This window comes from Lathamus discolor, chromosome 1 (genome assembly GCF_037157495.1).
Source record: "Lathamus discolor isolate bLatDis1 chromosome 1, bLatDis1.hap1, whole genome shotgun sequence".
Classification (NCBI taxonomy): domain Eukaryota; kingdom Metazoa; phylum Chordata; class Aves; order Psittaciformes; family Psittacidae; genus Lathamus; species Lathamus discolor.
Genome location: NC_088884.1, coordinates 102,281,197 through 102,425,375, shown reverse-complemented (window position 1 = coordinate 102,425,375; position 144,179 = coordinate 102,281,197). Strand labels below are relative to the sequence as shown.

Sequence of the window (144,179 nt, the reverse complement as noted above, 5' to 3'; positions counted from 1 at the left end):
TACTCACTATTTAAATTGTTTAATTCTTAAGATGACTTCTAAAAGAAATTACACCTATGCAGTCTCACTGTCTAGTTTCTCCCTAATAACTCTTGAATGCATTAATCAATGTAAACTAAATTTGATTAATTTAAATCTCAAAGATACGAAATTCCTACATGAGACACATCTACTGGAAACTATTTTTATTCTTCACAAAACAGCTTGATTACATTTAGGTTAAGTCCTTTTTTCCTTCTCAAATTAAAACCTGAAATTCAAAAGAATATTTCACCATGCTCTTTGATCAAATGTAGGGTTTTTTTCTTTCTAAATTAATTGGTTTTGAAAATGTGGAAGCATGGCAGTACTTCGCTTTGGTGCACAGGCCTTTTCTGGTGCCGAAATATTTCTGTGGATAGTCTCTGACCAAGCCTAGGAATAATTCAGAACAGAGCAGAGAATCTGAAGTAGTTCTGTCCTTTAGAATAGCCCTAAGCCATTTTGAGGTCACATTAATTAGCATAATTTACTGTGGAGATGTAAAGTCACTTTGCATAGTGTAAGGGGCATTTTTTTTTCTTTCCTTGTCATGTGGCTTGCTTTGGTGAGGTGGGGGATGTAGAGAGGGGATGATGTAACCCTCCACATGCTACCTCTTGAAGCCCGTGTGTGATCTGTATCACAAATTTGGCTTTTGCATTTTTAAGAAGCTTGGATCTAATAGCAAGGTACCACTTGGAGACATAAAATTATGCTTCATGACTTGTGTTTCTGAATAAGGTGGTAGAATGTGTAGAGGTTACTGGGATAGGGTGTTATGCTTGTGAAAAGATGCCATGTTTTGCACTTGTCTGGCCTAATTGAGTGGAGGTGGAGAGGAGTTGAGAAATGGGAGCTAAGGGGAGGAACTATGTGTGATGGCTTGAGAAAAGAGATGAGAGAATTCATTAGCGTACAAATGGTGTGCATCACTTTCAGGTCTGACTCTGGCTTTGAAGCTCAAGTGGCAACTCTTAGTGTTTGGACATTTCCTAGGTTGAGGGATTGTATTTTACTTTGTAATCAGGGAACCATAGGAAACAGGAGGCAGGAGCTTTGGTCACCTGATCTATTCTCTTGTCCCAGAGAAAGCTTAACTACACCAAAAGCATTCTTGACTGATGTTTGTCCAACCTTCTGTTAAAAACTTCGGCAAATACATTTTGGGGCATTAGAAGACCTATCATTAGCAACCTTTTGCCAGTGTTCAGCTTAGTATCCGGTTCTTTTTTTGCAGCAGCTGCATTCTGTCATTTCTTATATGTTTATTCTTTGTGTAGAGAACGGATTATTTATTTCCTCCTTGCAACAATTTCCAGTTATTTGGATTATCATGACCTGCAATTTTTTGCTTCCAGATTTACTAACCCTATTATTTCTGTCTTTTGCCATAACTCATGCTTTTCTAGGCTTCTGATTTTTTTTGTGTGTGTGTTCCTCTCCTCTTAAGTTGTGTCTTCCTCAAAATAGACCCAGTAATGCAGTTAAAGCCTTTCCAGTTATAAGTAGAAAGCAACCTGTTTTATAGACCAGTACTTTTATACTTCCCTCTGTAATACCCGTTTCAAAACAGCATGATAGTGTTAATTCTTTAAGTGTATAAGCCAATATAAATTTCAGTCTTTTCTGAAGACTCACCATCTCCTCAATTGTTTCTCCTTTTCTGTGTAGTTTGACTGTGGAACGTTGTCTTCAAACTTTCTTAATTGTATATTATTTTAGACTGTTTCTCCAATTTATCAAATTTGAGTATAATTTTGAATTCTTATTGAGTACTCCAGCACATTTGCAGCAACTCATGTCTGCAAATGTAATTTGTAGTTTTAGTCTGTCAAGTTGGTCATTAAAGAAAATAATAAATAGTACACACCTCAGGAATGCCCATTGATACATTTGCCATTTTGACAATTAATAGCTTTCTGAATATAGCTTTCCAACCAGTTTTCATCTGATATATAGCAGCATCTTCTAAACATGTGCTTCCCTATTTTCCGTAAGAATTTGCCCATGTGAAACAGCGCCAGAGTCCTTAGGGATGTCAAAATATATGATGTCTCCCTGGCCACAGTTCCTGTAACTGCCATTGCATGAAAAAAATTGCTTTGACATGATTTGTTCATAACAAATCCAAATCAGCTGTTACTCATCTCCTTGCTTTCTTTTAAGAAACTGTGTGTGTGTACATATATATATATGAAATACTTTCAGATGTATGGCATCAACTATTAGTATTGGTTGCTTTTAATAACAGACCAACTTCTCATGAAAACATAACGTATTTCTGTGTTTATAGGATGACTGTTACTCCTGACATCGTTACTTGCATCCCATCTATGCTTGGGTATCCTGGTTTTGTCCTTACTTGATCAAACATTGTCTTTTACACCGGTTCAGAAAAAAGTCTCATTTATTTTGTTCTTTCTGCTTGACCTTCCTGTGTTTACAGTCATTGGAGAGCTTTAGTTGTGCCAGGCTTGTATCCTCTTGTCTGTCTTATTCTTCTGCGGTACTGCAGTGGTTTTGGCTAGTATCCTTACTAATTTTAACTTTGTTTTTCTGTAGTCTTAACTTGCCATGTATCTGTAGAAACCTATCTTCCCAAAATGCTTCAAGAATCATCTTCTTGTCCTTGTTCTTTCCCTTATAAAGCATATTGGACACTCTTATACCTTCATCACTTTTATGTAAGTCCCTTTCACCATCATAGTTTTCTGTTTCGCTATATTTGTTATAATCGTATCTATTGGTTAAAATCATATAATATTCATATTATTCATTAAAAATATGAATATATATATATAATATAAAGAGACTGTTCTGTTGCTTTCAAAATATCTACAGATTGTTCATAATTAATTTTTATTTTTCATATTTGGAAAACAAAAAGATACCTAATTCAGAAATTTTATTTCCTTCATGAAATCAAGGCTTGACTGATTGAAGTATTCAGTACCAATGAAATGTAGAGTCTGTGTATAACTGTACTACTGTTGCTAATACTAATGTCCTCTCTTCTGAGTTACTGCATTGATCTTCCACACATGTAAATAAACCAAATTATGTTACCTCTTTTATGTCATCCCATGAAACTGGAAAATGTTACTCTGTGTATGCATCACATTTGCATGATGAGGATTAAGGGGGTACTTTCGTTGCATAGTTCTATATCTTTTAAAGGGTACTATATTCAGGTTTTCTGAAGTGTGTTAGAGAAATGGTTTTAGTAGTGTAGCTGTGTAGCAGGGCACATGTGGATGTAAGCACATTATTTCATACTTCAAAAAGTTACAGGATTTAACTGAGATTTAATTGAGAGGAATCATTGAACACTTTTACTACTTCTAACATGTAGAATATCAGATTAATTTTTTAAAATGCATCATCTTTTCAATTTATAAAATATGGAATTTCCCAAAGGGTTCAAAATTCAATCACCAGATTCCTGTTTTGCCAAAGAACAATCTAGCTAATATCCAAGCTACTTCAAAAAGAAACTGTATTTTATTGGGGCTTTTTTGTAGCTGTAATTTCTAAATAAGTATTTGAATACCTAAAAGGCTTGTTATCAACTATCGTTATTCGTTAATTAAACCTATGGTCTTGAGATGAGAGAAGTCATTAGTTTTAATTGTCATAGTAATAATAGCAAAAGAGAAAACGTCTGTCTTTCATCAACTGCTACACACAGTTTTCAGTTTACAAATTTAAACTTTTTGTAAGTGAGCGCTTGGTATTTAAGTAGATAATGCAGGTGACTTAAACATTGAGAGTATGACCTGATGAGCATCTTTGTGTTGGTTCATTAAAGAGTAATGTCATAGCTAATAATTTCTTTGTACATAAGACATACTAATCCTGTAAACCTTAATTTTATGAAGATTTTCTTACATGCTTGCCTCCTTACACAGTGAACAGTCCCACAGATTTCAAGCAGGTTGTAAGTCTGCTGTTAACTTTGTAGCTAAAACCCCTCAGCCTTCTTCCCCCATCCTTATCCTCATCTTGAATTAACCTATATCTTGTTTCTCAAGTTTCTGCATGATCTTTTGTTTTCAGTTTCAAAACCAATGATAACAGAGAAGATAAGGCTGCACATTTCTAAATAATGTTTATAGCATAAATATTCATTTAGAATTTTAATGATTATTAAAAATAATAATTTGGAAGTGGTTTGCATAACAACTTATTTTCTTAAAAAATTAATAGGGAAGTAGTTGTAAAAAACTAGTCTCTCAGGGTCTCCTTTTGCATTTATCATGCTAAGTAGTAAGAATACCAAAATATCCATAAAATAAGTAATCATGTTAGTAATGGCAATTCTGCTGTTACTGTTAATTTCTGTCAAATGGTAGTCTACCATAATAGCTAAAAATTTGCAGAGCCTACTAATACTAAAATATGTTTGGAATTGCTGTAGCTATTAAGAGAGTAGATGCCCTTCACTGTAGTCAGTCTGTTAAGACTGTTGCTCTATGATAACACAGCACTGAGAGTTTAAAACAGTCTCCGTGTTCTCCTTTAGGCTTTTAGTAGCACGTTTATATTTTATCCCAATAATATATATTATATTATTGTGAGAGTCCTTCTTTTAAAAACTCGAGTAAATAATTTAACATTATTTTAACACTGTTTAACTGCAGACATAACAAATATTCTTTGTTTCTCAAAAATGGCTAGACACTGTATATTATGTATGTAAAGTAAGAATCCTTTAGCACCATCTGCTGGCATTGGGTTGAAAGCTGATCTTGGGACTGACTCTCCAAAGCTCTGCCTGGTATATCAAATAAACCTATTTTTCTTTTTTTTCTTTTTTTTTTTTGGGGGGGGGGGGGGGGGCGGGGAGGAGAGGTGAAACCCAACCCAGAAATGTAGTCTTTGTCCTTTTAATTAAAATTATAGTTAGAAAATGCAATATGAGTTTACAGTTAACGTATAAACTGAAACAGAAGTAGGTCAGGAGTATTTTTTTAAGTGCTGTAAAGACTATAAAAAGAAACTGAATACTTTTTTCTTTTTTACTAGAGATTTAGCAAGTGTAATATTAAGTTTTTTTTTGTTCCTGTTGTAAGTCACATTCAGTAAAATCTATTTCACAGGGAAGACCCACAAGGCTTAGAAAAGTATCTGTAGCATGTTTTGAAAAGGGTAACATCAACTAAATATTTTTCTGCCTCACATTTATTGCATTATTACTATAGCCTTGAAAGCCTCGTGAAAGCTTAATGGACAGAAAGCCCTGATGCTGTAATTAGTCCTACGATTCCCTGTGTCTTTACTCGGGCACTGTTGTAGCCAGTGCAGCAAGTACTGGAACTATCTGCATGAATCTAGAACAGAGCCTTAAATTATACAGCTACAAAAGGTCACTGTCGTTTGTTTTTTAAACTGTAACACATTGATACCTCAAAGAGGTTGAGGCCTCATTCCTCCAGGTACTCTATAAATCACATATGAATGATGGTTCTAGCCTCCAAATATTTAAACTAAAAGAAGATGAGATGTATAACAGGTGGATGAATTCTGGTATATCATATGGTGCTGAATAAGCTATATGATTTTGTATTTATATAATGCCAAGAAAGTCATGTTATAGGTACGTATGAGGACAATGTCTTCACTGAAATGCAATAGCATTCACTTATGGCTTGGAAAGCATTTAAATAATCATAGTGATCTGGTACTGATGAGCATGTAAGTTTGTGTGCTATAAATATTTGTTTTGGCTAAAAGTAGGTCCTACATTGTTAAGCACTGTATCTGTATCATCCTCGTTTTCAACAGGCTAACAAAGACTGTGTTTCAGGATTTGTCAGTCAGAGTAAGTAATTGCAAGTAGCATTTTTGAGTGAGTTTTAGGGCCCAATCCAGACTCAATTGAAGGCAATACGTATTTCAACACTAGAAACAGAGAATGAGTTTGGATGCTTTTTTTTGTCAGTATCCAGCTTTAGGTGTTGCTGAAACTATATGCATGAAATTCTTCAGAAGGATAAAGTTACTTAGTGTTTCATAATGTAATGCAGACTTGATTCCAGAAAAAAAAAATGCTATATTTACAACTTGTAACTAATAGTTGATGTGGTAAAAGGAATTATATAGTAAATGAACATAACCTTAATGTGCACCATATGCATAGTGGTGGGTGATGTACCTTGTTTGGTTGCTGGAAAAATAACCATTCAGTTTGAAATCTATGTCTAAGACAGAACAGAGTACTGCAGAAGATATAATAACTTACAGTCTAGAATAAAATTGCTAGCTTAAAAGTTGTAAAAATTATTTGGTCAATACAATAATCCTCACTTAGGTAGGAAATTATTTAAGTGTTTCTGCATCTAAAATCTATTAACACTAGCATCACAGGATAAGCATCACTTTGCTGAGTGCAACAATGCTATATGTAATTAGAATTATAGCCTGCTTCGTTGAAAAAGTATCTGGTTTAAAACAGTTACTTTTAAAAAGACAGCTGATTTATGTATCCTCTAAGTTTGGCATGTCCCATTGGTATTCCTAGTTACATTGATATGTGAAGGTGGTAAGCATAAGTGCAATACACTACTGGTGTACTGGTTTGAAACTAACTTTACAAAAGCAAATAGCTAAAGCACAGACTTCTGTACATGCAGTTATGGACCAGTATTATTTTGCAGTGATACATTTTTCTTATTTTAAAAATATTGTAATATAGGACTTCAGTATTAAACAAACAACAACAACAACAACAACAACAAAAACCCTGCCAAATTGAGCTCAATTCTCATATAAAACCTTTCATCTCAGATAATTTTCTGCCCAAGGTATGAAATACTATGTAAGTTTCAACTAATGGTCAGTCTCAGCATGACTGTTTTACAGCAGTTCCTCAGTAGGTGCTATTTCTGAATGAAATAATTGCCTGATGGGCCTTTACCTTTTCTGTTGAGGTTGAGGTTGTGGTGTTTTGTTTGTTTTTTCTTGGACTTACTAAGTAATGGAATAGTTACAACTATAAGCCACATGAGATAAATATGAAGAAAATAGATTATTTTTTAGCATAAACAAAAAAAGGCCCTTCATAAAGTTGTTTTAGAACATTCTCAAACGAGTAAGACAGTGTTTTGAAACTTCAAAGCTGATATTTAACTAGCAGTTTATGAAGTAGAGATGGTGCAAATATTAAAATATTAGTGTACACTGACCCTGAATATTCACCTGCAGATACTTTCTAGGGGCTTCAAAAAGGTCTGTATTCAGTGGGAGGAGTCCTGCTGAATGACTTCCAGGACTTCCAGCAGATGATTTCCCAGCAAAGGCGAACTCATTCCAGAAAGCTTTGCATTGCACATGGTGTAGGAATTAAGAGGCTTGGGGTTATTGACTTTTGCAGTCTGAATTGTAATATCCAGTTCATGAAGGCCTGTTAAATCTTTTTCATTACTGTGTTTATTTTGGAAACACAGTGAACCTGTTGTCTTGACACAGTGTCTCGTTTTAGTACTGAATTGCACATTGTGACTCAGGAAGGAGTACAGTAAGCCTTTCCTATGTTATATTTGCTGAAATGAATACTTCAAGATAAATATTTTTTTTTTTCTTCACTGAACAAGTGTAACAGAGCTATGTCATCTTCTGTGGTTTATGTTTTTAAATTCTGCTTCAGGATAGAATGCTGTGTTGTTCAAAGATACTGTCCCTTTTTTGGAAAATATGTGGCTGAAGTGTCTTTTGCAAACCAAAACTTGCATCTAGGCATAAGGTTGTACTTTTTGTTTTAAAAAAAGTCTGAACAGATGGGAAGTAGTTTGAAGGAATTAGAGGAAATACTGATGGAGTGTCATGTGAAGAACGGGACAACAATGGAGTTCTTAGATAATATGAAAAGATTACATTGTTACATAAAAATGCATATTTACAAAGGAGAGATTATTCAAACTGAAGCTTTAGGACTATGTCAGTAATATTGTGTGGTATCACTTTAGTAAGATCTTGCATCCATCAAAGAGCTAGACTTTCTGAGAGAGAAATAGGTTTTTACCCAGTTGGCTGTTATTTAAATATTTACTCTGTGTGATCTAAAAATTATGGTAATATACAGAGTTTATATAATATTTGACAGTAATCACTTTGATGTAATTAACTCTGAAACTTTCTATATAATCAACATAGAAGCCTAGCAGCAAATTAGTTCTCTTGATTTACTTACTTTTTGCTGAAAGCACGTTTGTCCAAATGTCATATATTCTATATTTATACTTCTCAAATTTATTTCAAACCTTTTATTGTTTTCCTCAGGTTTTATCGTATAAAGCAGCTTCAAAATTGTGAAATTTGTAAAATTATTTTTAGAGGACTTTTCTTACATATGTCATTTGTTTTCGTTAATGTATCCTTCTGAGAAAGTACTCAATCACTTATTTTTGCAAGAAGAGAGATAGGTAAAAAGATAGTTAGATTAACTGATGCTTCATTTAATTTGGATTTTATATTGGCATAAAATCACATAATTAATTTGCCATTTAAAAGTTCCCTACAGCCTCTGTAATCATAGAATAACATTAGGAATTACTATTTGGCTGTCTGTGACTTAACATAATTAATTGTCTTCTCAGCATAAAACATAAAAAAGAGCATACTCAAATATTTTATATTTTAATGTGTTGCATATCATCTCACCCAGAAATAATAGGAAGAGTATCTCATATTTCACTGTGAGTTTTTCAGTTGATCTGTAGTTTGTTTTCTTTTTAGGGAGATATTTTTGTTTAAGTAGAGTTCCTGGTGTTTGGCTCAGCTCCTACAGCTTAGTGCTGAAAATACAGAAAGCGGTCATTTTAGGAATTTACAGATGGATTTAAAATGTCATGATCCTGTTTTGTTTAATATCACTGAAACTAAAAAAAAAAAAAAAATAGCAGAGAAAGACCCAGCAATACAAACTAATTTCTTGTTAGCCAGTAAGGCATATCTTCTTCTGGATGTCATTAAACTAGAAGAAAGTTTTGACTTTGCTATAATCCCACTGTTCCTTTTTAAGCATAGTTTCCAAATGTCTTAACATTTTTTCACTGAAATACCACTATAAGCTGACATGGTATTATGTGCTCTTCTTTTATCTTCTGAAGCTTGAATTTTATGATTTAAATGTACTTCAGTCACTTAAGAAAGAGTGATATTTTATCCTATTTTCTATGGGAAAACAGCTTTGCGGAAAGTATTTATTGGATTGTAGAAGAGTTCTTTTGAAATAATTTAAATAGTTACTGTAAAGGTAAAGTATTCTGTCCATTACTAGAAAATAACTTTTTGTATGCCTCCTGTGACTTAAATCATTGACTGCATTTGTTGCAGTGTGAATGTGGTATTAAGATTCTTAGAGCATTCAACTTCAAGTAGCAATCCAGCAGTGGTAGAGACTAAGGATATTATTATATACTGAGCTGAGAAAAGCACATCTGTAAAACTGTTGTGTCTTGGTTATTAGCTCTAGGATTTGAACTACCTTTAATTTCATTTGACTTGTTCATCTTCCTTAAGGATCTCCATAAAGATGCACTGAGTATTCTTTTGAGGCCTTAGTTAGGGTTTGCATCAGTGGTCGTAAACCTGCTTAGCAGACAAAGACTGTTTCCCCTTTGAAGTCACTTCTCCAGCTTTTCAAAAGGTCTGCAAGCTGGTTCCCCTAAAACAATTTTGAAAAGTTTGAAGTGGTGCCCCTTAAACCAGCAACAAAATAAAATTTTCTCTTTGCATTACTGAAAACCATGACAATCTTCTGAGGCAATAACAGTTTAAAAGCTTTTAAAGAAATCTGTTCTGCTCTATGACCAGCTTTTAAGTTGACCCCATTATTTGGAAAATCAGAGTCTTGGAAGCCCCTAAATACTTGACAATCTTACCAAAGGAGTCAGCCTGACTTTTCACAGGACTCCTCTTTTACAGTATTTATTCAAGTCCTAATTTCTTTAAAGATATTATTCAGATTTTTTCCATTTCTTTTTTGCATCAAAGTGTTTCTTTAGAATAAATGTAATTTAGTGAACAGTTAAGATAATTTCTGAAACACTGATCCTGACACCTGTAGATTTTATACTCTTACTATGTTTAGTCAGGTCCAAATTCTAAAAAGACTGAGAGCATTAGTTATGTAATTTTACTTTACTGTGGACTGTTATAATTATATTATGCCCAGTTTATACTTCCTGTTTTAAGAGTCTTATCCTCTACATTTTATGTGTATAGTTACTGACAGTCTAATGTAGGTAAAGCCTACAGTCATGTAGTTGCTGTAAGCAGTAAATTTACTATAGGGATTTTGTTTATCTGCATCTCCTAAATATTCATTCAGACATTGCTTCTTACATGTCCTCCTAACTCCAACATCTTATATTGATTACCTCCACTACAAAGTTGTACTTTTAAAACTTCTCTGATTTCAAAAGTTTCTTTAGCATGTGTAGTATATAATTAGATTAATTCCTTGCTGATCTATGCAAGTCTGTGTTAAATGCAATTTCTGAAAGCAAAAGAAAGCAATAAACCAAGAATTCTAGCATTTTGCTAACATAGGCAGTTCATTTAAAAGAAAGATTAAAAAAAAAAAAAAACAAAACCCCAAAGCTAACAGGAACTTTAAATGCACAAAGCTGCCTTCTTTTTTATGGCTTGGGAAAAGCAGGAAGAAGGAATTGGGTGAACAAAATTAAATTGTTACTGGATAAGACTGCAGTGGTTGCTCTTTCCCCTAAAACTACAAATCTGTGGCTCATCTACACAATGTTGATTTATTAATCTTCTAATGTGCCTGACCCATGTTTAGGCTAGAAAAGCTCAACAGAGCAAAATTTCTCTAAACGGTTTGTGAATGTTCATAGGATCAGCCACCTGAGAAGTGTCTAGAGGTCATTAAGTCTACCCTTATGCTTCTAATTTGTTGGGAGTTTTTCCTTTGCTTCTGAACTGTCTGCCATACTTCCTGGGTTTGAGTGTGTTTTGCCAAACATTGTAGGAAACAAAAGCAATAGCTTTTAATGATTATTTATTAAGAGATGAGGGACAATTCAGCAAGTTGTTCCAAAGCATTTTTAGATTTAAAATGTTGATCACATAGGTTCATATGTTTGTGTATATATATGCACACATACATATTTAGTGTATATGTATGTATCTAAGAAGAAACAGATTTATTTACTTACCAAGATTTTGTATTGTGGATATAAATTATAACAGTAACTGCAGAATAAATCAAATTTTGAAAGGTCAAAATACTTGATTTGATACTTTGTCATATATTATGATCTTTTCTAAAAAGCCATTTGAATGTGGCAGCCACATGGACACTCAGGGATGTGTTGCAAATGGTCTGAGTAAAAATGTAAAATATGGAGACTAAGCTAAGCTTTTATTCATGCTAGTCCAGCTGTACATTTCTTTTCCCCACAAGTGTCTCACTGTACACGTCCAGGGTCTGAGGAGCTACCTGGCTTTATATATTTGCATAATTTCTAATAAGACCCAGTACCAGTAGTGGTCATTCTGTTAAGGGTATACAAAGACAAACTAATGACTTTATGTTGGCTTTATCTTTTGAGAAGTTACTACCCCAAACGTAATTTGAATGATGCTACCTTAGAATCAGTGGAGTCAGCTGGCTCTGTGATTACTCTGTCTCTTTGCAAAACCACCTTCTGTTTTGAAGAAAATAAGTTTGATTTTACGACTGCTTTACTGCCTGGTTGGTATCTCACATATCATCATTTATTGTGAAGTGAAATTATTCCCTGCTGCTTAAATGCTCATCTAATCCTTTCTGAAACTACATGATAACATTGCCCAAGATACATACTTTGGAGTTTAAATGCTTCATAAAATGCTGTGTATGAGCTAATTATATGGTAATACAAAAATAACATTCTGATTTCCACGAAACACTAACACTTTTGAAGAGGGTGATCCAGCTAATGACCTTTGGGTGAAGTTATCGAACTATTTAAATAATGTGCTTTGCTTGCCTTTTCTGCATCTTCACCTGGAGAATATTTTATTTTTCTTCCTTTAAATGTACCAGTTGTATAATTTCATTTTCTGTATGGTGATTCTATGGTACCCATATATGTTTGATTCTAAAGAGAATCTAAAAAAAAAACCCAAACCAGTTTTATTTGTTCTTGTTGCAAGGAAATATCTGATAGAAGCAGTGGTAATTAACGTGGGGTTAGGGTGTTCTGATTTTGCAAACTCATCCGAAGTTCATCCTGAGTATGGTCCAAGCTCCACATATTACAAGAAACTAGACATCAGGCTGAGGTTTCAACTCTATTACTAGGTTAAAATAAAATCAGTCAGTGAATGTTCTACTTCATCCTCAGGCACTGTAGGTGTCTCCTTTCAGTTCCTGTCATAGTGACACTTAAGTTTATTTAAGCCAGTTCCAGGAAAATGTAGTAATTTATATCTCTTTCTCCACAATAAATAAAAAGAGGGGGAGACAGAGGGAGGGGATAATGCAAATTTGTGTGCTCCAACTTTGATTTGGTTTTACTACACACCTGATTCTGATATTAATGTCTGTTAGTAAATGTGCAAGCTGAACTCCTGTAGTATACTGTTGCTGTACTAAATAGGTATGAATACAGTACCACCATATGCAAACAGTAGCATAGAAGTGATTTGTAAGGAACATGAACTCAAAGAGGAAGACTACTGAAGACACTTCAGTGATCGAAAGCAGTGATTTTAGAAATAGACTGTAACCAAGGATTGCTTTTATTGTTTTTCGATTGAAGGTGATTTTGCAACTCCTCGAGCCATTTTGACAGGACATGACTATGAGATCACCTGTGCTACCATTTGTGCTGAACTTGGCCTGGTAATAAGTGGTTCAAAAGGTAAGGTAGCCATTGTCATTTCCTTCTGTTCATGAAGCTATAATCCTAACACGAAAAGGAATATATTCTCAGGAGGCAGAATTTATTAACTTTATGGTAGCTTTATTTCTAGCCTTTTTTTTGGTTGCTGTGCAATTTGAAACCTCTTTTTAAACATGTTAAAACTAAGGATTATTCAGACATTTACAAGAAGAGGTGACCACATCAGTTTCCCTGTTATAGCCTACTGCTTACTGTTTCTTTCTGTTTGTTTATCCAGTGTGTAATAGCCTATAGCATACAGCTGGATACAGTTTTTGACTGCCTGGATGGTGAAGAATGTTTGTTATGGGTAACTTCTTAGAAAAGAAACAAAAATTAGTTTCAGGAGAAAGAAAATGTGCTGTCTTGTTTGTTTGATGAAGGGTAAATGTAAACAACCAACTGAAATTTATAGTCCTTCTGTTTAGGCTCTTTGAGCTTAGCTACAAAGCTTGTAATACGCCCCATCTGTGTTCTCAAAGACCTGCTTTTGGTAGGTAAATTATAAAGAATGGTGTTGATTCTGTAGATATTGTTATACTTTTCCTATTTGCTGTTCCAATATATTTTTAAACTGGAATTTTCTTAGCATTAGGATCTTTCTGGTTTAGTGTTTCCAAAGTACCTACTTTGAGTCAGTTTTACAAAGCTGGGTGTACTCACCATCTTCACCTCTGTGTGTTTTGGTTTTATCCCTGTGAACACTTGTGGCTTACATGCAAATCAAGTATTTGTCCAAATATATTAAGAAGCAAATATTTAGTGGATCATGTATGGGTTGGAATCTTAATATGAGAATGTATGCTTTTAGAGTACCTATGTGTGTAAATTCATTGCACTTACCTCTGGTGTCTTTGTATTTTAAGTATCTAATTTCAGGATTCGGTACATTTATTTTTGTGCTCTTAAAATTAACAACTACCAGCTTCAAAAGAAAATCCACAAAAGAAAATCTGTTAGGTCTCTAACTAGTTTTGATGGGTGCTCTAAAATACCTTAATGCAAGGCTTTTATGGGATAAGATGTTCATCTTGCTCTGTGGCACCCTTAAAGTCATAGGCTATCCACTTAAATATGATAAAAATCATTATAATGTATTGTAATAGTGACTACATGAGTGGAAGTCATTACTTATTATTTGATACATGATGTCTTTAAATAAGCATGTAAATCAATAACTAGAGATTTTATTCCATCTCATTAGAAGGACCATGTCTCATACATTCTATGAATGGAGATCTGCTGAGGACATTAGAAGGTCCTGAAACATTAGAAGGTCCTAAAAACTGCCTGAGACCAAAACTTATTCAAGCTTCAAGAGAAGGTCACTGTGTCATATATTATGAAAATGGCCTCTTCTGTGTATTCAGTGTGAATGGCAGACTTCAAGCCACTATGGAAACAGATGACAAGATAAGGGTGAGTGTACTCAAATGGTGTGCTAAGGTGCATCAGTTCCACTATCATGAAAAGTTATCAATGTTGGAGTTATGTGGAGACTCTTTCTGTAGCCAGGCCATAGAAATATATGGTACTAGACTATAATAACAGCATTCTGAAAAAAACTGTAGTTAAGGGAACCATGTCCTCCTAATGGTGTGGGTTTTAATTTTAAAATAACTGTTTATATAGTGAAGAATACCCTGTAGGCATTTCCTTGAACTCAAGAACACAACTATTACTAGTTGCTGACCAGGAGAAGCTGGGCTAGTTCTTTACTTTTTGGTGTGAAGGCAGGAGGTTTTTGGACATGCTGTTTTGGTTGTTGGCTTTCATTTTTTTGGCATCTCTGTCTACATTCCTTCATCTTAGCTTGAGATAGTATGCGTTGTACTGAGCTTCGGGAAGTTTATTGTCATATGTCTATATTTCAACTCTTTAGCCCTTTGGCATTTGCTGAGTAGGCAGCAAGGTTCTACGTCTTTAGCTGCAAGAGTTATGGAACAAATCCAAACCTATGCAGGAGGCATTATAAGCTTGTGGTTTTATGGAAATTAATTTATAATACAAATGCAGGTCTTTTGACAGTTCCTATGAAATAGTACCTATGAAGCAGAGCAGAACCTGCTAGCTATACTGGAGTGAAGCAGAAATGTCAAAAGAATACTTTCCTTGGACTAAAAATATTCCAATTTTTTTCTTGAATAAGAAAGAAAGGGACAGGAAGAAAATGAACAAGTATTACCAAATCTGCCAGAAAGTTACAGAATGCAGTAGAGACATGGAGCAAGATCACACTGCTTGGTCAGCATTCAAGCTACCTGAACTATCTGGAGTTTTGGTCTCTGTGCCAGTAGTAATAATGGTCTGAGAGAAACAGAATCACAGAGTGGTTGAGTTTGGAAGGGACCTCTGAAGATCAACTGGTCCTGCTTCCCTGCTCAAGCAGGGTGATCCAGGGCCATGTCCAGACCCTGTCTCCAAGGACGGAGTTTCTACAGCCTCTCTGGAAAACCTTTGCCAGTGCTAAGTCATCCTGACAGTATTGTGTTTCCTATAGAAAAACTGTCTAACTATCTTGTTGTTGTAAGCATGTAGCAGTACTATACTTCCAAGATGACTTTTATAATCTGAGGGAAGAGCCCAGCTGCAATGTTCTCTTGAGTTGAGAACTCTGAAGAGTTTTTTCCTTTATTTGGGTTGTTGTTTCAGGAAGAAAATGCCTCTTCACTCTCATGTTTGCTGTACGGAATTATTGAAGCACTTTCTGATGTGCATTTTTAAATTTGCACCTGTTCTTTTCTTGACTCTATTAATATTAATTCTCAACATTCTCAGTATATTCTTCTTAAAACCTAAAACTGTTCTGTACTATACTCTGTTAATTGAGCATCCTTATGTTTTCAAAATGTTAGATAAGTTTGTGGTGGAATATGCAGAAATAACTCTCTCTGTAGATCTCTTTTCCATAGTGAAAGTGCTGTCTGCATAGGTGAGAGGACATTTGATCTTTGGATGCTCTGGCAGCCACAAGTGTGTATTTGAGGCATGGGAAATTAAGCAGGAATGTGTATATTTCTGTCCCAAGCCATTTTTGCAAATTAATGTAGATTTTTGTTTCAATTTTTAATCTTGCATCAATTCTCTGAAAGTGCACTTTTGGCTGTTCTTGTACAAATGCTTTTGAGATTTTCAGCCTACCCTTCATCCCAGTTCTTTCCATAAAGCAAGCATGTATCACAGTATTTTCTCTTTCTACATTAATAATGTTGATAATCTGTCACTTTCAGTTGTGATTATGTTGTCAGTTAGGCCAGCAAATCTGTAAAATATCTAGAAATCCCTTGCTGGCTAAAACAATTTCTGTAGTGTTTCAGTCAGTACCCACAGCTTTAGGAATGTTGCTAGAGGCAATGGAAGTTCCACTCTCTGTGGGCCAGAATTACGTACGTGCAGGGGTTTGGGTTTTATTTTATTTTGTTTTGTTTTCTTTCTCTCCCAATGGTCCCAGTTGGGCTTTACGCTTAAACAACCTACAGCGTCTTTCTCACTGCTTCTGCACTATATCAAGTTAGAAGGCAAGTGGCAACTGCATGATTAAAGTAGGGGCATTTAAAACGAATAGTACCTACCCGTGGGCTCCGCTGACAAACACTTTTTGTTGATTTTTGCTTGATGAGGATAGAAGAGGGAAGGAAAAGATCCTAAGTATTGAATCTGTAATGTAACATTCTAGTTTCTATTTTCTTATGTCATAATGGACTGGTACTTCAGAACGTTATTGACAAAACCAGCAGGTTTCAGTAATGATGATTGGAACAACATTCTGATTTTCTTATATTCTTGTGCTAGAAAACTGCCAGAAAAATTTCAGATGCTCTGGGGAAATTCAAAGTCTAATCAATGCCTTCCACCTGTTTTTGTTTTAAATACTGTATTGCTCAGTGGAGCTTAGGCATATCACAGTACATCTACCATGTAATGTTTAGATATCTTAATGAATAACTTAACTCTAAATAGTCTGCTTGTTCTGAGAAGTAAAGTTATTTTACCCTAAACAAAGACTGTATGCTGTTTCACCCAGAGGAACCAATTTATTTTCCTTTCCTGAGTCTGTTTTGAAATGTGGAAGTGCCCACAAGACTCCTGTTGCTGTAAGCCAGGGCTGTCACTGCGTCAACTCTGCCTTTTTACAAAGCACTGCCTTTCAAAAATCTGAGATGTTAAAAGGGATTTGTGCAAAGTTTTGAGACTTTCCAAGGCAGAAATGCAGCTTTTAAAACATTGCTGAAATTGTGCACTTTGGGGATTATTTGAGAGTCTGAAGCTCATGTTGTGAGAAAGATTAGTTGCAGAGTTGTTTCAGTTCCATACCTAGCAGAATCATAGATAAGCTACGCTGGGGAAAAGCAGAACAGTACAATTGATTCATGTTGTCTTCTATACCAGTTGGAGTACTTGGGAGTAAAAGCATCCTTTCGTTTGTTAAAACTTGAAGGGCATGTCATGAAACTGAAATGTTGACAGGGTGACTTTTTCCTTCCATTCATTCCTTCACTCATATACATATATCATATATAGGCAAGTAGCTGAGAAATTTATTAATAAACAATAAAAAGAAATAAATCAGCATCTTGTCCTTATGACAAGCCAATGACTTAGCTAAATTGCATAGGTATTAGTAAGGGTTCAAAGCCTATACTTTATTTAATCAAAAAATCACAAACCCCCCTGCATTTTGCAGGTAGTGGAAGAGTTAAAGATTAATGGCTTTAATTTGCCTTTTAATATAGCATTTCTTCAGTAAAAGCCTCAAGTATAAAATTCAAGTGAACCATGGCCATAAGGTTAATGGATTTTCATCAGCTGAATTTCATAAGTGTAGCGAATAATTATTTGTCACGGTCTTCACTGCAGTTTGAAAATACCCTTAGGAGACTGCCATTACTATGGAGAAGAAAACCACCCCATATTGATTTTGCTTCTAATGAATAATCTTTTTAATAATTGTGTGTGCTATGTTAGATCTCATGATCATCTACTCAGTGCATGCAAGTTCTAGGTAATTTGCACAGTCTTAGTTTGCTTTCTACCACTTTCTTACTGAGTTACTGTCCTCTCCTAAGAGGGTGTCTGTGTGAGTTTTCGGGTTCCTGGGATCTGTACTTCGGGTGGTGCTTACCATTATTTTTTTAGGCTTGTACAAACAATCACAGAAACAAGTTATGGTTGGAACATTGGTTTTTTTGGGGTGGGGGGAGAGGGAAGATTCAGCTCAGAATACTCAACTCTAACTGTGGTTAGTATTCGATTTTCCATACTCAGATGTGGTTGGAAAAAAACTCCACATATTCTGCTTTATTGTGTCTAAATTTACATGTATGTGTGGTCATCCTAATTCAAACCACAGCTGGAATAGGTTTATAATTACTTTTTTTTGAGTTATAATATTTCATTTACAGTATATGTATTTACATTGCATTCATTTTAAAGGTATTGTGTGAAATAAAATTTTAGAAATGTAATTCATTCTGAGTACTTGGGAACTGTTGCTGTAAACATTCAAAATGTGTAATATAGAAAGTCTATCTTACTGTAAGTGTTGCACATCATATAATTCTTAAAAGATATATTTGACATCATAGTAAAAGAGTACAGCAATACAAAAAATAAAGATGGACAATATGTCTGACTTCAGTTACTGCTGCTCACAAAGCAGTATCTTACGTACACTGTATATTTTGGTTTCTAGGCTTGTCAGCAGTCTGTATAAACACTTCAGTGTTGCATGTGCGTAACATTCTTGTGTTTTAGTTTTTCTCATTTTTGTGGTGCATGCGCTATGAATGCTGTGTGTTTAAAAAAACAACAACTTATTTTCCTTAGGAATTTAAAATCACAGTATGTCACAAGTTTTGCATATTGAAAAGCTGTAGAAGCAGAGATTGCAGGGGCCAAAATACTTGCAGACTTCAGCAGAGTTTCGTAAACTTAAATCTTTGAGCTGGAGTTTTGTTTGTAGACTATCATCTTGAGGCAATTTCCTTGCCTTGCAGTGACAATGTTTTGGTTCAAGTGAATCAATCTATTTGTAGAACATGTTTTTGAAACAGAAAAGCCATTGCTCTGAATATCCTCTATTTTAACTTTGTTCTGTTGAAAAGTTTTGTGGCTCCTTGCCTTGGGTCAGGGAGCTGAAATTTGTCACAAATTAGTCCTGGTGTGAAGGCTGTATATTTCTTTGAAAAGGTGCCCAAATTTAGTGGATTCACAAATCTCAGATTAAATGCATTCAATAGGTAATGCTTAGCATCTACATTCTCTAGCCCAGTGATGCAGAGTTTTTGCCTGTAACCAATCATCACCTAAAATGAGGCAAGCAAAAATGCCATGGCAAGAAATGCAATGATGTGATCCCGGATGGGGAAAGGGAAGCAGAGGAAAAAGAAAAGCAGAATCAAGGATAGAACTAAGGACAGAATGAAGGAAATGTTTGCAGGAGCAACTGGAACAGAACAATAGAGATGGGAATGTAGAAACTTCTCAGGAAAGGCAGAAAGTGAAGGAAACCTAGGAATTGGAAGTAGAAGCAATGGAGGGAAGGATTAGATAGGATCAGGAGTTTTAATACTAGATAATAATGCTTCATAGTGGCAAAGTTCCTCATTTTCCTTTTGATAACAGCAAATCATCCAGCAAGCAACTAGCAAAGTTGTTTCTCACCCTTCCATGTGCTCAAATGAAGAGGATGGTAGGCTGCTCCTGTGCTGAGTATTGCTTGCAAAAATAAAAGTAGAGAGCAGAGAAGGGGAAAAGGAAAATTCAAGCTGGAGAGCAAAAGTCAGAAAAGAGAACCGAGAAGAGGTATCTGGAAACAGAAGGAGAGCATAGGAAAAGGTTTGGGTTTACTGGAATACTTGTTATTAGTAGCCCAAGTGGTAGTTTTAAGGGTCTTGATCTTGCTGGTAGCTTGTGCTGATGTCATTCCACATGAGAGAATTCATTCACCTTTTTGGTTTTTTATTGTTTGGACCTTTTTGTTGTGGTGTTTTTTGGTTTCTGTGTTGGTTTTTGTTTGTTTGTTTGTGGCTTTTTTTTTTAAACTCTACAAACCCTTCAGTTTCTCCAGATAGTTGGAGGATAAAGCTATAAAATCAGGGCCTGATATCTTCAGGGTTACTATAGTGGTAGTAGCAAAGACCCATATTGAAAAGAAGTGCAAGATCTTAGTACTGCTTTGAGAAAAGTCAATAATGCAGTATTCCAGGCGTTGCTGCAGGGAACTAGTTTTATTGTGTTTTCTGAGCTGGGGAATGCTGAAAGTCCACAGAGTGAGGAAGGCAATGGATGAAATGAATGCAGAACTGTTATTCAGGAAACCCTATAATATGAGATCTATGGGGTACTCACTGAAACTAGTAGGATCATGTCAAAACAGATAAAACTATTAATCTGTACTGTAATAAACTTCTGCCATTTTTTCCTCCCTTTTATTTTTCTCTTCCCCCCTGCCCGCTATCCCCTTCCCTGAGGGCACCAACAGGCTCAAAAGCAGATAAAGAAAATTCCTGAGCAGTGTCTCCATAAATACATACTCAAGCAATGGACAGTAATATACTTTCTGATATTCCTAATCCAGTGAATGTGGGTGCTGAGGAGCACAAGTGGAAGGGACTGTAGCGTGACCAACCTCAGAGCATCTCCTGCTGCCGCTGTTGGTGATAAAATACTGGGCTAGATGGATCATAGTCTATCTGACCCCATAGGGTATCAGTTATCACTTATTTAAATAAAATTTCAAATTCAGTTCTCTTAAACCACATTTTGGCTTATTTAAACTAGCAAAAACCCTTTTTAAGAAATATTTCTCATGCTTCCATCTTAATAGATGATAGGATCATCAGGCATAGTCATCAGGTAACAGAGGAAAGTTGCTGTTCTTCCAGGTACTCTGTGTCATGATTTTTCCAACAGTATCCAGGAAATATCAAAATAGATTGAAGACTTCTGGTTGAAAAAGTCTTCACTGTGAAAACCAGTGATATGCCATCTTTATCCATGATCTGGATCCCAAATAAATATTTCAAATGCAGATCAGCCATCGGTCTCCATGACGCATGCAAAAGCAGGTTGAAAACAATTGGATCTGTAACAGGTGATTTCAGGATAGATGGTTAAAGGAAACACAGTCTCTGTTAATAGGGGTGGATCATTATCTTATTAATCCAGAGCATGAATCAGAAAACACTGGTCTAAATTAATGCTAGTAATTTGTGTAACATTTCTGTTCCTTCCAGCATTCAGCCTTTTGTCAGAGAGAAAAGGAGGACAGCTTCTGCTAGGCTAGTATTAAAGGCAATTAGGGGAGCATCAGGTACTATATTTTAATGCCAGTGCTGCAGGATCTCATAAATCTAGCTAATTAGAAGAGTAAATTTGTTTAGCTGACCTCGTATTAGATCTTTGGAATATGGAGTATACCACAGGTGAGGTAAAACTTAGCTAGTGACATCTAATGTATTAAAGAGATTTGTGCATAATAATGTTAATTCTGTTGCTGAATAGAATAACATAACCATAATGTTGCTTCCCAAATGCTTGTATTGTTATCAAATCTCCCTAGACATTCAACTGTCAATATGAAACTTTTTATGAAAGTGAAAGAGAGAGGGAGTAAGGCACCACATACTTACCTGACAAATATCCTTCTGCATTCCTCTTAGGCAATTCAACTGAGTCGAGATGGACAGTATCTGCTTACAGGTGGAGACAATGGAGTTGTCATGGTATGGCAGATGTGGGACCTCAAACAGCTTTTTGCTTACCCAGGGTGTGATGCTGGAATCCGATCCATGGCACTGTCATATGACCAAAGGTTAGAGAGATTTCAGACAATATATACTTACAGTTAAATTGCATTTTTATTTTTCTTCTGATTTTGGTGTTCCAAGGATCACAGATCCTGGTGATTATATTGAGAATTCTGTGCTTGCCTAACTTTCTTTCTAATGTGTCATATTTAGGGCAGATAATCTTTTTCAGGATTTCAGCTCTTGGGGTAATGAAGAGAGATTCAAGAAATCTTAGTTTGGTGGACTTCCAAGATGATAGGTTGAATTCTTGGTCTGTGCCAATGTACAGTGTGGGACGCATGGAGGTGTAAGGTTACATATGTGATTTTCATGATTTTTCTGTCACTTGTGATACAAATCATATTCCTAATTCCAGAATTTTACATTAGAAATAGAACAGTTAGAGTAGCTGCACAATAAGACTCCCTCCACACATAGATATTTTACTACAGCAAATATTAATTTTCATTTCTAGAAAAAGTTGTTTTATTGACATAAAGCATGTCAATATCCTTGAAGATTCCTTCTACTGAAGGCAATCAGTTCCTGGTTTTACTGCATTTTTACGTTACACTTCCCAGTGCAGCTATATGTAAAAGTCCTTCTGTGTTTTTGTCTCAAAGATATTGTTTGTTTATAAGATGGATGTTTACCATTTCATTTGTACACTTTTAGCTTGTTGCCTAGAAATTTTTTTGCTGTGGTTTGTTTGCTTAATGTGCTTTTCAAATAGATTTGGCTCCTAAGTCCCCTAGGAATATCTGCATTGTGCAGTAAAGCATATAGCAGAGATTCTTAACCTTCCACTTCCCGAAGTCCATGCTGAATATTTTTATATTTTTACCTTAACTATATTTCTAAAACTTACATAAATTGAACTTAAAAAAATCCAAGCCTGCAAAATCCATGGGCTTCAAGCACAGATTCAGCTTCTTGTTAAACATAACTAGAGGTTATAGGCATTTGCAAGAAACAGTTCTAAATTAAAAAGCCCCTGTTAAAAATATTTCAAAAGCTGGAGTTACAGCCACTGAATTTTAGACCTCTGAAATGTGTAAAATTTTTCATTTAGAGAATCTTTAAACTGTAATTAATGTACATAACAAATTATGTAATTAGTGTAATGTTACATTAATATCATAATGTAATAATTTTTGCATGCCAGTAAACTGAGATTTAATATGGACATCTATAAATTTATCCATGTGCTCAAGTTAGGAACCTGTTCACTATGGGTTTATAGACACAGAAAGTCAGAAGAGATTTCTCAGAGTATTTTAGTGAGTAATTGCTCAGTAATTACAGGCAATTACTCATAGCAATTTGCTTGGTATGCATGAATGTATATATTTGAATTACAGTGTGCAAAAACATGTTTAAACCTAATGCAAAACCAATCAAAATGGTGCTCTTGAAATAGTGTGATACTATCAAAATGCAGTGTTTTGATCTCATATTTAATCTTTGTTTTGAAGAAAAATTACTGCTTTTTATTCTGAATACTTTTCTTAATTCTGAGACTTTTTTCCTAAAATGACAGAGTTTCATATGCCCTCATACTTTGTATGTTAAAACTTTGAGCCTGTAGAAAAGAGACGATATAGAAACTCTTGTAATTGTGTTCTGTGTCAGAGTCATACCTTTTCAAACAGATCTAAATGATCTCGAGTAGTAGGCTAAGGATAAGGAATTTAGAAAGAAAGGGTGCCTCAATGGGAAAGCACAGTGACCGCTTTCAGGAACTTCCAAAACAATCAAAGCCTTCAGATTGCTTTCAAACCATTTCCAGCTGAAGTCCTGTGTCCACATCCAATTCCTTCAGTGTACATCATGTGCTTAAGTGGGGGAGGTGAAACTGAAACACTTCTCCTAGCCTTCCTTCACTTTGCTGCTGCACCAGGGCTTCATCCAACTCTGGTTCCCCCCCCAGAATCCAATGAAGCAAGCCAAGAAATAATCCCAGGAAATCAAAGCCCTGAAGTGGCTTTTCAGGACAGTGATGCTGGTAACCAATCCTTTATGGCTAGCCTGAAGCTATTCTCAACTGTAGCTTCAGGCTAACCAAACAAACTGTTGTATGGTGGTTTGTATGCTTTGTGATCCATAAATCTGTCAGGGGTGATGCAAAATGGCAGTATTACTCAAATCCAGCTTGCTAGAGTCCTTGGAAGCCTAAGATGGGAATCCTTAAAGTCTGATTTTTCTGGTATGTGGAGCACTTCCAGCTCCAGCTATCTTCTGTGGCAGTCGATCATTGGAAGTTGCATTCTCATGCCTGTATTGATGTAATTCTCCACTGTGTTGACTTGAATTTATGAACATGAGGTGGTTCACTAACAAATCTTGTGCTTTCCTTAGGTGTATAATGACTGGCATGGCATCTGGGAGCATAGTGGTTTTCTACAATGATTTCAATCGTTGGCACCACGAGTATCAAACCAGATACTGATCTTCATAGAGACCAAGATTAGCACTGATTTGGGCAGCTGTTGTCAGAAGGAAACTGAACACAGCGCACCTCCCTTGGTTTCTTGCCACAAGAATGTTCCCTATAAATAGCTATCTTACGTCTGAATGTAACTTGAATTTGCTGGAAGAAGCAACCTATTTTTTAAAGTTAATTGCTATTTTTGTAGACCTTGCTTGACTTTTTTGGGGAAGGGCAAAGAAGCAGAAATAAGGCTGCTGGGTTCTGTAGTTAAAAATCTATATTTTTAGTCATAATGAGAAGTCTATTTTGATCCCTGTGTGTAAAAGAAACCTAAACTAAAAATGGTTAAAACTCACATTCTAGCTATATTATGAAGAAACAGATTTTCCTTCTGAAGCTTTATCTTTTTCCTTGAGGAATATATGATTTTAACATAATGGAAATGAGTTACGATGTTTAGGGAATTTTAAACTGTGCTACCTGTACCACACTTTGTCTCATACCTTTCCAAATGAATGTACTACATCAGCACTGAAGTTTCTGGGAATCGATGGTAACACTTAAATTATTGTTAATGTAATTTTACACTTTGCAAATCGTTTCCATCAATGTTACTATTCAAGCATGTTTCTAGGCCTAGACAATTAGTTCTTTTTTAGTTTGTTGTATGTTTTGTGCAGTTTAAGAGAGAGAAATCAGGAATGGAGTTTGTATTACATCAAGTGTGAATCCTTCTGCTTTTGACCTGATATATCCTTCAATGCACACCAAAATGTGGATTGTTCCTCCAAATCAGAAAGGCTATTCTGAAGACTTTAAACTCAAATTAGAAACCCATAGAGGCAAGCATTGCTTAATAGGTGCAAGCAGCAAAGCACAGTTCTGCTGGTTAACTGTGAAAGCGCTAAAAAGGCAGGTGTTTGCTGGTGCACAGCCTCTGTACAGCAGCAGAAGCACTAGACTTCCAGGTGGCTTTATTTTTTTCTCAGAACTAGCCCCTGCAATACTGCAGCGTATGCTGTGTTGCTTTTCTTCATATAGTAACAATATCTTTTGTATTTTGCTATCAACAAATCCAGTCAGATCCTGCCCTATATCATATTAAATTACCTCTTTCTTTTAGGAAATCAAAAATAATTTATATTAAGGAACAATAAGTTATTTTGGTGTTGCACAAATCTACTTTTCTACAAGATTGCTGTGCAGAACTCTGTGAAAATATTTGTGAAAAGAACTGTTATTGTTTTGTACGTCTGTATTGCATAAAAATCTTCTTAGTGTGTTGTGATCTATATGAGTTGAAATTTACATTCCATATCTGTATTGATACATGCATTTATCTAGCTGCCTACTAGAGCAGTTCCTGTTTTTTTCCAAGCATTTAACTATTATCTATCTCTTTCAGTAAGGATTTGGAATGACAAAATTCATTTTGAGTGATGAAATTAAATAAAATTACATTTGTAATTGAGAGCTTCAGTGAAGTACTGGGTTCTTGTGAGTCAGTGTATATTCACAATAGAGGAAGTAAGTGCTGTGACTCATGCAGAGTACTCTTGATGTTTATGCAGTGGTGACAAAGTAAGTAAGTTTTCTGTGCTTTCTACATTTTTATACTGATGTGGTTAAGGTGATATTGTAGAGTTAATTTTTTATGATGTTTTATGTAGCAGAAGTATGATTTGATTAAGTAAATGAGGCTATAGTTGTCATGGCTGTGGTGAGTGCCCAGTGTATTAAGCAGTAACATTTGTTATGCAAAAGTTGTACTTCATGTAAGTTCAACAACATTCATAGCCTTGTCGGATGGTTTTGAGATTAAATTGGTATGCTCTTGAAGTGCAATTATTTGCATTTATCTCAAGCCAGGGGTGAGTTTCTTAGGCTGGGTGAAAGGAAAAATACATCAAACAAACAAACAGCAAAGATGTATTTTGTCAAATGGAAGCCCTAATAGTCTCCTATGTATTATCTCCTGCTGACTTAGGAACATTTATTGCTGATCAAAGTAATAGCTTCTGATCTTAGAGCCAAAATACTTCTTGGAGAGTTGATTTGGTAGATTGCTTGGTTTAGAAAGGGCCCTAGTGATTATGAGGTGCTTTCCCAAACTGAAAATACGACTGTACCTGTGCATGCCATCCTGAGTTGCATCCCATCCAGTGTATGCCAATGGGCAACTGTGATATGGTATCAAGTACTCACTGGGGAAGGAGCAGCAGCAGTGCAGTGTGGTGTTTTGCACAGTATGAGTGCTGCAGGCCTTCTGTGGAAAAGGACATCTTCACCTTCTGCTCCATGGACAAGCCTGTATAGACACCCTCACTCTGGACTGCTTTGCTGGTGGCTTTGGTGAGTAGGACATACCCCTACATCCACGAATCCACAGACACATCTGGGGTACTGCCATGGGAGGCCAGTGCTTGCGCTTGCAATCTCAGCTTTGGCTGAACTAGTCATGCTGTTTGTGATGATGTGGCAACACAGGGTTAAAATTCCAGCTGCTGAGGTATTTGTTACTCTATTGAGGGAAGCACCTGTGTCAAATGGATTTGCTGAAACCTCTTTAGTTAACAGGTGCCTGGCATTAACATGCAGCAGGGCCTCAGCTTGCTGCACACTGCTGAATATTCCAGAAAAAAGGAAGCCACGTCCTCTACTGTCAAAATTCAGATGGAGCATTTGTGAACAGCCTATTTTTACATGACAGTCAGACTCTCTTCTGGTAAGTTCAAACGCATATGGTATTAGCTGTAGTTTATGGCAGGTGCTCTGTAAAGCAGCACTTGCTGCACTGGTCAGCAGCAGTGCTCCGTGTTTGGTTTGTGGGGAGATACTTAATGCAAGTAGCTTGAAATCTTTTCTATTTTGTGAAAATTTCTGATCTAAATGCTGTAAGATGTGGCAAGAGTGATGGTGTGATCAGAATGGTGCTTTTTCTGAAGTTTGTGTTGTGGTATTACTACAAAGTTGAATGTGTGAACAAAGTGACAGTGGATAGAAAAACATTAGAAGAACTTGAAGAAAATAGTACCTCATATCTAAAATTTTGTCAATTTAGCAAATAGCAAGTACCACATTTTGAAAACCTCTCTTCATCTATTCCCATGCAATACAGTGTGATTTCCGAAGCACACATATAAATATCTTTAATTAGTTGACTATATGATACAGTTCCAAGTATACAGTTGTTGGTGTATTGTGAGCTCCGAGCTGCAAAATGCCGTAGCATAACTGAATTTTGTTGTGTGCATGCAGCAATAGATATATCCAGTAACAGATAGATGACTGCATTTTGCTTTTTGTCTTGTTTATCTTGTGTGCTAGGGATTCTTTTTCAAGCGAGCCCTGGTAGATGTAAAACAAAAATCTTGACTCTTCTAAACAATAGAGCTATAAAATAATAGAACGTCTAAAACCAAGAGATCTTTGCTTACTAAAGTAGTCCAAAGTAAGATTTACTGATCTATGTAAATATTCTTAATGATTATCTGTAAGTATGAGCCAATACAGACCTCCTGATCAGCACGAAGGAGTTGATGAGGCTTTCTACAGGCAACTGGAAGTAGCCTCGCGACTACATGCCTTAGTCGTCGTGGGGGACTTTAATTACCCCGATATTTGCTGGAAGACTCACACAGCCAGTCATTCACAGTCTAGGAGGTTCCTCGAGTGCATTGATGATAATTTCTTAATGCAAATGGTGGACGTACCAACTAGGGGAGCAGCGCTGCTAGATTTAGTACTCGCCAACAAGGAGGGTTTGGTCGAAGTGGTGACGGTCAATGGCAGCCTTGGCTGCAGTGACCATGAGATGGTGGAGTTTAGGATCCTGTGTGGGAGGAATAGAATACCTAGCAAAGCCACAGTTCTGGATTTCCGAAGGGCCAACTTTGGCCTCTTCAGTCAACTGCTAAGGGAAGTCTCATGGGAAAGTGTACTAGGCGGTAAAGGGGCTCAAGATAGTTGGTTAGCATTCAAGGACCGCTTCTTCCAAGCTCAGGATCGGAGCGTCCCAATGAGTAGGAAGTCAAGTAAGGGATCTAGGAGACCGGCGTGGTTAAACAAGGAGCTGCTGGGCAAACTCAAGTGGAAAAGGAGAATCTATGGATTATGGAAGGAGGGGCTGGCCGCTTGGGAGGAATATAGGACAGTTGTTAGAGGATGTAGGGAGGCAATTAGGACAGCTAAGGCCTCCTTGGAACTCAATCTTGCTAGTCGGGTTAAAGACAATAGAAAGGGCTTCTTCAAATACATAGCAAATAAAACTAAAACAAGAGGCAATATAGGCCCACTGCTGAACGAAGTGGGTACCCTGGAGACAGAGGATATAAAGAAGGCAGAGGTGCTGAATGCCTTCTTTGCCTCTGTCTTTACTCCTGCAGACTCTCCCCGATGGCCCCGGATTTCTATAGCCCCAGAAGGAGTCAGGACAAAGGAGGAGTTTGCTTTGGTAGATGAGGATTGGGTTAGGGATCAGCTATGCAAACTGGACATCTGTAAATCGATGGGTCCGGATGGAATGCACCCACGGGTGCTGAGGGAGCTGGCGGAGGTCATTGCTAGGCCACTTTCCATCATCTTTGGTAAGTCGTGGGAAACGGGCGAGGTGCCTGAGGATTGGCGGATGGCAAAGGTCACACCAATCTATAAGAAGGGCAAGAAGGAGGACCCGGGTAATTATAGACCAGTCAGCCTTACCTCCATCCCTGGAAAGATGATGGAACAACTTATTCTTGACTCCATCACTAGGCATATCAAGGATGAGGGGGTCATTAAGAACAGCCAACATGGTTTTATGAGGGGGAAGTCATGTATGACCAACCTTATAGCCTTCTATGAGGAAGTGACTAGGTGGAGGGATGATGGTAGAGCGGTAGATGTAGTTTTTCTTGATTTCAGTAGGGCATTTGATACTGTCTCCCACAGCATCCTCATAGATAAGCTGAGGAAGTGTGGGCTTGACGATCAAGTAGTGAGGTGGATCGAGAACTGGTTGAAAGGAAGAAGGCAGAGAGTTGTGGTCAATGGCGCAGAATCTAGCTGGAGGTCTGTGACTAGTGGAGTTCCTCAGGGGTCGGTGCTGGGACCGGTGCTGTTTAATATTTTCATCAATGACCTGGATGAGGGAACTGAGTGCACCCTCAGCAAGTTTGCTGATGACACAAAACTGGGAGGAGTGGCTGACACACCAGAGGACTGTGCTGCCATTCAGCGAGACCTGGACAGGCTGGAGAGTTGGGCGGGGAGAAACTTGATGAAATTTAACAAGGGCAAGTGTAGAGTCTTGCATCTGGGGAAGAACAACCCCATGTACCAGTACAGGTTGGGGGTTGACCTGCTGGAAAGTAGTGAAGGGGAAAGGGACCTGGGGGTCCTGGTGGATAGGAGGATGACCATGAGCCAGCAATGTGCTCTTGTGGCCAAGAAGGCAAATGGCATCTTAGGGTGCATTAGAAAGGGAGTGGTTAGTAGGTCAAGAGAGGTTCTCCTCCCCCTCTACTCAGCCTTGGTGAGGCCGCATCTGGAATATTGCGTCCAGTTCTGGGCCCCTCTGTTCAAGAAGGACAGGGAATTGCTTGAAGGAGTCCAGCGCAGAGCCACAAAGATGATTAAGGGAGCGGAACATCTCCCTTATGAGGAGAGGCTGAGGGAGCTGGGTCTCTTTAGCTTGGAGAAGAGGAGACTGAGGGGTGACCTCATCAATGTTTACAAATATATGAAGGGTAGGTGTCAGGATGATGGAGCTAGGCTTTTTTCAGTGATATCCAGTGATAGGACAAGGGGCAATGGGTGTAAACTGGAACATAGGAAGTTCCACGTTAACATCAGGAAGAACTTCTTTACTGTAAGAGTGACAGAGCACTGGAACAGGCTGCCCAGGGGGGTTGTGGAGTCTCCTACACTGGAGATATTCAAGGCCCGCCTGGACAAGTTCCTGTGTGATGTACTGTAGGTTACCCTGCTCTTGCAGGGGGGTTGGACTAGATGATCTTTTTAGGTCCCTTCCAACCCTTGGGATTCTGTGATTCTGTGATTCTGTGATTCTGTGAAAGTAACGTCATCATAAAACCCCATCTACCTTAATGTACTTTGACAATTACTGCAGTTAATTTTGTAAGTTCAGGAATGGGGAGAATCATCTTTAAGGCTGTATTTTGATGGGAATCTCAGTAAACTTAGTGTTATGCTGATTTACAGCAGGGGAGGATTCAGTTCTAGGATTTCAAATCTAGAACTGCAGGAATTGGCTCCATTAGGATATATGAACAACTGCTCATGTTCAAAGGAGTTAAAAGGACTGGGGATTTTTAAAAAGACTTTTTAAAATACTTTTTTAAAATGTAGCCATAGTATCAGTGTGCTGCCAGTGTTGAGTGTTTGAAAAACTGGCATTTAATCAATATCTATCAAAATGGTACATGAATTTCAGCTACTTTTATGAAACAAAAAAAGTGACAGTCCTTTTTGACTGTTTTAACTTGTTTACAGGTTCTAGGGTAGTTTCTTTCCCTTTGTAGCAAACAGCGTAGTCCTGTTTGTTTTGCAGTTTCATTTCTCATTTTACCTTCTTCCAGCAACTGATCCTTCTACAAAGAGAGCAGGAGTGAACGGAAGTGCAGTAGATAACAAGCCAAACATAATAATTAAGTGTTTTAGCAGTAACCAAACACTAAAATATCTTTTTTTTTATGTTAAACTCTGATACCCTGAGCAGCACAACCATGCCACCTATGCATCAACAGATTTAACATCTGTGGAACTAAATAAAGGAATGAAGTAGTGATTGATACAATTTTCCTAAGGTCATACGTAGAGTTAAGAATTGGCCCAGTTATCCCGTGTATTCATCCAGTTATGCTTGCTATGTGATCATCTTTTCCAACTGTCATCACTATTTTTAAATAGGTGTTTTGGCATAGTCTGTCAACTGCCTCTGCTCTGTGAATCCAAATATTTGTCTGAGACTGCTTAAATGTCAATCACTAGTGATCTTAGACACATGAATTCAGGGGAAGTATGCCTTTACTCTCTTCTTTAGAACTGGCAGCTGTTGACCAGGCAAGTTATCATCCTCTCTTTTATATATGCATGAGATTTTGTTTAACACAGCATGTTAGATAGCTCAGCTACATCATGACATTTTTTTCTTCATAAATAAGCTCATACAACTGAATATCCATCCTCACATTAAAAAAACGGAACTCAACCCAGGGTTCATCACTCTGTTGTTGTTGCTGCTGCTTCTTTGCTTACCTGCCCATTCAGCAGCCTGTCACTGTCTTCTCTGTCAGGGGCTCCCTTTCTTTGCTGTAGGTGACTGGTTAGCCCACTCCATCAGAAATTATTCATCCTTTCTTTAGGTTAGTCTAAGACTTGTTACAGAATTTACCAACTGCACCCATGGCTAGCTAATGGACTCTTGCTAGTTTCTGTTCTGAGTAAGGTTAAAGTGTTATCTTCATATTTTTGCACTTTAACAAAATATAAAATTATTCCCGTATTCTCCCAATCTCTTGAATTTACTCCAGTGAACCCTTTAATTGCATCTTCAAAAGGTAAACACTCATGCTCAGGCCTGTCTTACCTGTATCTTCCATAGGAGTCAATGTACTTTAAAAGGTTATGGGAATCCCTTGTGTTAATTTTATGAAATCATTTTGGTAGGTACCTAGCAGTTCCATCTCTTCAGAGAGAATAAGACAACAATTTTGCTGAAAGAATAACTGAATTCTCAAAGAAATTAATGGCATTTTTTAATGAAGAAAGTTTATTGCAGGTCTGTCTTTTACAATTCTAGTAGAAAGTATAGCTAAGAAAGAAAATGATCTATGACCAATTCATAAAATTGAGCAAACGAAAAGAATAAGCCGAATACATACTATATTGAACTAGGCGTTATGGGAAAGAGAACACCTCATCTATCTTGTGACTGCAGATTAAGGATAGCTGTTCCCCAATCCTTGTTTCCAGTGCCTGCACCAGGTGAAGAGGGGGATAGCACTGACAAACCTCTGATAGCTATTGACAGCAGCTATTTGTAGTAACTCCTCTATCCGCTTACCCTAGAACTAGGAACTGCTCCATTCATCCTAGCGGAGATAACATGCAGCAGGATTTCTGTTCACAGGTCCAAAGTAATTTTATTTAATAGGTAGTCTGACCTTGGAGAAGGGTGTGGATGGGACACTTGTGGTTAGGACAGAAAACGGCTAGAACAAAAAGGTTTCCTTGACTCCAGTCTTTTTTACAAATAAATGTCCAGTGTTCGTGTTTACATCCCAAGTCACTTTAAATTCATATTATCTAAACACTACCCTGCAGCCTGCAAGTCAGGTAACAAACATGATGCAAAAACAACCATCCTTCCCTCTATCTCCAATGCTTGTCTCATGACTTTTTACAGCTAGTCCACTAAAAATTTTTTTTTTTGTGAAAATTTGCGTCTTCAAGTTTAGGAGAAACTTGGCTAAAATTAGAGGCATCAGCATAGAAAGTGAATGCAAGCTTTCTTCCCTTATCTTCCTCTCCAACTCTTCTGAAATGTCCACTCAGAAGAACAGCATAGGACCTGCTCGGAGAGGTGAGGCTAGGTAACCTTTCATTGTCTAACTGCTCGTACAAAAACAAGGTTAGCTACACCAGAAGTTAGTCTATTTCAAGCCCAAGGCTCTGTGAAATGCAGTTAATTAAACTAACACAGATAACTTAAAAATCATCTAACATTGCCAGAATCTTTCCCCTTCTGCTGTTCTCAAGACACCGGCAAAGAGCACTCAAACTACACTATCACTCACCCACTATTAGATCAGTCTCCCATGACAGAGCCTGCCTTGGGCTCGCCAGGAGAGGGTGCACGCAAACTGAAAACAAACTTGGCATGTGAAATGAGAAATTGTGGCGAGAGTCTGGGGAGCTTCAGTTGGATTTGGTTTCATCAGTCCTATGCACCAGGCTGATCCCCGGCAGTCTCAGGAGATACTGAGGCAGGGAGCGTGGGGGATCTGAGTGGCTCAGAAGCAGCAGGGAAGAGGGTCTCAGACCCAGCCACACGAGGATCGTCAGCTGCAGCAGTAATTGCAGAAGTTTTCTCCATTCCAGCTCTATCAGAGTCCTGACAGCGCTTGCTGCAGAAAATCTGACTCTCTTTATCTAGAGCTGTGTTCTAAAAACAAACAAAAAACCCAAGGCAACATATGAAAATAGCAGTTAAATAAAAAACCTTTCTTAACTTAAGGGTTAGAACAATCTACAAGACATGAAGTGCATGCATTAGAGCCAGAAAAAAAGGAGAAATAACATTAGAAATCTTATATATAATTAATTGCAGCTTTTTGTGGTGCTGACTTTGGAAAACATAAGGAAATCTTATCTTCCAGACATACGTTTGCCATGATGAGTTTAAAATTTTGTCTCTCAAGTCTGATGTGGAAAATAATTGACATGAACGGTTATGATAGGACAGGAACTCTTCATACTAGCTATTAGTAACATTTACATACCTGTGTTTTTGCAGACGCAAGGGCTTATATGATACTTAGTGAAAATTTAATAATACATTTCCTGTAACAAACCACATGGTAAAGAAGTTTGTGAAGATGACAGATGAAAGCCTAACAATTTTCCCCCCCTTAAAGGGTCTGCTCTTCTGCTTACTGTTGAGAGTAATTCAATGGCCTCTCATGACGCTGACACAGTGACAAAAGGGCATCATTTCCGAATACTATACTTAAAAAGAGTTAACTGGAGAAGACAATAGCAGGTTAGAATGGAACCTGAGAACTGTAATAGGTGGATTATCTGGAGTATGTGGTGTCTGCTGAAGCTGACAACTTTCATACTCTCTGAAGGATACTGCAAGTTATATTAAACCACAGTGTAATGTTTAACTGCTAGGGAAATGTAGTAGTTCTTGTGTCAGAAACGTATGTCAAAATTGTTTTCTGCGACTTGGAGGGACAGCGTAATTTGTCTTGTTTCACAGTTTGAAGGCTGATACTGATCATTATAAATCCAGCACCTCTTGTCTTAACTATTTATTTTGTGGAAGATCTTTAAGAACCAGTGGTAATACTAATTTAAGTTAATACAAATTAAAGTTTGTGGCTTTTCCAGTTATGAGGAATGATGCAAGATACACTTCCTCTGGTCATGTACAGCTTGAGCTTTCTACAGTAATCCACAAATGTGGACACCTGAACTGAGGAGCAGAAATACATGTTCCGTCTCTGTGGAAATACATGTTCCGTCTCTGTGGCACCCCCTGCATATGTATATGTAAGCATTTTTGTGGTTTATGTTCACATTTATGTGGAATTTCATATTTTGAGTTGGGATGTGCTAATTGTGAAGCAGGGTCAAGTCCTCTGCCTTTTCTTTAGCTATTTCCTTTTTTGATTGACTGCTCAGGAGGACTCGCTTTATCAATGTGAAAATATCTCTGCATTTTTAGTGGCATTTGTACAATACACTATTCACTAAAATATGTGGGTTTAGATACTGAAGTAATTTTCTCATGCAAGTTAATTTTATTGTGTACTTTTTTCAGGTGTGGTTTACTGCATCAGGGCATTAAGGACTGCTGAAATAAGGTACTTACTTAGCCTCTATTTTCCAAACTGAGCATGGAGATTGGTAGTGAAAACTTACGTAATTATGGAATACACAAATTCAAATTCTGCTTTTTCCTGACTCAGCAAAGCTAGCTGGATTTGTATCTCTGATTTTCTCAGAGGGCTTCTAGAATTTGCAGGTATACGGGTGGTGGATTGCTCTGTAATCAGTCTCACTCAGACTCTCCTGCTGAAACTACTTGAATTTTGTATAATTATGTGGTCGTATGCTTGTGGCAGGGGAAGTAGCAAGCAGCCTCATCATACATCTCCTACCCAAAAAGCCTTCCTGCCAGGCTTTTTCGGACCAAAGTACTGAGTATAAAAGTTCCCAAAAGGAAAGGGTAAGTATTTTGGATTTAGGGTGGTGGTGTGGTTTAAGCTGAACCCAGGAGAGGTGGGTTTTGTGGGGTTTTGTTTCTTTCTTTGTTTTTAAATTGAGTTAGATGCAGCCAGGTACAAGGAGAAAATTGTACACGATTGAATTCTCTGCTACTAACAATCAACTCCTGCAAACAGAGCATGCAAGGAAATGACAAACTAAGGTGTATCTAGCTTCTGAGTTTAGCTATGACGTGAAACAGTTTTATCATTATTAAAGTAGCTGCTACGCTGGCAGGATTGCTTTTCCTCTCTTGCTTGCTGGAAAGAGGGTTGTGAATAAACAGGTTTCTGCTATTTCAGTGTCAGGATAAGTTACTTAAAATGGGAAAGGAAATGCTTTCAGTTCATGCTGATGGTTTACTTTCTCCTGTGCTGTCCTCACAGCGCATACTTGTGTAATGCAGTTTAGTTTGGGTTTTGGGGGCTTTAGAGGTTTTTTTTTGTTTGGGTATTTTTTTTTTTTACGATTGAAGAAGAGGCTTAATTTTACTGCTGCTAAGTAAGAATGATTTTTTTACGAATTTAGGACCTTCTGACTAGCTCTGTGATACTGTAAAGGCTGAAATTACAATTAAAATTTTTATTTCAAATGGAAACTGCTTATTTCAGTGGTTTGGGGGTTTGTTTTGTCTTGTTCTGTCATGGTTTGTTGGTTTTTTTTCCCTATTATTGCTTTTAGATATTCCAAGATACATATATGGACAAAATTATTCCCTGGAGAACAGACCAAGACATGTCTGAGGAAGCAAAAAAATAGCTAGTTACATCAGTGTTTCCTTAGAATATTTCAAATATGCAACACTTAATACAGAAAACTTCTTTATAATTACAGCGTTTGAAAGATTTTTCCCTTACTGTTTTTGTGTGGCTGTAAAACTCAATTTCCACTTCAGACTGGCTGAGTTATTTCTCCCTTCTTCTTGTTAAAAATGGAGGACATGTATTTTTTGTGCAGCAGAACAAAGCATCGCAGTTAGTACGTACCATTGCCTTGGACCTACTCAGAGGAAAGCAATGCAGGCGTTGGGAAAGGAGGAAAAAGGAAGGAAGCAAGGGACAGAAACTAGACTTACTTTAAGCAGAACACAATCACAACAAATTTAGATTTACAGAACATTTTGAAATTGACAAAAAAAAAAATCAGTAATGAATCAACAGCAACATGCTTTTAGGGGCAGAAAGAGTCTCATGTGCAAGAACACTGAAGTATGTATGTGCAGTTTTACTTATCTGCCACATGATGGTATTATCTGCATTGACCAGATGACAATATTTGAATGAAGTGATGCTAAAAGGGGTTCCATTTAATATGCAGATGGACTAATATAGCAACGCACTGCAATACATGAGAATTACAATACTGTGCTTGTCCAAATCTGAATGTTTTTAAGCAATGAGTGCTAGTACAAGAACTTCTTGACATGAAGAAAACTAAATTTCAATGCTCTAGGTAAACTGGGGCAAGAATAACAAACTGGGGGGTTAACCTCATTAGATTACAGTGTTTTGAACAAGAAGTTACTTTTCTCTTCAGCAATAACTGGGAACTGCATCCAGAAATAAATAATTATGCTTTTACAGCCTTCCATTTCTTTAAGAAGGAAATAAGGTAGGAAAAGGGAAAATGCAAACTTTCAATGAGGTGTGCCTTCCTGGCTTAAGGAATGTCAGTAGCTAACAGGCTTGGAAAAAACCCCACACCAATAAGAAGCCAGAAGCTGTGCTGTCAGAGATCTGAGACAGGCTTAAGTGGCATGCAAGTTGGAGAGGGGCTGAAAGTTAGAATTAAAATTGCTCTTATTACATATAGTGCATTTTATACCAGTTTTCAGCTTCAGGCTTATCCATAGTCTCAACAGTATAAAGAATGAAGCTCTGAAGTCCCTCTCAAACTGTCAAGTCAAACTGTCAAATGAAATGTAGACAACAGCATGAACCTGAAATCCACATTCTGACTTCTCTAATTTTTATTTTACCACTTTTCCTACATCTAATATTTTGCCTATTTAATAGATATAAATTTATTTGCAAAATCATATATATATATATATATATAATCAGAAACATAATTTTAATTTACCTACTTTTAGATGATTAGGACAATTCTTCGTTAACATTTGTGGGCTGGACTTTGAGAGTAATTAACACTAATGGAGATGGCTGAGGGTGGATTTCACCGTTATGTTCCTACCATAGGTGATTTTAGTTTTCTTGTAGTAACTTAAGTGTGCACAGTGTCCATCCTTGCATTAGACAAGAATGGACCACAGTAAGAACAGAATGGCAGTTCAACCTCCAACACAGTTGCATATTCTCTGCAAAAATGCAGGGTCAGTTACGAGTTCTGAGGAGTTCGGAGTACTGAACACAGTAAACTCCATTTCTTCTACCATGATTCACACATCTGCCTTCTGGAATTACTGTTTATGTAAGTTCAACTATAGGTCATCAGGGTTCCTTCATATGCTTTGAAGAAAGTTCTCATTAGGAAACAGCGCATAGCAGGGGTTAGACTGGGACAAAATGAATGTGGTAAACATTCAGTACTACAAAGAAATTTTTTGAAATGGAGTCTTGTTTCCCAGCAAGCATAGTGTTTAACAACAGTAGGCTTAAGACCAAGTGATACTTGGTTGGGCAGAGGCAAAGAGCCTACTTAACTAACTAGGTGGTCAGCATGATGAAAGATTACAGTTTCATAATGAAAGATTTCAAATTGTTAATTAGCTTTGTTTTAACATAAAACAACTTAGTGTTTACATGTTTCTGTTTGAAAGCATGTTTTTGTAGCTTAGCTAGCACATTGATAGACTTGGTCGCTTTCAAGCCTTGATGAGACAATCCACACTATACATAAAGAATAGAATTAAAGACTATTCTAGCTTTGCTATTCTTGCACCACACATGCTCATAGAGCACTGTTAGAAAAATATGCAAAGTATAATATCAATGTATAAAAATGTTCATTTCTCTTACCATGATGACAGAAACCCCAGCAGATGTGTTATTTTGCTTGGGTAGGGTATTATTAAAGTGCTGCTTCAGTTTACCTGTTACTTCAGCTTGCATATTATTCTCCTGGGAAGCATCATCCTGTATAAGAATAAACAAAATATTCACGTCAGGGAAAAAAAAAAAAGAAGTATGTTTGAATGTAACTGAATATTATCCTCAGGTACTTCCTGCTTTTTAATGCAAAGTAAGCATTCAGACAGGCAGCTGAAAAGTGAATACCCTCTGCTATGTGAGATAGATATAGTTCAAAAGTATTAAGCCAGATTACAGAGGAAAAAAGCAGATCAATCACTGTTTCATGTGTGAACTTCTGCTTCTTAAAATGCCATGAGATGCTGTATACTTTCAGTCCATTGATTTGTCCCACATAAGTTGCAAGTTTAATTCAAGCAAATTAAAAATAATATGCTTGAAATAATGTTAAAAAGCATATTTGTCATTTGGCTTTCTTTCAAATCTTAAATGGGACATCATGTCCTAACTTTGGAAACATTATATAGTACCTCAAATATGTTTGAGAGCAACTATATGCATAGGCACATTACAGTTGTCTCCTCCTGTTTGAGGGAACTCCACAGATCATATTCAGTCCCTCTTTTAAAATGTGTATGGAACTAAACATTGACTATGTATATGTAAACCTAGTATTTATTAATAATGAACTGATTTTAAATCAATAAGCAGTGCACTTTGGTGTTCCCCATTGTTGCTGCCCAAACAGGTGAAAGACCCAGCAGCCATCAGCTTAATGCCTACATTAGATTAGGTATTTTATTTGCTAATTTTAAATAACTTATGAAGTTTGAAGTGCTGTGAGAAACAGGAGATTGTACTTTAAGTAGCATTGCAGCAAGTAAGATGCCAATGTACACAACAGTATTTCCACATACACATTTTTGAGATGACTTTTTTCTAGGCCGAATGTGAATAACAAAAAAGGTGTTCGAGTTGCACATCTGCCTGCCATGTTATGTTAAGCAGGGCTATAGCAAACCCCAGCACCTACTAATTGCTGTCAGCAAGTGATACCCTCACTCTCCTCTTCCAGAACACAGAAGTTAACAGTGGTGCTGTTAGAGCTGAAGCTAACTTCAGACTCTTGCTGTTCAATCTTGCTGTTCAATGTGGAAATGAGAGCAGTAGTTCAGTAAACGGAAATGGGCATAGTAGAAGTGTATTGCTGCTTCTGAAAACTACACCTTAATGGTTAGATTTAGAGATACAATATCAAATTAAAGACAAATGGAATTTACTCACTGACACCCAGGGATGGTTTAGGATCTGTGCTGCTGTGTACCGAGCTTCAGCATTCACATGTAACATCAGGCTAATTAACTCCTTTATTAAAAAAGAAAAAAAGAGAAAAATTTGAGGAGAGTGGAGAACAATATTCCAATTGAAAATATTGTTAGACCAAGTTCTTCTCAGTGCAATTTTCTTGCTACCTGGGTGAAAAACCAAAAAACACCAGCTTACACTGATAACAGTGCAACTTTAGTGGCACAAAAAAATTTCCCCTTTAGGTTTAAGAGTATGCGGGACAGCATGTTTCATATCAACTTCCTTATCATATATGTCTCTGAGTCTTTTGAAACCAGATGAAAAGGAAATGTTAAAAAAGTAAGCCATAGTGTTTCAGTTTGTTCTCTGTATATTCATGCAGGTGACCAGAATGAAAACAAACCTGGGATGGATGAAATCCTATATGGGCATGCACAATAGTAACAGTATCTAAAGAGTACGTATCAGAGGCAAGAAACTGCATCTGAAATTCAAGAAACTGCTGAAATTATTTGAAAAAACTATGTTCTTTTCTGTGTTGCTCCAAAAAAATAAAGGACATTTAACTCATTTCAGCAACCAAGGATCGCCTGGTGTAGGAAAAAGCAGATAAGATGCTAGAAAGAGAAGAAAATGCTTAATTATACTAATGATATGGTTAATCCGGAAAGATTTGGTATTGTAGCTTTCATAATATTTTAAAGGCATTAGAGGAGATGGTTTTTAGCTTTATGAAATACTTCCCATGGGCCTTCTGTTAACAATGTCTACAGATATGATAGAGCTTAAGAGGTCATTGATGCAAAGCAATTCGTAAAATAAAAATCCAAACAAAAACCAACCCAAAAATCATGCAAAAAAACCCAACCAACCAAACATATAAAAAACCCCCAAGACAACAAATCAACCCAAACTGACTCACTTCAATTGTTTATTCATTCAAGTTTACTCTTACACAACTAACTAGTTTACTGGTGTAATTCTTGGTTCTGCAAACCTATTAAGACAATTATGTCCCCCTCCCAAATGATCAACTTCATGTCCTTTGAGCCAAGTTCCCCCTCAAAAAACGTTTTATAGCCTCCAAGTTTTCAGTCTTCATATTCTTACCAAGAGTATTTCAAGGAGCGATAGTTCATGACTTCAGTTTTGGGAAATGTCATCTTCAAGCAGATAAAAGGATACCTAACTCAGAGGTTTCCCAATTACCCAAGTTATTTAGCCTGTGTAAGTCTAAGTGAAAGGTCACCTTTGGTACCAAAATTGAAGGCCCTGGTTGTTCAGAATGCGTGTCTGGAAGAGTGCGAGATGACTGGAGGCTGGGAAATGTTGGCAAATGGATAAACAGCCATTGGGAAATGCAAAAGAAATGCACGTTCTCATCGGCTGGATAACAAATAATCTCCACATGCTAATTAGAGTCCTCAGATATCATTCAGAGTATGTTACTGAATTAGCTTGAGAAGTCGGCCTTAAATACCACACCCCTGTCTATGGCCACACCACTCTGAAAACACCTGCAGAGCCCTGTTCAACGCTATCCAGCACCTTCAAAAGGAAAAAGATGTCTCTGGATCTGAGGGCAAAGCAATAGATAATGCAGCTACTCCAACTCCAAGCACAGCAACTACACCAACCCCAGCAACAGGTACAGCAGCTACTCAAACCCTGAAAGCAACAGTCAGCACAGCTGCTGGTGCTACTCAACCACCAAGCACAGCAGCTGCACCAACCCTGACAACAGATACTGCAGCCACTCCAATCCTAGTGGCAGACGCTGCAGCCACTCCAACCACAGTGGTAATCCCTGCAGTGAAACCAAAGGACCAATTTGTGCTAATATCGGTTGCCCCTGTAAGCGAGGGGAAAAGCAAACAAGAGGCACAAAGAGCAACCTGTACAGTGAAGAAAGATGAAGTACCAATGCACTTACTATATCTTACACACAACCATTTTCAACACAAATAGCAATAACACAAGAACTATTAACAATGGCAAATTGAGCTGGCTGCACCCCTTGAAAATTTCTAATGACTGGCTCAAGTAAAACAGGAACAAATACATCAATTACATTCACTCCACATAGCAATAATTTTAAGAGTGATAGGGAAAAAAATCAGAGACACTTATTTTACAGCTGAAGCACTGAACCTGCTATAATAGTCCGTCATTAAGTAGACTGAATAGAATGTGATGTCCACTGAGTGCAGTCAGAAATCTGCTACGCGGACTCAGACAATAACACGATGGCCTGCAAAATCTGAGCTTTCATTAAGCACAGTTAAGCTAACTAACTGAAAAGGCACAACACCTGGAAGACTGGGTAAGAGTCTGTTTTAAATCTTCCACTCTGCCTTTCCAGCTGTGCACAGTCTTTTCTGTGGCTTGTCGGAAACACTATTTCAGGTAGAAAACATCAATAAATACCTTTGCCGAATCAGTGATGTTATCCCAGTAGGGAGAAGGAAATTCCAGCTTCCCAACAAGTATCTGATCAAAGAGGTCTTCCTGAAGATTGTTTTCACTGTAGAACAGCAGTAATGAAAAAGACCATGAGAAGTCAATTTGTCATATGAATTTATAACTTGATTCGGGGATGGAACAGAAATGATGTTATATCAACTACTACAAATGAGTAATTTGCAAGCTTATATAATGGCAACATTTCTGAGGTGTTTGCCATAGTTATGCACTCAGAAGTGATGGGAACAAAAAAACTAATATATTGAGGTGAAAAATACATATTGACATGAAAGGATTTCCACTGGAATAGAGACTGCATAGCTAACATAAGAAAGGTGATTAAAAAATAAGTCACTTGCCAGCCTAGTTTTAAAGGATCTACTGCAGAAAGCACATAATAGGGGGGAGAGGATTAGTGAAATGAGCCTTTTCTGTTAAAATGTCACAACAGGAGGATTTTCAAAAATTCAAAGAGAAGATATGGAAAAGACAGGATACGCTTAATTTACTGAACATTAGCAGGATACTGATACTGAAAGGGTAAGTACTTTGTTTCAAAAACATATTCAGAGATCAATGGCAGCATTTTTGTTGGGTTTTTTTAACTTGACTTGTTTGTTGGCCCTAGCCACCATGAACATCTACCCAACCTATTTCTGTAATGAGCAACTGACCTCTCAAGTTGGTTTTGCAATAAGTATTTATTAACCTTGGTTAAAACCTGATTCTAATAGCATGGTGTGGACACTATTCATACCCCCCCCCAACTCCAACTCTATTCAGAGCAATTGCCATTTATTTATATAAAATATCTTTCAAAACATGTTTTCAGTTTTAAACATGAACTAACCACATGCAAAACCTAAATGACATTTTTCTTTACCTTTTTTTTTTCCATTGGCTTTTTTTTTTTTTTTTTTTTATGTTATTCTTTGCAAAATATTCAGTCTGGTGATTTTTAGTTAAAAGCTAAGTATTTTTCTCTCAAAGTGGACAAAGAGACTGAAAAAAATAAATTCTATGTTAAGAGGTGAATTCTCTATTAAAATGTGCCAATTCTTTCTCATCCCCTGGAAAAATAATTGCTGAGGCACAAAGCATATCCATGTGATTTTTAGTAGAACTCACACATATTGTGACACTGAGTAGCAAGAATTCCATCTGCAAACTCCATCGCTAATATGACACTTATCAGAAAGCTTAACAAGGTTAAAAATGCAGTATAAATTCTTCTGACCTCAGTTTACCATTTAACCTTCACCCTCAACGCCACAAACCACTAAACTGCTATGCCCAAACAGAAACACTAGAGGGCAAAGCATACACGTTAATTGAACTGGCATACACCGCGGGAAAAAGAAGGAGCTCTTCCTTCACACGACGATATCCCTGCACGCAGCAGTAAACCAGTTGCTCCCTTAGAAAGACAGCAAATAAAATTGGTCCCAAAAACGTGACAAGAGCGACAAGAAAAACAAAGGGAAAAAAAAAACCACAAAAAAAGCAAAGAAAGCGTGTCACTCTAATCAACGTTTTCCCTAGGATGCCTTATTCAGGGAGGCAGGTAAGATTTGCTCAGAAAGAACTTGGTTCTTTACTATTTCTTCCCTTGGACATACAGGGACACTCACCTGCGAAAAGGTGGAAATCCACATAACAGTATGTATGTGATCACACCTGCAGCCCAAATATCCACCTTTAAGCCATATCTGAGAAAACAAGACTGTGTTACTTTGTAGATTTTTTTATTTTTTAAAAAAGAAGACATTCCAATAAAAAAACTGATTATATTTACATTAATATATATTGCGAATCTGCTCTATGTTACTTGCTGATGATGTAGAAATGTATTTTGTCCCTAAGCGTCATTTTACATAGCTTCCCTCACAGTCTTAGAAAACCATAACATCATTTTTCTTTCTTTCCTTTTCTTTTTTCTTTTTTTCTTCCCCCCATAAGCCTCAAGGCTCTCCAGGGTCTTCTGAATATGCTCAGATTCAATTTAGTATGAAGGTTTCTCAATCCAGGATCACTAATGATAAAGGACATGGACGTGCTTCCTTAGTCGCCACAGTGGAGTAACCACTCCATTTGTAAGGTTATCATGTGTTGCTAAGCAACAAGAAATATACCAAATCTCCAGTCTCTTGAGCGAGTAATGCAGGAAAAAAGCACTGCACTTTTCTTTTAAAGCACAGAAATTGAAACACTAGAGGTCAAAAAGAGGTCTTTTTTTCCTATTCCTTTCTATCCAGGAGATTCAGTTTGTCAAATTCTAAAACATGCAGATGAAGTGCCCTTTGACCTCACTGCAGCTGTGAAGTATGTCTTGATATGACAAGTGCACTGAACGGTGCCTGAAACAATACAACAAACCTCCCTCCATTAGGAAGACCAACTTCAGAATGGTCACAGGCATGGCAAGAGCCAGTTAGCATGGAATTGTCTAAGTTCCATAGATCTAATGGGTCTCATAGGTCTAAAAGGAAAGATGTCTTGTGAAATTCTACTATTTTACAAAATTATTTTGTATTTATGCAACCACCTGTTAAATATAGAAAAACGGGGTGGTTTAATTAAACCACCAGTTATCAAATAGCATGTGTCACCCAAACAAGGTTACTTTAGATGTGGTCTGAGAACATATTTAGACTAAGTGACCTCTGGAATCTCTTCCCATATAAGTTTTTCTGTTTCGAACATGAAAAATGTGTTTTGTTTGGTTTTCCCCAACCATCTGCTACGGCTAATACAATGGGCTTTGAATGGGGAGGTGAGGCGGGGAACACAAACCAATAAAACTCCACAGCTCTGGTCCTAGGGAGATGACAAGAAGGTAACGAAGTATCCTGGGAGCAGAATGAGTGAGGAAACTGGCCTTTTCAAAGAACTGAATGATGCCTGTTTTGTCATAAGTGCTTTGGTTCGAAACAACAAAGGACCAGCCTGTCAGAGCGTTCGAGTTCTTACAACAGTTAGGAGCTACCTGCCAAAAATAACTGGTTAAAAGACCTATGTCTCAGTCAGTCATTCTCACCCTGTCTCTGCAATTATTTCTGGAGCCACATAGGTGGGTGTACCACAGACAGTAAATAATGGTCCTTCAACCACAGTTGCCAGTCCAAAGTCTCCTAGCTTCAAAGACTTGGTTCCATCTGGATATTCACATACCTAGAACCAGCAAAATAAAAACAGAATGAGGAGAAGAACATCTGAATTTTTTTTAATCCCTTAATTTGTTAGCCAAATAATAATCAGGACAAAGAGGTAACTTCCACAGTGCTGTAAGGAAAGAAGAGAAAAATGGTATGACCACTGATTGCCACAGTGAAGCTGGAGCTAGTGTTCATGGGAGCTGCCTGCCAGCTATGTAGGTCAGACCATGATACAGCGTTAAGCAACTAGAGGGGGGGGAAAAACCCAGTCCTAGAATGCTGAGAAGTTTTAAATACACTAAGGAAAATATGAAACTATACTTCCATTTGATTGCAACCTAGAGTTTAAAATGGGATTGGCAGCTACAATCAGATTTGTTTAACCTCTGAGACTAATTTAGCGTAAATCTAGTCTGCATACTGAATATTTCATAGGCAAATGTCTTCCCTAAGCTTAGTCTAGGCAAGTTCAGTATGGGAGTGAGAAAGCTGACTGAGAAGTGTTTAGATTTCTGTGCAGACCCAAATGTTTCATTACAGCAAAGATAACATCCCTAAGAAACTAATCTCAGTTTTGTTCTTAAAGTAAAACATTTACATTAATATGATTTCAATGGGATCTAGTTTTCTAGAATGTAGGACTCCAGAATTTCCAGAATGGCTGAATTAATTTGATTTACTCAAACAACTAAATACTGTAAGGCAGCAACACCTTCCTTCATTCTCCTGTGTAATTCATATAATTAATGGAAACACTTGTTCTCCTTCATATAACATCTTCATATCTGCTATTACCGTTATTTTTTGTATTTTTAAATGCATGACTAGTAAAGAGAATGGAATTCAGACAGCTGGATGACTCTGTGCAAGCTAACTACTAACTCAGTAGTAGTAGAACTAAATGCTTGAAATTATAGGTAGCAATTGATGGGAATTATATGCATTTACATTCAATGCCAATATGCTATCTTAGCATTCTGCCACTGTCAATCACAGTGAATAAGATTTGCATCTGTTGAGTAATCTCTTTAGGCTTTCTAGGCAGAAAGGACATTTGTGCCTATTTATAAGTGATTTAATCACTAATGAGAGCTTAAAATTTCTTTGGACTGGCTGTGTTTGAAGATGCACTGATAGTGTGACTTCCACCTTCATTGTCTTTCTTTTAAGTGCCACATTGCTGTGACTACATTTTTAGACGAAGCACACACTCTCCCCTTTCCTTTTGCTAAACGATTAATTTATTTGAGGGCTTATTTAGATGGCTAAACACTGTCAGTGGAATTAGTTGAGAAAGAATTGACTATTGATTGGAAAAATATTTTCAGGTTCTGTTGCTGTCTTTGTAACAGTTCAAAATTTGGTCTGGGATAAGCCACAACTCCTACTCTAGTTGCAATGTCATTGCACAGGTTTGGCAAACACCACAGAAGGCTTTAAGAAATGCTTACTGTGTGTTGGTGAAAGCTACTAGAGTTCCTGATGACAGTGGCTCAAGCAGGGAAGATTATGGCCCTGCTCATTGTACAACACATAGTATTTAATACTCGGTATCTAATACATAAATATAACCTGTGTATAAGCAAGACCCCATGCTGTTCCCATTCTGTGAACTGTAGTCTAGTTCCCAAAGCAGACTTCATGGTAATTCTTGTCAACACAATTATTTTGTCTCTGCTGGAAACAAAAGTAGTCAGTACCCTAGGACAAAACTAATGTATGGATAGAGTTAATTCCTGGTTAGAATACTGGTAAATCATCAGAAAGATGTTCCAACTATGACAGTGAAAGAGGAAAAAAAAAACTTGCTCCAGATGCTAGCCATATGACGGTTCAAAGAAATGGCACTCAGCCCACCTTTTCTCCCACTTGCAAGCTACAATAAATAATTCATTGGTACAGCTTTCAAATTAACTGGTTTATGAGACAACACTCCTGCTTATCCAAATGGCAACCAATTAAAATGTAAATAAAGATAGGTATAAGACCAGGTCTGAGCACAGCTCACTTGGGTGATGGTGACTGCTATCTCATGGCAGAAGAATTGTTTCATACATGCTTACTCTGAATTAATATTCCTGCTGTTCTCTGCTCAGCTCCTTGACATTTATATACAAGCATTTGCATTACTGAGAGCAAAGCAAGAGAAAATCTTTGAAAATAAATGGGACATACCAGGAGATTTTCTGGCTTGATGTCTCTGTGCACAATGTTGAGACCATGAAGGTATTTGAGTGCACTGGCTAGGTTGTAAACCATTGCACTCCCATCTCGCTCTGTGTATTTTGTAGAAGAAGTGATAGCATCAAATAGATCTCCCCCCTAAAGAAATGGAAAGATAATAGATCACTGCATGAAAAATAATGAAGATGATGATTTCATATAAAAACTGCGTAAAATCTTCCTTTACAAAAGGCATCTCAAGTAGCTGTTAAACAGCAAAAAAATTATTTTGCTGAAATATGATCTTGTCACCAAAGCACTAGACTGCAGCTTGTGCATTCTACATCATTCTCAACTGTACTCCAGGCTCCTGGTGTCTAAGTGTAGGCAAATCACAGCTCTTCTCTGTCTTGATTTCATTCTGTTGATCTTCCTATCTTTGATCACTCATTTATATTACCTACAGGTACAGGCATACAGTTTCCCTTTTCTCCATCTTATTAATACTTTTATGTAGCAGGACATTTTAAGTAAATTGTTTTGAGTGAAACTTAAAAGTTTTACTCTGATTTTGAGTAAAACTTAAAGTAATATAAACTATCCCAATAATAAAAAAACTAACATAACAAATATGCAGCAATTATAATGAAATGCAAATTGGAATTTCTGTAGATATTGAATATTCTATAGGTACTTCTGTAGATATATGCTCTACCCCTGGCAGTGTTCAGGTTGGATAGAGCTTTGAGCAACATGGTCTAGTGGAAGATGTCCCTGCCCATGGCAGGGGGGTTGGAACTAAATGATTCTTAAGGGCCCTTCTAACCCAAAGCATTCTGTGATTCTGTGATTCTATGATATATGCAGAAATATCAAATAAATATAGCTGAAGAGGACAAACAACATCAGCATGATCTTTGCCAAGCTGAATGATGGTTATGATTCTACAATACACCTAAGTGCAGAATCTACAGGTGATTTATAAATGTGCCAGCTGTGCAGTCTCTGATTATGGATGCCCTATTCCTCTTGGAATACATAACAACATGTAAGCGAGTTACTGATGCAGCATTCCCAGCCATTGCAACAAATTTTATGTGGGTGTCTCTATGATGGTTACCGTGGATACATCTGTAGGAGTGATCTGTCTGAGCTGTGGGTGGCATTCCAAGCATTTCAATACATGTGGAAGAGAAGCAGCAATTCAGGAAAAGGGGGCCAAGATGGTGGTGTATTAAAATATATATATGTAAAAATACTGTCTTAAAACCAAAAAATCCTCTGCTATATAAAAATAACATCTAGAAAGAGAGAGAAACGGGTAGACTACAGAAATTAACGAATTCAACAATTACAGACTTTATTTAGAGGCTTCTCAGGCTGGCAACCATTCTAGAGAGAGACTCCAGAATGTAAAAATGATTTTGACGAATAAAAAGAGATGATGATGATGTATATTATTTGTATCTGACATGCCAATCAAATGTATTCTTGCTGTCTATGTACAGAAAACAGACGAGAGTGCATGACTAAAATTTATTGTAACTTGTGTGTTTGGTTCACAAGGTGACAGCAAAATGAAGAAAGCAGCATCTATTTTCTGGCGAACTGGAAAAACGTGAGTGAATGTTTGATACAGCCTGTAAACCTCACCTGAAAACAGGTGAGGTTTTTTGAGCTTTAATTTTGCTGGACCATAATCACTTGAGTTTAAACTATTCATTTTATCTATTTTCTACTAAGATGAATCTAGTAAAGAGATTTTTTTTTCCTTGAAAACAAATAATTAAATAAAGATACTAGTTAAATAAATGCAGATGTTCTGTCAGTAAATGCCTATCACTATTACACCCTGCATATTGTAAACATAATATAAAAACCACTATCCACTTCTCACATAGCAAAATACCTCAAATCTGTGTAAGTAGTTCTAAGTGCAACTGAAGAGACAGAAATTCCATTAATATAACCGACTGGCAAGAGTATTTGCATGATTAAAAATGCAAGTTGCCACTGAAATCTTAGCTGATTATGTTTCCCAAGATCTTAATGTTCCTAGATACTTCTCAGATTCCACACAACACAGAGAATTAGCAAGAAAAATTCTCCTTAGTCTTACCTTGACCAGCTCCATCACCAGATAGAGTTCTGTTGGGGTGTCCATTTCCTCTATGAGCATAATGATATTTGGATGCTTCACTCGACGCAGAATAGACACTTCATTTTCAATCAGGTGTTCCTGTTCAGAAAGGAGGACAGGCATTTATCTGAACAGACTTGAAATTGCCAATTCACTTTTCCTTTGATCAACTGACTACTGATCACTTGAACAGCGAGCACCCTTTTTGCTGTGTAATTTATATAGCAGACAGTTGTTGTCAGATGCTAGATTTTAACTTGTATTTTAGCTCAACAGTACTTCATCATTGAACAGATTTAATTTACCATATTTCACATACATACCCCAGAACATGACAGCAATTCAGGAAATGCAGATTATATTCTTATGTGTGTATTATGAGGTGAAATAAAGTTCAGAATCCCCTCTCTCCCAAGCTGGATCATTGTAACCTGACTTCCCCCATCAACAATTAACATGTTCTTGAGCCTCTCTAGCCTTTGCCTCTCATTTAGCGTAGGTTACTCATGACAGATTACCTAGGATTTATTTTCAAGAACTTTATTTTTTAAAAAAAGTTGTGGATTATATACAGAAAAAATGTAACTGCTTTGGTTACAGATTTCAGTTCATTTTATATGTATGTTCAGATTTACAATCTGCAAAATATGTAATGGCTCAGTTAAGTCACTGTGGCTCCAACAGATTAATAGCACACACTGAGTTTAATTTCCCCTTTGCTATAGTTCTGAGGAAGCTATGGGTTTCAAGAACAAATTGGTTTCAGAATATTTTGTTTTCTAGAATATCTTAGCTTGGTTGACACTGAAGAGCGAAGAAAAGCACATGCTCCTCTCATGTGAAGAACAGTTTGCATTTTCCTTTATATTGGAATACATATTGTATGATATGTATGTATTGGAATACAGATACTGTATTTAGGTTCACTGCAAAATAAGTAGCAACGCTTGCGTAAAACACAAGTTTCCTCACACTTTGGCAGACAACAAATCATGGCACTGGACTTGCCACTTATTCATGTTTAATGCACTGATTAGTAGCATGCACTTCATGCATTTGTGAGCAGAGCACTACAAGTAGATATGATCAACTGTGCATAGGCAGTGATTGAAGTTCTTATGCTACTTCACCTTCTAGTTCCAGATCTATTATTTATAGATGCATTGTGTTTTTACCAAATCTTTATGTGGCTATGTCACTCAGAAATCACATGCCATGTGTGCATCTCATTTTGTGAGAGTATGGTGCGGCATATAGGGGTTAAACAGTCACACCTTTGAAATTCAGTTTGAAAGAGCATCAACTGTCATTTTGAACAAATACATGTCTGCTCCAAGCAAAGTGCTCTGGAGAAAAAAAAAACAACAAAACAAACAAACATGAAGCAATTTTGTTAAACACAGTGCTGAATCTCATCAAGAGACAGAAGTGAACAGCCACAGCATCCTAAGCGTTATGGATGGAAGCCTGTAAATTCAAAACTAGCATTAAGAGTCCAAGCAACACCCAGAATCTTATTACAGTTTTATCTACCTAAAGAACAGAAAACATACTAAATTTATTACAACTAAGGTACAACAGCTTTACCTGTGCTTTCCTGGTTTCACTGGACTAAATTGTTAATTGTTTTAAATAAAGCTCAGGAATAAGTAATGTTTGTTTAAAATAAACTATTTTTTTTAATGGCTCCAAAATGTTTCTGACCTCCTGTTTTAATACCTGTCCTCAAAATACTAACATCTAGTTAGTTATTTTCAACCACCTCACTGTTTTTGCTGTATTTTGTCAAGTAAAAAAAAAAAAAGAAGTAACTCTCAAACTTTTTATAATGTTCTCCTGGATAATGCAATATAGATTTCAGTCTACATTAATACAATTTATTTACAGAGAGTTTATTGTATAATTAACATTTAAGCCACTTGTGGAAAATACATTCGTCAATTGGATTCAACTTTTAGAACATTGAAGATGAACTGCTGAAGAGCAGTGAGCAACATACAAATCATGCATATATGGACCAGATGGGTGTTTTTAAGACAGGGCTTATGTTGGCACATGAAACGGAGTGAGGGAGGAATAAGCTGTAGCAAAGTTTAGTTATTTTCTTTGTTGGAGCTCTTCCAGGACAGTTCTGCCGCCTACCAGGCAGGTATCAACATCTTCTTAACAACAGTCTTGTGCTTACACATGCACATAGATCTGTATGTAGCTACAGACACAGGTCCTTTCAAAACAGGCAAGTATGCATCCATGGGGTTGATATTTTTTATTTGCTTGTTTTAAAGCAGTGAGAACGATAAATAGAAAATCTGTCTCAACTATGTTGCATAAAATGGACTGTCTGTCTCTGGGCCATCCCAATTTATGATACCTAAGCAGCTGATTCAGACAAGTAATAAAACACATTTAAAGTTGCAAGCTGTACAAATCACCCAGAAGTTTTCTTTTTCAGTGAAACACACTGCCAAAAGACAACATTTGAATCTCAAAACAGTAATTCTACCACTTTTTCTTGTGGTTATACATTTTTAAGATTCCCTTCTAAATACCCCCTCAAATAAACCTAGAGAATATGAGACAAAGTGATGGGGAAACAGGAACACTAATCTCCTGGCACCTAATACAAAATTTAAAGTCTGCATAGATAAAACATTTGTTTGAGAACCTCTACTTAAAGCAAGTCATCACAGCAGGTAGTGCATTTGTGTACAGTATTATACAGCTCGTTACCATACAAAGAATGTCATACATACTCTTCCTACAAGGTCACATTCCATATTCGGAGCTCTGAATTGCGCTATATAAATGACAAAAAGGGTACCTTTAAATTAAAACCCTGGCCTAGATGCAAAGTTACCTCCAGAATCATTCCAGTGCAATCATTAAAAAAACACAGTATTTGTATCAAAAAGTCCACATTCTCAGTCATCTTTGAATGGCATATTCACTACTCTTAAAGAGACTTTAATCCAGCATTTAACTGTTAATTAATACTGTGCCCTCAGTGTTCTAGCTAACACTAAACAAAAATAAATCCATTTGATTTATAAAAGTACTTTGTTTTTAAGGTATTGCAAAGCAGTGAAAATAGAAGTACTTCATTTGTTATCGATTCCAACATTTAGTCTAAATTCTTGGCTGTAGGTTGAGGTCTTTTCTTCCTTTTTTAATAACCTGTGTACTTTGGAGGAAGGTAAAGGCGATGTCTGACACCCAGATATTTACTTCAATTATGTAACATGATGTTCTGCTAGACAAACAGTTTTGGACTTTTTTGTTTTGAGCATGAATTAAAAAGAAACTTTAAGGAACTTCTTTTAAGAGATCTTTGCTGTATAAGATGGTGGAACTTCACAAACAGAAAGAAACAGTTGTGCAAACTCCTTTCCAAATCCATGTTCTGCATATAAAAGGAGTATGAACAGTCATAAAAAGATAGAAATAAGAGGCAGAGAGGGATGGGTGTTATATAAACACACATACAACTGCAAATTTCCTCCCTAATATTTTAAGATCAAAATGTAATGCGTTCTGAACATATACTAGCATTTTCTTTGTTAGTCCCACAAAACAGACATCAATTTGGTTTTTACTCTATTATCTAGTAGACAACACTCACTACTTTTAGTACTTACTTCTTGGATACTCTATCATTCTGTTAAACAGACATCTTGAAAACAGTCAGAAACACAAACACCCCCACCATTTATGACTAATGAGCAGCTGCTAGTGCTGTTTCTGCTATTTTTCTTATAAATGCAAATTGTTGTACTCTACCTTTCCACAGCATTTAGCCTTGTCTATGATCTTCAGTGCAAACTCCTTTCCTGTGGATCTTGCAAGAAAAATATGAGAACCATTAATTAGAAACTCATCAACAAATTGTGGCATTATCTGGAAGAATATAGATCATCATAAGAGAATGCCTTGATTCATGGAGGTTGCTGATGGAGAATTCACAGAAAGGACCTGATTTTTTTGTTTTCTCAGGAGCATCTGTGCCTGCTGTTTCCCTGACTACCATAGCCCAGCTCACTTTTTGTATAAATCCCAGGCTCCAGCTGCAATTCATTCTTCTGTGACCTGGCACAACTCTCTGTCACTTCTGTAATGCAACATGCAAAATTTGCCTTGAACCTTCCGCTTACCTTTGTTCAACTGGTAGGCTTTAAAGAAGAAATCATACACATTTATGTGAAAGTGAGCAGAAGAAAGATTGATACCCTAGTATAAAAATTCAATAGGATTCAGAAGAGCTAAAATCCCATAGCTTATTACAGAGTAGTCTAAAATCCCACAAAATTTATAAGGCACTTATTTTGATCTTTTCTATTTCATTCTTTATTTTTAAAGTATTCTGTGGAGTTCTATAACAGTCCTCTAAAGTCCCATGACATTTAAGAGGGTGGTTATATACAAAGTAAAAAGGATTAATGTTTTCGGTAAATACTGTCACAGAAAGGAGCTCTTGTTTGCCTCTCATCAATCTAAGCAATAAAAATATTCCCCATTTCTCCAGAAGGGGAGAAAATGAGAGAAAAAAACCCCACAAATTATTATTTTTTTAAAAACAAAACAACAACAAAAAAGACTACTTACATTAATGATAATTTAAAATAACAAGAAAATGCCATAAACCCCTGGTGCTACTGTTTTGCGTTGTGTCAGTAACTAGACTTCAGTGTGCATCACAACACCACTAGCATCTATGGTAAAAAACACTGGAGGCAGTTGGAAAAGCAAATGTCAGGCATGTTTTTAAACTCCCAGGTTATTTTTCTCTATACTTTTGGCATTAAATACACTACTCAAAATTAGTAACTTACAAAGAAAAAAAATAAGTGAATTAATGTCTCACATTTGACTTATCCATTATTGAAAAAATGCAGCAGAGAATCTCAGCTCCGAAAGTGCAGCTGTATCTGTGAGGTTGTCATAGTTACAACCTGATCTGGTTTTTAGATAGAAATGTTATCTAAATGCTATCTGTGAAACGCTACCTGTGAAATGCCATCCTCGCATGTTATGGACCTGATGTAAAACCTAATAAGAATACAGTGTGTAATTCAGAATCACAATTTATGCATTATGCTAAATTAAGTGCATTATCTCAAAGCCTGAAAAAAACTGATCAGCAAAACCCACTTAATAAACCTCCAGTACTTATGCTGTGTAGAAAAAAAGGTTAACATTTTTTAAGCCAATTCATCAACCAATTTCAAATCCCTCTTGCAAATGTCCTCTACTATAGAATCTAACAAAAAAACCTGGATAACATCCACAAAATTTGTGAGCTAATACTACTGCCCATCATACACCAGTATTGTCTGACAGGTTTCTGGTATTCTTATGTCTAGCTGTCAGTGTCCATCTGTTGGCTCGTGTCTTTATATACAGACATATAGCCACCCTTTACAAATTAGACCATCTTATTCTTTTTGTTGAACAGATGATATAATAGGCTGGCTCCACAACTAAGGCTTCCAAGCACACCAGTACTACAAATGAAGTATAATAAATAAAAACTGAAAAAAAAAGCATTTATAGTTGGCATTTCCTCTGTCATCATTATTCTTAGCAATGACTGTTGTGTATTTATTTTGTATAAAATTCACATAATAATGCTTCACTAAATACATACTAAACTAGATTTTGAAGTTTAATATTGCTTTTTTTTAAAAAATTAAGAAAAAAATAAAAAAATTGGAAGGTTGTTTCTCTAGTTCACAAGATGAGGTTTTGAAACCCAATTGACTTAGCAGACTGTCCTACTTTCAGCAGAATTTAAGTGACTTTCAGAAAGCACAGTCAATATTCCTGAAAATAATGAATTACAATATCTTATTCTTTTAGCCTGTTATCTTTCATAAATATTGCTCACTCTACAGATAAGAAAGAATCTGTGGTCAGTCTCAGGGTACATGGGAAAACACTGTGAAGCATCATTTATTTGGTGCCGGCGCCAAAACACTGGGGTTTTAAACTATGGAAGACCCTTCAAAAGACAAGGTATGCTGGGGCCTGACAATCTACCTGACTCAAAGGGGAAAATACATCTTTTGCTGGTGTAAGATGGTGGGGCTGATTGAGAGAGAGTTTAAACTAGAATCAATGAGAAAGGAATAGCAACAGGATTGCAGTACGTAAGCCAAAGGTTGGTATGGCATTGCATGAGGGTAGCAATGCTAGTGAGAACATTTACACTGCTCACTGTGGTAATGCTTGTCAGGAACCAGAGCTTGTTGGTATAACATGTAAAAAAAAAAATTAAATTAAAAATCAAGACCTTCATGTCTAGATGTTAATGCTGATGAGAAGCATTACCTTAAATGTGCATATGCAACAGGAGCTATTTTGAGCAGTAACTGTAGCATTTCAAGATCATATTTAGCCATTTTTTTTTCTTTATCAGCACTGTACTAGTGTCTCTAGGAGCTGCCACTGCAGTCTTTATTCATTACTCTATAAGCTTTGCATGCTTGCATATCACTTTTTCAAAAAAGTATTAAAAATAGCAATTGTCATGTGTTGCTACAAACCAGAAGGGTGTATTAGACATTGTGTTACATACCACCTGCCAATATTATCCTCAGTAATAGAGAAAAATAATTCAGATACAATATGAAGAAACAGTTCTCTTGAGGAAAAAGCAATAATGGCCAGAGAAACTTATGCTTAAGCAGAAGAGGCCTCCAGATCAGCCTCAGCCCAATGCTTCTGGCCCATTTGGATGACTCAACAAAAGTATTTATCTCTGCTAAGACTGGAATGAGATGTTTCCATTCAGAATTATCTTTCTTTTCATTTAAATAAAACCAGCAGATGAGGATCAAATAATAGGAACTGTCTCTAACTTTTATGGCTTTTACAGATATTTGCTGAATTTGCCCAATATTTGCATACAGGTTGGAGATTCCTCATAATATTTAAGAAGCTGACATAACACTCAGACTGATGGAGACAGCAGAAAGTGATTCTAAAAAATACACTGAGAAAGTGACAGTCAATTCATCTGTTATGTTTGCACTAGCAGCAAAGTGTGACACAAAGCTTGCAGAGGAAGTGCAGTAACACAGCACAGGTCTGTAAAGGACTCCTGTCTGCTTGATGAAAAAGCAGGCACAAGACTATTTCAGTCTCACAGCACTACCGCAAAGATGAAGCAAGCACAAGGGAGTCAGTAGCGCAGCCACCTACTCCATGCCTTTAAGAATACTTTGCCCACAGTACACTGAAAGCTGTGAAAAAATCATTTAAACAGCAGGCAGTAGGGATACTACAGCAGCAGAATTGCTGAGGCAGAAAGGAGGTATCTCAAAGACTGTTTAGATGCCACATACAATTTCCTGCCATCCACAACAGTCTATGGTGTGAGGGGATTTCTTAAAGACCTGTGGGATTTCTTTAAGAGCCTCCATTAGATAACCCCTTTAGTTTTGGGAATAAAAAGCCGTGTTCCTCTGTTGCTCTTGTATCCCTTTGCTGGAACAATATAATACATAGGAAGCTGTGTGGTTTGCTATGCCTAGCTCTCCTGAACTGTAAGAGGCATAGCTTATCAAAGTTATTCCTCATATATTATATATGATACGTTATATATATTATAAATTATCTGTATTATATATATTATAAATTATCAAAGGCATAACTTTGCAACTGCTCTTTGATTTCATCTCATCACATCTTCTATGAAAATAGGATGGGCTTTATCCAGTAAAATAAACAGCAGTACTGAACAGTTTCCCTGCTCACCTTTCTACGCACTCCTTTACAACAGCGAAATTGCCATCACCAATTACCTTCCCCACTTTATACTTCTCAAGAATGGTAGATGACCCTGAGCACTTGTTTCCATTCAAGCCTGCAAAAAAGAAAGGTCACCAATGCAAGCTGAAGTGTCAGCAGGGTGTAATATATCCCCAGTGGGTTCCACAAACACAGAACAGTCACAAATGCAAAACAAAACTTAAAGATGTTTTCTTCAGAGCTCATTCCCTTGTTTGTATCTCAACTATAAGAAAGAACATGACAAGACTAATCAGAGTTGTTTGATCTTTTAATGCACAAATCGAATCTTGCTATGCTTTTGTGTGGACATATTCTAAATGTAATAAATGTCATTAGAAGTCCTTAGTCTCAACATTTACTGAGCTCTTTGTGCATACTCAAAGCAAAAATAGAAATAAGGCTCCTCTACAATGCATGAAAAAAACCCAAAAGTTTTATCTGCTGAATTCCTTCAGGTTCCCTTGGGTGCTGCTGAAACATCTAAAATGCAAATAAGTTTGACAGCGGCTTATTTCAGTATTTTTAAATTCAAAACAAGACTCTAAAACTAAATTTAAAAATAATAAAAAATATAACATTGCTTTGAAGAGGTAAGGAATGAAAGCTTAAGCTTAGCTCAGGTCAGTTTATGGGCTAGTGGTTCTACCTGAAGTACAATGTGCTGTTTTGAGGAGGGCCCCACTTACAATCCAGCCACAAAGACATTTCGTGTGATACTATGCAGGTCATGTTCAAAATCACTCAAATTCCTAATAGTGACTGTTGAAGAGCAGGGTCCACTAATATGCTACCTCTTGACATAAAAAGAAAAAAAAATATTTCCTAGCTTTACTGCCTTGATACAGAAAATGCGATCACAATTTTTCCAAGATAAGGTTGTTAAGAAGTTATCAAACATCTCAGAACAAAACATGGTCTGGAGTCATCAGAAACCATGTAAAACTGCTAACCCAACTGTCACCTACAGCAAAATTTTTGCAGTTGTTAGCAACTATTGTTGTCCTACCTTCGGGACTCTGGCAATGGAGTGATTCAGGTACACCATTCACATTGGAAGATGATCCACCATGTGGAGGGATCTATGGGAGAATGTAAGAACTTATTATTTCTGATGGTAAAGTAATCACAAGGAGGAGATAGACAAAAATCCAGCAAAGTTAAAAAAAGAAACAAAACCAAAACACCCTAAAAACACCTATACAGAGTCCGTTTATATTTCTACTCCTTATTTTTATACTTCCTTTCTCACAGTTCATCATTATAATGCATCATTATCACTTGTACCAATTTAAGATTCACCCATAATATTCCTATTTAGATAGTTGAACAGACTTCAGTAAACAGCAAAGAAAATTCCCTCGAGCTGCACCAAGTTCCATCTAAACACTAAAGAGCCAGTGTGTGTGGAGGCAACATTCCCTCCTCCTTCTACACAAGATCATTACAATAGACTCTGTGTGCATTTCCACGTAAGCCAGAGACAGCCATCTCCAGACGACATGCTCTTGTGCTGTAACGCAACACGTCTCTTCATAGCTGGCACTGACTGAGGTTTCCCTCACTGAACTCTGTCAATATATGCTCTCTTTAGACTACCAATGAAGCATGCTAGGAAGGTAATGTAGAAATGCTGGGTCAACTCTACTACATTTCATTTAAAGGAGAGAATTTTGGAACAGATGGCTACGTACATCTCCAATAGTCAGATTTGCTTGGAAATCTACTGGTCTATATTTTACATTATTATGGATGTTAAGATTTACGACATCTAAAAGCATTTCAATTCAGATGTCTGATATGCATCCAGACAGATCCAGTTTTGTAACTGATACCATGTAAAATATCTAAATTATTTTGAAGGATGAAAGCTGAAGAAAACTATTTTTGCTGCACTAACAACTTAACTGGTGCACCATCTGAATCTTCACAATTCTACTTAAAGTCATTCTGTCATACTGCCCAGGGACATACATTTTTAAAAAGGGGTGGAGGCATAGGAATGAATACCATATATAGTAGAATGTACTGGATGTGTTCTATGCACCACTGTTTCACAATCTCCCACATTACAGTTAAGGATACTCTATGAAATTAAAATATATTTTAGATCATTCCCCCTCCTCTGCCTAACATTTCTTACTGTTCTGTGAAGTTCCATGTCTTGTTTTCTTCATGGGCTATTAAACATAAACATTTCTTGTTTTCTTCATGGGCTATTACAGAAGTTCTCACCACTCACCACATAAAGGATTAAAATGCTTCTCTGCCTTAAGCTCAGTGTCTGTTGAACTGGCTGTGCATGACACCAGGAATGCAAATGCAGCGTTTTCCATTTTAGCTGACATTGTCTGGTTACACTGCTGAATATTTTAAATCATTAACACTATTGTCAATGAAAGAACTGAACTGACAGATAGGGATATTGTCTAAAGGCTCATGAAATGCTAATGAATGCTTAAGTTTCTAGTGGCAGCTGAGCTGCCAAATCAGTTATAGGTACAGTAACTAGAAGCTGTACAGCTTCAATTTGCAGAGCTCCTAAAACAATGATGTTTATTGGCATTTGGCACAAAAGTAGCATAAAACAACAACCAGCCACCTACTACTCTGCTCCTTGCTAATAGCTTAAAACCAGGTGGTTATGTTAGTGCTGCTGTCTTTCTGACTTACCTATTTATTAAGCGATCAGAAACAAGGACATTTGGGTTAAATGACATTTGTGCAAAATCATGAGTCAATCACATTTTCTTCAAGCATAAAATGGAGGTAACAGAACAGATCACTGCGAAGTATTAGTCACCAGCCAAAAACATTAGTAGTCTATTTTGCAGATTCAGTGAGTGACAATACATGGAAATATCTAGCCCGTATTCCCAACTTCCTTTACTCTTCTGATCAGGCCAGAACATGACTCGGCACATTCCTTCTTACTACAGCATTTACAAGAAGGATGCAAACAGCAACAGGAAAAAAGCTAAAATTAATATTTAAACAGAAAAAAAAAAAATCTAATGCTGGTGTTGTGGCTGAGGTGCCAGATCAGAATCCAAAATGGCAGGTTTAACCGTAACTCTGACACTAATATGCCTCATGGCTCTAGACATGAGGCCAAACTCTGAAACAGACTGCCTGTAATTTAGCTGCTGTAGGTCTGTGCCTCAGTCCTTTACCAGGAAATCAGTCTAGTCTTTACCTGCTGTGTCAAAGCACAGCAGAAATAAACTGAAGATGTCTGTGAGGTGCTGCCTAGCCAGAAAAGGTAGGAAGGACATAGGAATTGATAGCAAGCGACACAGAATAAAGTGATTTTTATTATTAAAGCAATTTTCTAATCATTGAACTACCCAGTGACATGTAATATTTGTAATATCTTGTACTGTTGGTATCCCAACAGCTGCAGATATTTTGAAGCTAAAGTAAAGATTTTGGATGTGCAAGTAGCTTTGGCTGGTTCACAAGCAATTCCTGTAGTATCAAGAACAAGAAAGGATGCTTGTTGCTTTGATACTACACTAGTGAATATGGACAGCATCTATAATCACAATGCATACAGATTTTGCAGCAATTCTCCTCCTGTATTCTAGTCCACATGTCACTACTGCTCTTTTCCAATACTGGTCCCTTTACACATGATAAATGCAGAGTGCACAGGTCTTAAATCCACCTTCTCACATATACATTCAAGTCCTACAAAACTCAGACCTGAGGCAGAATTTGACTCTCTGTTTTTAATAGCTCCCACTAATTTAGAGCACCAGTGGCAATCCAGTGCTTTGAAAAAAAAAAGCAATCACCTCAGAATGTGGATGCTACTGGCCAAGAACATCTCACACCAACAGTAACTCCTGTTGCATTTAGTCATTATGCAATACAGAATATAATAATCACTGCTTCTACTTCTCTCGTGTTGTCTTCCCGCAGGTTATTTGTGTTTCAACAGCACATCCAGAGCCAGATGCACAATACAACATAGTTATTAGAGATACTGAGAATATCTTGGTGAACACACAGTTCTCAAAAATGATTTATATCATTATACGCATTAAAGATGTAAATAGTTACAACAGGTACTGATCTGAAAAGAACCTGCCCAACTGTCATTTTCTTCACATGCTGAAGTATTTTTTGTGGAATAACCATTTTTCCAGGTTCAGAAAATCATCTAAACACATTTCTGTATATTTTATATTATACAGACTGACTGTGACTTATGTCAAAAGATTTACCAACATGAGTGGTTTTGTGAGAAACACTCACATTAGATCTGCCATATCCATAAGCTTAACACACCTAATTTAGTACCTAACACATTTATTAAACCTCAACATTATAACTAATGAACAGGTATTCAGCTTTCTTCCTTTCACCCTTACTAATATCCAACTCATAAAAAGCTCTATTTTATACATTGCACTGTAGGATTTTATTAAAAACAAATAAACAAACAACTACCTGAACTTTCCAGTGTATAATGTGCCAAATTGCTGTATCCTGACAGATGTTGCATCAGGTTTTTTACTTTTAAGTTAACGATAAGAAATCGAAAACAAAAAAAAACAAACCCACCAAACAAAAAACAAACACAAAACCCAACCAAAACAAGCCTTCAAATCATCAAAACCTTCAAACAGAGTCCAAGAGCACAAAATGAAATGGGTACGCAACTGTAAAGTGATGTATACGTAGGAGAGAAGGACTGGCCAAGGATTCCCTTAAAATCTGGATCAGGACAAATTCAGTAATTTGGGAATGAAAAAGCAGTGGTTTGACAGTCATTTTTATCATGCTACATCTACTGGTACAGTAGCAAAGATTTTTAATAAATCTTTTGAGTCAAAATGCTATCATATAGCCAAAAAATTGCAATCATATTGCTTGTATTTAAAATAAAAATGTGCAGGGGCATAAGAAAGTAATCCCAGATAACTTCACATCTGGTAGGAATTTATGTTTTGTCTCATGAGAGTGTGAGGAAAGATCCACAGATATAAACCCACATTCTCCTCAAGTGGAATCCTACCTTAGCTGACAAACCTTTTTGCACTCAGGATTAGATTCATTGCACATGTTTGTAAAAATATTTGGAGCATTTTTGTCATATTGAAGAAAATACCTAACTTGGCAGCTTTGTGCTTTCTAGAGCACGCATCTAAAGGTTTTCTGTATCTGTCCTTCTTGCCTGTCTGGGTAGAAATTAAGAACTATTGTCATTAGGTTGCTAGGCGTAAAAAGGTCCTTTGTACACCGTACTGTATACGTATGTGTAAATGTTTCTTTGACTTCAGTCAGACCTCTTATGGTTGCTCAATATCTTCATAGTATGTCTAAGTTGCACTAAACGTTCTGCCCTTGTTCTCCAGCACATTCTTAATACTTTGAAGAGACTCTGAACTGTAAGGTACACAGGTACGCATATGTATGTACACACACACCCTTGTGCCTGGACATAAATATGGGACCCCTACACAAACACTAACATTACTGTTTTGATCCCATAATACCCTCGAAGTGCATCTAGCCAAACTTAGAGAAAGTGTGTAACATTGTTAACTATTCCTTGAGTTCTGATCTGGCATTGCTGTGGTAATTTTTCACTTGAAGAAGAGAACGTGAACTCTCATGCCAGCAGAAAAACTCAGTTCTCAAAGAAACTTTCCCCAGCACAAATTAGCCAACAACAAAGGCAGCAAGTTAATGAATTCCTCTAAGAACTGCTATTGCACCTGTGTCATTAGGTTACATAATTGCATGTAAATACTTTTAACATGTAACTGCTAACAAAACATATGTGTACAGAATTGAAGAGATTAAAACCTTGATGAAGATAGGCAGTAATCCTTCAAATCACTTAAGCACATGTTTAACTAAGTACATTAAGATCCTCACAGAAATAAAAGGGGCTACACAATAGCTTAAAGTTAAGCAGGTAGTTATTTGTTGGATTAGGTTTTAATGCCCTTTCACTTTGGTCATTTGGTCAGTCACTTGAAAAAGGAATACACAAATTCAACTCTATTTAGCATAATTGGGATTCTAAGAAAGGCCTGAACTCTAAAGCTTCTTTATTTGTACAATTTTATTTTCTTTTTAAAGCTATGACATGACAGTACTTTCTAGTACTTAATTTCAAGAGGGGAGAATAAAACACAACCAAATATTCATAAAGAACTTATGAAATCCACTTTCCAAAATTTCTTATTTAATCTAGTCTCTGGATTATTTTTATGCTACAAAGTGCGCATAATAACAGATTGTCCTGGGTTCAGCAGTAGCAGTCATTTTTCTCCTTCTCAGTAGCTGGTGCAGTGCTACGTTTTTGACTTTCAGCCTGGGAACAGCGCTGGTAACACCGAAGTTTTTAGTTGCTGCTCAGTAATGTTTACTCTGATCAAGGACTTTGTGAGTCTCATGTTCCGCCAGGGAGGAAGGGAAGCCAGGAGGAAGCAGAGACAGGACACCTGACCCAAACTAGCCAAAGAGGTATTCCATACCACAGCATGTCATGCCCAGTATATAAACTGGGGGCAGTTACCCAGAAGGGCTAGATCGCTTTTTGGGTCAGGCTGGGTATCGGTCGGTGGGTGGTGAGTGTTTGCATTCTCTTCCCTTGTTATTTCCCTTATCATTATTATAATTGGTGGTAGCAGCAGTGGTTTTGTGTTATACCTTAGTTACTGGGCTGTTCTTATCTCAACCTGTGGGATTTACATTCTTTCGATTCTCCCCCCCATTCCTCCAGGAGCTGGGGGGGAGGAAAGAGGGGGGAGTGAGCGAGGGCTGCATGGTTCTGAGTTACGGCTGGGCTTAAACCACAACACAGATGCACTGGAGGAGCTAACAGACAAAGTACTCCTAACAGCACTGGATATGTGGGTATCTGTAAATGCACACTTAAAACAAACAAAAAAAAGGTTAAACCTTTCAGTTGTCACTCTCAGTTGTCCTGTGTTAAGGCACTATTACCACTATTTCTTAATGTACGCACTAGTTTCAATCTCCATGGAAAAGTTAATAGAAAAATATGAAAGTCAACACATTTGTTAAAAAAATAATATCGTACAGGGTAGTCATTTACTTCACGCCATACTTGTTAACCTTTATATTTAAATATTTACCATCTGCAAAGTGAAATGCTTAGTTACAGACCAATATTGTGATGTTAAAAATAAACAACTTGGATAAGTATACATAGCAGCATGCAACTGGCTGCCTGCTATCCCTTTTTGTCACTTCCTGGAATAAAGTCATTTAGTTTGGGTTGTGGGAAAATTCTGTAGCATTTACTATTTATTAAGCCATAGCATAAATTCCTCATTTCAATTCTTTTTAAAACACTTCTGCAAGACTGGGATGTTGGACAGCAAACTGGCTTCCTGTATGTACTGAACAATAAATAGCACAAAGGCACTCTGGCTGGAAAAACTAAAAATGACATAAGGAAAGCCCTTCTCTTTAAAGACAAGCTGTTCACAAGGAGTGTTTCCTGCAAGGAGTTTTCTGTGCCAGAGTGCACAGCTTCTGCTTATGAAGTGCTGTAAAGCAGAAATAATCCTTGGGGACTGGAAATACTTCACTTTGAAGGAAAAGTGGCATTCAGAGAATATGGTGCAAGACAAAATTGCTGTTGTAATCAGTGCCTTTTGCAAGTTTACTTCCTTGATGACTAGCATTATCACTTAAGCTCTACACTGATTATCAAATTTCAAAAAGCTTAGACCAGTTCTAATCTATAGTCGAATGTTTAATTTTGTTCTGGCTTTACAAACAATACAGTTTTTAAAGTACAGTTCACATGTAGCTGCTCCCTCTTTTTTACAGGAAATAAAACATCAACCCCAATTTGTTCGCTTTACCTGCTGGCCCAAGCTCATATAAAATCATTATTAAGTGTTGCTGTTTTGTGCTCTACAAAAATAAACACATATGATTTCTACATAATAAATCTGCCAATATATTTCATTTTCAGAGCCAAAAAACTCAAAAATATACCTTATTCTTTCACTGTCTGACATGGTATTTACATCTACATTTTCATTCAGCTGTAGTCATGGCACCTTCTTTACGTAGGTGCAGGAAGACTATGCCACAATGTAGTCTTAGTGACGAAGAATTATTTAACAATAGAGAAAAGCAGTAATCTCAAAATAGTAAAATTGGTCCCTGCTTTCCCTCTCGTTTACTCATCAGACTGACCAAGATCATTCTTACAGAAGTAATAACAGGTTTCTTAAAAGAATGTGGTTTTGCATAAAACCATGACTCCCTGTTAATAATCTTATGTTGATACTTCATGAAAATAGTTATTACTACTAGAACATAGACAACAAACAAGGGTTACTGTGCAGTGCACTTCATCCTTTTGGAATTTATCCTGAGAGTCACTATATAACTTTATCTTTAGTCTCAGGAGCACAGCTGGGATCATCCTACTGAACAGATGCATCCTAAGAGGATAAAACAAGAGGTACTCACTACAGTAACACATCAGGTGTGAGATGATCGATTTGATTTTTCTGTCTTTGGTCATATAGAGATGAATGATTTACACAAAAACTTGTTAGTATGCAGCATCAATTAAATTCCAAAATGAAGAAGTACAACAGCCTACTTCAGTGAAATTGACATTGAAAGGGAAAGAGGACATGTCCACTTGACTGAAAATTACTTGTTACTATTAGAATTATCTCTATCTTCATGGAGCTTTAATTGCCTAAAGCAGACTGAACAGAAAGGGGGGGTGGGGGGGTGGAAACAAAGCAAAACAAAACCAACCAACCAACCCAAAACCAATCAAACCACCACACACCCAAATTATCTAGCTTCTAAACTTTCAATTTCATTAAAGATGAAAAAGTATTTGCTAATTATAGTGCAGACCAGATGAGAAGCTGAAGTCCAATGACTTGGGTGTCCTCTACTGCAAGTTCTATACAAAAGCTGTCCAGACAAATTTTAAGACGCAGTTCCAAATTTCATTGTCAGAACTATTATTGCTCTTGAAAACGCTTTAGAGGGGAAAGGATAATCTAATTTGCTTTGGACAAACAGAAGTTATGGGATGGTACAACTTAACAACATAAATGCGGAGATCAACACTAAATTGTCTCAATGAACCAAACAAATAAAAATACATTAGAATTAAACAAATAAATCAATATATTTCCTCAGAATTATCACAGAAGCCTGGCAGAAACCAATGCCATACTGCTTGCAAAACAGACAAAGACTTGGTAACAATTAGCATGTCAAAACCCAAAGCTAAATACTATTCAAATCACGTCCTATAGCCAGTCTCTTAATTGAGAAAACAGTTTTCCACAGAATTATGCAGACTCTTCACAACTGTTGTGTTCACCAATGGGAGCTATTACTTGACCAGAATAATCACTGCAAACCATCCTGTGCATTTGCAGAAAGGCTGCAATTGATGATTTCCTAAGAAAATTCTCCTTGAATGGACAGCTGCACAAATGAGTCAGTAAGATGCTCAACAGTGCTCCAGACTGTTTCTTTTATTTTATGGAGCCAAAGGCACAGAGCAGCCTGTAAGAACTGTAAATGCTACCAATTTTTCAGTGGGAAAGAAAGACAATTCTCTTGGTGCAACACAGGGAAAAATCTGCCAGCCATTAGGCTGCTCCCAAGGGAACTCCTCGTATGCTTTCAGGCAGGAGACTGCATTAGGCAGTGAAACTGTGTGCCATGGATGAAAAACAGTGCTTCAGATGAAATCTTGGACAATGTTACAAGACTGTATGTATGTATACTACATTTATATAGGCTGAGGGAGTATAAATTACTTGATGGGTATCTGCAATCTACGAAACAATGGAAAATTGAGAGGGCAAATTGGCATATTCAAATCACCATTAACCTCCACTTTTCCTAAGCTGCCAACCAAAGACAAAACACAAAAATCTTACTTCAGATCTCCTCAGCATTTCAACTCAAAAGTCGTACTAGCAAGGCTACCCTAGAGAATTGCAACTCTTTTATTTTCCCATTTTTATTTTTTGTAATTTATTCAGCATCATTTTAACACATCATTCATTCATTTAATATGTGGATGAATAAAGGGATTTGGGGGCTTTGATTATTCTTGCACTTACCTTGAGTCCACGAAAGCTGCCTGGGCTTGTCGGTGAAGAACTGGAGGACTTTGTAGATTTTGGGGTGGATAACTGACTGCTTGGAGTTCCATTAACTGGCCAAAACATTAAAAGCAAACAAATGGAAGAAAAGGTAAACAGAAGTAAAAAACTGTAACTTGCTTTTAAACACAACATACCTCTCTAACAAGTTATCCTTCAAGTCTGCATACAAAGAGCAAAACAGATTCCTCAGCATTATGAAGAAACTGTGTCTTGCATTCTTGCATGCCACACAACTGCATCCCCAAAACTCATGAGGCTGGATATGGGATCAAAGAAGACACACAGATTTTGCATAGTCATTCTAGAGATTAAGAAGGATTATTCTGTTCTTTGCCAGTGCAAGAGCTTTGGGCAAAAAATAGCCAGAGTCTTTTAGAATTATGTCATTTATTGTGATGTCGCACAATAAAATATGGAGAGAGAAAGTGTCTCCTTTTTGGATCAACAGTCCTGTCTAGGTAGAAAGTTTCAAGAATACAAGTTGTTTTGTTTGGATTTTTTTAAGAAAAAAAAACCCAACTAACCAACCAAACACGAAGTACAAGCAATTACTGAACCTGAAGGGGGCCTATAGGGATGCTGGGGAGGTACTCTTCGTCAGGGACTGTAGTGACAAGACAAGGCGTAACGGGTTAAAACTTAAACAGGGGAAGTTTAGATTGGATATAAGGAGGAAATTCTTTCCTGTTAGGGTGGTGAGGGACTGGAATGGGTTGCCCAGGGAGGTTGTGAGTGCTCCATCCCTGGCAATGTTCAAGGCCAGGTTGGATGAAGCCTTAGGTGGGATGGTTTAGTGAGAGGTGTCCCTGTCCATGGCAGGGGGGTTGGAACTAGATGATCTTGAGGTCCTTTCCAACCCTAACTATTCTATGATTCTATGATTCTATTTGGATGATAACTTAATGTAGTGGTTCAGAAAAATACTGATTTAGGAAAAAAACACAAAGAAGTTAAATGCTAGTAGGCTATTTCAGAATTTCACATAAGTTCAAGTGTCTGTGGAAACACACAATACCCTCCTTCTTGACTTCAAGTGTTCCTTCATTTTAAGTCCAGTTTTCCAGACAGGCCTGACACAGCATCTGACTTTAATATAACTTAAGTCAGTCCTTGCATTTTCCTGACTAAACCAGACTGATGAATTTCATTATGCAGACAGAATAGCACACTGCTCATCATACACAAATATGGTGCAACACTATTTCTTCTCTATGAGAACCTCATTTTTCCTTGGGAGATGAAAATACTAGGCAGAAATTCTAGAACTACAAGGGTTTCATAGCTGATTCACGGTGAAGAATTATCTTTTCGGAAACAAAAATGCAACCCCAACAAATAGAAAGTTAGCTCCAAAGTAACAGTTACACCTGCACATATCCTTTACATATTCAGAGGTCTGTCATGGATTATGCATCACTTAACTGGCGCTATTGGATTTATTCTACAAGTGTCTATTAACCAACCTAGTACCCAAACATTATTTGAGTTCTGAAGATGCCTTCCAAGCACTGTTTTTACAACCTGGGCAGTCCATCTGTCAGCAGGCCAGGCTGAACGCACTGCAACTTCCACAAACTCCTGTTTTTCACAAAAATTTCTCTCTGATGTGTGATGTTAAGATACAATTAATCAGCAGTTAGCTACAGAATAAGTCTATCTTGAAATCTGGTAACTTGTATTTATATTCCCAAATCTGTTACAGGACTAAGAGTTTAGTCTTTTCTACCAAAAGTATTCAGTACGTTTGAGATTTTTTGTCTTGATTTTGAAAAAGGTTGCCAGCAAGAATGATGGGCAAATTATTTGTTTTTTGTAGAAGCTAAAATTATATAGGAATATGTGTGCCTCCTGCAGTTTGCTTTTCATTATCTGGTTTTAGACCACATTCTTGAAACCTGGCATATCAATGAATCTTTGTTTCATAAAGAATTTGCAAGCATGATTATGAAAAGGGCTAGTGAATGCTAGATTACTGTTTTCTGCTTCCTGCATACACAATTTGCTCTAGCCATTAGGAGAAATACTGGGATGTAAAGTTCATGTGCAAAAATTAGATACTTCAGCAGAAGAATCTGCTTCAAAGAACCAACGAGTACAGGAGGAAAAAAATGTTTCATGCGTTCTTTTTATATAGCTCACAAAAAGGTCATTATTTCCTGAATCTGACCATTGAGGCCTATGCTGTAAGACATCCTTATCTGTCGCTAAGTCACTACCATCCTTTTAAGCATTGACAGAACTGCTAAAATGTACCTGTGAAATTGGATGATTAACATAATCTTTTTCTCTTTCATAACTGCCTAAGGAAGAACACCCCAGCCTACACTGGCAGTACTCTAGGTCTTTTCTAGTATCTTAGATATGCTTGGTGGACAAGGGTGTTGTTCTGAGCCAGGGCTTTGACTAGATGAAGTCCAGGGGTCCTTCCAACTTTTGTCCTTCTATGATTCCACAACACATGGTATGTTCTGCTGAAGATCCTATTTAAATGTAGCTACAACTTTGCCAGTGTCTTCTGAGATCCACTTCACGTGAGTTGTACACAACTAGAATAGTAAAAGATGGAATGGTCCTTGTGTAGATGTAAAAAATTTGCATCTATAGAGAATCAGCCAACTGCTTGTGCTGGTTTTGGCTGGGATAGAGTCAATTTTCTTCTTAGTAGCTAGTATAGGGCTATGCTTTGGGCGTGTGCTGGAAACAGTGTTGATAATTCAGGGATGTTTTAGTTATTGCAGAACAATGCTTACACAGAGTGAAGGCCTTTTCTACTCCTCACACTGCCCCACAAGCGAGTAGGCTGGACGTCCACAAAAAGTTGGCAAGGACACAAGCTGGGACAGATATCCCAAGAGACCAAAGGGATGTTCCATACCATATGACATTGTGCCCAGCAATAAAACAAGTGGGATGGTTGGCAGGGAGGCCGTTGCTCGGGGGCTGACTGGGCATCAGTCAGTCAGTGGGGAGCAATTGTTTTCATTTGCATCACTTGACTTTCTTGGGTTTCACTTCTCTTTGTTATTTTCTGTTTAATTTCAATTTATCACCATTATTTTATTACTTTACTGATTTTTTCATTACTTTACTGATTATTTCATTATCATTACTTTATTTCAATTATGAAACTGTTCTTATCTTAACTCATGAGTGTTCTCACTTCTACCCTTCCAGTTCTCTTCCCCCATCCTGCTGCAGGGGGAAGAGTGAAGAAGCAGCTGTGTAGTGCTTAGTTACCAGCTGGGGTTAAACCACAGCACTGCTATTTCAGATAGCTGTACTTTTTTTTTTTCTTTTTCTTTTTTCTTTCCTCAAAACCCACACAAGCAATCTGTATTCACTTTTGGCACAAACTTTACTGCTGCTATTCATTTGCTGATTTTTTCGTGTATATACTAATCTTACCTTTTTATCTATTTTCTAAGTATAATTTCTTTTGAGGTTTCTTTTAACATGTAGAGCAGCCTGAATACACAGAAAAAAAAGTCTTATCTGTCATTCTTTTAAGTAGTACATATTAGGCTACCATTCTTTAGCATACCAGAATATTGAAAACTGAAAAACCTAGGAACACCTTTTAAATTGATAATTTCTAGTATGGTCCAAAGTCTCAACTTACTTGCTAATCAAAATACATGTTTCTTGTTATAGAGAAACTTTCAGTAAAGTTTCAAAAAGGTTTCTAGCTGTCTAGAACTTAAGGCTGAAATAACACAAGAAAAAAAGAAAGGCGAGAAACTGGAAATAAAAGGAAACCACTATGACGCGTTTTCACACCTTTTTCAGCAGCTCTTATCCTTGCCTTTCTGCACTGCTTGAAATTTCCTGTTATATTTTAGAATACACATACAACGTAATACTCCTCAAAATGCTCTTCTACTTGTAGTTGAATTGTACCTTTGCAAATTTAATTTTGACACCATTAGCAGATGTGCAGCCATTATGACGCATCACGTATTATTTCACTCAAGCAATTTACTTCCACAAGAAACTTACACCCACTATGGCTCAGCGAAAGCAGAAGTGTGTTTCAAGCTTGAAAATATTCACAAATATAAGTGAAAAGAATACAGGTAAATGGAGAGGGAGGAGACACTCTAATGATATACAGCCATAATAATAATGGCTCACCTGGGGATTTTGCTGAAGAATGAGCACTGGAGTAGTGGCCACCCTTCTTTACTGTACTCATATATTTGACACAGAGGAAAAAGACATTAAGGAAAGAAGTTATTAAACAGCTGTGAACATGCATGAAAGGAAGAAAGGTAAATAAAGGTAAGTAAAGACTACACGAGAAAAAATGGCAAGTAAATAGAACGATAGATACTAGACAGTTTGGATAATTGTTTTCAAATTAACCTGACCAAAGATGTGTCCAAGTAGAAACAAGTAAGGGAATGACAGCACTGATTTCTAAATACTTTAAGTAAAATTCACTGTTGACAGATATCCCATAAAATCTCACTATGGTCAACAGGATTGCATGAAATATAGATCAGTTGTGAACCTTGCCCTTCATGCTACACATTTCTTTGTTGTTACCACAATCCTTCTTGGAGGTTTTTCAGTTAAATATTTGACTTTTTATGAACAAATGATTAATTTTCCACTTTGAAAGAACTCAAAAAGATACAATTACATTATACAGCATAATTAGGCAAAACATATATTAACACTGAAATGAGAATATGGAAGATGTTGCAGTTTTGAATACACACACAGGAGTTTGTATTATCAGTAATTATGTATAGTTATGTTCAAAACAGAGCACATATATTTGCATATTCAATGGTTTGATTTCAGAGCTACTTCTCCAGGTCTGAGGAAAAAAAAAAAAATCAAGTTTTATTTTCCCTCAAGAAATTTTCCCTTCTATCAATTTGTGTAAAAGACTCAGTGATTTGCCAGAAGTTTGGCTGAACACCATATGTTCCAAAACACAATGCGAACCTTTCTTTGCAATTACAGGAAGCACAAGAACAGAAAAAAAAAAAAACCAGATTCTCTGTTAATGGGCAATAACATTCCAGAACATCTCCTCAAGTTACTTGAAACAGCAAACTTCTTTATTTCTGACAGTATTTGGCTTGTATAGGAGAAACTGTCCAAATTCAAAACACTTAAGTGTATACCCTAGTTCAGTGAACATGAATTTAACAACATAACCATCCTTTTAATTAATAGACTTCGAGAAAATCAAATGCCATGCTGAAAACACATCCCAAGTGTACAATTAGCACAAATTATTCCAGTGTTCATAAACTGAAACCTTTTGTGTCTGTTAATTAAAAAATAGAAACCACATTTCTTCTCAGGATTCAAAAATAAATGCAGATTTTATTATAAATTAGTATTAATTCTGTGAGAAAGACTGAAGAAGAAAAAATAGGGAAAAAGAAGAAAAAAAACCAACAAATTTTTTCTCTTCAGGAAACAAACCATGGCACTTGTATTTCAAACAGAGCCAACTGTTTATTCACCCCATTAAATAATTTCTAACTTTCATGTGTTTTAGACATTAGCTCTTTCCTAGAAGTAGTACCTGAGGCAGGTGATTTGCTTCGACGTGAAGGTCCTGGACTTTTGGACCCAGTATGTCTCATCCCAGATGACCGGGAATAAGAGGACTTCATAACACGGCATTCTGCAAAGCAAGCAGATAGATATTTGACAACATTTCAATGTACAGACTTCCTCCAAACACTACCATTGCTGTTTATTATCCAGAAAATGAACATCAGGAATTTCTAAACATGCTTGCCCAACTGAATGAAACAAATTTGTAAGTGCCTGTCAGAACTGTAACTTACATGCTATACAGATTTGAGCTACCCAAACACTGTATGTAATACAACTTCTGCATGTAGTATTTCTTCATGTCTTGAAGCTGGATTATTACTGTAATTCAAGTTTGTACCTACACACTGCTGAAAGAGCAAAGAAGTCAGCTGATGACAAAGTTCTGGTAATTCAGTAAATCCTACATGCTGATAACAGCAGCTTCCTATAGGGAAACTGCACAGAAAACTCCATTTGCTTTATTTTTTTGCAAGAAACTGATATTGTGACCAATTTTTAAAGGGGTGAAAAATGTCTATTGCTTCCAAAAGGCTGAGACAACAGATTACTATCATTTACCATCAGCTATATATCACTAAATAAAGGACAACCTAAAGGGGAAAGGAATCAATAGGCATACATTCATTGACATTTTGGAAACATTTTAATTCCTACAGTTAGCATCCACTGCAAATCACTCCCAATGGAATCATATAAATTTCCCTTCTAAGTTTGTCCCCGTTATTCATCACTACGATGTCAATGCCATCATTATAATGCCACATCACCACCAAAAGCAGTTAGTAGAGATGCATGCCCTGCCAGTCATGTTCCACTCTGTACCTAACCTGCTTTTCCCCCATTAAGACCTCCAGACTTATTAGAGGAAGCAGAGGCCACTTAAGCTTGAAGAGAAGAAGGAAGGAAAAACCCTCCATCACTGGGTTCTCAGATAGGAAACGACATGACACCAATTAGTCTCTGCATGGTGTAATGGGGAAAGCAAACTTATGGCCATAAAATCGGCAGAGAAAATTATGATTTTCCCAGACTGGCATCTGCAGTGTGAGTTAATGCAGCCATGCTCTTCCATTCCTTCATAGGAAGGTCTAGTCTAAAATTACGCTAAAAAAGTACCATTCTTGTCACCTCCACATTAGCTGAACAATCAGGCAGTTCTGGAAAAGTAGTATACTGGCAATAACAGAATGAGAGCTGGCTAAATCCTTCATCCATCAAAATGTATGGACCAGTGGTTAGATATATATCAACACTTCATGATGTAACTAAAGATTTTATAATGCAATTACAGCATTTGTAAAAATTAGAAAAGCAGTAAGTGCTTTTGCCTTCAGTTAACTGAGAGAAAGGCAAAAAAAACCCCACAAAAAACAAACAACCCTCTTATTCACAACCTGAAGCTCTCTTCAAATAATCTGATTCTTGCCAGGTCAAGATTTCTTTACCACAGATTAATTTTTTTCTTAAAAGAAAATCAGAGTGATTATACAAAGAACAAAGATAGACAGAAAATACACGTCTAGTAGGTCCTGTAGCAGCAGGACAAGGGTCAATAGTTTTAAACTAAAAAAGGAGTAGATTCAGACTATATATAAGAGTTTTTTTATTATAAGGGTGAAGCGCTGGAACAGGTTGCCCAGAGAAGTATTAGATGCCCCATCCTAAGAAATCCTCAAGGCAAGACTGGACTGGGTTCTGAGTAACCTGATCAAGTTGAAGTTGTCCCAGCTTATTGCAGGGGGGCTTGTACCATTAAAGGTCCCTTCCAACCCAAACTATTTTATGATTCTATGAACACGAAGGAAAAAAAAAAAACAGCACATATATTATTTGATATTCCAAGCCAATTCTAAAACTCCCTAGTAGAGGAAAGGTTTTTTCCTTGAACTTCATTAAGTTTCTCTCTAACAGAAAAACAATTTTTATAAACAAGTTAAATTCATGATCTATCAACAGCAGACAGCATAGGCACAAAGTCCCACTTTGTCTCACCTCCTTCCCCACCCAACACCCCCTATAATCTCACAATATAAACAGGTTCAACACTTGCTCTATAGCAGGAAAGACTGGAATGCGTGAATCGTCCAGCAGGACCTGAAATGAGTGTGGTTATATATGTGATTTTTCAAAAATCTTATGAAGACAGCAATATGGGAATCATCTCATGGTTACAGATGTCAAAAGTGAATGTTTATAGCAGATTTTAGATCCATGACTGAACCTTTCAAAATTCAGTGCTGTTTTCCATGTAATTTAGGAGACAAGGCCTGTTTTCCAGGAAAATAAATCAGAATTGTTAGTGCATTTTAACAGACTTACAGAATTCAGATGACAGCTTGAAAAAACTTTCTAATCCATAGGAAAATATATTCCTTGTATATTTTCCTAGATCACACAGCTCTTGAGGATTGAACAAGGTTAAGAAGAGTTCTCAATTAAATTGACTATTTCAGAGGGTTTAGGATGTACAGTCTTACCGCTGTGATCCAACACGAAGTCATCCTGAGCATACCGGTATTTCTCAGGCCCACATGCAATGAAGACATCATCATCTCCAAAGAAGTCCTGCAAGCATGTCACCTTGACAACAAAATATACAAATCAAAATAAACAAATGCAGTACTTTTGAATACTAAATATTCAGTTAGTCAGCGGCAGTTAACAAGTTTGTGTTTTCCTTTTCACAGTGATACCATAATGTTCTTTTTATTACAGAAACACTCCAGTTCTCAAGTACTCAGTCTCTTCTAATAGTACAGAAAACCTCAGGGTCAAAAAAATTAATTATGACTGCCCCTCACCTCCACAAGCCCCTTTTCTTACATGCATAACAACATACATTTTTGCCTGTAACTACACATGCAGGCTGATGACTTGACAAGACCAGCTATAAACACCACTCAAGTATCAAAGCTTCTTGTATTGTTACATTAATTACTTCGGGAAAAATCTGTTGAGTTAAAATGATTGCATCTACAAATTCATTTTTGTATGGTCCAAGGCGTTTAATTTTCATGTTTTGATGTCCTGTTAAACAAAAAAAATTATTCCCCCTTTTATTAAAAGGTATTTCATATTCAAGAAAAAAAACCCAACCCAGAGTCCATGCCCTTTGCAGCTCTGTCTGTTCTTAATTCTCCTAGGGATGATGTCACAATGTATTTCAGTAAGGATCAGAAAGGAAAATAATGTTTCAGTCATACTTTAAAAATACAAACCCAAAGACCTTGGAACAAAACTTACTCCTCAAAAGCAAATAAAAAGTCAGCTTGTGAAGGAGCAAGAGTCTGCTTTAAAAACAATTAAAACCAAAAATGTCACAAGAAATCCCAACAAACCCATTGTAACTCCCTTGAAAAAAAAAAAAAAAAAAAAAAGTGCTTGCATCTAGGAAGCTATTTTTTAAATGTAGACAGATTACAATTTTACTGTATGATTGTTTCCCTGTTCTTTTTAACACTGCACACACAAATGAGATCTGGCAATAAAAGCTATGTAGAAGCTAAGAAGCATAGAACCATTTGGTAAAACCACGCAATTAAAGAAGTAAAACAAAAAAAAAAATGCTTTAAGGGAAACTAGCTTTTTTCTTTCCCAGATACCTGTCAATGGCATTTGCATATTTTACCCACTGTGATAGTAGTAAACATTGGCAGAACTACAGGAAGGGGTCTCTGCTGCCTGCAGTAATCTGAGAAACACTCAGAATATCAATGACCCTCGGCTCTCTGCAAGAACACCCACCCAGGGCATTCACCAGCAGCGCAGTTGTCATGGCAGCTAACCCAGAAATAACAGCCGGTGCCCTTACAGCAAGATCCTCACTACAGTGCCACATGCAGTATCCAGCATTTGTGTCACTGTGTTACACAGCCAAAGGACTCCAGCCATCGCCAAAATTCTTTTATTGTTATCTTACCATCGCAATGACAATCTGCTCTCATTGATGACACATTCAGCTGTATTTGAAACTGCTGCTTCTAGTTAACCAAAGAGAGGTAATAAGTGGATTCAAATAGCTGTACAAATTTAAGTAAAACTAATAGATTATTCCTCTACTTAGTAACTTTCTCTACTAATAAGAGGACTCATTATCATTTCCATAGGTTTTAGTAATCTAGGAACCAACCCAAACCCACCACTGCAGGAAGACTTGTGAGAAAGCTTTTAGAATACTTATCCCAGTAGCACTGCTAGACACAGGCAGAAATGTTCTGTGAGGCATAAGCTCACACGCACAGCTGCCAAAACTAGGTGCCATTTCCATAGGTACTGTCTACCCATCGCTACGGTACTCATGCACCCAATGCCCTTGCAGTGCTGTTTCAAGCAGATTAGAACTAAATGCTGTGGTTTAGCAGAGCCTAAAATTAATCTTCTGGTTTGGTTCAAAGCCTTACCCCTTAGCCCCTCCAGTCTAACATCTGAGCTGAGAGTAAGAGAGATGAGAATGACAGGCCTTATGTCAGAATGGAAAAATACACTGGGATATAACTACATGCAGCATTATCCTTTTGTTCTTTGCAAAACAATTCTACAAAGGAAGGGGAAGATCTGTACGCAAAAGATGATAGGAGAAATGCACCTTAAAATCTTTGGTAAATGGCTATTGGGGAGGGGAATAAAAAACTTTAAGCCATTAATTTCAATAGGTACTTCCCCACATGTTCATGTATATACAGTTTCCCCAGGCAAGAACACACAAGAGTAACCACAAGCATCAACGATCAGAAAAACTGCTGGAAGGCGAAGCAACGGCATCTCCATTTTAGAGCTCAGGCTAACGCCACCTTCTCAGTCTGCTTGCACACTGTGTACCTGACCTGTGTGACTTCCACCTGTCAGTCATTCACCAAAACACGCTTTAGCTTACTATAAAAGATATTAAACTATACTTATAACTGGAAGCTAGATAAACGCAAGTATAAAAGATTTACATAGATGCTCACTATATTCCAGTAGTGAATACTGGAGGTCCTCCTTCTCCCTACAAATAGTCTGTACCTGCTAAACATAGAAGAAAAAAAAAAAAGGTTGAAAAAGCATATTCAACCAGGACTAAAGATCTGCTAGAACTTACTGATCCCAAATAACTACACATTATGAGGCGATGGAAGTAGTTTTAAAACCAATTCATAGAAATCTTCTGTTTTCCTAAATGTATAATCTAATGGTTATTTTTCTAGGCCTTTATCATAATTAAGCCAAAAAGCAGCTCCCATGGTGCAAACACATGCTAAAATAAACAGACTTCATTTCCTACAGAGTTAAAATTAATGTATATGCTGCAATTAATGATAGCTGTGTCCTAAAAGCCCTTAAGGGAAAGATGAAATGAATAAACCATTTGCATGGGATTTTGTATGCTTCAGGTTCACCGTGGTCTAACTTGCAAATCATGTAATTCCACCCCAAAGAATGTCAATGCAAACAAAATTTGTTTTGTCAAACTAACATACGGCAAATGCTGCTTCTCTTTCCACTAGGCCTCTATACACTGTCTTACCCATTCTTTGTTTTGCTGCACTTGGTGCTAAAAGAACTGTTCAGTCCTTCAAAATATTTCCTAAAGTGCGTTTCAAAGGAAGATGGTATTAGCAAAACCACATATAAGTGTACCATAGCACAAATAGTCAAATATGCAATCATTCAACTAGTGACTCTCTTGCTAGTCTTGATGTTGTGAGTTTCTGTGCATGAAGATGAAAATCTTAAACACCATAGAGAGTGTTCAGCACCAAAATGAGATCCTTTCTAAAATTCCAGTCATTAGGTCATTTCTGAGATTCAGAGCAAGAAAAATATGATTTGCTCTCTCACAGGAAAAAAAAAAAATCTCTTTTAAATCTGAATATTTTTTTTTTAAATGGAGGGCACATAGAGGGCTGCACAAGGAAGTTTTTTAGGATTTATCATTATAGCCAACACTACAAAAGTTTACACCAAATGAGTTTCACACTTCCTTGATTTTCTCTTTTTCCCCAAATAGAAAAGTGAAACTATTTTGAAAAACTGCTTATGGAACTCTTTAGATAACTGTTATCTTGTTAACTCTGGATGCTTCAATTAACATGTTTAAAATGTGTTTATCCTTACTTATTTCAAAATATGACACTCCTTTCTAGTCAAACATTGCCTATGTTCTGCTGGTAACTCCACTGACCGACTTTATTTAGAACAAAAAGTGACTTATTGGTGCTCCTCTCACCAGAGACAATTTGGACTGCTATCACACTGTTTTCTTGCACTGTTTTTATTCAAAATTTGTCACTATACACAGCAAAGCAGTGCATGTTTAGATAGAACTGGATTGAACATGTTCTCAGTCCTTTAAAAAATACTTCTAATGGCTTAGAATTACAAGCAGGAATACAAGGCAATGAGGAAAAGCAAAAATGTTGTGTAAGATGTCTCAGAATAAATACAACTGACATCAATATTACATTTTCTTTGTTAGTAGGGTCACCCACAGTTTATTGTGTGTCTGCTTCAACAGAATCTGTTCACTTGCATTCTCAGTATAGCTTTCTGAGACAATGTGCAAATGACTCTGGGCATCACTGCTTCCTCATGGGCTCAGAACGGCAGTGCTCGCCATTACACTAAAGATCAGAAGACAACCTAATTCAAGTGGCAACACCAGGAGAATTAAACTGTAATTTGCTTCAACTGCAAGAAATCTATGCAAGTATGCAAGAGGCTCAATGATCCAGTAATTCAAAGCTGCAATTGCTTGTTAACTAAAAAGCACATTCTTTTCTCATAAATCTTCTTTTCTCCCCCCAGCTGAGGAAACCTTGGGACACTGAATGGATGAAGTTTTTTAAAAGACGTCCTAACAGAAGTACATGCTACTAAATACGCATGTTACAAATACGCCATGGCTAATGGGGGTTTGCAAGACCGTTAACAGCAAAAGCACTTCAAAATCACACACCTGAAAGCACAAAAAACATGGTTTACAGGTGGGTGGGTGGGGAGGCACAAACTCACAGGAATGGGTAGAATTGAAAGTCAAAATGTGAAAATGGGGTGTTGCAAGGGAAGGGAGAGAAACACACCTATTTGAAAAATCAGCTGCCTGATCCCCTGCTGTCTACTAGTGCAGTGTTTTAGTGTCACATACTCCTATTGATAGGTTTCTATTTTAAATAGTCTGAAAGTTATGATCACAAAAGTTTGCTTGTTCCAAAGAAATACTTCAGTCAGATCAAGCTACTGGATTAGAATATACAAACTGTGATCCATACAGAAATTGCTTTGCCATTACCATCACACAGGTCTTAGAAACGTAATTTATATCAACCCGTACTCCCACCTCTGAAGCCAACAAGAAGACTCATTCCCAACAGAAGAAACATGAATAATGATCAATCATTTGTAGATAGAATTAAACAGAGATTTAATAATTGCTCTTTCTGATGAAGTGACAATTTAAAATATTGAAGTATATGAACAAACCCTTATCCACATCATATTTGTCCTCTGACCCCCAGAGTGGAAAAAAAAATATTAAAAAGAATTTGAGACACTGACACTATGGAGGTTTTATAAACATCTGCAAAATTACTAAACAATTCAATTCCTCTCTAATCTTTAGCACTAAAAAGATTTCTGTAGCCACTTAATAAAACTCTCCACCCAGGAGCTCACTGGATGAATTGTGTTTACTCCAGCTGTACAAATACACTTCATTCCAAACGTAGAAAGAAGAGCTGTAAAGAAAAATACTTTGGCTCAATTTAGTATGGCTGATTCAATTTAAGTAAGCAGCAACAGGACTGTTCAGCTCAAATCTGAAGAGCCACACCCTGTGTTTAAGGAAAGCTTCTGGAGATTACAAATTCTCTACATCAGCTGAAATGGAGCTAAAACATCAAAACTGGAAAAGATGTGCAAGATTATTTGTATTTAACAACGGAAGAAATATTTATATCTACTGACTTCAATAGAACAGGATATGGCGTAAATATTTTAAAAAGGAAGCATATAACATATGAGGCAAAAGGAAAACTAGAACTGACATGCACAGTTAACAGCTGGATTTCTGAGTGTTTTCAGCTCTTCAGAAGTGGCAGGCATTGGAGGCTGAAATACAGAAATGTGGTGGGTTTTTTTTTCCAGGAATTGTTGGGGAAAAAGAAAGTGAATAATCTGCCAAATGTCAGCATCACAAATCTAGATACAGCCTCCCTGTTACCGCCTTCAGTATGAGGGGTCTCCAGATTTCTGCTGGGAAATGATCCTCCTTTTTTTACTGGGACAGATTACAGCTATGCCTGACAGTTTTGCCCTTTGCCCTTTAAATCAACCTTTATTTCTGAGTAATCAAAAGTCACATATTTGTCTCTTTTGCCAGTCAGATCATACTTCTTATAGTAATTTTTGTTTCCCCTTTTAAAACAAAGTTAGCCCCTCACTGCCATACAAATAGTATCGTTAACATTCTTGCAGTGTTTTTGAAGCTGTCAGGTTCACAGTTTAAGGGTTTATGCATGTCCTAAAGTGCAAACACCAGGAAAGCACTCCTCTAGAAACAAGTCAGTTTTCTGTCTTCTGTTTCAGCTGCATCACCAACAAGGGCAGACTTCCAAAGAGGAGTTTCCTCTGGCAGTTTCAGGAACTTGAAAAGGAAGGTGAAAAGGGCATTCCCACCCTCTCCTACTGAGTGCTGCGATTTTAACACAGATTTTCTTACCTTGGAACTTCCCTTGGTCTCTGCTAGAAAAACTTGACCAAAGGAAAGGGGGTGTGTAACCAATATTCTTAATTACTTACCAAACAATCAATATCCTACGTGACTGAAACCAAGACCTGCATAAAAGAGGTTTGGTGTTAGCTTAAGGCAGCTATCTGCCTGGCTATACTGAGTCACATTTCCTGACATGCCCTCAGTAAACAGCGAGAGAATAGCTAAAATATACCCAGGAAGGAGAAATACAGAGAAAAGTCAAACCAGTGAGCCTCTGACATGCCCTTTAAAAAAAAAAAAAAAAAAACCCCCCCCCAACCAACAAAAAAAACCCCCACACAAAAAACCAAACCCCAAACAAGAAAACACTAACAAAAGGAACCCCCCCAAAAAAAACCAAAAAACAACAAACAAACGCCCACCTGTAATTGCTAGTATTGTTTCTTTTTTTTAACTAACAAGCTATTCATTTGGTAGAATTGACAAAGTGTTGACGGCAACTATGCTAAGTGATTTGGAAGCAAGCAAAAAAGAAACTGTCCAAGAGCCAGGCAAGTATGGAAGCCCACAGTGTGCACAAGAATAGCAACAAGAAACACTACTACATCAGATATGCTGTAAACCTGAAAAATCAGGTCAAGTGTTGAGATTCCTGCTAGTACAAAGAAGCAGCACTAGACAACTGAAAAAACTTGTGCTCCTCACAAACTCACATTCTCTGTGACACCTCTACTACAGAATCTCTCTGGGAATTCCCAAATTAAACAAAATTATACACCAAAAGAAGTGTAAGCAAGCTACTAAGCTCTGGTATAATGTTTGAAAGAACTCAAATGCTACTAAGTCTGGGCGCATCTGCCCAAAACAGCCATAGAGCAAGTTGGAGAGTCCTAAAGCTTGAGGATATAGAAGTATAAGCTTGATAGACTCTATACACTTTTCCTACGAGCTGTAGCTATGAGGACTATGCAGTGCATCATAATAATCTTCCAAACAGCCAACTTCAATAAGGTCATTAGTAGAGGAGAAAGAAAGGGGGGGATGGGGGTGGGGGGTGGGCTGAATTCCTTTGTTCACTAAAAATAATTGGAATTAGGTCAAATACCTCTTAATTTCTGCAACTAAAACATGAAACGCAGTAACAGAGATCAGATCATGCAGAAAGAATGCAAAAGTATTAACTGGGTTACAAAATCTGAAAAATAATTACCTCATCTTCAGTTATATGACTGTGCATCTTGACCAGCTTGGTTTTTTGTTTGCAATAATAAATCTGGTTTCTAGGTCAGAACTTCTACAAAACATTGTCTGATTTACCATTTGAGATTTGGCATCTGGCAGCCTTTCAACTTATCCTTCAAGTTTATTAATTCAGTAAACACTGAGAGAAAAACTAAATTTTCTGATTTTAAAAACTTGTAAATGTGGAATTTGCCTGCATTGGATAAAGGCAGCTTGTTAACCTATTCAGGAAAACAGAAAAAAGAATGTTGAAACAAAGACCATAATGAGAATAATTTTTCTAGGCCAGCTTCCTAAATAACTATTTAATCAATGGCTGTGTCACATTATTACAGTCATCATTAGAAAATGAACTTCCTTTCGCTGATACCCTGTGATGAGGAACAGCAGAGAGAACGAAGACAAACCCTTTTGTCCCACAGGGATTCTAAAGAGTAAGAAAAAACACCCAGAAATGTTAAATCTTTGCCTGCTGCTTTGTAAATAGAAAACGTCTGGCTGTAAGCCCAGGAAACGCCTAATACAGTATGACAATGCAGAAAGACTGCATAAACAGGCTGGTCAGGTCGCCATAACTCATATAGCCATACAGCTATTGGGAACAGATGACAGAATAGAGTACATACCACATTTTGGTTTTATTTCAATTTTAAACAGATTTTTGCGTAAACTTTATACCGCCTCAAAGTTTAATTCAGAAAATGAACACACATGGAAATGGAAGACTGCATTTGGATGCAATTCAAATAGATCATCCTCACTGCAATTGAAATGACAGTAAGAAAAGTAAGCCCTACAAATATGCACAAGTTAAAGTGAGTTCCTACACATATCTATTTCTTAAAGCCTTCCAGTATTGTAGAACATTCTGTCAAGGTTCCAAAGGGCAAAACTGATCTCTTTCTGCAAAAGCATATTTCCAGTATTGCACTGATTACATGCAGCTATTTAGATATCACAGTTGGAAAAGACTAAAATTCTGGAATTTGTGACTATTTTTTAATCACACTGCACAACTCATCTATTTATCCCTGTAACACAGAACACCCCAGAACATCCCTTGCCACAGTATTATCCATTACTTCAACGACAGTCATCATTTCAGTGTATTAAACAGTGAAATTTAACATCATGCTTCTCAATTTCAAGTTACACAAAGAAAGAGCAGCCTTACTAAACATGGAATAAGTGGAAATTGGAAACAGATAATCAACAAATGCAGCTTATCTGACTATAATCCAGTTTGTCTGAAGAGAAAAGAAAAAAACCCTCAGTATTTTCAGTTACAAGACAAGGATTATATATTTGCTCATAGGTTCATTAATCACAGTAGCTCAAAACTCAGCATAACAGGTTCTTTCCTTAAGTGGCATAACTGGGAAGCCTAACACAGAACCAAAAATAGCACCTGACTTCTCACTGCTAACCTGCCATCTTACCAGAGAGTAGCTAGTCTAAAAATAAAAGCTAAAGGTATTATGAAAGAACATTAAAAGAAAAAGTGTACTTATAAGGACAGACAGCTAGCTCAGCTAATCCAGTGAAATGTTACGGATTTAGTGACACCCTGTTTCACAACACAAATGCAGTTAAAATAAAAATCACATCATTTTTCTACCAGAGAATTACCCCATTTGCACTATTACAGAAACAAGTGCCTTTAACCAATCACCCTACTGGACAAACATGGCATACAAATACTATGGAGAACTGAAAAAAATGAAGTCATATATTTCCCTGATTCTTTAGATGTGGCATTCATAGAGAATCTACTGCAGTCCAAGGTTTCCACTGTTCATGGGCAGACACTATTTCCTGGAGAGGATACAGAAACAGCAGTTTCTTAAATAAGAATTATTTTTTCATAGAAAAAAAGGAAATTCAAACTGTTTGTGGCCAGTGCAGAAAGAATAATAGTAGAAATCTGGAAATGTCTTTTGATGAAGAGTACAAATAATTTTTCATGAATCTTTAAGCATTTTTTAGCTTAAACATTTCTACTGTTTTACTCTGGAACAGGTTGTCCAGAGACATTGTAGGTGCTCCATTCTTGGAAACGATTCAAGATAAGTGTAACGGTTCTCTGAGCAACCTGATCTAGCTGAAGATGTCCCTGCTCATTGCAGTGGAGTTGGAGTAGATGACCTTTAAAGGTCCCTTCCAACCCAAACCATTCAATGATCCCATGGTTTTCCTATGGCTTAAATTGTTCATGTAGTTGCTGCTAATGTCAAGTTTCCGTTTTGCTCAAATTTTATTAAAAAATATCAAAATAAGTAACTCCAAGATTCAAAACATCAGTTGAAATGCATGACTCACTGCAATTTTATGCTTTTACGTTGACAAACTGAAATTCTATTGTTTTCTGAGTTCATATGTTAGCACTTCAATCTTGTATTCATTCAAAGCTATTTCTTACAGCACTGAAATAGAAGGAAAAAAGTTTAGGTAACCTGTAAATTCAGGTGTCTCAGTTCTGTCCTCTTCATATATACCACTTCGCACAAAAGAAGTCTTGCTAAATTCCATTGAGCTCCTTACAGACTAGAAGCATGCTTTTCACATGTATTTTAAGGTTTGGACATTTAACGTTTTTAACTTGTAAGTTACTTCATTTAATCAGCATTCTATCTGCTTCAGTACAATAACTGCGCTTCCAACTAACCTCGCAGTTCTATTTTTATAATATTAGCTCATAGATTTTGCAATGATAATTGCTTGCCATCCAAACAGCATGCACAGCTTTCAAAGACTTTTAATTCCTGAAGCATCCCCCTCACTTAATTGAAAATTGGAAATATAGAAACAAAATTAAGCTTATGGATGTTCTCTATTCACCATTTCAAACAATGACATTTCACATTCAGATGAGATAACAGAAATTCAGTGTAAAAATTCTACCCTCATCAAATTAGCTTCCATGCTTATTCTGCTTTGTCTGTCATGACTACTGAGGTCTGTTGAACTTGCATACAACACCTGGAACAGTTATGCTGAGCTAGGGGCATCAAGTAAAAATAACAAGGATATAACTAATTAATTTAAAGATTAGATGCTTGTAAATCTGAGAAATCGCAGTAATACAGGAAACAAAGCACACTTTGCAACTGGCTTTCAGAGATCCAGATCAATTCCACTAGCTCCCAACTCTGACCGATATTATTTCTGTGTTGCTGCTGCTTCTGAACTGCTTAATTAAGGAGATAAACATGTAAACTGCATTTGAAGATGTATAACATATCTTTGATTTTATTTTCAGATGAATTACAAAGACAGTGGAAAAGTAACATTTCTAGGCACTGACAAAAGAACAGATGTGTCAATGCTGTTACACCAGAAGTCCTGCCAGTAAAAGAGGATGCCTCCATCAATTTCTCTTTAAAAAACAAAACCCAACAAAATCTCACCCATTTATTCCTACATGTCTGAAAAAGACATTTCTTCCTTCAAACAAACATCCACAAGTTTCAGAGAAAAAGCAAAATGGATACACCCTCCTTAGAAGCACAGACCAAAACCATCAGTTGACTTTTGCACTAGGTTCTATGAGGTTTGGATGAAGTGTTTTAAATATCCCATTTTAAAATCCTACTATTAAACAGGGGAAGTTTAGATTGGATATAAGGAAGAAATCCTTTCCTATTAGGGTGGTGAGGCACTGGAATAGGTTGCCCAGGGAGGTTGTGGATGCTCCATCCCTGGCGGTGTTCAAGGCCAGGTTGGACAGAGCCTTGTGTGGGATGGTTTAGTGTGAGGTGTCCCTGCCCATGGCAGGGGGGTTGGAGCTAGATGATCTTGAGGTCCTTTCCAACCCTAACTATTCTATGATTCTATTACACTTTAACTGCTATGCTACTATTAGCAGCTTGGAACTCAACTTTGGTGAGGATTTAGGTGACTCAGTAGCATTCTTGAATTAAAAGCTGACTCAAACTGTTGGGGGAGGGGTTAGGTGAAGTGTAAGTAAATTGGAAGGTGAAAAAGATGCATATAGGGTCATAATTCAGTGACAGACTACTAAATATTAAAAAGCCCTTAAAGCAATCTAGATGTCTGTTTCTGCTCAGCCAGAACGTCAGAGACGCTGTTGAACACTGGAAGCATCTGGTAACATTATATTGTTTTGTGCTCCTCTGTATCAATTTTATGATAGGTGCTTTTGAAATGTGCAAGAAAGATCATCCTATTTTGAATTAATGAGTTCAGAATTCATTACTGGTACCTGGAAATTAATTTTTAGAAAGCAGGACCAATACATCATAGCTTGTTACTGAAGACCCATTTCCAAACCACTGCTTTTTTTTTTTTCCAAAGAAACTTTAAAAATACATTCCAGGCCAGGCTTCCTTCTCTAATACTGAATTATGAAGTATAAAATGGAGCAAACACAATCTTCAAATCATACCGTCAACCGCAGTGAAACTCAACACTGAAGGCCAGTCAGTGCCTCAGGGTCTGCTACTCTCAGAAAATAATGCTGGCACTTAAAGAGGTTTTTCACTGTCTTCCACTTATATTTGGCAAGATTTGAATCAGTACTTTCTTCCAAACTCCTGCCACTCATTGAAGGGCAAATAAAAAACATATCTATTCCTGTAATAGAAACCTCTTCTGACTCTGGAATTGCATAAAGCTAAATTACATAATAGAAGGCCCAATGAAAACTTTAGATATGTATAATCTTTAGATTTTGGCTGACCAAATCTTTTCAGTGGTTTGGCTTAATCTATTTTCCACAATTTCAGTTGAGGTAACTGCTGCTAGACTCTAAGTTTCCCAAGTTTGTGTTTTTCCCATAATAAAGTCAGAGTCCACTAAATACATTATTTTTATCCAAAGGCCATTTTTTTAAACAATCCTCCTTCCTCTATAGAAAACCACCTAGAAGTATGAATATATTACTGAAATCCATTTAAATATAGTGAGAAATGTGAATTGAATACATTAAGTTGGTGTTTTCTGTTTTTTCAAAATCACCAGTTCACCAAGCATTTCATCATACTTCATCTTCATGATGCTTAAGACCTCATTATTTTCACTGCATTGATCACATGTTTTTCACATGCAGAAAACTAGTAAATGCATTAGTAGAATCCCTTCACATTCATAGTCATGATAGAAGCTACAAAGCTAGCCAGTCTGGAAATTACTAATCACCTATTTCTGGTTAAATAAACACAGACAATAAGCAAACCCCATTCTGCTTCAAGCTAAAACTAAGACCAGGCTATGCAACTGGAAGCATATACGGAGCTATATGGAGATATCATCACATATGATTATATGTAACATATTGTATATGGAGATATAATTTTTTTGTCATTAATCTCATTGCAATTACGAGATGGTTTTCTGCCTGCTAGTGCCACTGGGGAGTATAAATAATACTGCTTCACTGTTCTGTGGGTGTTTGTTTTGTTTGTTTAGGTTTTTTTTAATTTATTAATTTTCTTTAGCATTTGTATGTATCTATGGTACCTATTTTCAACTTTGATGAAAGAGAATTTTTTTAAAACCATTACTTAAACTCAAAATACAGCTAAAAATATAAACTATATTGCAGTTTACAGCAAAACTGTGAACGGATGAGGGTTCCCAGTTGTAATAAGTACACAGCTAGTGACATGGAAATCACCTCCAACATTAAGGAGGATGCTCTCTGTGTTCCTGATCCTAAACTAGTCTGAGGCAGCTAAGAATAGCAAATACAGCATGTTATTCTGCACAGAACTGGAAGCTACTGTAGCTGCAACACCCCTCTGGCATCTTCATGAAGTTCCCATCACAGCTCCCAACAAGTGGAAGTAATCAAGGTCCAGCTCAGTCTGGCTGAATCTAAGCTGCAGTGCTGATGCCTTTGCTTTATCCTCCGGATTCCAGTTTAAAGAGAATGGTATCAAGATGTTCAGTCTGGCTCAAAATGTACCTATTGTTGCAGCTGATGTAAATACCTAGGCAAATAGTTTGGGTATCCTTGGATTACAGGGTTTTTTCATTACCATTATCAGGATTAATTAGCAAAACAGAATAAAACTTCCCAATTCCACCCTCCTCTTCCTTTTCCTAAAAAAAAAAAAAAAATAAAAGCAATATCCTAACCAAGACTAAGCAGACATAAAGGGCTGAATAGTGTATTTACAATACATTTTTATTTTTTTCTTTAATAAGATAAAAATATTATTTGCATTTGCTGTAAGTTTTGAACTTGACTCTGCTAATGTGAACTCCACCCTGTGCAGAAAAAGCCAGGGTAGCTTTAACCTAGCCATATTCAGTACTAACTGTAGCAATGCTCCAGCATAAAACATTGCAGAAGGCAATCTGGCCTTCTGGGTACCAATACCAGCAGCTGGGGCCTGGGCTACTGAGAGCACTGCTATTTGTGTCAAAGCCAACTTAAGGCCATGTTGCAGTTGCACCTATTTACTGTCAAGTGATCCTTCTGGAACGGAAACATATTATAAACTCACTCCTGGTTCACGCAGAAGGGAGTTCTGTCCACTCCATAGCCTGCATTTGGGTACACAACTGCACAGGAATGCACATTGTGAATAGAATCTGCTTACAATGCAACAGAATAAAAGGAGCATGGGCAGTCTCTTAATATCACAAACATACCTTGCAACTAGCTGCAGCACCGGGAAGCACATCGGGACAGACACTGCTCAAAATTACTTAGGCTTTGAAGCACTTTGAAGCATTGTCATTGTCAAACCCTTCTGATTGCACATACAATGAAACAGCATCAACCCTGTTCCTCCAGTTTTCTGCAGCCAGGTCAGGAGTTTATTTGTTCCATCTCCAAAAAGTATACATCTGGAGAATCCTAACTCTAAGAAGCACGCAGTGTCTTCTTTTCTTTCTGCTAAGGTCCATTATATGTATGGCTTAATATACACTTAGTTGTCTGACACTGAACAAGCAGATTAAAAAAAAAAAAACAAAACCAAAACATTTCCCATTTGACCAACATATTGCAGGTACCTTGTGTCAGAAACACCTGAATTTTTGTCATTCTCTTCCTCCTTAGATCATAAGAACCTTATATGCTCCAAGAGGAGACAATGCTTTCTCAGGCATGATTTCTGACATTCAAATATTAAAATACCACCACAGCTTTGAGATAATATAGACTAAAATGGTAAAGCAGGCACTTAAACAAAAATGTGTCAGGATACCACTGAATCTCACATATTGGTTATACTAACAGATTCACTTTACACCTTCTGCTCTTGCAGTTCCTCCCATTGAGAGAATTTCTGCTTGTAATGGAGTCCTGGTTAGAATTTCAACCACTCCTACACTTGTTTACAGCAGTATTAGCCTTAATCCTTTTAGCAGAAGCATAGTTCTGGCGACTACTCTATTATGAGGTTATTGGTGTCCTTATTTCTGCTCTCAAGGTCTAAGGCTTTTGCAGATATTCCTCAGCACTTAAAGAGCTTCCTAAGCAGCTTCTGGGAACACATGTTGTTTTTACTAGCTCTGGGTAGAGTTTCACTATATGTGCCAAGCAGACCTCTGTGAGGCCCTGTCAGTGATCAACTGATTTAGTGTTCAAAATTAGAACTCAAGCCCAGCTACTTCTGGCAGATTCACTGAGAGAGTCTTAATTCTTATCTGCATTCAGCATATCCAGTCATAGTTAGTTATTTTACTTTCCCTAGCATTTTCTCTACTGGTACATTAAAAAATGGACTGGCAGTACAGTGAATTCTGTAACTTTTGTTAAAATGGACTAGCAGATACCCAACTGATTTGCAAAGCCTTCCCCAAACTAGAAGCTGCCTTAGAAAATGCCTAGAGATGCAATTTGTATTGATACAAACAATCAATTTGATATTAGCAATAGTCTTTTTTAATTCAGTTGCAAGTGGAAAGTCTAAGGAATAATAGGCAACATGGCTCATTTATTCCCAAAATAAGGGCATAATGCTAAAAAATTTTCTAGAAAGCATGCACTGGATCAGTGGGATTTTTTTTTTTTTCTTTTTCTGGGCCTCCTCAGAAATATTTCCAATGGAGATGAAGATCCATGAGAAAGGAATTTAAAGTTATCAACTATTACTGTGCTATTCTTAACCAGCTTTGAGAAACTGTCTGTTTTCTATGAACACCATCTTGAAACTGTTGCTTAGAATACACTATGGAAAAGTTAACTACGACTGCAGGAATCCATGGTTCATACTGCATCTGCTAAGTATTCCATAGATGTTTCCCTGACAGGCTTTCTTTTTGTGGAAAGGGGACTGTAACAATTGTGTATATATATATATATATATATATAAAATCAATCTTACTAGTATGAAAAAAAATAATTCTTGAAGATTGTTAAACAAATATTTCATTCAATACATGGCAGTTACATAGTGGCGCCTTTAAAGGAGTGAGAACTACTAATGAATACAGGAACTCAGTCATCCTGGAATCTGTTTACTTGCAAGTATTGAATGCAGCATTCTGCAGAACTGTATCAAAGTCTAAAACTGATTTTTACGATTCCTTTGTTAGATTTAAGACCCAGATTAAACAAAACATGACAGCTCAGAGCCTGCAAGTCATCAACAGCCAAACTGTCTGGAGTTGTGTTAATTTTTCTCAACTCAGTATCTATCAGTACAGATATTCCTGAAAGTCTATCTGAAGAATGCTCTGAAAGATGCAGTACGAAGTGCCTGGAGTACAAAAAACAAGTTCAGTGAAAGTTCTTAGTCCTCCTGGGAAGGCTGGTTTTTTTTTGTTTCCGATTTGGTTGACTTATTTTGTAATACTTAGAATAACTGTAAAAACAGTAGGCTTATAAAAACCCACACTTAAAAAATTTATAGCAGAAACATAACCTCCCCTACACAGTTTCTCTTAACATGCTTCATATTTAACCAAGTACTGCTAACCCAAATCTAAATTTACGCACAGACCCCAGAAATGTATTGCCCTGTGCATCAGCAAGTTACTACTGTGAGCAGTATATGAAGGGAACTAAAAAACAGCGAGACTCAACAAGAATAGAAATGCAGATAAATTTAAGAATAACAGTTATAAAAATAGCACTATTTAAAACATGAACATGTTTCATCTCCCTTCAAGCTTAGAGATGGGAAGAGTAAAACTTTAGAACATTTTTATAAAGAGATGAAGTATTTTATGGCTTGGTAGCAAGTATAAAAAGTAGACAAGTAAATCATATTAATTTCATTGCCTCATAGGCTATATGCAAATGTATTTACCCTCAGTCTTGAACTGTGCCACACTCTTGGCAATGTACTTTAGAAGTTATTCCAGCCATTTGCCAACTCAGAGATTTCACCAGAAATCTTGACTTTTTCTGTCAAAATCTGCAAATTTCACAGACACTTTTGCTTTTAAAATAAAAGCTTTTAAATTAAAGGCTTTTACTTAAGACTAGTTCAGTCAAGTAGACTGAAGTAAAATCCACTCTTATTGTAAACTCCTTATATCCAAGGCAAATGAATGCAGAAATCCTCTATGTGGATTTATTGTCTGCTAGTATTAAGTGGCAGATGCTACATCAGCTTTTTCTAAAAATGTCAGACGACATTCTTTTAAATAAACGCTGTAAAAATGCATTTCATTTGCTGCATGATGGACTCTCCAGTCTATGCTTCACAATTCCTGAAAAACACAATTACTTGCTCTTTGTTAACATTAAGCTTGTAACAAATTCAGCCAAAGGAAAGTAAAACTTCAGCTTCCTGAATTGAGTCCAATTAAAAAAAATAGCCTTCATTTGACAGAATTCCCTTCCTGTGTAGTACGATCACATTTACCCAATTTGAGAGCTTTGAAGTTTCAGTATTTCAGCAATTAAAAATTAAGAAAAAAATGCAAGATCACTTCTTCTTCTATACAGTGGTTTAACTAACTTTTATTACATCCACAGCCAAAAATTCCTAGTGGTTTTCTGAAAGATTTGCCATTAAAAGATTTTATAATTACTCGATACCTTATTAGAACAACAACAAAAACAACCTAAACCAGCTGAACAAAAAACACCCAAACCCTATTAATATCACTAGGCTACAATGTCCATTTTATTCCTGCACATTGGAGGAATGATTGCAAGAGAGGGAGGTGAAAAAGCAAACTGAAAATTGACAGACCCATACTATCACTCTGAATAAGGTCACAACATTCCATTGTAACATATAGTCAGCTTTTATGGTTACACTGATGCAATTTTAGAATTAATGAAATGTTACACCTGCCATTTAGGAAAAACTGTATATTGTCACCCGGAAACAAAGGAAGACTATTCCTCAAGTAAAGCATTTACTCCAAATATACAAAAAAAACCCCAACCAAGCAAACAAAAAACAACCAAAAGTTGTGGATACTCTCAGTCCTTTTAAGTTGCAAAGGTGGTAAAAAGAGAGCCTGTAAGCAGGTAAGTTTATCCATCAACTTGTATGTACAACTTTGTACAATTAACACCTTGCCCAAAGATGCATTCACTTACATACCTTCCCTAGCACTCGCTAACATTACTGATGGTATGGACATAAAAAAAAAAAAAAAAAAGCAAAGCATGCCATATATTTAGACTGAAATCACTTGAGGGATTTCCAAGCCTATTAATACAACACAATATAGAAGCAAATAAGCAAAACAAACATAAATCGAATCCCATCAGAGAGGTGATGAAGAAGGGTCACAGTGAATTAAAGAAAGCAGACTTGAAGTTTCTGTTAGTGCTGCAGAACAAGTAATTTGCAACCAGCAATTTTATAACCACAGTCTTACAAGTGAGTAGCTTGTCAAGTGATACATACTTCAAGCATATCTATGCACTAATGAAAACATGCAGGTATTTTGGAAAATTAATTCCTCAGAACTCAGATTTTGACCTGAGAATTTTATTTTTAGAATAATTGAAATGTGTTCATCAGTTTGGAGATTTGAAATGTAACCTAATACATCAAATTCAAAGAACTGTCAGCTAGACTTAACCATTAAAGAATCTAGTCTAGCAGAATATTAAAAGTGAACAATCTGTTTAAACTATAACTTCTATAAAAAATTCAAAATAAAAGATCTGTTATTGTTTTGAGCATACAAATTCTGAAAACAATTTTATGTATTTTAGAAACTACACAAACTCAAGAGTATATACAGAATACTGTTAATAAAAGTGACATACTTTTTTTACATTATCAGAATAAGAGTTTCCTTGTTAGCATTCCAGTTTGGAGAAAACCTGTACTTTCTGTTGCAGCAAATGACAATTAAAAGAGAACTTTTATAGAACAAGACAAAGTTATAACTTGTTCCTGCCAGATGAGGACAGTTCACAGATAAGGTATTCTCATAAACATCCAGGTGTCAAACACAAACATCTAGCTCTTCACTAAAAATAAAATTTTTTGGGTATGTTAGCCTTGACTCACATTAAGAGTGAAGATGAATTAGCTAAAACATTTTCAGACTAATTATATGTGGATATAGAATCATAGAATAGTTAGGGTTGGAAAGGACCTCAAGATCATCTAGTTCCAACCCCCCTGCCTTCTCCCAGCTTTATGTGCTGAACATGACATCATATAGTTTGGAATATCCCTTGAGTCAGTTGGGGTCAGCTGTCCTGGCTGTGTACCCTCCCAACTCCTTGTGCACCCTCAGCCTACTCTCTGGCAGGGCAATATGAGAAGCAGAAAAGGCCCTGACACTGTGTAAACACTGCTCAGCAGTAACTAAAACATTTCTGTGTTATCAACTTTGTTTTCCAGCAGAACTCTAAAACATAGCCCATATTAGCTACTATAGAATCATAGAATAGTTAGGGTTGGAAAGGACCTCAAGATCATCTAGCTCCAGCCCCCCTCCCATGGGCAGGGACACCTCACACTAAACCATCCCACACAAGGTTTCATCCAACCTGGCCTTGAACACTGCCAAGGACGGAGCACTCACAACCCCCCTGGGCAACCCATTCCAGTCCCTCACCACCCTAACAGGAAAGAATTTCTTCCTTATATCCAATCTAAACTTCCCCTGTTTAAGTTTTAACCTGTTACCCCTTGTCCTGTCACTACAGTCCCTAATGAAGAGTCCCTCCCCAGCATCCCTATAGGCCCCCTTCAGGTACTGGAAGGATGCTATGAGGTCTCCACGCAGCCTTCTCTTCTCCAGACTGAACAGCCCCAACTTCCTCAGCCTATCTTCATACGGGAGGTGCTCCAGTCCCCTGATCATCCTCATGGCCCTCCTCTGGACTTGTTCCAGCAGTTCCATGTCCTTTTTATGTTGAGGACACCAGAACTGCACACAATACTCCAGGTGAGGTTTCACAAGAGCAGAGTAGAGGCGCAGGATCACCTCCTTCGACCTGCTGGTCACGCTCCTTTTGATGCAGCCCAGGATACGGTTGGCTTTCTGGGCTGCGAGCGCACACTGAAGCCGGCTCATGTTCATTTTCTCATCGATCAGCACCCCCAAGTCCTTCTCTGCAGGGCCGCTTTGAATCTCTTCTTTGCCCAGTCTTTAGCTGTGCCTGGGATTGCCCCGACCCAGGTGCAGGACCTTGCACTTGTCGTGGTTGAACTTCATAAAACCAAGGACACAAAGAGCCCCTAACTTCAGTCTCATTACAACACAGTCAGTTTACACAAAAGGTAATGAGACTGAAAGAAATATGAAATATTTCTTTCTTTACATATACTTACGTCTTTGTACCTTACAAGTCTTTTCTAGTTCAGTCACATGTCAATTTTGAACTTCACATAATCCTTTTTTTCAGTCATACAAAAGAAGCAGTACAATTCTTATCAGTGTACTAACAAAGATTAATAGTTGGGTCTGCATGTGAAAATACTGGACCCTCTCTTCTCCCTCCATCCTTCCCCAATGCTTACAGCAACAAATAATTTTTGTTCAGAGCAATGAGAATTTCAGCAATATGTTCTGTTACCAAGATGTGTAACAATCCCCGCTGGCTTCGAGGAGAAGAAGGAAACACAGAGATTACAATTCTGGAAAAATTTGGGGAAAAGGAAAAGATTCCATTTAAAAGACAGATCCACTTCTAACTATCAGGCAAACAAGCCAGGAGACAGGCATATTCTACCTCTAATGCATGAGTGATTTCAAGGGAATTTCACCAATAAACTTGGCTACAGATGAAGGGCTTAAAAAAATGAAACATAAATCATATGGAAAGAATTGGAAGTCATCTCAGACATACACTACAAACTTGAGAGCAGTGAAACAGTGGGGAGTCATATTTAGCAGAAATGTCCAAAGCCTTAATCTCACAGTTTTTCCATTATCCAGAAAATATAACTTACTGTGTATTGATAATTTATGTCTGAACTGGTATGCAATCATTTTGCTTAGCTTATCAGTTAACATATTTTTTTTATTATAATTTATCTTTCACAACTGGAAGAGTAAGTACAAAATGGTTTTACATGACAGCAACATTCTCCATAGGACAGTATCATGGACTATCCTGTTTCCTCTCTTCAGGAGGCTTTTGATAAACAAATGATGCCCTTCACCTCCAGCCATCAGGTCAAGACCCTGGTGACAAGGCTAATACAATGAAAGCTGCCGTTATTACTTAGTTAATAATTGTTATTCAAGCAAGATGGATAAAGTGAAGGTTTCAATTTCAGATAAGCATTTTAGGCACTACCAGGCTTGCATCTGATGAAGATGAAGGTCTAGGATGTGACATAAGGATCTTTCCCACAGGGTGAGCATTTAGTAGAAATCTTGGAAGTCTAGCTATTAATAGATTTGAAGTCCCCCTTTACTCTGGATGCCTGCTGGGTTCCGAGTTGATAAAAATCCCTGCAGAGTTTTTTGACACTAATATGCAAGCAGTGGAGTAGCTCTGCATATCTTGACTTAGCAATGCTTACCCAAGGAATGCATTAGCTTAAGGAGGATTAAGAAGAACTAGAGCAAACAAAGAAATGTAGCTGGATGGCCATGTGCTCTGGCTGTTTTCTCTCTACAACCAGAGGTAGCTCAATAAAAGTCCAAATAGCTGTGCATCCATCCTTTATTTCTGCAATGAGTATGGGAGTAAAGGATGAATCCATCTCCCCATCCCTAACAGTTCAGATGTCCAACACAATTAAAAAATATTTTTCCCTGACCTCGTGTGGAGATACAACTGAACATTGAGTTTACAAAGGACATTGCTGTCTACTTGCTCTCACTAGAAAACTACATTCATTAAATTAGGTCATCAGCGATCGAAGGGTTTAAGTGTTGTGACCTGGTTTTATAGACTTTATTTGGCTAATCATATTGAAATAGCTTTAAAACTAGAGGTCCTTTTTTTCTTAAACAGCAATCAGAGTGAATTTTCAGACAGACCCTCCCCCCATATGTGATAACTTATACTAGTATTTACCTGTATAAATTCCAAATAAATCTTTATTCTTACTAAGTATTGGGAAAGAGACTTCTTGAAAGACTGATAAGACTCAGAAAGGTGCTAAACTCCTAATCATTTTTGGAGGTACCTAATGTCTCAGTGCTTCCAATAATTTTCTATTCATATCTTTTCATTTGTATTGGAACAAAGTTTTGGGCAAGTCTTTTATTTTCATTAATATATGTGTGGTGTCAATCATACTTTGTTAAATAGGTATTAAATGAAGATGAAAAACTTCCAAATTAAAAAAAAAAAAAAAAAAAATGTTCATCCATCTAATCTGCACTTCATGCCGATTTTGGCAAAAAACCTAAAAAGTTACACAATATTATGACCAATGAACACTCCTAGTATTAGCATTCATGTTATATCTCCTATATACATTATACATAAGAATAACTTATAACATAACTTATAACATAAAATATAACTCCTGTTATATCTTAATAAAGATATATATATATGCAAGATAGAGTTACTGTGACAGTAGATAACATTGAAAAAAAAGAAGTTCAGGGAATAGAAGCTTTCACCTCTCACTGACTATTGCCAAAATATGAGAGCAAGCCATTATAGTTACTTTGGAAATACCAGCCAAGTGTCTGCAATTTGCAAGAAGTACTGTGAAACACTTAACTCCCTCACTTGCTGTAATACTGTTCTTAATTTTGTATATTTAGTGACTTATAAATGGAACAAAAAAGAAGTTATTTAGATATAAGTATCATAATTACATATTCCTAAAATCAACTAATTGAGAAGATAGGAAAAAATAACAAGCCTGTACAACTCTATAGGTCTATTCTAAGTGTCTTTATTATTGGATTCCTTTCAAAATAAAGGGAGATTAAGGCAAATAACTCTTTAGCTAGGATCCAATTCCACATTTCTCTATGCTTGAATCTCCCTTGTTCAATTTTATGCACATTCAAATCAACCAGATCCTTGATTTCTTTAAAAGAGAAACTGCAAGTTTTCCACATGCAAGAAAATGGCACCTTCAGAAAGCAACTAGAAAGAGGATTCCAGCTGTCTGTTACTCAGCCATATTTATTTTTCTTAACCAGCCAGGCTATTTTCCAAAAAATTTTTCAGACTATCATTCCTTAGCTAAATACTAGTTGACTTGAAGGTTAGAGATAAGAAGGTCAAAGCCAAGAAGCACCAAATCTACTAGCCCAAAAATCTAACCTGACATTTACTTTACAAGTTATGTTTTATTCTCTCTGCTTTCTTATAAAATATTTTATTTTCTTCAAAAAGCCTACCATGATTGCAGAAATACGCTGTGCCATGTATCAACAAATGAAATATCAAATAAATATGAACAAAATAAATATTTAAGAACACGGCATAGATTATGTATTTGCACAACATAAGAAAATGATTATTGACTTTGTAAACAAGAGGAGTGCTACAAAACCACTGACTTTCACTACCTACAGAGAAAACACTGAGTATCACCCCTTCCTTTCCAAAGCTTATAAACTTCAAGCCACAAACATGGTCATTGTCCCATTTAAGTATTTGCAAGCCCTCTGCTTTTAAAAGTTGGTTTGTGTTGCTACTTTCCCTTCAGAGTCTTCAGACTACTATGTTTAAAGGTTCATTGCAAATTAATCAGCTAGCAATATTTTAAACATTAAAGCTGAATATTTCCTTTCCTCTCTCTGCCAAACTGTTTCATGTTTCCTGCCATTAATTTATTACGGAAGAGAATGCCATTTTTCTTAATAACTGGTACAAACCTAGACAAAATGTTAATATTTTAAGATTTCAGTATTTTTGCTTCAGTAGACTTAATAGACACTGACAATCTGATTACAGCCAACTAAGCAGCAGCTACTATAACTGATCCATCAACCTGACAACCTGAAAGACAAATCTGAAAACTAAAAAATCTGCTGATAGACTGTGTTGTGAACAGGAATGGAGAAAATTCAACCTTGAAACCCCTTCATATACGGTTGGTAAACAGCTTTACACTGTAAGGTGTAGCAGGCTTCTTAAGGAAAAGTTTGCATGTTTAAATGTGATAATGCAAGAACTGTTTACTGAAGTAACACAGGGTAATTTAATTATGGTGAAAAAAATTTGCAAGATCTCAAAGTAATGAGAAGCCTGTGACACAAATCCTAATCTGGCATATGACAGCTGCAGAATGAATTCAAAAGATTTTTACCAGACTAATTATCTGTTAATGGCAAGGCTCTGCGGGACACAACAAATTCCCAAGGTTTAGTTTCCAAGTCATGTGATTCAATCTTTAGCATGGCAGATGGCAGACAATGACAGCATACCGCTTTTATTCCAAGAGCTACACACACCATTTTTGTAACCCAGCACTAAAATTACTGTAATCATACATCAACAAAGATACAATGTTACCACTGGTGACACCTATTTTTGCAGTGATTGTTTCCCACACTGTGCAGCATGTAATTTTTATTAAGTGCTGTCAGCTCTTGGTGTGTACAGACTAAAACTGAAAACGCAGTAGGATTTATCCTTTCTACAGATCTGCAAAGACTCCAGCAAGTTGGATGTCGCTTTTAACAGAACACACATGTTCACTTTTAGCTAAAATATCAGCACTTTTGTTTTCAGTTACCATGCTCTGATTTAAAAGTGCTGACTTCACACCAGGGTCTGATTTTATGTTCACTTACAGAAGTAGTCTGTTCTTTTAACATCCTTATTCACCAACCTGCTAGTGTGATGGCAGTGAGTATTACTAAGTACATTCTAAACCTGCCTCACTGAAAAAGGTTAAATTCACATTCACTGGACCCCAGTAATTACATTCTCAGTAACGTTACACCACTTCGCTAAAGCTAGAATTATGTATCCCTGTGGGGAGGAAAGAAATAAACGTTCTCTATTTTATTCTTATTCTATTTTGGACTATTGATCTCCAGAAAGTAAGGATAAGACACAAGGCTTGCTCTCCTCCCCCAAATTCTGAATACCTTTGTTCCAGAAACCCAAGTTTTCCACTACTATTTCACATGGCATGACCTTTATTTTTGCGTATGCAACAAAGTTGAACAGCTTCTTTGACATTATTATTCACTTCCAATTTAAGACACTCTTTTGAAATGACTCACTAGATGTTCAAGATTCTATTTCTTTTTTAATACTTTTTTTGAGGCAACTTAATCATCACAATTTTGTTACCTTTTCTTTTTTCCTCAAAACTGTAATTGGACTGGTAATATGATCCTCTGAAAATCACGATAAAGTTGTAAATACTTTCTAGGGTAAATCCTAAACCACACATTAGCTGCCTGCAGCCTTTGCACCACCACATGTAATGAAAATCCTTTAGAAAATGCTCCATTAAAAGATTTGTAGCTGCAAAAAGATACCTGTATTTTCATACTTAGGGTATTTTTCAGATCTCTGCATCTATGACAGGGCACAGTTAATTGCAGTTTAGCTCCAGATAACACTTCCTTCCATAAATAACTACAGATGGGAATATTTTTATGTCCATGAATGGAGGCCAAAATTATCTCTTCTACTTGAGTACACTATTTTCCCCTTCTAACAATAATCACAGCTTCCAGTTCTGAGCATACCAATTGAAAGTCTGAATAAAAATATCACATAGTGGTATCCCTGGATGAATTAATTTCCTGCCATGCAGACTTCCTCAAGATTAGGGCCACTTTAATTCTTTTGTTTTCCTTAGGCTTGCAAGATTTGTGTCCCACATGGATAACTCTCCATGGTTGTTCTCTAAAACAATTTTAGCCTCTAGTACAAGCCCAACTTGCCCTAAATCACATTTCATATCAAAATTAGAAGGTTTGCTAGCATTGGATGAAACTTACTCTAACTGTAAACCCTGCTGTATGAATTCTCTGTGGGACGCAGGTGTGTAAACATTCACATTTTAATATAACTGGTATCCAGATTTGTTATTTTATCTCTAGCTCAACAGCATTTCCACAGCTGTAGATAGCCTTTACATACCAAAACCACTCACAACCAAAAGGATTTTCAGAAACCTCAGAGACTGTTAGACTCCATTTATCTGCTCCAGCAAAAATCAACTCTTCATTAATCTTAATTTTACAGTGACTATTTACCACTGAGTTCCACTGGATCTGATTAACTTTAAGCCTATTATTTCTTTTCCTCTACACAGGGAGGACATAGAATTAATTTTCTTTTTCTTTGTTGCTAGGTTTTTGTTTCGGTTTTATTCATCCCCCTGGGATGATGATCTTTCTCTAGTCTAAGCAATCCCATTTCCTTCAGTATTTCTTCATAAAACACGTTTTCTTAGTCATTTTTACTCTTCTATGGGTTTTCTGTAATAAAGCTGTCTCTTTCTGCTGTCATTGCACTGAGTGAGACAGAGCAGAATGGTCATCTGACATGTACATCAGAAACGAGATTACTGACCATAACTTTTGTATGTATGTTGTTTTTCCTCTCCTATGCACAACCATTCACACCATTAATTCATCTTCAGCTGTGATCCTTTGCCACTTCAACCAGAACTACTTGTTGTTTTCTATCTGTGTTCTTAAAAACTAGTGAGTTTAAGGTTACTCACCCTGCTCTACCCTAAGCTATTTTTGCAGTTTTTCAAGATTATTCTGTCTTTTTGGTGTCAAGGATTCCTGCAGTTCATCCTTTTGGTGTGTTTGTTGTGTTTATTTAACTTATCCTCCATTCTGTCTCCCAGGTCATTTATAGTGACTAGTATGGACACACAATCATTAACCCCAACTCAATATGAAATGCCAGTTTGGCAGCAAATCACCAATAATTATTCTGAATAACAGTATTCCAAACATGCATCCAGAAACTAGTGCATTTTTTAGTAGATCATGCTTCTGTTGCCGACTAATGTGAAAAGACAGTCAAAAAGCTTACATTAGACACAAGGAAATAGCCACTGTTGTTTTATTGTTTTCTTCCCCTTGTCAAGTCATTGTTTCATAACTTTTTATTGTTAAAAAAAAAAAAAAGACCCAACCAAACAAGCAACAACCGTTCTAAAATCCCACATGTTGTAACATTTTGTGCTCTGAGCTCAGCCTAAGCCAGCAGACTCCCTGAACAGACATGTGCTATGTTAAAGCCCTTCCAGCCAGTACACATAAATATGGCTATACCAAATAATGTGGAATTTTTTGACTTTTACATAATAGAGGTGTTCCATTGGTGCATATTTACATATAAAAGGGGAAAAAGGATCCAGCCAAACATAAGCAAGTGATTCACTTCCTCAATTTTTCCCCCATCAGTCTCAGAGTAAAGTTTATTTAGCTCAACCTTAGGGACACTCATATCACCCAATGAAAATCAACTATAGGACAATTAGACTGTTCAGAACTCCTCTATACAATTTTTATGTGTTTTCCTATGCTTTGGAGAATAATCTTTATCTCTTCCACACTGGTTTTGTCTGATGTCCATCCAGCAAATAAGAAACATGAGCTTTTATTTTCCTCCTCTGTACTGTGTGTATCTTTTCTGATTTACTTTCCCAGGCTGCTTAGTTCCTACTGTCTTGGAAGGTGCCTCTCTCAGAAGTTCTATGTTCTCTCTTTTAAAGATTATCTAAATAATACTGCTGGTTGCATCTCCATCAATATATTTTACTCGTACATTGCAGCAGTATCAGTGCTATCCACTGCTACATCAAGAAGTCTCAGAAGTAACGCTCCCATTCCCATTCTCTCATACAACATTGCACACACTCTGCTGATGCTTAAGTCAATGATACAACAATATGAAGACCACAGCAATTCCCCTCCCCCAGCAGACAAAGTTACATGTAATTATAAGATAAGCAGTTTAAGGTGCTTTTTCTTGCAGACATCAACCGCAACTTATGAAAAACCATTCTATCCAACACACCTACTCTTCCAGTAGCTAACATTGTCAATAATATCCATAGTGTTAAATTACCAAGTAGTCTGTTGCAGTTTGCATGACAATTTTTAAATTGCTTTCCAAAAGTTTACCCTACCTTTTCTGATCCTTAAGCCTTCAAGGTGAATGCAGGGACTATCATTAGCGTTCTAAGTCTTGAAGCTGGGTGAGGAAAGATTCCTTGCCCACAAATGCCAGACTTCAGTGGGATCAGCAATGCAGAGAATCACTCTCTTTGCAGCTGTCACTGACATTCCTCTATAACAATATATGTCTTTTTAGGTTCTGTGGAATTTATAGGCTTAAGAATATTTTCCCTTCTAATACTTGCAGGTTAACACAGTACTTCAGCTTAAAGTGCTGTTCTAAATTCCAGTAGAACTAGAATTGCAAAAAAATTGGAGCTTTCTATGTTCTCACAATTGCCTGCAGCCACAGGTCAAATCTGTGCTATTTCCAATATATTTGTGAAAACACCTGTATTACATTAGAGCCTGACACATAAGATAAAGGCTTCTTTTGATTTCAATAGCTTTCAACTACACATAATGCCTGATAACATGGAAGCAAGTTTCTATTACAAGTGTTTCTCAGCCTGCAGTGAGATATCAGACAGTGTTGTAGCAGTACAATTAAATGACACACACACACAAAGATATACCTAACTCCTAGTGCCTAGTTTCTTAATTAAAAAAGTGTACTGCCAACAAATAAAATACAGCTGAAAATCAAGTAGTCTTTCCATTAGGCATTAGGTAGGAGATAATTGAACTAGAGTTAAATAGCTATTAAAATTACTCAGTTCATTACAGTAAAATTATTTGAGAAAACCCCACCCCATCCAATTATGTCTTTGCATAAAAAACTGCAAAACTGAGAAAACCAAAATTACTATTTTCCAAAACCTGCCTCAGTAATAAATAGTCAGCTCTCACTGAGATTAAGATTCTAGTAAAAATACTGTATTAATGAAGATACTCAGATCTGAATGACAGAAGCCTATGTGCCAAAAGAATTGAAACAATAATACGGGGAGTATCTGTTCTACTAGTAAATGAGATCTCTCCTCCTCAGCCCTTGTTTTGGTTTCTGCCCTCTACGATGGGTGCGTTAACAGCTCCGGTTGGTCTGCTTAGTATTTCCATTACAAAACAATTACAAAATTCATCAGAGAGCATAAATCTGATGAATACTTCCAAATGTAGTATCTGTTTTCTTCAGTTACCCATCTACTTTTAATGAACACCTTATGCAAAACTTCATTAATAGAAAACTAGGGAGCTTTTGGTTTCAGAGATAGTCACCAACATACCCATGGCCCATCAAAAGATACCTTTAAAATAAGGCTTATCTGTGGTATGTTCTCACTATTTGGGGAATGGAGTATAGAAAAGAAAGGTGGCTCATCCACTTTTTCAATCCTGCTATGGGTATTAATCCATGAAACTGCAACAGAATGCAAGCTTTAAAAGTTACTCTCTTCCTGGGGTGAAGATTTCTTTTTCTTTTGTGTGTCAAATAATATTTCAGAGTTCTGAATGTCTTTTTGTGAGTTTCTCATAGGAAATCCCCCCCAACACATACCCATGTATTATATTCTTTTAAATAATTAGTGCAGGTAATTTGCCATTAAATTGCTGCCCTACACTTCACAATGACTGAAGCTTGAACTTTGTTTAGCAAGACAGAAACTCTCTATTCTCTTCAGAGATAACAAAGGGTTAACTTCCCAACTGGAGAAGTTTCAGTCTGACTGTCCTTGCTTCACAGTAGGACAGTGACAGATTCCAGGAAAACTGCAGCCAAGGAAGAAAAGTACTTTGGTCAAACAAATCTATTAGGCAAACCTCAATGTCAGAGAGACAAAGACCGGAATAGCAGAAGCCTGCACTGCAAAGTTAAAGCCTAGTTACTTTTACAGGAATACTTTTCTTCACATTGAAACCACCACAAAAGTCTTGGGAGGTAAAAAAAAAAATTGGTTGTTCAACAGTTTAAAATTGAAAAGTCAGCCTTGCATCAATGTAGTTAAGTAAACTGTACTAGATAGAGGCTACAGAGTACTAATATGCTAAGTTACAGCATCCTATATTGAAACGGAAGACAAACCAGAAACTTGTAAATGTTACAAAAGATACAGTGTTGCAATTACATGGTTAAAATGATACCATTTAAATGCTACAATGCTACAATTAAAATGTAACAATGTTAAATTAAACCCACATAATTGTCTGTTTTCATACACAATAATCAAGGAAAATAACCAACATGGATGTTATTCTCTGTGTTACTATAATCAAGATTTGCTACAGTCGGGACTAATGATGTAAATAAAAACTATTCTGAAGACATCCTTTCCCTTACACTGCTCTTTCATGATCGTTTCTCTGCTATGTGTTAAAAAATTCTACTGGAAAACAAAGTCACCCTATGTAAACAAACCAACACATTCCCTAACAAAAGGAAAAAATACCTATTTCCTCAGGGATAAAAATATGAAGGAGCAGGAAAAAGAAAACAAACAAACAAACAAAAAAAAAACCCAAAAAAAAACCAAAACCACGAACCCAAACCAAAAAACACAAAAGCCGGAGAAACACAAGAGCTGCATTTATAGGAATGTAGCCATCTACAAAATGCCTTTTTTTTTTAATGGTTGCCTTTCAAGCTGTGCCAACAGTACAATGAGCATAAAAGATCTGCCTTCCTAGCAGATTTAGAAGAATAAGCAATTACTACATTAGAGAAAATAGGCTTAGAAATTTCCACCAACTGGTAATTGGCAGCAAAGCAACTCTATTTGCCAAACCCCAAAAGGCCTTTGGGCACCAACCTCTACGTGTACCAGGAATGAACAAGTTAAAAAAAATAAATCCCTATTGCCTCACACTGGGGTCAGCCCTTTACTTTGTGAAAAATAACAAACAAACAAACATACAAACAAACAAACATCTCTTTGGAAAGAGACTTTCCCCAGAAGTCTCTATCTTCATAGATAAGCAGAAGGAGGCTTTTATTATCAGGGTGTTTAAAGCCATAGGTCTTCCGTCTGGGACACTATATCCCATGGTCGCGTGAATCACAATTCCACTATGGTTGTGCAAGCAAAGGCTCCTTCCCAAAGTATATAGAAAAGCCAAAAGGCCCTTCTTCCAAATGGAAGGGAAGTCCCCATATTTATGCATTACTAATGCTGAAACATGTACGTCTGTAGTCCAAATTTCATTATTGCTTTTACTACAGAAGGACAGGGGGAGATACTGCAACAATTAGAAATGTTACACTTATTTTGGAGCATTACTAATGATCAGCCATCCTCACTGTGGACTAAAGACAGCCATCATCTACCACAGTGACAAATGTGGTGACATTAATGTGTAAGCAAAATATGTGAGATTTACTGTTAATTAACTTTATTGGTCCCTGATACACTACTGCATCTCCCACATCAACGCAGACCAGTGAGTGTTCTATATTAACAATACAATAGAAAAGGTGAATCTGAAATGAAAATCCTAGCTTTTGCAGTTTACTTTCCTGACTCTATTACTTGCTTAGGAATATTAAAATCATTTTATCTATGAAAGTAAGAGAAGACTTCATGGGCAGAAAAGACTAACTACTGTATAATAAATATCCTCAAAGCTATTTTATTATGAATGAAATTAAACATAACTAAATTACATTTCAGACATTCCTAGAAAGGATTCTCTAAAAATAAACAAAATCAACAAACAAACAGAAAACAAAAAAAAGAAACCAAAACCACAAAAAAACGTCACATTAACAAATCTCATTAAAAATAAAACCTATTAGAAGAGCTAAAGAGCACATTACAGTGCCACCAAATACTGAAAAACAGGATCCTTAGTGATGCATTTGCCTCACTATATTTAATGTCAAAGAACAGAAGCTCTTTTCAAGAACTTAATTACAAAAAGGGTATCCATGGAACACAGAACACAATCAGGGAGACAGACCTCCTATCGAGACAATCTGTGTAAAAATAAAAGTAAAAACAAGTTGCAAAGATATGACTACCCCTCCAGAATTATTCATTTCACGTAAAATTCTTGGCCTTAGATCATGTCAGTTACTATCCAGAATGACATTTCTGTCCTTTTGCTACTTAAATAGCAACCTGTGGAAATGAAATGGAAGGAGGCAACAGTATTTTTCTTATACCATTCAGCACTATGTAAGCTGAAAATATGACTCTGCTTCTGAAAACACATATGTATTTAAAGAAGTTTGCTTTAAAATAAACTGCATTATTTAATCAACGGGCACTTTTTTTAGCTATGCAACAGAGTAACTATATGAAAAAGATACTTTTTTTTTTTTTTTTTACTTGAAATGTAAAGTGGTTAAGGTCTTTTGCATTATATAAAATTTTGTTGCTTTTAGCTATTAATATTTTAATACAAATTTTCAAAGCTGCTATTTGTTAACGATCCTTATTCAGAAGCAGGTTAAAGCATATACAGTGAAAATAATTCAAGTTGTGAAAACAAGCTTAGATTAACTCATAATTATTAGATGGTCGCAGCAACTTATTCACATACCTGTTTTCCATCCAGTGTACAAAGTCTCTTGACTACACCTGAATCTAACTTAATGGCTTCTGTGATGTCAGTCAGGACCTGTTCGAAAGAGTGAGCAGTCTTCTTATTCAGCAGAATTCTCACAGCCTTCCGTGGTTTTACTCCACTCCTAATAACAGTCACTAATTTGGGTTTAATGAAATCTTTACTCTCCTTCACTTCACTCTTTGTGGATGACAAAGATGTCAAGGATCGAGTGGACCCAGTCCTAACGTTCACGCACCAGTTTGGATTGACGTTCTTGGTGTAATCAACCTTGCGATATGGTTCATTGGATGCACATACGTAACTTTCACCTGAAAAGAAGATGACATTTTCATAATTTTAGGGGGTTTGAAGATATTATTTGCCAAATAAAAAATAAATAAATAAACTTTTTAATGAGTGATTTTCCTGTGTTTCAACTGCAGGCCATTTTGAATGGAGGACTGTAAATTACCGCAGCTTTCCACCCAAACAATACTCTCAGAGTGGTTTTAACAGGTTTCAAAAGACCTCTGGTTAAGAAATTAAAAAATAAAATAAAATAAAAATGTAGAGGGTAATGTGGGGGTTGGAGATGTTTTCATTTCTTCTGAATCATAAGTTCTGACTGCAGAGTTACTTTGCAAGTGCTTAAATTACTTGAGCTCACAATACATGACATTAAGAGCATTCTCCTACAGCAAATACCCAGACCCTTCCCTACGTATTCCTCAAGTATATACTTCAAGATGTGTACACACATACCTATGCTTAATTATGAATTATTTTGAGGGAACAAGCTTTAACAGAGTAAATTCAAACATCTCAAGATGACTGCCCTGAAGGGCACATTAATTTACCAGGAGTTATTGCCTCTCTACCAAGAATACACTGCTGAAATGTACTCACTTCAACATTTTTAAGACCAAGAAACACCTGCTGAGGTCACAAATGAGACTTTGAGGTGACAGGAATATGAAAGGACATTTACACTTCTCCATTTTAATTTCCTTCCTAATTCAAAGCCTGCACTGCTGTTATCTCCTGAAGTCATAAAAGGGAGGTGAAAGGACAGAAAAGTTACCACAGACTAGTAATACACATTTTTACATCAAATTATTTAAAGCAGCGCCAGTCACGATGCAGATCTAAGGAATTTGCTACTTTTCTCCATTTGTTCAGACAAAGGAGGCTGCAAACTAACTGGCTTTTTTTTTTTTTTTTTTTCTCCTTAGAACAGTTTTCAAACTGTTGTTTGTTGGTTACCACAACTTTTTAATGTCTGACAGCTATACTCAAGATGCAAACCATGGAAAAGTCTGGGTTATTTCTGTAACACATATCCTTGGGATCTCACATATGACATCCAAAGATTTCTCAAAGAGGCAGAGTATTGCCATAAGGATGAAAAAGAATCATTCCAAACTGACAGAAAACACCATTCCTCCAGGCAGAATAGCTACCTGTATCTTAAAAAGCCTAGCCTGTTCGAAGGTTAAAGCTACATGCTCAAGGTCACTGGTGGAATAAACCAAACTCACCTCCTTTGTACACAGTAAGAAGAATAAAGAGCACACATAGATCTATTAGACAATACTTCAAAAGTTACAAAAGTCATACCTATTTTTAGACAGACACTAGAAAACTTTTAAACAACACGTTTATTTTCTGAACTCTAGTTTTGAGAGCTGATCTAGCTTAGAAGGTGTATAGCCGTTTCTAAAATCAAGATAGTAAACTACTTTCAAACCCCTCAAGAATTACTGCGATCTGAAAGACAAAGTACAGTCTGAGGTACAGAGAAACAATTTGGTGTAAATGTTTACGGAGGCCACAGCCTTGCGTATATTCTTCCTCTTCATTCATCCCCCTCATTCCTCCCCATATTCATTGACTAAATGGTGCACAAAATAGAAACCAATACAGACAAAACAAGACTCCTCGTCTTTTCCCCAAACACAAGCAAAGAAAAATGCGTTGGTTTTAGGCCATAAACTCCTTGAATGTGATTTCCACACAGCTGCATGTACACTAGCACTATTCTGCAGATAGGGAAAAAAAATGCAAAAATGCCACACGGCCTCAGATCTGTGGTGACCTAGAAGCTTACACTGCCCCCAGAACGACATGCTAAGTTGCAACAAGTCTTCAAGCAATCTGATTTAACCTGCTTTAAACAAGACAAGATGACCTCAGAAAGTCCCTTCCAAACTAAATTATCCTATGAGTCTAAGATTTGTTTCAGCAGCTCAGCCGCAACAGAAGCAAAGGCTTTCCCCTCTGCATCCTGTAATACCAGATTCAAAGGACTATGCTTATTTTCTAAATATTTTTTAGCCATGTAGCTATCTCTAGACACAACGCTGCTGAATGAGAAGCATCTCAAAGAAGCTGGTAGTATTAATTCATACCAATAGACTTACTAACATAACTGCTGATCATTTTATTATTCTTGCCTCTACAACTACACTACTGTGTGATGCAGAATGGTTTAAACCCAGCCGGCAACTAAGCACCATGCAGCTGCTCACTCAGCTCCCCTGGTCAGACGTGGGAGAGAAAAATCAGGGGGGTAAAAGTGAGAAAACTCGTGGATTGAGATAAAAACAGATTTAACAGGTAACACAAAAGCTGTGCAGGCAAGCAAAGCAAAACAAAAAATTCATTCACAACTTCCTACAGGCAAGCAGGTGTTCAGCCATCTCCAGGAAAGCAGGGCTCTATCACATGTAACTGTCTCGGGAAGACAAACACCATCACTCCAAACCTCCTCTCCCTTCTCCCAGCTTTATGTGCTGAACATGACATCATATAGTTTAGAATATCCCTTGAGTCAGTTGGGGTCAGCTGTCCTGGCTGTGTACCCTCCCAACTCCTTGTGCAACCTCAGCCTACTCTCTGGCAGGGCAATATGAGAAGCAGAAAAGTCCCTGACACTGTGTAAACACTGCTCAGCAGTAACTAAAACATTTCTGTGTTATCAACTTTGTTTTCCAGCAGAACTCTAAAACATAGCCCATATTAGCTACTATAGAATCATAGAATCATAGAATAGTTAGGGTTGGAAAGGACCTCAAGATCATCTAGCTCCAACCCCCCTGCCATGGGCAGGGACACCTCACACTAAACCATCCCACACAAGGCTTCATCCAACCTGGCCTTGAACACTGCCAAGGACGGAGCACTCACAACCCCCCTGGGCAACCGATTCCAGTGTCTCACCACCTTAACAGGAAAGAATTTCCTCCTTATATCCAATCTAAACTTTCCTTGTTTAAGTTTTAACCCGTTACCCCTTGTCCTGTCACTACAGTCCCTAATGAAGAGTCCCTCCCCAGCATCCCTATAGGCCCCCTTCAGGTACTGGAAGGCTGCTATTAGGTCTCCACGCAGCCTTCTCTTCTCCAGACTGAACAGCCCCAACTTCCTCATCCTATCTTCATACGGGAGGTGCTCCAGTCCCCTGATCGTCCTCGTGGCCCTCCTCTGGACTTGTTCCAACAGTTCCATGTCCTTTTTATGTTGAGGACACCAGAACTGCACACAGTACTCCAGGTGAGGTCTCACAAGAGCAGAGGGGCAGGATCACCTCCTTCGACCTGCTGGTCACACTCCTTTTGATGCAGCCCAGGATACGGTTGGCTTTCTGGGCTGCGAGCGCACACTGCCGACTCATGTTCATTTTCTCATCGACCAGCACCCCCAAGTCCTTCTCTGCAGGGCCGCTCTGAATCTCTTCTTTGCCCAGTCTGTAGCTGTGCCTGGGATTGCTCCGACCCCGGTGTAGGACCTTGCACTTCTCATGGTTGAGCTTCATAAGGTTGGCATCAGCCCACCTTACAAGCGTGTCAAGGTCTGTCTGGATGGCATCCCTTCCCTCCAGCATATCAACCAGACCACACAGCTTGGTGTCATCGGCAAACTTGCTGAGGGCGCACTCAATCCCACTGTCCATGTCAGCGATGAAGATGTTAAACAAGACCGGTCCCAACACCGATCCCTGAGGGACACCACTCGTTACCGGTTTCCAGCCGGACATCGAGCCATTGACCACAACTCTTTGTATTAATCCAAAAGGATCTTTGTTTCTTTAAAACAGCAGTGTGAAACTCTCTGCCTTCTACTAGTTCCCTCGCATTAATAAAATAATTCTTGATTATCTGAATAGGTTGCAATACCTGTTTACTACATACTACTTCTTATTAGTTCTTTAAGCAAAAATCTTCACCTCCTGATAAACAAAACAAAGCAAAAAAAAAAAAAAAAAAAAAGAAGTGCTTTCAACTTAAACCAATGGAATACCTTAAAAGAATGAATTTCAAATTGATTCAACTGCATTTAGTCAAGTCTTAAGTTGAAGCACAAACTGTGCTAACTGGGGGAAATTAAAAAACAAACAAACAAACAAACAAACCAAAAACATTATCACAGAATGGTTTGGGTTGGAAAGGACCTTAATATCATTTAGTTCCAACCCCCCTGCCATAGACAGGGATGCCTCACTCTATCTAGTCCATGTCACCCAAGGTTCTGTCCAGCCTGGCCTTGAACACTGCCAGGGATGGAGCATTTACCGCTTCTTTGGGCAACCTGTTCCAGTGCCTCACCACCCTCACAGTAAAGAGCTTCTTCCTTGTATCTAACCTGAACTTCCCTTGTTGATTGCAAAATTTCCTATAATTAGCAGATACAGGAATGACTAATTACTGTAATTACTGGACATCTGTAGCATACTACAGATTGTTTAGTAAGTGTTTTAAATTCCATGCCTGCTTTCTTATACCAGTCATGTAGAATAAACTTAGTAACACATGTTTTACAGGGAAAACAGATTTTACTGCTACACCTGCAAGGCAGACACACATGGCAGCTTTAGAGCAAGGACTGTGAGAAAACACATGCACCAAGTGACTTGCTTGGTTCATGACTTAAAGGATAAAGATTGATGTTTTTATTCTATTGAAATCACTACTCAAACTGCTAATGATTTCACCGCAGCCAGGATCACCCACAGATTCTAAGTTCTATTGAGAACCATGTAAAGTACCAAAAAACCCTGCTAGAAACAGAATATGATTAGGAAACCAATTGCTACTTTCTGCGTAAAGAATGATTTTCTAGGAAAGAGTTAAGAACTTGTTTGGTTTAATAGGGGTATAAGAATAGTTATTCAAAAGAAGCAAATATTTAAGAAAAAAGAAGAGAAAAAGACAAAGGTAAACTAAATCACACCTATAAAGTTAATTACAGAAAGCTTTCCTGCAGAATAGTATATTCAAAAAAGCATACCTAAGAAAACACAACCCCTTTATGAGCAATCATTAATTTTTTGAACACTATGCTATTGATTAAATTCTTATTTTAGCTATCTTTTGAAGCAAAAAAATGCATCTTTATATGTCTGTTTCAAAGAAACAGTAATTTCTAAGAGTATTATCTCTCATTTATATTTTGTAAGTAAACCTGAAAGTGTAATGTTATGTGTAATATTTGCTCACAGTTTCAATGTATGACCCGATTTTAAATCTGTTTGGGATTAATTCATGTATAAATACACACTTCTGATAAACTCCACACTCTATCAGAAATCCAATATTTTTTAACTGATTTCAAACAGTTAACAAAGTAACAGATAATTTTACAGTTTAAATCACATACAAAAATATGTTTGTCTGTTTCACAAACTGACTTGAATGTGATTTTTCGTATGTCTAACCTAAGTATATATCATCTCAATCACTAAGAAAATATTTTCTACAACTTCAGTGGTATTTTGATCAGGGTGTAGCCCCTTTTTGTCATTTATACACCTACCAGCCCTAGAAAGCTGACCAACTCCACAAACAGGCATAAACAATACTTCAAATATTTACGTCATCGACTTCTTTATGGTCATTTTTATGCTTTGAAGGCCCACTTTCCATTTATAGTCTTGAAAGACTAAAGCTAGTGCATACCAGCCTTAGCTGGCACATAGTCACAGCAGTTACATTACTGGAAATAAATATAATGTCTCTAGCTTACAACATTAGCATTAACATGAATCAGCTTCCTAGCTTTTAGACCAGTTTGTGAAGTTAGTCACTGATATTACGTTGAGATTTGCAGATAAAGAACTATAGAGTAATGAAGTAGAAAGACCTATTAAGCAACACTTTCTTCTTTTTCTTTAAATGCAGAAGAGAATGCAAGAATTACAGGCATAGGTTACAGCTGGGACTCTGAACCCAGCCAAACTATTCTACAACAGAAAGCTTAACCAGGCTGCAGAGTAGTTTTGGCAGAAGTCTGAAATCTCCTTCTAAGTTGGCATTGTAATTTCAATAGACCATATGTGCCATCCATCCAACGCTTCATGACAGTACCCAGAGCAATCTAGAAGTGTCAATTCTTCCAAGAAATCCTGCTACCACCAAAAATTCCTGAAATGGGGCATATGTTCACTTTAAAAGGGTAACATCTGCTGATATTTTGGGTCACAATATAATCAAGAAATGGAGTAAGTTTACTTCTGATTCTCTATGTCTTATTAGCATTAGAAAAACAACTAGAAGACACAAAACAATGCTTATTATCAAGGAAACATTACCTGCCTCTAAATAATTTACTTGTACTGCATTAATAACCAGACGAAGCAAGACCTGTGTGTGCTGTGTGTATACAGTTTAAGCACACTGTAGGACTCCAGTTTCAGACAGTTACGCCTAAACATAATACTCACCATTGCCTCACAACAGAAAAACACAGATGATGAACACAGAGTGGATAAAAGAGAAAACAAGACTATGTTGGTCAAATGGACTAACAGCCATAGATCATGAATGGCTTAAATACTGTTTTGCTTACTTAAAAATTCATCTACAAAGGTTTTATTTTGCCACCTATTACTTCGACACTCAGTCACCAGAGATGGGCCTACCTCACTTTTCAAGAAAAGAGTAGGGTGTATGTGAACTCTCCAAAATTCAGCCATGCCATTTTAGGTACTGAAAAAGAAGGATGCACCTTTATCCTTTGTATCACAAGTGTACATCACTTGCAACTATGTGCAGTTTTAAGGAAACACAGTTCCTTGACAACTTGGTGTTTTTCACAAGTTTTGTGAGCTGAAGCCCGCTGCTAGACTTTTAACAAATAGCTTAGAAGCATACGGATTTTCCATCCTTAAAACCAGAGATTACTAAAGAAAGACTTGTAGATATTTCATTTTCCTTAGCATTAGGTTAAACCAACTGTTGATAAGACATACCGTACGTAATGTAAGGAAGAAATTATGTGTACAACGCTCAAAAATCCTGATTTGGGATATTTGAAACATAAGTCTCTGCACAAGGTTTTATGGCTTGTTTTTTGCAAGGTGTTAACAAGCATAAACTTCTACCTTCTGAGAGTCTCATAAAGCCTAATTATTTTAAATGATATACTACATAACTGGGAATGATATAGCTGGCACAGGTAAAAACATTCCTACAGAAAGAAAGCCACTAGTCTCCTTTTTTTTTTTTTTTTTATTTTTTAAATGTGCGTTCCCTGAGAAGCACATAGGACAAGTTTCCAGGTACATTTCATCAATCCATCTCATGTTCCTCAGCTTCTTTTGGTGGAGCTCATTAGTTTCAAGGGTGACAAAAGCTGCTTATTCAGTAAAGCACAGTAGTTATTAGGACTACTAACCTTCTAACTTTAAAAATCACAGGAAAGTATGCCTTTTGTGTTGTGTAACACAAAGGCAAGCACATTTCCAGAACACTGTATTTACAGTATGTATAAAAAGATTGATAAAAATAAAATAATCCTTTTCATGAAAAATTAAGTTATTTATGTCTCTGTTTCCTTCTTTTCTTTGACAGAATTTCCTTCCTTGTTAGTTTTTTACAATTCCTTCACTTTCGTATCACCTTCAATAACCCTTTATAAGTCGCAATCTTCCCTCATCTACAGCATTTAAGTTTCCCATACACTTTTTAAAACCTGGGATGACAACCAGGATTTTAGCAGACGACTAGCTGCTCGTAGCTCTCTTCTGCCTTTATTTAGTCAGGATATTCAGAGACCGTTTCCTCCATGCTTTCACAGAACAGTTGAGGTTGGAAAGAACCTCTGGAGGTCATCTGGTCCCAGCCTCCTGCTCAGGCAGGGTTAAAGCTTTTAGAAGACAATTAAGGCCATCTGGTTATCAAACCCATGTAATATGACATGTGTCCTCCGTGGTAAGTAAGTAACTCTTTTCAGGTAAATTACACTTCTCCCATCCCTTAAATGAAGAGATACACAGTGATGGAACTGTTTTATTTTGCTTGAATGGGAAGCCAACTAACAATTATATCCATATTTCACATCCACACCCCATTGCTTCAGGACTCTAAAACTACAGTGACTCGAATATATATTTGGAAGCATATGCTTTTACTGATTTTTAATCCTTCTTTTGTCCTTCCTTTTTACCCTTCTTTGTTAAACCTGCTACTTTTGCCCCTTTTTAAAGCATTACAGCATTTGGCTTTAGCACAGGAAGATAATCATACCTTTCAGAAGAAGCAAAATTACAAACTGTCTACTTGGAGTTACCACCTGCTTGCCCTGACAAGAGAAAATATATTCTTGACCTAAAATACAGAGTGCATTGACTAGAATCACAGGTACTTAAGCAGGATTAAAAATGTAATATGCAGTAACAATAGCAATGATCTAAGGCAGAAAATATCTAGATTATTCAACACCTCATTTCAAAAGCACACTTTTAATCTGTATTAGTGTGGCAGAGCCCATTTCTTTAAAGCAGGTATTGTCCTGTGTTACATGTCTTAGCCATGCATAAGGACTGACTGCTCTGCTCAGAACCTTCCTACCTCCTGCCCAAAGATTTCACTACATGTGCCTGTTGATTGTCAGCAGAACTGTGCAGACAAAACTACTGACATTTTATAAAGGACTATGTTAATTAAACATTGTAGTAGAAAAAACAAAGACTCTTAGCAATGCTTCCTACCTAGGGAATAATTTCCTTTCACATGCCAACCCAACCTAACTTTTCTTCCCAGGAATACAGTCTACGCTTTGTTTCCTCTCTGAAAATCCAATAATATCTCCTAACTTTGCAGCAGACCTGAACAGCCAGGGCTTTCCTTGTCTTTCGCTACCAAGACAATGAAAGCACAGGATAGTGAGCCAGAGCATGACTGACAAATGTAAAACACAAACCTCTGTAAAAAGGAACCGTTCTTACTATTACCATTGTGTCAAATATTTTTAAAGAAAACTGAAGGATTTAGACAAACAATTGAAAAACTTTGGTAGAGGATAAACATGAAGCCATTATTCCATTATTACTGTTGAAAGGAAAGTATAAAGTTACCCATGGAATCTCCTATTCATAAGCAAAAAACAGTGTAGTGTCTGATGGCAAAGTTGAAAGAAAGAAAACCGAAAGTCACAATATTCCTAACCCCTATCCCCTCCTTGGATCTGTCTGCTCAAGTAAGATCACAAACAGACAATGAAATTCTTCACTCGTCTCATTCTAAGAAAGCAATGAAAACTGTTAAACTCATGAGCCATAATGTTCCCTAATCTACAGGGGCTGGAAATACGAACAACATTTGCCTAAGGCAAGTCCAGCAGAGCATGCTTTTTTGACTGTCATATCCAGTTAAGAAAAGCAATATGTTAAAAAAAGAGCATGTCAATTTTTGAATAATAAACATGGTCTGGTCAAATTTTTTGAATTTTTCACTGTCTCAACCTGTAACAGCAATATTTGAAATCTACAGTATGCCTGTGCATTAGCTATTATCTTCTTAAAATGATAAACAGCAAAACAGACTGCCAAAAAAGGCCAATCCCCCAGAAGCATTCATCAGTGACTCAATTCAGCTAGTTTGGACTACTATGATACAGAATTTGATGCTGCCAGCTTTTCAACCTTAGACAATTATTAACCTAATAAATGGAAAATAGGCCTTAAAGAACTTCCCTGCACTGGGGCTTGCTAATGCCCAAGACCTACACACACAGGTTCTTGTTGAGGAAAGTTTAATGCAAATCTTGCTGGCTTGGCAAGAGTGGCTGAGCACTCACCTTCTGCTCACTTCATAGAGCCATCAGTCACTAGTGAACCTGAAGTGCTGCGAGTTTGGGTACCTGTTCAACAACACTGATGACATGCAAACAGGCTAGGTATTGTATCAAGTAGCCATGTTCAGTCTGGTGTTCATTCAAGTAGCTGACATTGACAGTAGCACTTGAATTTTATTTTCCTTTCTGAAAATTAAAAAGGAATGCAACAAAACACCATTCATAACTAGTTCTGGTGCTACTGCTGTTCAAGCATCAGGGTATCACCAATGTTCAAGTATTTATTCTAAAGCAGAAATTCAAGCTTGCTGTGCTGAACATGAATAAAATAAAAACAAACCAGTTCATCTTCTAGCTGGTCTTCTATAACAAAAGAGCTGGCAGAAAAGCTCAAATAATTTCAAGGAATGATGGATTCACTACTTGTTTGCTTTCTTTCCATCCCTGATTATGCTTGCATTTCTTTGTATGGTGATTGACTTATTCTGGTAAAGTTTTTTAGCATGCTAATTGGAGAACATACTAATCCAATTATGATGCTACAGGATTTTCTTAAGATCCCGAAGAGTTGTATTGGTCATGAATAGATGACTAAGTAATTGGGACCATTTTCCCCCTTTTATTTTACTGAGAAATCATGGAAGTAGCATTTCAGTTGTGACATTTATTTTGCTTTAGTCTTCCAGTGAAAAGCAACGAAAAAGGTCACTCTTTCAATGAGTATTTGAAGAGACAGGAAGTAAGTTTTTACTTTCAGTTATTAACTTAAATAGACTTGTGAGAGTATGCACTGCATTTATACTGTTGTCCAGCAAGTAATTTTGTCGTTGTTTTGTTTTAAGCCATAAAAGCTTAAGATCATTCTTTCTCAAACATCTCAAAAGTCACCCTAATTTATTAGTTTATTCCATTTTTTCTTCATCTACTTTCCCTACCATCCCCACTCCAGCATGTTTTCTTCTTTTTTTTTTTTTTTTTAGCTATCTCTAACTTAATCACTGAATCTTGGGAAAGTTTTTGGTTGATTTCACATCTATCTTATTACCACAGAACTAGCATCATTTCACTTTTCCTCTGTTTTGACTGCAGAACAGCCTCATGGTAGATCACATGGTGGGGGAAGTCTTCAGGCATCGTGTTGCCACTTGCATATCTTTTTGGGTGAGACCTCCCTGATGCAGCACATGCTGTAGCCTCTCCTTTCCTAGTGCACATTTTGGAATGGCTAGTCCCTAGCTTCCAGTGCCTTTACTGATGGATTACATAAAGGGAACTTCATGTTCCCTTGCTCATCAAATTCTCCAGGTGTGATCCAGCACTGCTTTGAAAAGGGAAGATTCCAAATCGAAGGAGGCATTAGAAGACCTACAAATGGTACTTCATTAATGCAAATCAGCTACACCTGGCGTACAGTCACCAGGTGGAAGACTGCAGTGGTGAATGTATTAGATACTTGAGGGGAAGCATCAAGTGCAAATTTATTACGAACCTCACATTGCGCAAAATATAACCAATACATTTGAAAGGTTGATTCATGAAATGCTGAGCTTAAACTTTATTGAAGACATCATGTGGGAATATGGGAGAATTCTGCTCTTTGTTCTGGTATTTATCATTCCCTGAAACCAAGCAGCATGTTTCATTCGGGAAGAAAAAGTGCTTCTAGCCCCATTTTGAGATGTAGTGAAGCACTGCTCTGCTCAGATTTGCAAGGTCTACATAAACTTAGTTGCTAAGTTGCATTATCAAAAGTTACATAGGAACAATCCTGAAAAGCATTTAATTCTATAAAATTATTTTGGAAGTCAGTTGAGCTATATAATTCCCTCTATGGATACGGACTCTGATCACACTTGAAAGAGAACTTTATACCAGTTTGGTTTAACAAGCGTTAATAATTTTTCACAGCACAGGGGCTTTCTCTCTGAAAGTTTAAGCCACCGTGAGGCATCAATAACAACATAATAACTGTAAAAACTAAATTAAAGCATTTCCCTTTCTTACAAATCGTGATGACTGAGAGGTTGCCAAGAATTTTACTGTGGTTCTTCTATATTACACCTGCTGCGTAACTACCATTACAGTCAACCCACACACATACAGAGAGCATTTGTCTGGGTGATGGGAAGTGGACGGTCCACAGTGGGATAAAGGAAGCCTAATACACCACAACAGGCACTAGCACCATCTGCCCTCAGAGGCTTCATGGCTGCCGAATTTCAAGGCAACCTCTCTCGGCTTGTATCAGGGTAGAAAGAAAAACTCACTCCAAGGAGAACCTGCAACCCACCAGCAGGCCCCACACCACCTCTTCCCAGACCTCGACATGCCAGGGCAGAACTACCCACAGCCTGCACGCTGCTTTCCCCTGGCTCACCTTCCAAAAGCTCATCCAGGCTGGTGAGCTTCTTGCTGCCATCGATAGTGTAGATGGTGCGGACACCCTGGGGTAGGTTCACATTGTCCGACAGGGACCGGGTGAGCTCTGCAAGAAGGGCGTCGAAGGAGCGGAAGCGGTCGTTGGAGATGGCATACACCAAGCCCTTGAAGTACCTGTCCCCATTGCGGTAGAAGCGAGCTTTCCGGGCTTTCTTCTCTGAGCTGAGCGCCTGCAGGGTCCGCGTTCGGTAGAGGCTGCAGTGGGCACTGTGCGCAGGGCTAGGGATCAGCCCGTTGCCCCGCGGCCCCGCGGCGCCGCCGGAGCCGGTGCCGCTGCGGCGCGGCCCTGCGCGCTGCTGCCTCTTGTCCCGCTCCTCGAAGTGCTCCAGCTCGATGCTCCGGTTGCTCGCCATGGGGAGATGCCCGACCGCCCTCCCAGCTCCGCTGGGACCCGGGCCGGTTACGGGCCGGTAAGCCTACCCCTACGCTCGCAAGGACTCCTCTGGTCGCCTAATTCGGCATCACGCCCGGCGTCTCCCGCCGGGAGAGCTGCGGGTGACCGCAGCGCCCGACCTGCCTCGCAATCAGAGCTCCAGCCGCCGTTAGCTCTGCCGTTACCCGCTGCTTCGCCAGCAGTCGCGCACAAAAGCATCCCTCACGCCTCCGCTCGCCGCCCCCCAGCTATATGCAATGCCAGGGCGGGAGACTCGGGGCAGCACACAGCCGTGCCTATGCAGGCTCGCACAATGCGGAGGACGCCGTGAGCGCAGGTTCCCCCGCGTCAGCTTCTTCTCTGCTGGCTCCGCTGGGGAGAAGCAGCGGGGAACGGAGCGCCTATTCCGCCAGCCCCCGGCCGGCACGGCGGGGCACCAGGACTCCGGCACCAGTCAGCGCAGGGAGCGGCGCAACCTCCCGGTTGTCTGCGGACAAGGGCGCCGGTAGCGCCCGCCTCAGTGGGACAACAGCGGCGGCAGCGGACCCTACTGTGGCAGCGGGCTGCGGCCCAGCCGCGGCGGTGGAGCGGGAGGCGGGCGCGGCTGCTGCCAGCACCCAGAGCCAGGCGGGAGGGAGGGCGGGCGGAGGAGCGGGGCGGTGCTATCTCGGCGAGAGGCGGGCCCGGTGGCCGCGGGGCGGGAGCCGCACTGGTGACATGAGCGGCCCGCGGCGGGACTCAGGGCTCGGCGGCAGGGAAAGCGGCTCTCTAGGGAACGGGAGTGACTCTGGGGCTGCGGCTGTGCCGCGCGGGCAGCTCTGCCCCTCTTGCGGTGGCACTGACGGGGCCGGTCCTTTGCACCCGCCCTCCCTCCGGCGCGATAGTGGAGCCGCCTGCTGTAGCCCTCTCTGGCTTTTCTTTCTTCATAACGTTTTCTCTCCCCCAAATACATCCCCCAGGACAGAACACTACGAGTCCGTGTCACTTCCCTTGTCCGCTGGTGAACGCTACCGAGCTTCCTATTCTGAGGAACCAAATAGAGCTCTGGTTCCAGCATCCTTAACCTCCTGAATGTGCTTTAGCCACCGTTCATGGCCTTCCCAGGTAGCTTCTCAATGCTCCCGAGATTACTCAGTTTATTCACTTTTGGTAGAAATGGACGACATGTATTGAAATGGATGCAATTTCAAATTTTTTTCAAACTTATTTGCAACTACTACAGGATATGTTTTCTTGACATGATGAGTACATAAATGTCAAAGGCGTCTACAATTAGGTGCATGTTTTCACTTTTTTGTCAGGTCTCTTGTTTTGAGAGATTTCAGTTGTGTTGTGTTATTACAAGCTGTCACAGTTTCTGCTCTTTTGTCCTGGGCCTATAAGAGCCTTCACCCATCCTTCTCCACCCCTCTTGGTCTGGTTGGCAGGAGGCTGCCTGCAGGTTGATCATCTGCATTGCAAGTGGAGCTTCTCCATACGAAAAGTACATTAGTAACTGAGAGGCACATACAGGAAGGATTTATGAAAGTCCTTTTCACACCAAGGACGGAACTCTGCTCAGTAGCGATGTTCCAGCAAGCTTAGGAGATATGTTTTCTGTTTGTATATAGTGGGAAAGGAAAGAGATTTGACTAAGATTTATCTATGTTCAGCTTTGTGTTTCAGTGGTTTTTGAAAATAGTTTGCCACATTTTCTCTGGATTTATTATTTTCACATTTTATATTTTGAAATACTAATCACATCAAGCACTACCTCACCATTACTACTGGGTTTGTCACAAAGTAGATGGAACATCTAGCTACTATGTTTCTAAAGATGATAAATGGAAAACATGGATGAATTTTGCTCTATGAAAGTGCTAACTTCTGCAGCGCCTGGAAACCTCCACAAGCAAGAGGAAGTGATAAGCCATGGAGCTGTATTGGTTCCTTTCTGGTAAAATCAACAAAAGGAACTGAATGAGGAGGCAGTTCTGTTACAGTTGGGGCATAAATATGCTTGTATATATAAATATCTACTCAGGTAGATCTTGCCTAGGAAACAGAACATAGACACTACAGAACAGTAGAGAACAACTTTCTAGACTGGTTTTGATGTGTAGTTTCTAGTCCTTTTTATAGGCAAAATTACACAGGTGGAGTTCAAACTCATCTGTGTAACTGTGCTCCAGAGTGGATTGGTCTCAGCTGCGAGGTTGTATTTTTCCCAAAGGCTACCAATTGCATAGGCATGTCTAGTCTTTACAAAATAAGTCACATTACTCAGTTTAAATCTCAGCTGGAGGTTATTTGGGATAACTTTTTCCAATTTACTTAGAAGCAGACTACAAAAGCTCAGGGAAATTTAGTTTCTTGAACACACCTTTTGCCTCCTTTCTGCCAACTATTGTCTACTCTCAACAGCACCTTTCTTAGCTATGTGTACATGACTCATGCAGACTAGCATGTAATGTACATATGTGAATTTAATATGCTATCTGTGTCTATGACTAAATTTAGGTTGGAGAATTCAGTGTCAGGGTAGGCATTTTATTAATTTCAAGTTGTTTTGCTGGTGGTAGGTTAGGTCACGTACAGGACTTGCTCTGATTTCTGAACTCTACAGCTAGACATGGGATGGGAGAAGGCAATTTTATACAACCCATACAGTAAGGTAAATCTGAAAGCGAATTCTCACACCTTTGACCAGGAAAATTCTTTCTCCTCAAAGGGAACCCCACTACAGATAGTTTTTGAAGTATATATAGCCACAGTGTTTTATAGAACATATAAACATGAAATTAAGTTTTTTTTTTCACTGGCAAAGGCTCTGACTGCACCACCCAGTTCTTAGAAAGTAGATGCAGGGGCTGTGAGAATGAAGACCTTGGGCCCACTGTAGGAGAGGATCTGGCTCATGACCATCTTCAAAATCTGAATGCACACAAGTCCATGGGACCTGATGGAATCCATCCGCGGGTCCTAAAGGAGCTGGCAAATGAAGTTGCTAAGCCACTGGCCATCATGTTTGAAAAATCATGGCAGTCAGGTGAAGTTCCCGATGACTGGAAAAAGGGAAATATAACCCCCATTTTCAAGAAGGGGAAAATGGAAGACCCGGGGAATTACAGACCAGTCAGTCTCACCTCTGTGCCTGGTAAAATCTTGGAGCACATTCTCCTGGACAGCATGCTAAGGCACATGAAAAACAACAAGGTGCTTGGTGACAGCCAGCATGGCTTCACTAGGGGGAAATCCTGCCTGACCATTTTGGCGGCCTTCTATGATGGGGCTACAGAATTGATGGATAAGGGTAAAGCAGTTGATGTCATCTACCTGGACTTGTGCAAAGCGTTTGACACTGTCCCACACGACATCCTTCTCTCTAAATTGGAGAGACATCAATTTGATAGGTGGACCACTCGGTGGATAAAGAACTGGCTGGACGGCCGCACACAAAGAGTTGTGGTCAATGGCTCGATGTCCGGCTGGAGACCGGTAACGAGTGGTGTCCCTCAGGGATCGGTGTTGGGACCGGTCTTGTTTAACATCTTCATCGCTGACATGGACAGTGGGATTGAGTGCACCCTCAGCAAGTTTGCCAATGACACCAAGCTGTGTGGTCCGGTTGATACGCTGGAGGGAAGGGATGCCATCCAGAGGGACCTTGACACGCTTGTAAGGTGGGCTGATGCCAACCTTATGAAGTTCAACCATGACAAGTGCAGGGTCCTACACCTGGGTCAGAGCAATCCCAGGCACAGCTACAGACTGGGCAAAGAAGAGATTCAGAGCAGCCCTGCAGAGAAGGACTTGGGGGTGCTGGTCAATGAGAAAATGAACATGAGTCGGCAGTGTGCGCTCGCAGCCCAGAAAGCCAAGTGTATCCTGGGCTGCATCAAGAGGAGTGTGACCAGCAGGTCGAAGGAGGTGATCCTGCCCCTCTGCTCTTATGAGACCTCACCTGGAGTATTGTGTGCAGTTCTGGTGTCCTCAACATAAAAAGGACATGGAACTGTTGGAACAAGTCCAGAGGAGGGCCATGGGGATGATCAGGGGACTGGAGCACCTCCCGTATGAAGACAGGCTGAGGAAGTTGGGGCTTTTCAGCCTGGAGAAGAGAAGGCTGCATGGAGACCTCATAGCAGCCTTCCAGTATCTGAAAGGGGCCTATAGGGATGCTGGGGAGGGACTCTTTGTCAGGGACTGTAGTGACAGGACAAGGGGTAATGGGTTAAAATTTAAACAGGGGAAGTTTAGATTGGATATAAGGAGGAAATTCTTTCCTGTTAGGGTGGTGAGACACTGGAATTGGTTGCCCAGGGGGGTTGTGAGTGCTCCGTCCTTGGCAGTGTTCAAGGCCAGGTTTGATGAAGCCTTGTGTGGGATGGTTTAGTGAGAGGTGTCCCTGTCCATGGCAGGGGGGTTGGAACTAGATGATCTTGAGGTCCTTTCCAACCCTAACCATTCTATGATTCTATGATTCTATGATTCTAAGTTCTGGTCTGTAAAACTAAACTGCCTCTAATATGAAGAGGCTGTTTACAGAGAGGTTGCAATTAGACCTGCATGTGTATCTGCCAAGGAAATTCCTGATGACACCTGAAACATGTTCCTGCAACTTGTGCTCTTTCTGTTTGGTTCTCTTCAGATGTTGTTCGTGTTTTTTAATAAACTCTGTAAGCCCCTGTTGGGCTTGAACACTGGTTCACAGTGTTTCTATTTGTATGTATGCTTTGACTTTGTTCTTGCCACCTTATTTCGCCTAGAGAGTTATCTGTAGTCAGAGGTGTTTTAAAAGACATTAAAAAATGAGGAATAGAACCCCCAAACAACTCCACATGCAGCTGAACTACATTTGATGACATGAGAAAAATAATATGCTTAGTATGCAATTCTGTATGGAACTGTGTTGTGCAATTCCCTTATCTTCTTCCCACTTTATCTTTACAAATAGGGTTGATAAATTAACAGTTCAGTTAACAGCAAACAATGTTACATGTATAAATGATACTTTGTTTATTAACCTAAATCTCCTGACACCGTAAAAATGTGTTTATCATTAATTCTTTGAATATTTGATTCTATAAATGTATATTTCCTACTTTAAAAGAGCTTCCAGTTTTCATATTCTTCTAATTAACCAGTTCTGCCTCTGTAATTTATTTTTTTTTCTTCTGCTTTATTGTGGTAGACATAACAAATTCTTATATCTTTAACAAATTCTTTAAATCACTTACTACATCTAGAAGGCCTCCTTTGTGGTTTGGTGTTTTTGTTTTGTTGTGGTCCATTGGTTTGTTGGGTTTTGTTTTTTGTAACAAGCAACCCATCTAAGAAAATTCTAAAAGGAAAGCAGGAAATCTTTACCATCAGACACAATGTCTTTTCTTCTACTGCTATCAGAACTCCTTACTTTCCTGATTGAAATCAGTGGAATTTAAATTATTTAGTGCATTTAATGGGTTCATAGGTAAAATTCAGTTCAAGTTCAGAGTTTACAGTGGATAGTTTTAGAAGAACTTATATGTATCTGATCTTTGCATTTAGCTCATTGATTTCACCTTGAAAATTATAATATGTAATCTTGCTGAAGAAGCAAAAAACCCACTATGAACTTGGGGTCTGTTGGCTCAAGATGAAATATTCTTTGAATAATTAAATAACAAAATGTTTACTTATAGCACCAGATTAATCAATTTCGAGTATTTAAACAATTTAATGGTTATTTGTAATGATTTGTTTTCAGCTAAGAGTGTTAAAATGCTTTTAAAATATTCATACAACAATAATCTCTCATCCCTATGAGATGCTGTACCCTACTTCATACATGTATAAAATCGGAAATGAAGTTTAAACAACCTGCCCAAGTAGCAGAGAAGTCAGACTGGGACCAACAATTTTTTGCTCGTAGTATTCTTTTCATCCACTCAACAGTTTATCCAAGAATCCTATGTAGAAAATAATATTGCTTTTAAAATTGCAGATGTCAATATAGACCACTATACAGAAATAAAACATGTAAAACAAACATATCAGCACAGGTAGCATAAGAGATACTTTAGCCCACAGGCATGTTCTTGTCACATTAACACCTGTTGATTAGTGGGAATGTGAGTCTAAGGCTCGTTGATTATTAAATTATCTTAGTACATGTTAATGTATCACAGAGAAATGTCTGAATCTAGTATCTGTGATAACTCATTGTAAATGTGTATTCAAAAGACCTCAGAGTTATTCACCTATTTTTATAGACTAGATGAAAACGCCATACAGAGGCTACTTGTTAAACAGCTTCGTACATTTCCCAAAGGATTCTATTGTCCTTTAATTTATCTTTAACAGTATTATTTCTGAGCATCCATTTAAGAATTCTGAAAGTAGTAAAAATGTATGAATAAAAGCCCTATAAACCCAATACTGAATCTGAAACATAAAAATGTAGAGCTGGAAGGATCCTCCCAGTATGTTCTATTTCAATTTGCTGTACCAAGGAAGACTCAGATGTACCAAAACCATTCTGAGCGAGGTTTTAAATTTAAAGCCTCTTCATTTGTGAGATTTCATATCAGCCAGTGGTTTGCCCAAAGGAATGTGTGGTTTTTTGTGTTGGTTTTTTTTTGTTTATACCCAGTTATATTTTCTTCCAGATTAGCATCTTCCTGCAGAAATTCTCTAGCAATTTGTCCGATTTTGCTGATATCCCATTTTCCCTGATGTGGGAGTGAATGAGTGAAGTGGGATGCTACCTCTATCCAGTGCATCATGAATGAAGTTGTAAAATATTCTCAAAAGAAATAACTACTTCACATAAACCTAGTTTTTGTGATATAGTGAACATATTTTGAGGAGTTAGGATACCCTCCCAATAGGTTCCTTCTGAAGCCAACTCCAGAAGATCAGTCTTTTTGCGCTCCAGTAAAAATTAGTTCTTAGTTATCAGTGACTGCTCAATGACATGACATCGTGATCTGCATCCATTCAAGTTTGAAGAGATAGCAGCATTAAATAAATTGAGTATGTTTGTTTATGATATAAATAAATGCCTAACTCAGAATTTCTTATACTGGAGGGATATAGAAAGGTCTTCATGTTCCCTTTCTCACCAAAATCTCCAGGTGTGATTCAGCATTGCTTTGAAAAGATAGGTTTCCAAATAAAAGCTGAAAGGACAAACAGCTGAAAGCCTAAAAAGGAGGAGGCATTAGAAGACCTACGCATTGTACTTCTTTATTAATGAGTCTAAGCTGCAAGATATTTGTGAATTTTGTTTTTGCCAGCTGTTTAAGAGAGCTACATTAATTTGTATTACTCAATTAGGCTTTGCATATGGCAAACCAAGAAGGTGTATGAGAGGAATTCTGATTATCCCATGCCATTGGGCATGGATAAAAGTAGTAATAATTTATTACCTTTGTAGAAATGTACAGCATTTGTCTGTTATCAGATTATATGTTCTGTAACACCTGAGAAGTTTAATTTCTACTGGTAAATTATCGTATTCTATTTACCAATGTAACAATTCTGTTATTCAAAAAAGTATTCTGTAATTCCAAAAAGTATTTAAGACATGTTGCATATCGTCTTGCATATATTTTGCATATCATCTTGCATATATTTTGCATATATTTTGCATATATTTTCATAGAGTCTTGCATCAACAAGACTGCTTAATATGTTTAATGTGAATCAATTACATGTTATATATTCTATTATATATATATATTATAGAACCTCAGCATAATTTTAGCTGTAAACCCCCCCCAAATGGATAATTTGAAGAGGAAAAAGTCATGACTTACAGACAAAATAATGCCTCTTTTACTTATCTATTTTTAGCTTATTTAGAGCAAATTCATTTGGGTTCTTAATGTGTATCTATTACCTTTTTGCTGTTAACCCTACCATTATTTTTCTATAATCATTAATAATTTTAATTCCATCTGTTGCTGTTTCAATACAAGACATCAAAATTCTGTAATTTCAGTAGAAATGTCAGTCTGGTTAGTTTCTATTAGTAGTCTGGTAGAACAACGCATGATCCAGGATTAAATGGATCATTTAATCTGTTGTCTTACTTAAAAGTACAGTTAGTCACACAGTCTTAAAAACAGGAAAAATGTAAGACCTTGAAAAAAGACCCTGAAGAATTATGTTATTTCAGAAGTTCAATAAAGTCTTTCAAAGATCATTGACAACAGTTATTTGTCATAGCGAATTACCGCTATACTTAAAAATGAAAAAATAACTGTGCTTTCTGAGATAGCTATTGCAGCAGAGAGGTCTAAAGTTCACTGATGAACGACACTGATGAAATATATGGGAACTGGAGAAGAAAACAAGAATGAAACAGTATGTATTCTGAAACAAATGAACCACTCACAGAATTTTTTTTTTTTTTTAAAGTGAAATTTTATAATACAGTGATTACTGAAACAAACTGAGCTGCACAAAATTCTCTCACCTACACTCTTGTTTCTAGATGTCTTTTTCCCATCTACCTGGGGTTACTGCCCTTGTTTGTGCTGGTACAAATATCTGCAGATTTGATCTGGGGAATGATCTTGGTTGAATACTAACCCTCAACTCCAGAAATGGGATAGGGCAGGGAGGTAGGATAGCATATTTAGCTAGTAGTAGCACTGTTTTACAGTAATATTTTGTAGACTGGAGAAGTGAAATGGAGATGTAAAAGTCTGAAGTAGTGTATTTAGGGATTAATTTCTATTCCATGGTAGAGATGCAGCACTTGAAAACACAGAAGGGAAAAAGAAGAGAATGAACTATTGGTCAGCTCTCTCTAATAGCCTTTCATCATCTTTTTCATTGAACACTATCAGATGCAATATTTAATGAGGAAAATAAAAAAAGGTGCATGAAGCCTCTTTCTGGATGAGCAATAGCTGAATGGACTCTATTCTTATATAGAAAATTAAATTTTAATTATTTCCCAAGAGGAAGCAAGCTATTATTAATGATATGTGTTGTTTGTCTAGGCTGAGCATGGTCATGTTTTGGGTGCCTATCTTGACTTGGAAGCTGGTGTATGGGCCTTATCCTTGTTGCTACTTGGTTGTGGAAGTCCTAGGTCATGGTGTTATTCCCGGTAATAGCCTTTGTAAAGTGTCAGAGTGTTTTCTTGTTCTGTATTGTACTATACTAATACAGTGATGGACATAATTAAGAAGGATTGCAGAAGTTACTGATGGGAATTTTTTAGCATTAATTAAGGGTCTGTCACCTAGCTGGCTACTGAGAAGACCAAGTTGTATCCCTTTAGAGAGGTTTTACCCTTTTTATGAAATATTTGCTCTGTGCGCATCACTGAAGACTGGTTTTAGCTTAGAGCCATAATAAATTCTGTTAGAGAATTCTTGCATCCAAAGATAAAGTGTAGTTTTCGAGCTGAGGGACCAAACTCAGTCCTGGCTTTCTAGGTTTAGATGACTGCTCTAGTAATTATGGTGTGAATATTGTATGTGTGTTGCCAGATTTACTGGAAACGGTATGGTGGTATTATGTTCCTAATAACAAGCAAAAGTTTTAGTTAAGTTTAGAAACATTATTCTGTCTGACAAAATCAAGTCAACAGGGTTAGCTCCTGTACAGAAAAGGGAAAGCAGTCATTCGGCTTTCATTTGATAAGAATTGTGCTTTAATCTTTAAAGGAAATCAGATAGAGTTTTGTGAAATGTTCCTTTAATCTTCACGTATTTTTTTCTGTATCCATCATACTTTTGTTTGCATGTTTTAGTACTCTTTGTAGCTCTGACAAGAAATCTATACATTTGACTGCTTGGTGCCAGCAAAACCATTTACATTAGCAGCAGAATTATGTCTCTTTACTACTGCAGACAGCATAGTGGAAGCTTGTGCTGGGACTTTGCCAAATTGAACTTTTGGCCTTAATAAAATAATAAAGTGCTGCTTTGGGGCTTAATTATTGGCAGTAATGTGAATATCACATTTCTTCTCTACAGATTACTTAGATTGAGACTACTGCTACCTTATGACATTTTATTTTGCTCTTTCCTTTAGGATCACTCATCCTGACAGGTCTGAGAGGAGGAAAAGAATCTGTTTATCAGTAAATAACCAAATCATGAGAGGTAACTGGAGGAAATCTGGTGAGTTTCTCAGGTCCTGGTAGCGTGTATGGGCTAGAAAGTGAACAATTTGACTGGGTTTGCAGCATGTTTCTTCCCGAATGGTAGTGGTCTGTGCTGCTTCATAGGTAGCTGGAAAGAATATAAAATTAAAGTATTTGCATAAAGATTATCAAATGCAGGCAACTATTATTCTTGAGAAAGCAAAACCTTAAGCTAAATAATTTTGAGGTCAGTTGTGACTATTAGGAATAATGCTCAGTTATACTTCCAGCTGAGGGGCATATGGGATCATGAGAAGCTAGCTGCTGATGAAAGAACAAGTACGGCTATAGGCACAAAGTAACCTTGGGCTGTTGCAGAGTTTTCAATATATTTGCTGAGGCCTGATTTTGAAACAAAAGTAATTCTGATTATTTTTCTTCCTCGTAGAAAGGCCAGATGCTAGAGTTTAATTCTGAGTCAAGCGTTCTCAGAGAACTCAAGGAGTCTGAATCCTGTTCTCATTATGAACTTCCTCATATCTCAGAGATGGGAGATTTTAAAGCAATATAACCCTTTGGTTCTGTAGAAGCAAGGAGGAAACTGTCTGAGGTACTCAGTTCTGTCCCTTGCTTATTTCTTTCCATAAGGACAGTGTGCTAAGTGCCACATGTACACTGAAAGGACCTAGTCCTAAACTCAGAGCTTACAGTCCAAAGTTCTTGTCTTGAAACAGTGTGCATGCAAATGGTAATTCATTCACTGTTCCAACTGTTCGCAGAACAGGAACCAAAATACAACTGACGAACACAAGAGTTGCAATAAAGTGTCCTGGAGGCAAAATATTCACTGATGCTCTTTTTTTTTTCCTTTCAGTTATGTACACACAGGTGTTCAATGTCTCCTCTTTCCCTTGGTGGTTTTGTGCAAGGTAGTGGTGGATTTTAAAGGTGAGAAAAATCTATGAACAACTTTCTAGGAGCTTCTACTCTCTTCTATTGGAGAGCTCTTAGGAAATATGGTAGCTCTCACAGCTTTTTATAAAAGCCTGGAAGTTTTATTTCTGTCTACATATATCATACATATATTTGTATATATATATGTGTAAATATATATATATATGTATATATGTATGTGTATATATATATACAAATACTGGTTTAGTGTGTGTACTACTTCATAGAACAGAAAACTGTAACACCTGGAAACTGGTAGTTAGCCAGAGCAGATAACAGGGAATTAGGCTATTAATCTTCTTAACAAGGGCATATACTAGAGTAGTTTAAATTGTGCTAGTTTGTAATTCTATTCTTATATAAGAGGAATTCAAATTTAGCAAGACATGCAGGGGTAAAAAAGATTATAAGCATACTAGCTCATTCAAAGTCCAAATACAAGTGAAACAGCTGTCCTATTTCAGCGTTTCTTATAGTAACATACTATGGTCCAATGTAAGATGAGTTTATACTAGCTGAGATGGTATATACTTGATCGGTGTACAAATGTAAATATTTCCATCTGATTTTATCTTTTGATGTCTGATCATTACCAGCAAATCAGTCATGAATCTTCTGTTATCATACTATGAAAATACTTCTAGTATAAATTTATATTTTTTTTCCAGTTGGACATTTGTGTTTCCCACTGACATTTTTGGTTTATGTAGTAAGAAAGCAACTGTACTTTGAATGTGGTAGAAGTTTTGCCACTCTGCTGTTCATTTACTGTAGAGTATGAAATTCTCAGAGACTTAGTAACCTCTGAAACTGTAGGTCAATATTGTCTGTCCTTGAACACCTATTGCCAGAAAATGCTGTGGATTAAAGAGGGAGAATAGAGGACTAATATTTATTTTGTAAAGTGTTTCTGTTGGAAAACTTTTGCAGAGAAAAGGTCATAATCCTGTTCTTGCTTGATTAATGCTGGATTTTTTATTTTTCATTTTTCCCCAAAGGAAGAATTTTTTAACTGGGAGAAAAAATGGTGGCATCGGCTTTGTATTAGATTGAAGATAGGTGGGTAGGTAATGAAAGAGAAGCAGAGCGGTGATAGTTTCACAATAGCAGAAATATTCTCTATGTCTTAATCCTTTGACTAAAACAGTGATAGGTCCCTGTTTTTCAGGTAAAACATGATTTAATTTAGACAATGAAAATCTGTGCAGCTGAATGAAAATACAACTGTGGGCCATGTGTGACAGTTTCATCTTGTTAGCATGAGCAACAACAGCAAGGTGAATGAAAACTAAGGATGTTTATGCTATAGTTGACAGCGTATGCTGTTTTGTATTCACAACTATTGTTCACTGAAATAGCCATACCAAACTAGTACACACATCGTAACACATACACAATCATGCAGTTGTTGTGCTGCATGTGAATACACAGGATGCTATTTGAACATTATAATTTGTGATCAGTGTGAATTAAGCTGGTCTTGGATAGCTAGCCAGCTGGCTACAGTGGATAAACCCACTAATTTAGCAGCCTTTACATTACGCATTGCACCAGAGGTGAAGCCTATAATTACTAGTATTTTTTTAGGAGATTTGAAGGCCAGTGCATTTACGGAAGAATCAACCCCAAACAGCCTTCTCCAATCTGGCTGTCAGTTGTTAGCCTGGGAAATTCATTATTACAGCGTGTTAAATACTGCTCAGCCATTTGCCGAATGGTGAGGATTTTGTCTGTATCTGAGTAAAATACCATCTTCTGACAGCTATACGTGTAGTCAGGGAAAGGTTGTATTGACAATCGGTTTGGTCAGGTTATTCTGACTGATGGCAGCACTGCCATCTTGTGGATAATGTCAGGATATGGAGAATTTTTGCTCATCTATTTTAGAAATAAAACTTTTATATTTGTGTAGGCTAATATTTGCAGGAAGAAAATTTTGGTGGTGTTATAAGCAAGGAACAAATACGAAAAGAACATAATTTCCAAATGCATGTTGGTTCTTCAGCTAATCATGTTTGTATCCTATTACACAGTTTAGTTTCTTCCTTTTTTGTTGCTTTTGTTAAAGAATGCATTTGCTACCCAAAGCATTTAACAGCAGCGAAAATTAAAATTGAAATCTAATTTTCTGGGGTACAATTCTTTGCCTATTAGGGAAAAAAGACAAGAGAAAAAGAAAACAAACAAACAAACAAACCACAGAAAAAAACCCCAACCAAAGCCCAAATAACAACAGAACAAAAAAAAAAAAAAAAAAAAAAAACAAAAAACCAAACAAACACAACCCCTCTGTTGTCTTAAAGATTCTTGTAGAACAGATTGCTTGACTGTTGTATCTTTATATCTCTGTCACTGAGGAGTACTGTGTGACCTGTTGCTGTCATTCTTGTCTTCAGTTCTGTTGTGGATTAGGCTGGTTCAAAACAAATTATTGGACATTTCTTATATATAACCTAGGAAGGGTTGTGAGATGCACAACTGTAGAAATTTCTAGCTCACATTTGATCTAGCTAGCCTTATCTCAGACTGTGTGCTGCTATGTACTGAAAATAGGGGTTTTGTCATGCACGTATCTGGTAGGAAAAAAAAAAAGGCATAGGGAAAGGCTGTTTGGGTATGCGTGCATCAACATAACTCACTGAATTTGATTTATCTAGATCTATATCTTTGTGCAACTCAGAAAAATAACACTTGGAAGATGTCAGGTGACTTCTTACTGTCTATTGCTATTGCACAAGCATGCTGGCTCTTCCTCAAAGTAATAAGCTGGAAGAAGTGCTCTTAAACATATCATAAGACGGTTTGGGTTGGAAATGATCTTTAAAGATTATCTAGTTCAAGGCCCCTTGCAATGAGCAGGGACATCATCAACTAAATCAGACATATGTAAATATATATACAATGATATATACCCAGAGTTTACCTCTCGAGCAGGCCAGACAGGAAGGAGGAAGAAAGGGCATCTTATCTTCCCTTTAGAAAAGGGAATTATTATAGCAATACTGTGTGGTGAAACTCCCAGGGCTAGAACTCATATCTCCCTTTTCTTAGACCCTTAGACCCAAAATTGTCTTCACAGTTTTGCATATTGTGAACTATTTACAATGGCAGCAGACCAAGAGGAAAACAAAACAAGTGAGTTGGTTCTTATTTAGAAATCATATCACACACAGCAAGTTAAGTGAACAACTGAATGGAAATAGTAGTTAAGCATTGCTAAGAACAAAAAAACCCAAACAACAACCCACAAAAAGCCAACCAATCAAACAAAAAACCCTAAAAACCCACACCCAAAACAAGCCACCAAACCTTCCTCTGACTGCTGATGCTAGCAAACATTCAGACTCTCTTTTGCAAGCTTTTTCTCCTTGGGTTGTTTTTTCTCTGATGAAAACCAGAGGGCAAATAAGTATTAAAAAAACCCAAAAAGCAAAAAGGTTGTTAATAGTTTCTTTTGAATGAGGTCCTACAGGCGGTGGCACAAGGTAGCTGTTTCTGCAAGGGAGCCAGAGGTATGTTGCAGGAGAAACAGCCCTGTTTCCTGTTCTCAAAGGAAACAGAGCTTGTGTGTGTGTGTTTTAAAAACAAACAAAGGCTCTGGCAGGTTCTGTCAGTTTTACCTCTGGTGCTTTAAGCTGCTACTTCACCATCTGTCTTTGTTTCTGAAGAAGCTCACTTTTCCTGTCAGCTCTTCAGCTCCCTCTGTTCCCTACCTAAGGTACTAGCTGTGGTATTGTGTTTGCTGGTGAATTAATCAACTACAGCAGATTCTGAACTCTGATGTTTGAGTAGTTTTACAGATTTGCTTTTCTTGATTGTTGCAGAGCAGTAGCTTTTCATAGAAGAGAAGACTGTAGGTGACAGTAAGTATTTAACCAAGTTCTCCCAAGTTCAAAAGGTCGTAATTTCAAAGACATCATGACCCATAATTGATTTTTGGCTGTAAATGGAGAAGTATTGCACACATACCAAACTTCTTTTTCACCTCATAAAAAAAAAAAAAAAAAAAAAAAGAGAAAGTTGTAGTTGCTAAGATTTAAGAATCTTTTTCAAATGTTGCAGAGAAAGCAGCAACAAAACAAGAATGTCGATGTTAGAGCACGGTCAGCAAAACCCCTGGCATTAGACAAATCAGAAGATGTGCTGTCCTTGCCAAAAGGCAAATGAGATGATTATGAAAACACAGCTACATCAACAAAAATCGGAAGACTTGCAAGGCAACTGGTCAGAGAAGTTTCGTTGTAAAAAAAAAAAGTCATAATTTTACAGTGCTGCAGTAAAAACCACTTACTCGGAGCAATGCGATATCAGAAAGGTGCTGGTATCAGCCACTCTGTGTACTGATTTTCAATGTATTAGTTGAATTCAAATTAATTTTATTTTTGTATTTTTATAATGCTGCTGGTTGCCTAACACGGTATTTTGCAGTCTTTTTCAGCTCTTTCAGTCAAGCTACCTACTACAACATCATCTGCCTCTTTGCTGTAAAATATATCTATTCTATCTTGCTTCTCAGCTAATACTTTCTAAGCTTTCAAACTGTTTTCTCAGAGGAGAAAAAACAATCAACTTCACGACACAATGCTGATGGACATCTGTACAAAACTACAGCACAAGAGATATCTTCCTGTTTAAATACTAGTGGAGAAATTTGGAATTATTTTATGAAATTCATTTTTAAAAAATGGATTTGTGATCTTTATTGCTGAACATATCTTGTTTATTACAAATAAGATACCCTTATTTACATCTAGTGAAGTCAAGGAGTGCTTTCTTCTAATTGAGAGCAGCTGGGTGTTCTGTGCTGTAGGGGATGATGATATGCTATGCCCTAGCACTTAGTTTAAAATTGGTAATGATATTAAATTGTCATTCCACAGGCACTGTGATGCTCAGATGCTAAAGAGCAGATTTTGCTATTTAAAATTCTGTGTCCTAGTAGGTTCCTGATTAAGCAATGACTTTGTGCAGAGCCTAGCAATATGTTGTATCTGGGGTTTGAAGTCTGCATAGTGATTTGTATGTTCAGGCTCGGAAGATGAAAGATGAGAAGCAAATTAGAATCATAGAATACTACTAGATTGGAAGAGATGTCTGGAGGTCATTTTGTCTGACCTCCCATTCAAAGCAGGACCAGCTTCAAAGTTAGATCCAACTTTGTCAAGATCATGCAGCAGAGAATTACACAGCCAGAATTAGGATACCAACATTCCTTTGATGTAAAGCTGGTGAACAAGTCACCAGAATCTGTTTCACATACTCCATCTGTGAAGCAGAGATAATACTTGCATAAATACCTGTAAAGTATTTTGATCTCTCTGGGTAAAATAAAAGCTGTAGACAGCAGTGGTTCACTTAGTACTAGGTTAAAATTATCTTTTTTTTTTTTTTTTCATCCTGTTCTTGAAGATGTGGAGGGAGTGAAAAAGAAATCTTACATTTCCTGTCAGTATCAATGAGGATTACAAGTGCTACTAACATCCTTTTCATTGAGTAAATAGGTCAGATTCACTTTTTCTACCATTTTGCTAGTCGGAGATTGAATTGCTGTTTTTGTTGTTTAGCCACTTAGGGAGATGCTGTGTTTGACTGCAAAAGTTCTGAAAGCTTCATGAAACTATTCACATCAGAGAGAGCAGAAATACGATCTCATGGCATTATTTATGCCAGCTGAAACAAAAAGGTCATATTCTAACTGTGCTGATTTTAGACTTCTCTGAACACTGATGAATAAATAAGGAGATATGAATAGTGCATGTAGTGACAACGGTTGAACGGGCAGCTAAATCCAAACAAGAATCCCCATGCCAAAAGCAGAGCTGTGTATATTGACTGGGCAGAAAGTTACTGTTTTCTGGGATTCTATAGTACTTCTAACACAAGGGTTAAGTCTTCCATATGTAGCAATTGATTCTCAAAACACTATCTGAAAGTCCTTGTTTTACTAAGCCCTCAGATCTGTTGCAAAGGCGAGGAAATTCACAGAATGATATTTGACTAAGATCATAATGTCAAAGACAAGAATAGAAGTATTGTTATACCCTCTACTTTGTTGTAACTCGCATTTCACCCTTCTAGAGTAGATTGGCGGAGCAAGGACAGGGCAACCGTATCAACAGGCACAGAATATGGGGGCTAAGTGTGAAACACAGGGATCATGGCAGATGTGAGGGATTTTGAATAGCAGTCAGAGCTAAGGTTGCCAGGAGGATTGATGATGGAAGACATGTAATATCTGCTCCTCACCTCTTTAGTTTTCTCAGCAACAATTTTGCCATGATTTGGCCATGACAAATCAGACTTCTGAAAGATACTTTAAATTTCCTGTCAGGATTTTTCAGTTTCTTCCTCCTGCCTCTGAGCTGTTTATCTTCTGCCATGCTATTTTGTTGTTTCTGGTATTTGCAGTATTTCCTAATATGTATTTCCTTCTCGTAATCTTAATTGTTATGCTGTTTTACTTCTCTGCCAACTCAGTAATGGCAAGACATGCAGAATACATCACGTTCATCAGGAATAAGTCAGGTTTATGCTTCCTATAATTGCGAAAATATTTAAGTGGAGGTGTAATGCTTGCATAGGTTTTATCATTATTTTTTATTTGCTTTCCACCAGTTGACTTTCAAACAGTGAAACCATTCAGGCAAATCCCTGATGGATATGGCCATTAGTTTTCTTTTCCTAGTTTAGATTTTTGTTTTCTGGTGACTTAACACAAAGCTATCATGCATATGTGAATCGAAATTCAAAATAAGTCTATTAAATAATTTAAAAAATTACATTTCCAATTGCCTCCCCTCCTACCTCTTTTTTTTTTTCCCTAAAAAAAAAAAAGAAAAAAGTGAAAAGTATGTTTAAAATGATGTTTAGGTACCATTTATAACCTAGGATGTTTCCAGATCACAGCTTGCTTACCTCCTGCACAGAAAAAGTTTAGTTCCATTATTTGGCCAGTAACTGAAACTGAATTTACTTACCACATAATCACAAGCAATTTTTTGTGTTTACTGAAATGGTATAATATTTACCCTTCTTTTCTCCTACAGCTTGGTATCTCTCAATGCATTCGCGTCTTGAAAAAAAAAACACCTCTCTCCTGAGTTCAGAAGTTCTTGGTATATAAGGTCATGTTTAAAAGTCCTCTCATACCTACAGTCAATATAATGCATTACATCTCTCTACCACTCGATGACTTGCCAGTTCTGTTCTCAACTTGCCTCACAGAAAATATAAAGTTTTTATATTTTTTCAACCTGCCTCACAGTTTGTATAAAGATGTGCAATATTTCAACCATTTGATGCGTCTCAATTTCAGGAGCCCCCTCATTTATTAGAAGTCCCTTATTGTCTCTAATTTTGTTTTTTTCATTACTTGTTATAACCCATCCAATTTTCTCTAGACTGATTTGACTGCACTAATTCATTCTGCATTTTGGCTGCCCTTCTCTTTGCTGCAGTAACACATTTTACATTTGTATTCTGTTGCTTACATTACTCAATTTTCTTTTAGTCTTAGATTCACAATTAGTCCCTGATTGCTTCCTATTCCTTTTATTCTTTTACAGAAATTTTTCTATGGAGCTGATAATATCACAGCTTGTAAAGGAGTGTTCACGAAACATTCCAATTCATTTTTCTCAAACTGAAATGAGAAATTACAGAATTGTCAATTTTTGACAACTCAATGGGAGTCAGTAGTATCAAATGGCTAGCACTGTGAGTAGAGGTTACTCTAGGCAGTCTGAATGGAGGTTACTAGTATCAGTTTTGTGTTTAAAACTCCAATGAAATAGAAAGATACTAGTAATTGACTGTCTAGCAGTCTATTAATCATGAATATGTGTTGTTTTTCCTTGAAATTCATTCCAGTGTATTTGCAATTTGTAATAATACCTTGCTGCTTTTTGTGTCAGGTGTCAAATTAGGTGAGCTTTACACTGCCTGATATTGAATAGGTTTAATATTGTATTCTTCCGAAATGTAGAGGGTGTTAACAGAGCAGATGGACAGCTACTGTACTGCAAGTGCTCACCCCAGGGGAGGACGAAAGGTCAAGAATCTACTGTAATCCTTTCACGTGTTTTATAATTTAGGAGAGCTGTTTGCACTCCACCTGTGGTTTAATAGCAGATCTTCAGACCAAGGCTCCCTGCCTATGGGAAGAATTATTTTACCTCTGGATGAACTCTCTGTGCTGTGCTAACTATTGGATCTGGGAACAAATTGTCCCCAGCTGATCTTAAAACATAACAAGAGTTGTGGATCAACTTCTACTGAATTAAGAGAGCAACTGTTTGTCATTAGACACCTATCATCAAGCCTTTATGAACTGAACTTTGTTCTGCTGGTTCTGTCTTTGGTATTCTATATTCAGTTTCTTCCCTATTTTCCTTCCTTCTTTATGTTTCTCTCCTTCATCTCTTTCACCTTCATTTTTCTTATCTGTTTGGTACAGGCAGTAGTGCTATGGTCAGGCAAGCAGGGATTATAAATTTCTTTAGCTGCAGGAAAAGTGTAGTGACTGACTAGAAGAACTCATTTTGCTTATGCTGTTCAAGGTAGTTTTCAAACTGAGCAGATCAGATGTTAGTGTTGCATCAAATAGTGCTAAAGTAAGACAAGCCAGGAATGTGCGATGATAGGAGAGGTGTGATCATTATTAAATAATACAATTTTAAATTTGTCCTATCAGTGCTGTGGACAACATTATGAAAAACTTGGCGGGGAAGGACTAAACAATTGCAAAACTGCAGGGTGAGGGACTATCCCAAGGACACGCACCAAGAAATTAGGAAAACTCTCTTAGAAATCTGGTACGCTTGGGGGAGTGCATTAAAGAATGATCTAGTGATGAATGTTGCAATAACAGAGAATACAAGATCTTCCTGAAGATCTGCTACATAGCATTGATATTTGCCCTGGCTAGACACTTGGATTACATTGTGAACCACTCTGCTAGATTTCTTTTGACATCTGCCTTCCTTTTTTGCTTTCTGAGAGGATTATGCTCACTGGAAAAGGTCTTGGATATAGAGTTTAGGAAACTCGGTAACAGCAAATAGCAAACTGAAAGGATTGGTAAGTTTCTTTTTTCTTCCAAATGAATTGTTTGCATGTTTAAGGAGTGAAAGAAATTCTATACAAATTAGCAAAATAGATGAAAAAATATTGTCTCTTTATATTGTAGCCAAATAAACATGTTTAAGCCTAAGCTTTCTTTTATTTCACAAAACTTTCAATTAAATGGGACACTGTCAGCACCAATTTGCTATTTCAAAGGAATGCTGTTCAGCATCTCTGCTCTGTAAACAGTCACTTTTTCTTTTTTGTGTGTCTGAAAATTTTCAGGCAAAAAGAGATACTTGTAGGTAGATGTCCCAGGAAAGAGGATTTGGTCGAGTGTTACCTGCTGGAGGTTCACAAGTCTGCTCTGCATCTACCAACTGTTATCAGAGGTTAAAGGAATGTGAGGGATGAGACTATGAGTGACTTTACCTTTGGGGGTCCTTTCTAAATGGATTCTATTTATGTTCCTAGTATTTCCACAGAGAAAACTCAAAAATTACTTAATTCTACAAAAGCTTGTGTTGCTGTCTTACACCATTGTGTGTTGGTGGGTGGGAAGATGGGAAGACATGGCTGGAATATAGGGCAGATTAGGCTCATTTAACTGTGGGCATTCAATTCAGGGAGACGCCTACAAAATCCTACACTTTTAAGTTAGGCAGCAAAAAGTGTGATTACCCTGATTTGTGGACTCCTGTGTGATGAATTATCTCCCTTTTCATCCATGAATCGTAAAAACATATTGAATCTTCATCCTATACAAAAAGCTAATAAATTTGAATGAGCATCTACAGTTTTCACACCATTTACAAGAAGAGACTTTATATTGTTGTTGTATATAACTAAGATACAATTTTCTATAATACTTTATGCAATTAGTCATTAAAATCCCTTCAGGAAATGTCTTTGTATTATAATATTCTATAAATACGCTGGCTTAATAAAACTGTTCTTTGAATCTGTGTGAACAATTTTATCATTTAAAGTGTGTTCATGCAGTTTTTAGACTCTCAGTCAAACTAGTTTAATTTAATCCAGTTGCTAACTTATGTATTCTGTAAATCATTCTTCTTCCCTGGGTATCTTTGCTCTGCAAGTGGAAGGGAATACATCATCTTAGATACACTTCCAAAATTGGCTTTAATTGCTGTACTGTTCTGTATGAAAAGTTAGGCTTCTTTAATACCATAATTTTACTGAATCTTCAAGCATGTTTAAGCATAGTTGCTGCACACAACATGCATCACAGTATTGGTGTCCAGCTACTTGAAAACCAAAGAAGGTTGCTTGTAAATAAGATGCTGACAGTAAGGAAGGAAGTAGTTTTCTTAGACTGGTGGAAGGAAAACTTTCCATCTATCTGATCTAGTGCAGTTTTCCTTTCTTCAGAATACTGTTAAGTTTTGAGTTGTTACTGATCTCATATTGGGTTGCATTGATCATTGGAGAACTAGGTTTGGGAGGAAGCCTGCAGAGAAGAAAGTTGAAAACACTTTATTAACAAGCTGTGTGGGTCAGACTGTTAGAAGAAGAGACATGTATGGTTTAGTTATATACAGAGGTAAAACATACATAAGAATTCAATAAGTTATGTGGATATCACCTTCATTTATTTATAACAAACACGAAACTTACCATTTCATTAGGATACACAGCAACTTATCTCTTTAAAAAACAAAACAAACAAACCAACAAAAACGACAAAAACAAAAAGCCCAACACAAACAACCCCCCCTCCCAACAACAACAAAAACCAAACCCACATAGTATGTTGTGTTTAAGAACACATACATACAGTTTTACTTCTGGCACACTTCTATTGTGCTGAGTCCTAAGTCTGCCATAACACAATGTCAACAGTGAAACTTCAATGGGAAGTACTTTTTGTACGAATTTTCTCGCTGTACTAATTTTTATTTTTTTAATTACAGTAGTGAAGATTACTGAAAGGAGATGGCGTTTCAAGTGTACAAATTAGAGCGCTTGATGCCTAAACACCACTAAAAGCTGTAACACTGAAAATTTTCTGTTCTTCTCCCTTAGATTTTCTTAAAACCTAAGACTTAAAATCAGAAGGTACCTGCACTTTACAGCTGATCAGACTTGTAGTTCCTAATAGTTACGTTTTTATCATTGCTGAGTTATTTTCATGCAAATTCCTCCACAGATGGATGTTGATCACTGTTTATGTGATGCTTATCACTGCAAATGTTGGTTTTGATGTTCACCACCATCCTTTAGTTGAGGACAAATTTGAATGACATCAAAATGTTAATGTTTCTGTTTGTAATGCACCTGCTTTGTGCAGGATAGAAACTTCAGTCAGCTGGCCATCTTCATGTAGGAATTAAGAATTAAGCAAAGCAAAACAAAACAAAAACAACGACAACACTTTTTTAATGTTAAATTGTTCCTAATGTTGTTTCTAAGCATGCCTTAAAGGATAGAAAACAGAGGTTACTGTAGCATTTTGTAAAAGATGATGTAAGTGTGAAATACAGATGAGAGTGAGTGAACAGTTAGAGGCTGTTATTTAGGTAGTGTTGAACCATTATTTGTATTGTATAATCTCTCACTTGGAAATGCCTCTGTACCAGAGAAGGTGGCAAATGAGTTACCAGTTTTTAAAAGGACTTAGGAGAAGATGTGGAAAATTCCTAGCTTCTGAGTCTGCAGTGTCTACAGGGCAGTGAAGCCATAGATAAATATAAGGTATTCACGAAGAGCTAGTGTACCTTCTGCATAGGATGTTTATGTCTCACAACTTTTCTGTAGTTCCCTGAAGGAATCACTGTTGTGCTCTTGACAAAGCTGACCTAATTGAGGTTGACTTTAGAAGACTTTCAGAAATCCCTCCAAAATACTGGAAACCAAGTCTTCACACGGATTAGTAACGGTTGAAAGGTAGGAAACAGAAAGCACAAACAGATGTCCAGTTTTCTTGGTGTAGTATTTTCACCTGGGAAATTCCACTGAGATCTGCATTAAGGCCCATGCTATTCAGTGTAAACAATCTAGGAAAGAGAGTAAAGAGGGAGGTGACTACATTTGCTGATGGTATTAAGCTCTGCAGAGCAGTGAAAAAGAAAACTTACTGCAAAGAAGAAAGGTCTCTTGACACTGAGTGATAAAATGGCAGATTGAATTCAGGGTAGAGAAAGGTACAGCAATACAGATGAAAAAAAATCTTCGTAACTTTATATATGTTATGAAGAGTCCTGAATTAGCTGTCACCATTCAGGAAAGAGATACTGTAGTTATGAGTATTTTTATGAAAATGCTAGTGCAGCGCTCTGTGGTGATTACAAAAAACCAGAGAGGTGTTAGGAATGATAAAGATGGAGTAGAGAACAAAACAAATGCCATAACTTTCCTGATCTCAGAAACTGATAGCAGAAGGAGGAACATGGAGGATTGAAATTGCAGAATGACTTCCAGATAAGTGACTACAAACCTAATGATTCAGTTTGTGAAAGTCTGCTGATGGGGACTATAATAGGGTATATAAAATGATGAGTGATATTGAGAAA

General features: G+C 37.3%; 2 protein-coding genes and 1 long non-coding RNA gene across 8 annotated transcripts in view; 2 read left to right on the top strand and 1 right to left on the bottom strand.

Annotated features, from left to right (window-relative positions):
- Positions 1–25,605, top strand: part of LRBA (LPS responsive beige-like anchor protein) — a 401,889-nt gene extending 376,284 nt beyond the window's left edge. For all 3 annotated transcript variants that reach the window (XM_065688455.1, XM_065688463.1, XM_065688444.1), the window contains exons 54-57: positions 12,789–12,890; positions 14,116–14,330; positions 21,575–21,726; positions 24,062–25,605. In XM_065688455.1, coding sequence (XP_065544527.1) covers positions 12,789–12,890; positions 14,116–14,330; positions 21,575–21,726; positions 24,062–24,152 — 560 coding nt within the window. In that variant the 3' untranslated portion in view covers positions 24,153–25,605. The remainder of the gene's footprint in view (positions 1–12,788; positions 12,891–14,115; positions 14,331–21,574; positions 21,727–24,061) is intronic.
- A 6,284-nt stretch (positions 25,606–31,889) lies between these two features.
- DCLK2 (doublecortin like kinase 2) lies at positions 31,890–121,177 on the bottom strand. 4 transcript variants are annotated; one of them, XM_065688500.1, is made up of 17 exons: positions 120,126–121,177; positions 107,672–108,006; positions 75,351–75,453; positions 72,836–72,937; positions 67,246–67,340; positions 58,143–58,215; positions 57,101–57,209; positions 53,126–53,183; positions 49,328–49,447; positions 47,221–47,367; positions 44,928–45,061; positions 43,522–43,599; positions 41,855–41,951; positions 39,404–39,484; positions 38,108–38,224; positions 33,638–33,698; positions 33,214–33,300 (listed from the first exon to the last, which is right to left on the bottom strand). In XM_065688500.1, exons 1-16 carry the CDS (start codon positions 120,538–120,540, stop codon positions 33,684–33,686), a joined length of 2,079 nt encoding a protein of 692 aa, XP_065544572.1. In that variant the 5' UTR covers positions 120,541–121,177; the 3' UTR covers positions 33,214–33,300; positions 33,638–33,683. The 4 variants fall into 4 exon arrangements, 3 of the variants coding, with proteins under 3 accessions (XP_065544548.1, XP_065544562.1, XP_065544572.1); XR_010614612.1 differs by lacking the exon at positions 33,638–33,698 and adding an exon at positions 36,954–37,036 and having other exon boundaries at positions 33,215–33,300; XM_065688476.1 differs by lacking the exon at positions 33,638–33,698 and having other exon boundaries at positions 31,890–33,300.
- LOC136018881 (uncharacterized) lies at positions 120,530–131,578 on the top strand. Its single transcript, XR_010614618.1, has 3 exons — positions 120,530–120,597; positions 130,578–130,666; positions 131,504–131,578. It is a non-coding gene; the product is annotated as an uncharacterized LOC136018881 (long non-coding RNA).
- Positions 131,579–144,179: the final 12,601 nt, after the last annotated feature.

Bases quoted from the DNA above. Each gene is read 5' to 3' on its own strand.
- DCLK2 (XM_065688476.1), bottom strand. From the start codon at position 120,540: ATGGCGAGCAACCGGAGCATCGAGCTGGAGCACTTCGAGGAGCGGGAC. The intron at 49,448-53,125 runs GTAGAGTACAAC...CTTTCTGAACAG, and splicing joins AGGCTAAATGCTGTGGAAAG to GAACACCTGATTGAAAATGA. The intron at 43,600-44,927 runs GTGAGAATGACT...TTGTTTTCTCAG, and splicing joins GAAATAATTGCAGAGACAGG to ATATGGCTTAAAGGTGGATA.